The sequence below is a fragment of the Protopterus annectens genome, chromosome 8.part0 (genome assembly GCF_019279795.1).
Source record: "Protopterus annectens isolate FY-2018-M chromosome 8.part0, PAN1.0, whole genome shotgun sequence".
NCBI lineage: Eukaryota > Metazoa > Chordata > Ceratodontiformes > Protopteridae > Protopterus > Protopterus annectens.
In genome coordinates this window covers 1,248,076,713-1,248,220,891 of record NC_056741.1, presented here as the reverse complement: position 1 = coordinate 1,248,220,891, position 144,179 = coordinate 1,248,076,713, and the positions used below count along the sequence as shown (strand labels likewise).

Genomic DNA, 144,179 nt, shown 5'->3' with positions numbered 1-144,179 from the left:
CAGACCTCAAGATGAACAGGATAAAAAATAATTTTTAATATCTTCCAAACAGACAATTTCTTTTCTTAGATGAAAACGTTTTACTTGGAAATTCTTGCATAGATCTATCTTCTTACCTCATAAAACTGAATTAATGTTTCAAAAGAAGCAAGTTTGTTGGAGATATAAACAGGAGGTTAAAGCAGATTGGCAACACATGTTCTTTTATTGTGTTGTACTTACACCTTATTGGAATAACATTAATCCTTTTTACAGACTTTATTTGGGGACAATTTTGTTTTATCTAACTCCTTAATTCTTTGTAATACGCCTATTTTTATTTGTGTTAAAAGAATGAAATACCCTATTTTATGGTCCATTTTATCAACTGCGAGGAAAGTTATAAACAAGGATTGGAAGAGTGAAGCCAGACCCTCGTTCAAAGAATTCACAACATTACAACAGAAGTATGTCATTTGGAAATTATCACCATTAAATCAATCTCTACTAGAATCACCTCCTACTATAATATATAGACACATTTCAAGGAACAGCTTCATAAACAAAAAATAGCTGTACTCATATCAATTGTAATGTATAGGAATTTTTTGAGAATCTTCACTGTTAGTAGACACTCTTGAAAATAATTGTTCTTGTTTGTTCTTGCTCAGTATTGCTCTTTTTTATGCTCACAAATTTCTAAATACAGTTATTGTCATGATCAATTTGTTTAGTTAAAATCTAATAAAAACTCTTTAAAAAAATAAAAAATGCAGTATAGTAGCATTTACTAGAAAAGTCGCTTCCACCTGATATGTTATAAATGGTACTTCTTTTCAGATTGATACGGTCATAAGAGACTTAGATACTTATTTGGGTAACTCTCTCTTTCATTTGATCAACATGTTTCTATCATGGTCAGAAAATGCATCTGTCTGGCCCAGTTGATTTCCAAAGGAATATATTCAAGATCCAAAGAAGTTATCCTACCACTGTACTCTTCCCTTATCAGACTCATCATTGAATACAATGACCCTTTGGTATGTAGAAATTCAAGCACATCACTCAATTGGCAAGGCCCCAGTGATTTCTAACTGTGAAAGTCGTACATCTTTTAACTACACCAGTAGATTAGCATTAGCCTACAGGTTGCTGTGTTGTAACCTGGGTTCTACTTGTTGAACCTATTTGATCTCCTATTTCTTTGCAAAACAAGTGGCTCTTCAAACACCAGCACTACGGACCTAAATTTACACCAACAAATAAATAAGACTCTGGAGAGAGAGGCTATGAATATGCTGACTTAGGAACCTATGGAATAAGTTACCACTATAGGCCAAACAAGGTATTACTTTGGCTACCTTTAAGGCTAGTCTTGATGACTGGATGGGTAGACACAAATTTGCACCAGGTTCATGTATGGCCCTGTTCAATCTGGGAGGTGAACACAATTAAGACTTTCAAAGGAATATGCTTAAATGTTTATATGGCTATGTTTTTATGGTCCTTGTGATCAATTATCTAGTATGTGCCTCTGTTCCTAAGAAAGGTTTTATCTCCCCTTGAAGGTGAAAGTCAGAGCAGATGGGAATAAGACAGCAATTTTGTATGTATTATTTCTAGTTGCATGACAGAAGAATATATAGTTTTAGTCTTTTGTGAAGTATTACATATCCAGCATAGCACTGACTCTGGACTCTTTGTCTTCACAAAGACATTGGTAGTGACGAGTGATTGCATGGTAACCACACTCCATACTACTCATTTCCATGTCAGCGAGAACCTGGATGATAGCCTTGCACATATGCTGAGTGAGCATAGTACCTTTGCACTGGGATCTCCCATTAGGCTGCAATATAGCAATTCTGCCCACATCAGATGCAGTGCACTCCCCTTTTCAGGTACAAGGAAAGCATTGCCAGTGCCCTCAGTTATGAGCAAACCCCCCTTAGTGGGGATGGTGAGAGCTCATACCATAAAGTCTGTGTTATCTGACTGACTGTAGCTATGGCTTGGCATAACTGTAACACCCTACACTTGTGCTGACATCAGTCTGTTGTCCTGATGCATGCTGTACAGGTGTCAGCATAGCACTGGCCTGGCCTGTGCCTATAGAATATAATACAGAACAAAGTGAATCCCAATAATCATTCTACCTCTGAATCCCCTGTGTTATGCAGGCAGGCAGCCAGTGGTATAGACTGTGCACACACAGAGAAGTCACACACGTCTGCTGCCACACCTGTGTGCCTGCACATTTAACATATTTATGGGAAGCATGCAATGATATTTGTGGCCTCCCAGCACACAAAGCACAGCTGATAAGTAGACATGCAGTATGATTATATATAAACCATATGTCTCTGTGACACACATGGGTTAGCCACTACTGGAAGTTGTATCTACCCTTCCAGGGATGATAACTATTCCATTATGTTCTCTATGCAGGGATGCTAGAGACTCCTAATCAGTTAGGCTTGCAGTGGGGAATGCCTTCCCATTTCTGTGGCTGACCTCTCAGCTGTTATGCTGTGTGCCTTCTTGCTGGTCACCCTGATTTTGTCAGTGACACACTTCCACCATTGCTGCATAGTTTGATTCTGCTAACCAGCAACACTGATGTCATGGATCACTGTCTCTGATATGGTCCTGTACCGGCTGATAAGTACCGCTGTCCCTAACACGTGCTTCCCATGGATCCTGAGTGTCTGTGGCAGGATGATGACCTCAGCTTAAAGCAAGTTGTTCAGCCTCTACCATTCACTATCTGGAAGATATGAGGACACCTGTGGGAACTCAGGACATAACTGTAGGCTGGTGACTGCTGTTGACAGACTGCTACCAGTTGCCAACAGTAGGTTATCACAAGTATATAACAGTACAGGACTGGACAAGGATAGAAACGTAGTAAGTGCCACAAGTATGCTTACTATACTTTGCTATGGATAGTGGGTTTCTGAAGTGATAACACACACCCATAGCAGTAATAGATGGATGCATGTTTTCAGCTGGGGTGGCTGCCTTACCTTGGTACACGTAGATATGCCACTGAAGGTGTGCTTCATAGACAGCATAAGAAGGGGTCAACTATGCAGTAACATTCAATATTGGACTGTTGTAGTATGTTGTTGAGGTTACACAAGGAGTGCCCATGACAGGTATCCTCACATAATAAGTTCATATCTCACGTATATATCCCACTAGATTGCCAACTAGCTAACAGATAGGATACAGGAGATCAAAACAGGGGACGTTACCTCCACAAAATCTCTAGTTACCAGTGGTGTCCCACTGGGTTCTCTGCTGGGACCTCTCCTGCTTGGCATCTACTTTTTTGAAGTAAAAAACAATACCAAAGGGCTCTGGTTGACTAAATTTGCATTTGACTGCAAACTAGGAGACATCATTGAATCCTGAAATGACTTTGCTATCCTATAGAAAGGTTTGTCCCAAATAAATAACTGGTGCCAAAAACATGGACTGAAACTAAATGCCAAAAAAATGCATGACTGTATCCTTTGGAAAGTCATCTTTCTCAGGGAACTACCACATTAACAATATACCCTTGACAGCTGACCCAGTTATTCATGACTTGAGAACTTGTGTGGATAGTGGCCTAACTTTTGACCAACATGTGTCCATTGTTGTAAGAACATCCTTCTATACCACACAGCTTATAAACAATGGGATTGTGTCTAGATCTAGGGATGTCATTGTCCTGCTTCACTTAACTGTCATTAGGCCAATCATTGAATATAATGCCCCCTCTGGCATGTATCTGTCCAGATGCATGCAATGACTGGAATGAACACAGAGATACTTTATTAAAAGATACAAGGCCTAAACAACATGTCCTACATTTATCAACTCGAAGCCCTGTCACTATACTTGGTATCCTACAGACTGCTAAAAGGTGACCTGTGTCGGGCATGCAAGCATCCTCCAACCCAATACTGATGGATGTACTTCACATTAGCAAGTCAAATTACACTAGAAATACTCTTTCTAGGGATATAACTCTCTTCTGCAACATCAACAAAATAGTTTGGAGGGACAGGTATATCTTGCAGAGAAAACCGCTGCTCTGGAATGGCCTACCCATCCATATAAAACAAAGTTCACCCCTGTCAGTATTCAAGCAAAACTTGGATCTAAGTATAGGAAACAGAAAATTTACCCCAGGACTGCCCCCTTTACTACCAATGGACAGAATCCGCTGCTAAATGCTTTATCTCATGCATGTGCCCAATCAAAATTATCTATGGTATGTTCCCAGTTATTGTCATTAAGGGTAATGTGTAATTATTGACCATGGGATGGATAAGGCCAAGTACTTACCTATGAAGCACTCCTAATGCCATTCAGGTTGTCAGTAGTACAGACTCTGTACCCATTTCACACAGTACATAGCAGATACATAGACTCCTAGATGAAGTACATATAGCAAATGATCTCAGCAGCCCCAAATACACTCTTTCAAAACACCCACATCAATGCAAAGACCCACACCTCATGGAGCCTCTACTTCTAAGCCCCTAAGGCAAGCCACTACAAAATCTAACATTCTGGTCATTGAAGACTCTGTTATAAGACGCATCAATGTCCCTCTAATCTGGCTGAGAAAGGACAAAGTCACGGTCAGTTGCTTTTCAGAGGCCAGGATCTGCCACATTATGCACACAATGGACCACAAGTACCAGTATGAATCAGTCACTGTCCATATAGATGTAAATGACCTGAGAATACCTCCCTAGGCTATATGAAAAGAGCCATGTTGGAGCTCTCTAAATATGCTTCCTAAGCTGGTACGGGTATAGCATTGAGCATCATTTTACCTTCACCATATATGATGCCACAGCACGGACAGAAAATTACAGACTTTAATAATTGACTTAGTTTCTAGTGACACTCATAATGTCTTTTTTAGGCAATGCCAAATGCGAAAGTATTTCAAACATATCAAATCAAAACCAAAGAAATTGAAATGTCTTACTGCTCAGTGCTAGGAGTCTAAACAAGAAACTCCACTCATTCAATCTCTTCTCACCATAGTGAATGCTGACATCTGTGCAATCACTGAAGTGGGGAGCACACCAGCAGTGCAAGGCTATAGTGCCTTTCATGCATTCAGACCAATTACTACACAGAGAGGGAATGAAGGTGCAGGTGTCTTGAGTTACATCAAAAGTAAATATACCTCAAGTCTGGTGAACCAGGATGATGCACATGAGCTTCTCCATGTTAAAATCACCATAGCTACAATCCCATACCACTTCCTTGCAAGCTATAGGTCCTTCTATATGACTCAGGAGACACATAATACATATTTAAACTTACTTTAAACACTCGCTATCCAAGCTAATACCCTATTCATGGGTGATTTTAATTAGCCCACTGTTAACTAGATATTATATATGTATAAAACCATATGTGCAGGCATAGAGAATCCTGGATTTTGTAAATACAAGCTCCCTGGACCAGAGTGTCAATATGCCATCCAGGGGTGCAGACATACTGGATCTGGTTCTCTTCTCACTAATATGGGAGAGTGCTGCACACCCCTTACTGTAATGTCATTTCTGGTAAAGTCAGACCACAAAATAGTTTCAGTGAAGTAAAAACAAAACCACTTGAGCATTAAAACCAGCTCTTCACTGAAATGCTGAAAGATCTGAGGCATCCGTTGCTTCCAACTAACTATAAGTACCTGTTTTTGTTCTTATATTGCACTTCAAATTTGTATTTGCATTCTATTGTCTGTTTGAATTGTCTGAACTGTTTTTTTTTTTTTTTGCCACATTTTAGTTTATAATGTACTAGTTCAGCTGTAGCTTAGCCCAGTTCCATTTTTGCTGTTTCTGGGTCTGTTTTGTAACTTCTGAGCATCAAATTCAAACCATCCTTGTTTGTGAAGGCCCTTCTGCACCCTTGTAGGAGGAGATTGCTGTCTGGGTCCCATCTAATCAGGGGTGATTAGACTAGAGCTGAGAGAGAGAGTCCTTATTGGCTAGTTTGAGTTAAAAGGATTATTTCTTGTTTTATTTAAGCCCTGTGTTTACACTTGTTTGCGTGTAGTGCACCATTGTGCACTGCCGTGTAGCGGTGGTTACCACTGGTGGTTATAGATGCAAATGTTTTGCTTGTTAAATTTTCCATTAGCATTTTGCTTGTGGTCTTTCAGAGGTTTTTTGTGGCCCTGCTCTTCTGTTAGGTGGAACACGAAGCCTAGCCTTAGAAGTACCGACACACCTCCTACCCACTAGTCATTCCTAGGTGTGATCTCTTTTCCTGACCATATAAATTTACCTGACACTACAGATGGGCAATTTTACACAGTTTCTCCAGCCAGTTTGGTTGACATGGGCATCTTATGGCAGTGTAGAAAATGCCTCATGTTCATCGATAACCCTCTAATCCTAGTCCACACAAACTCAATATGTGAGAGATGCAGCAATATTAAGAACCTTGAATCCATGCTTTCTCACACACATCAGTCAGTACATATGACAATGAGCGGGCTGTCAGCACACCTCAGCTTCTACTCCATCCAAACACATATCACACATACCTACATATGCAGAGGTCCTCACCAGAAATATACCTAAACATCAGAAACCAACTAAACACAAACACAATCACTTTACACATAATACTTCCTCTACAGAAGACAATAGCTCACGCACCAGAGTTTCACCTGTCAAGCCCTTAAGGCAAAACACAAAACCAAACATATTAGTCATAGGTTATTCCATCGTGAGACACAAAGATGTCCCTCTCACCAGGCTGGGTAAGGAAAAGGTCACAATCAGCTGTTTGTTAGGTCCTAGGATCCACCATATCACACATGCTCTCAAGTCTGTCAACAACATGTGCTGTTATGACTCCGTCATAGTCCATGTTGATGTGAATGACTTGAGACATACCTCTCTGGACTATATGAAGAGAGACGTGACTGAGCTCTCGGATTATGTCTCAGGCAGGTATGTCCCAAGCTTTAAGCAGCATTTTGCCTTCATCTAGGATGATGTATCACTACAAACAAAAAATGATTGACTTCAATAATTGGCTTAGTTTTTGGTGTCATTCTAAGGGGATTCAGTATCTGTTAGCCTGGGATGACATGATCAGCAAACCTCGATGCTTTGGCAGAGATGGCTTTCATCTGTCACCCCTCAGATTTCGGCTACTGGCTAAGGCTCTTGCCACCCCCATAGTGCCTTTTTAGGTAGTGTCTCAAGGACAAAATTCCTGATGTAAAAACTCCATCTAAAAACAACCTCAAGGTTATGCTGCTAAATGCTAGGAGTCTTAACATGAAGCTGCACTCACTGGAAGCAGTCCTCACCTTGGAAGAAGCAGACATTTGTGCAGTCATGGACACCTGGTTCATGGCTGTGGAGAGCACCCCAGCCATACCGGGTTACGCCTCCTTTCACACATTCAGGCCACAAACTGAAGGCATAAAAACTAAAGGAGAAGGTGTATCAATATTTATTAAAGATAAATACACCTCCAGATTGGTTAAACAGTATGGTTCTCTGGAGATACTTCAGGTGCAATTATGTGTTGGTAGGTCACCTGTTCAAGTCATTGCCAGCTATAGGATGCCCTTCTTGAATCAGGACACCCACTCTGCCTATTTGGATCTACTTGAGTCTATCAAGATACATCTGAACACCATGGTTTTGTGCAACTTTAACTACCCATCCATTGACTGGGTAAATTATTCATGCTCAAACTCATTTGCCCAAAGGTACCTTGACGTCATTTACTCCAATTCCTCGGACCAGTTGGTTGACACCCCAAAAGGGGTGCCAACATCCTGGATCTGATGCTTTCCAATATGGGGGATCACTATAGCACCCCCACTGTGAGGTCTTCCCTGCTGAGATCTGACCACAAATCAGTCTCATTCAAAGTAACTATCACACCTGATCCCTCCTAGCAGTAACTAAACAAAAAAACTTCTCCAAAGCAGATGATAACCTCTTACAGGATGGTAGAAATAGCTTCACTGTACCCCCAGTCAAATGAAATTGGTAACTACGCTGAGTTCTACACCAATGCTTTATACAAACACCTGTATAACTGCATTGACTCGGCCATACCTGATAGGACCAAAACAAGCTCCTCAAGGAAGAACAAACCTGCCTGGTGGACAACTGCCTTTAACAGGATTTACAATGAGAGGAAGAAATTGCTGTTTAAGAGTAAGAGGGAGTGATCCCTAAAGTGGAAACACTCCCTCCTCAGCATAAACAAGTAAATAAGACTTATTGTAAAGTCCTCCAAAGCAAACTATGAATCCAAATTAACTTCCTCAACTAAGGACAACCAATAGGAGTTCTTTAGTTGTATCTGTAACCTAAAAGGAAAGGCCCAGATTTGTACCAAACTAGTAGTTAATGATACCACATACACTGAGCCTGTGGACATAGCTAACCTGTTAGCTGACAAGCTCTGGGAAAACTTCACTTCCCTGTCCCTGCCACATGTACCCCCTGACATCCCTACTACCCATCCCCTACCTTGTATCTCTAAGGAGCAGGTCATAAATGCCCTCTCTAAGGACAAAAACACAGCATCTATGGGCCCTGATAACATCCCGAGGTGCATCTTACATGGCCTTCAACAAGAATTAGCAACACCATTGGATACTCATTTCAGTTATAGTCTAAGCACTGGCTTCATCCCAGCTGAATGGAGAACAGCGACCATTATGCCCTTACACATAGGTGGTGCTTCCACTGATCTCGGGAATTATAGACCTATTAGCCTGACTAGCCTTATCTGCAAGGCCATGGAGTGAATCATCATGGACCCTGTCAACAAAGGTATAGGTAATCTCCAAACATTTGACCCTACTCAGTTTGGATTTGTCAAAGGGAGATCATGCCTGTTAAACCTGATGGACTTCTTTGAGACAGTCACCAAGGCCCTGGACAAGGAGAAATCTGTGCATACAACCTACTTAGACTTAGCCAAGGCTTTTGACACTATTCACCACTCAGGGATCATTGACAAACTCACCCAGCTAGGTATCGGCTGGGGTCCAAATGGAGAGATGATAAGTCAGCAAGTAAAGGAGAGTATTATTGCTGAAATTGAATTCATCCTCAAGTCTTGGTGAGTACCTTCATAAGGTGGACCCAGTTTTCACAACATTTCACCAAGACAGCACTTGATATATAGACTGTATTTATAAAGCATATATCATGGACAGAAGTAGACTCAGGATAAAAAAGTGTCCAATCCTGGTAGGCACACTGGTGCCAGGACTGGAAAAGATGACAGTGTAGAATCCTCAAAATATGGAAACATTCCTACAATGTGGCCAGGCCAGGCCCAGGGGTATAATGCCCCCCCCCTGTTGTAGAAGGAAGTAGTAGCACACAAAAATCACAAAAACTGATAGGCCAAAGAAGAGCCATAGAGACAATAAAGTGGACTATTGAGGATAAGGAAGAAATGATGTATTGTTACTATTATGCAAAAAGCCCAGAATTTCCAGACACAAGATATACAAAATGATTAAGAGAGAAATAAGAGGAACGAAAAATGCTTCCACAGGAAAAACTGTCAGAAGCTTCAAATAAAACTTTGCATTCATTAATACAACAGATTTGTGAAAAGCAGTATATAGATCAAGAAACTTTGACCTGTTTGGAAAAAGAAGCATCTAAGGAAGTGTGAAAATATAAACAACAAAACCTAGAGATATTTGAAAAGTATAAAAAAGAAATATGGACATGGGAAAGAAAGAGAGATTTGGTATCGTGCAATATTTATGCAAAGGAGAAAGCCAAATCAATCAATATAAAGAAGGCAGCCCCAAAGATATTTGAAGAGAAATTAGCCCCAAAGATATTTGAAGAGAAATACAGACAAGGTGATCTGGATATGGAAAATTTCACAATAAAAAAATAATGTCACAAAGTTGGAACGTAGAAAAGAAGATTAGTAAAGTAGAAGTTAAAAACTAGGTGTTGAAGTTATGGAGTGCCTGCGAAGTGAAGGATTTGATACAGAATATCTAACACAGGTTACATCACAGCATGATGGAGCGAGTCCTCAAAGTAAGGAGAAACAGGAAGATCAGGAAACATCTGAAGAAGAAATATGAACATGGAAAAGAAAAAGAGATTTAATATGGTGTAATATGTATGCAAAGGAGAAAGCAAAACTAACCAATACAAACAGAGCAGCACCAAAGATATCTGAAGAGAAATACAAGTAAATGAATCCAGACATGGAAACCTTTGCAATACAAAAAATATGAAGATAAAGAAGAAAAGTAGAAAAGGAGATCAGTAATGGAGAAGTTAAAGAAACAGAAATTGAGGTCATGGAGGACTTGCAAAGTGAACAATTCAGTGTAGTAAATTTAATGCAGAAAGCACCACAACAGGATAGAGCAATGGCTATCCAAATTAAGGGGAAACCAATGGAACAGGAAGCAATTGGTCAGGTACCATATCAAGATATTTTGGAGCCTTCCATAGGAAACCAGTATAAATGTTCACTTGAAGCTAGACAGCAAGGGAAGGACCAAGAAACTGTGGAAACTCTGGTGTAGACAATGCTGAGAAGTCATATGCCAGTGAGTTCTCATATGACAGAGCAACGGATGGCACAGGATGAAATTGAAGAGAAGGTGCCACAGGAAGATGCTATAAAACTTTCTGTAGAATGCCTGCAGGAAATGGAAAAGAAGGGGTGCACCCTCAGTTTGGAAGAAAATGAGCTAAGAGAAGAGTTGCTTGATTTAATAGACATGGATAGATCTATTACGATCAATGAGAGAAATAGACTGCAGAAGGTTAATAAAACCCAAAAAGCCAGACATCTGATAAAACAAATGAACACAGTAATTAGGACTGTCCATAGAGATTCATGCAACATCACAAAAGTAAACAGGATATATTTCTGTGCAGCTAAATTAATAACTGATAATGTTCTACCACAAAAACACAGGGTAGTGAGGGAAAGGAAGGGGAGAAACTGAATACCATATTGAAAGTATTAAATAGAGAAACCTATAAAGCAATTAAGAAGTGTCACTGTTAGAAGACTATAGAAGAGGGAATAGATCAACAAAAATACTAAGAAAGGTGTGATAAAAACAATGCACAATATTAGAACAGACCAAGATCTAGCATGCACTGTCATAAATAACAAACTAAAAATTTCAGCACAGGTGGAAAAACTTAGAAGCTACACAGAAAAATACAAAGGAAAACTACAAAATAAGAAATTTATTGATGACCCCATAAAGTTTTATAGAGAATTGGGAAACACGGTAAAAGGAATTGAAAGATATCTAAAAAAAGAAGAAATAGAAACATTTTGGAGAAGTATTTGTGAAGATCCTGTAGAACATAACAAAGATGCTAAATGGATAGAAGAAGTAAAAGAAAGAATAAGAAGTTTAAAGAGACAGGATATGGAATAGGAAGATAACAGCCAGAGAGATTGAAACAAAGTTAAGAAAAGACTCTAATTGGACATCCCCAGGCCCAGATGCAGTACCTAACTTTTGGTTAAAAGTGTTAACATCTTTGCATGAAGATTTAGACATGAGTAAGAACTATTTATATGCACATCAACAAACAGACACCAGCATGGCTAACAAAGGGTAAAACAATACTCCTACTTAAGAGTGAACCTGCAACTACCCTAAAAATTATAGACCAATAACATGCCTTCCGATGACGTATGAACTATACATGGGAATTGATGCTGACATAGCCATTTAGAAGAAAACACATTTATGGCAGTAGAAAAAAAAGGGCAATAAAAGAAAGTCATAATGAACAAAGGATCATTTGCTGTTAAAGTCATAGTGGAGAACTGTAAAAAGGGAAGAATCTAAGTATGGCATAGATTAACTACAAAGAAGCATTTGCTAGTATCCCACATTCTTGGATAAAAGAGTGCTTAAAATGTATAAGATACACCCTACACTGATCGACTACTTTACAGTGACCATGGAACAGTAGCAGACTACTTGGCAATTAAGCCATGATAAAAGGAAAAATTATTATTCCAGGGATAAAAATTCAAAGTGGGATATTCCAGGGTGGCTCTTTGTCACCGTTGCTATTCTGCTTTGCCATTAACCCATTAAGCTGCTTGCTTAACAGCTTAGGCCATGGCTATAATTTGGCTCCTAGAAAATAACAAAGTGTAAAGACTTCTCATCTTCTCTTTGTTGATGATTTAAAACTGTATAGCTCATCAGATGAGGAACTGATAGCACAGCTGCAGGTTGTCAAAACTTTTTCAGATGATATAAGAATGTCATTTGGTCTTGATAAGTGTGCAAAAGCAACCTTTAAAGCAGGAAAACTGCAGCACCAGGAAAACTTCAGTTTGGGACAAAAATGTGATATAAAAGAACTGAGCAAGAGGGAGTGTATACATATTTGTGAATTGATGAAAGATCAACAATAAAACATGAACAAATGAGAATAAAACTTAGTAAGGAATATTTTAGAAGACAAATTAATTCTGAAAACAGCGTTGACATCTAGGAACAAAATCCAAGCTATAAACCGATTTGCTCTTCCTGTTCTAACTTATAGTTTTAGAGTGATTGACTGGCCCCAAAATATGTTGGATAGATTACATAGGAAAATAAAAGGAAAGCTTCATGCTCACCAGAAGATTTATAAAAATCAGTGTATACCAAGAATATATATTCCCCATTCTGAAGGAGGGATGGGCCTCCTTGAAACTGATTACATGTATAAATCTGCAATCGTGGGACTCCACACACATCTGCTGACTTCACATAACCCAAATGTAGTGAAAGTTTTGAATCATGAAGAGAATATATATATATATATATATATATATATATATATATATATATATATGTGTGTGTGTGTGTGTGTGTGTGTGTGCGTATATATGTGTGTGTGTGTATATATATATATATATATATATATATATATATATATATATATATATATATATATTTAGCAGAAGCATATTGGCACCAAGCAGAAATGGAAATCAAACCAGAAGTAGATAAAAAACAGACAGCAACTGAATGTGCCAAAAAACAAAAGGAAGAATATAAGGTGAAGGATCAGATGAGAAGGCAAGAAATGTGGAAAATGCATAAATATAATTTCAAATATATAAAACCTCTGGAAGAACCTCATGCTGATCAGGAAAGAACACAGGAATGGTTAAGGAGAGGTGAATTCAAACAAAGAGATGAAAGGTTAATATTGGCAGTCCAAGATAGTGGGATAGGTTTACAAAGTCCATTGAACATGTGGAAGAGAGACAAATGTAGGTTTTGTAAAACAGAACTGGAAACAGTTGCACACCTTGCTGCTGGTTGTGACATACTAATGGCAGAAGGACTGTATACTGAAAAGCATAATAATGTGGCAAGATTGTTGCACTGGGGATTGTGCAAACATTATGGTACTGAAGTGGCTGAAAAACACTGGAAACATGAGCCACAAACATCATAGAAAATGATGAAGTTTATATCTCATGGGATCACCCATTACCAATAGTTCAAAAGACAGATGTTAGAAAACTGGATATAGTGGTCCAAGAAAAGAAGACAAAAGTAGCATTGATCACTGAAATTGCCACACCCAGTGACTACAGTGTCTTGCATACAGAGAGACACAAAGTCATAAAAATATCAAGATCTGCAGGCAGAAATGAGAGTAATGTGGAAGAAAGATCCCCAGACAGTTCCAATAATAGTAGGAGCAACGGGTTATAACAAAGAATTTACAATTGTATTTAGATATATTACCAATCCATGTAACACCATACAAATTGCAGAAAAAGTCATTACTGGGCACATTGTGGGTACTGCGAAGAGCACTTTTGGCTGACATCAAAGACTGAAACAATACTAATTTAATGAACTTTAATCATACTTTGAATTAAGAATGGATGCCATTCCTGTCATAGTATTAGAAACCCAAAAGATTTGGTGAAATTAAAAAGCTAGATATCAACCCTTATGTCTTTAGATGGGTCATTAACTGGCTTATTGATAGAACACACATAGTCAAAATAAGGGAATCCACCTCCAACATCAGACTTGTAACAAATGATTTTCCATAGGGATCAGTCCTGGGACTTCTACTGTTTGGAATCTATTTCTGCAAAGTATAAACAAAAACTAAAGGTCTGTGGCTGACAAAGTTTGCTGATGACTGTAAACTGCGAGTGGTCATGGAATCTCCAAATGATGTCAACATCCTACAAGAGGGTCTTACACAAACAAATGACTGGTGCCAAAGTCATGACCTTAAACTCAATGAAAAAAAATGTGTTATCGTCCTTTTTCATAAGAGCAATGTACCTGCTGACTACCACATCGATACCAATACCCTAAGTATGCACTCAGTGGTTAAAGACCCGGGCACACAGGTTGACAGAAATCTTACCTTTGATCACCATGTCTCGACAGTGGTAAGAAGGGCATTCTATATTGCTCATCTCATAAGTAAGGGCATTGCCTCTGGGGGGGGGGAGTTATAACCTCCTGTACTTTTCCCTCATCAGGCCAATAAGTGAGTAGAATGCCCCCTTTGGTATGTACCTGTCCAAGCACCTGCAGCAATTGGAGAAACCACAAAGGTTCCTCACAAGGAAAATTCAAGGTCTTCAGCTTCTGTCCTATGTGGATCATCTGAAGCCACTGTCACTTTATTCTGTTTCATACAGACTACTCAGAAGCGATCTCTGCCTTGCTTATAAGGCAATCTCTGACTCTGCTTTATTGGAAAAGCTGCATATCCACAAGTCAAATGGTACACGGGTTACTCGCTCTAAAGACCTTAACCTGGTATGTAACATTAATAGAACTTGCTGGAAGGACATATTTGTCTCCCAGAGGTTACCACACCTTTGGAATAGACTCTCACTTCATGCCAAACAGAGCACCTCTTTGGCCATCTTCAAATACAGTCTGGACAATTGGATGGGTAACTGTAAATTCGGGTCTATATTAGAACATCGAATTTTCAAAACTTCGAATGTTCTAATATAGACACCTGAAAATATCAAAGCAACAGAAAACCAAATTTTTTCCTAGGGAAAGAATTCAGTTGTCCATTTCTGTTGCTTCAGTATTTTCAGTGCTGTGGTGGAAAGTTACGGGTCGGGTTCAGGTAAGTGTGCGATTGAATGTGGGATAGGTTAGTTAGGGTTAGGGCACGGGTTAGGTATGCATGCGACTGTGTGGACCTGAGGGTTAGGGCAGGTTAGGTGAGTTAGGGTTAGGGTGTGGGTCAGGTAAGTGTGCGATTGTGTGGACATGAGGGTTAGGGTGGGGTAGGTGAGTTAGGGTTAGGGTGCGGGAGAGGTGAGTGTGCAATAGTGACGGACCTTAGGGTTAGGGTTTGGGTTAAGGTAAGTGACTAGTTAGTGGTGTGTGTATAGTTTAGTGTAGGGTTAGGTGTAAGATTTTAGGTGTATGTGTGTGGATTGCTGTTTGTTTGGTACACTTGTGTTGTGTGTATGTGTTTTGGAAAATTTGCTGTTCTGTATGTTTGATATTTTCAGCTTTTGCTGAATAGGGGTCATTATTAGAACATTTGCAGTTATGAAACTTCGATGTTCTAATATAGACCCATAAATTCACCCCAGGGGTTCCACCTGTGTCCTTCTTGGACATGGACATTAGGTGCTGATTGTAGAAATAAAGGTAGAACTTGGCTAGGCTTGTTCAGGGCCCTAGGGCCATTATCCTAGTAACTTCCTATGATCCTATGAAACCAGGAATCCCAGCTAACTCCCAAATATTCAATAACTACTCTAAGACTAACTACCTAATATGTGATAAGCTGTCAAAATTTCAAACCCAATAAACCCTGAGAACACTGCTGCCTATGTAGAACTGTTCACAGAAACCCAATATAACCATATTATAACTGCATAGAGGCAGCTGTACACACCAGGAATAAGTAGAGAACTAACAACTAACTTAAAAAAACAAGCAAATGTTTTGGAATCACAACATCATTAGGCTATATAACAGAAGGAAGAAAATCGTGGTATAAATTAGGAGGTGTGGCACCCAGCAGGATAAAAGCACTCTCATTATACTAAACAAAAAATCAAAAGACAAATAAAGTCTACCAAAGCCAGATTTGAGATAAATTTGACTATCAAGGCTGAGGACAACTACAGGGCATTCTTTAGCTATGTCTGTGATCTTAAATCAATAAATAATTGTGCGCAGAGCTCATTATTAATGGGGCCACATATACTGAGCCAGAAGATATAGCAAAATTACTGATAAACAAATTAAGCTCTAACTTTACCCTGCTATTTCTTTCAACCTCCCCTCAGAAAATATCAACAAATATAATTCTCTCCTACTATCACTATGGAACAGGTCCTTAATGCTGTCTCACTCTAAGGTCAGGAACAATGAATGTATCAGCAAGCCCAGACAATATCACAGGATTATTTTTAAATAGCATGAAACATGGTCTGTCAGGGCCTCCGGAATCACTATTTAATCATAGCCTCCAAACAGGCTTCATGCCTCACAAATGGAGATCAGCAAAAGTCATCCCTCTGCACAAAGGTGGGCTATCTACAGACACATAAGTCCCACTAGCCTCATATGCAAAGCCATGGAAGTAATTATCATGGAAATGATCAATGACACTGGAAACCCCCAGACAATGGACCAATTTGATTTCATCAAGGGCAGATCATACCTACTCAACCTGGTGCACTTCTTTATAATGGTCACTTAAGCAATCCATGATAACAAAACTGTTCACACTGCCTACCTTGTCTTGGCCAAGGCATTTGACACAATACCCCACTCAGGTGTTGTTGATAAACTCAAGAATTTAGGTATATACCCTTATGAAATCCAATGGATAGCCGGCTGCCTGACAGACAGGACCCAGGAAGTTAGAATTAGGGATTTCTCCTCTACAAAGTTGCAAGTCACAAGGATTGGTCCTGGGTCTGCTCCTTTTTGGCATTTACTTCTCTGAAGTCAAGGCCAATCTCAAGGACCTTAGTCTGACCAAATTTTCAGATAATTACAAATTAGGAGCAGTCACCACACTGACACTAATGTTCTCCTAGAAGGGCTGACACAGGCAAATAACTTATATCAGAGCCATAGACTAAAACTAAATGCCAAGAAATCCATTATAGTATCCTTTGGGAAGTCATCCATCCCAGGTAACTATCATATTGGCAACATGCCCCTAAGAGTCAACCCAGTAGTGAGGGACTTGGCGACAGACGTAGAAAGTAATCTAGCCTTTGACCATTGCATGTCTACAGTTAGGAAATCATTCTATGTTGTGGTACTTCTAAACAAAGGTATGGCATTAAGGTTCAAGGAGATCACTGTTTCATTATATTCAGCAATCATCAGACCTTTCATTGAGTACAATGCCCCCTCTGATATGTACCTAATAAGCCACATCCAACAACTAGAGCCTCCACAGAGCTTCCTCACTAAAAGAATACATGGCATAAGTAACATGTCCACCTCAAAGTCCTATCCTTGTATTCTACATCTTACAGGCTGTTGAGGGGGAAATCTATGCTTTGCATACAAGGCATTGCCACCATGATAAACCTCTGCAAAACAAATAGCACCAGAATTACCTATTCAAAAGACTTAAACCTTGCCTGTGATATACATACCTGTCTCTCCAGCAGGTCCTATTTATTCCAGAGACTACCCCTTCTCTGGAACAGGCTCTCCTTGCATATGAAGCAGAGATCGTCCCTAACACAATTTGATTGTAACTTGGAGAATTGGGTGGGGAATAGGAAAATCATCCACGGTTTGGCACCTATGCCTCTAATAGACACAGGCAGCCTGTATCAGGGGTACCAGACTATATTAGATTTGGAATGCATGGCTAGGCTTAAAAAGGCCCTAGTGGTTGTTAACCTCGTGCACACCTATGAACCTATAAATATACATATGATACACAGGATAGTATTATGATAGGGTAGACCTGTAGTGGGCTGTCTTTTTCCATAAACAGTGAAGCTATTTGGTTGCATATATTACGTATGGGCTATATCCAAGTACACATTTTAGGAAAGCATATTACAGATAAATATGTGTACCATGCCCCTCTTGGAGTATCTTTCAGATGAGTTTGATTAGTAGGCCACTGTCATCAGACTATCAGAGCAGGATGTGGCCTCTGTCACTGGCCACCTTGATGTATCTAAACCATCTTTTGTGTGAAGTTATCTCTACGGCCTGGTTGGCAGCTAGCATTCGACTCAAATCTTGTCCTCTCCTATCATATCTCCAACCTAGTGTACCCCGCATTATTGTGCTAGAACTCACCCCTTCTTGTGCATTGGCCACTCATCCACATCATACATTGTTTCACCCTCCAGTGGTCTCTGTCAAGTTCATGTTTCCCCCTCCTGTTGTTTGCAAATACACCCTTATTTGTCTGTGCTCCTCTTTCAGTCTCCCCCCCCCCAGCCTACCCTTCTCTACTTTTCCATCATTGTTTCTCTGTCACTTTTCCCTTAATCCTTTCTCAGTCTAGATGTATATTTAAAAGGATACCTAACTCCACAAAAAATGTGGCCTATCTTCCTCACCTACTTTTTCTATTTGCTTCCTTTATGTGTGCACCTCAGCTTTAAATACTCCAATTTCTAACTGCATAGTATTCCTCTTTTCTCCACTTTCATAGAACCAGTAAGTGTCCAGGTGACTAGACATCTGAAAGAAGGTGTCTGAGATGTGCTTCATTTTAGAAGTACATGGCACTTGCTGATGGTGAGCTATTCCATGTGCCAGTTTGCACAACTTCACAACCAGTTGCCTTTTAAGTACTGTGATATTTGCACTAACCAGTATGATCTTTACTTTGCTCCACAACTTATTGCTTTATTCTGCTCCACTTGCAACTTTAGCCTTTGACTGATTCTGACATTAGCACACAGCTAACTGTTCAGGTATGAAGTTTGTCGCCATTCTTTATTCATGTCTACTTTTCACTGCAGTGTATCACCACTAAGTAGCATGAGCCTTGTACAGGTATGCAGCTCATCACTGTGAACTTCAGCCGTAGTTTTATTCTCACTTGTTTATGTACTGCTTCTTCTGGTGCTTAATAACTTTCTTAAAGCCCCCAGTTGTCTTCTCCAGGTAAATTAATCTGCACCCTCGTCACTTTCCACGGTCTTAGGCCATTGTGTTACTTCCTTTACATCAGAAGTATTGGCAGCTATTTTCAGAATAAATTTTAAGGCATATCGTATCAGTGTTTGTAATCTCTGATATTTATTTCGGCCACTTTTGTAAGACCTAGGAGCATTTAAATGCAGTTTACCTCATTTTATTGTTTCATTTCCAGACCTACATTTTTTTCCAGCTGTGTGTGTGCTGCAGAGCAAACCTATTACTGGTTGTGTATCAAGAATTGTTATTCTGTTTTACTCTCAATTTGCCAGTATTTCATGTCAGTTAGTGTTCTCCATCCTTTTCATAATGTGTGTTTCAGAAGTCTTTATTTTGGTTAGTTATTTTTTGGTTCCTTTTGGAATTACTAACTGACTAGAACTCATATGGATATGCTAGCATCCTTAGTTTTTTATACTGTTCATATATGCATAGGAATGGTAAAGATGTAAGGGAGATTATGTGTGTGACATAATCATAGGTTCATAGTCTTAAATGTTAAATAATCACAGGGTTGATATTCTAGATGCTTGACTGATATGAATTCATGTCTGTATTTCTTACCATTTGTAAATCAATTTACTGAGCTCTCTCTCCATTTGCAAAGACAGAGAGAAATCTGTAACTTTGGCCCAGAGGAGTGAGGTATGATTAGAGGACCTAGTCTCTGCGGAACTGGGGTAGGGAAAATTTGCAAAAATTGAAAGCTTGTTCAAGAAGAGTCTGCAATTAGTCCTCTTGTTCTGCTACACAACTGCCCTTACACAGCGGATCTGACCAGCATATTGAAGGTGCATATGTGTGGTAGAATGCATGCATGTGCACTACGCTGGCAGGCATTATGGAAGTCATGACCAAAGCACTATGGGGGTTGTTACATATGGACGTCCATCATAATGACAGCTACTCCACACCTGACTTTGCCTCAGTGGGGGAATGATGGATCTATGGGCAGATCAACTTCTGATTATTTGGAGGTGTGACTCAGATTGTAGTTTGGGGCCATATTCTCTTTGTGTGCACAGGATTTGTTAGAATCTGTTTAGATTTGTTTTTATAACTTGTTAAATCTGTATTCAGCACATTGTGCTTTTACTATCATAATTTTAGTGTATATGTGTATATATAGATATATAGATAGATATATAGATATATATATATATATACATAGATATATTTATATATATATATATCTATATATATATATAGATATATAGATAGATATATAGATATCTAAATGTGTGTTAGTGTGTGTGTGTGTGTGTGTGTGTGTGTGTGTGTGTGTATATAGATATATATGGTTCTGTGTTATAATGAAGAAACAAATTGTGAAAACCATGAATAATAATAAAGTTGAAACACATAACATTAAAAGTAAGTGGTGCAGAATACACTGAAGTAACACAGACACACAACCCATGTATTCTGTACTTCTTACCATTGGCATTATGCTATTTGATGATATGTGATTTTACATTATCTTCATTTATGATTTTCATGTTTCATCTATTTCATTTTGATGTTCCAACATTCGAGGTATTGCTATTTTGTTATTATTACATAGACCCATATATCATCAGTCACCACTGGAAACATTATAATGGGAAGATATTTCAAGATACTTGGTCAGATGAGAAGTCACATCACCACATAATGGTATTGCAGATGAGTGCTGTTTTCTTACTGATGGTCTTTTAGGACCCCTTTCCTCAGAATCACTGTTACCCACTCAGACATTATGCTGTTTTTCCAGTATGTCAGTAAACAGGACATATTTGATCCCACCATTTTGTCAGGAAACCATGAGAGGCTGCCAGCAAGCCTCTCTACTGTTCCTGGTTTGGCAGAACATTCCTATTTTCAGGCCTGATTTACCCCTACACATTAAGTACCTATTTTTGGAGGTATGTTATTATATTTTCACACTTGAATTTCTTCTTCAGATAATTTTCTGAATCTCTCCTCATCACACATAATTTTTAAATCTGTCAAGTATACAGAAAACCACACCACATGACCAACATACTGATGGCACCCATAATTTAAAGAAAGTGGGCATACACCTTGCATCTCCCTTTCAAATGCAAAAATCTCAATTATCTGCCAGAAATTATTAATAATTCTCTAAAGTTATTCTTCCATTAAAGTGCCCTTAGCATGTTATTTCTAATTTCTGTAGGGGGAATAGATTCTTTCTTTCTTACTTTGATTCTTTCAAGGCTCTTTCTGCATAGCAGTTTTATATTAGTAACGTTCCCATGATCCAGACCCACAATGGGACATTTAAATGCTAGAAAAGCTTACTCTTAAATCTTTAGATTCACAGAGACAATAGGTTAAAATTACCTGCCTTGCAAGACTTCATCCTTAGTGGATTTCAGAGCTGTAAGCTCTCTCTTTCGCCACTTCCGCCATAAAGAAAGAGTTTATAAGAAGCATTGCGCTGTCCTTCTGCAAGACTAAGTACAGAGACCTAATGAAGTCTACTTCAAGCCGTCTGTCAATCTGCCTGTTTTTTTTTTAATATTGTAACATGCAGGAGGGAAAGAGGGATATTTTCTTTACTACATAGCAGAATCGATTTTTGTTCAAAAGCGTTATAAGCTCAACCTTTCCATGAGGTTAGCCATTTATATTAGATTTTGTCATTTAAGGCCAGCTCCATTGGTGGAGAGGGATTAAAGCCCTGACTTCAACCCAGGTGTCTCATGTCTGACTAGCAGTTCAGGAACCTGTTGAAACAAGCAGGGGGTACAAAGGACTGGTAAGTAGTCCAGAGCAATGTAAGTAGCATGCTGCTGGGGTGGGCATACTGTTCATTACCACTCTGGTGGAGATGGGACTTGAAACGACTGCCTGGCTGTGTGTGCAGGATGTCCTGGGAGGCACAGCCTTCCTAGAGCTTGAGGTGGGTGCACTCCCACAGATCATGCCTCTTGCCTGCTCAGCCTTTAAGTAGTAATGCCAGCACATAGAAGTTAGGGTCTTTAACTGAGCAAACAACCTGCTTCTGCTAGCAGCAGTGACTGTTTCCAGACTTGTCTACCTTCTATGAGAGAATCTCCATTGTCACCAGAAAAGGGGAGTAAAGTGATCCCAACCCTTCCCCAAGGTGGTAAACAATCAGGTGGACCATTCATAGATTGAAAGGTGGCTTAAATAAGCCATACTTTACCAGAATATGCATACTCCATTTACAAGTTCCATGGTAAAAAAGAAAAAAAATTACAAGTACTTGTCTGTCTGTAGTTCCTAGGACTCATTATGAAAGAGATATAGTTAGTTTTACTACTTTTATCCATATTGTCATGTCAGGTAATATCTGCACAGCAGTGACTTAACACCTTTGCAAGTTGCTAAGAGCTGTAAGTAATGGCATAACTCCACATGAAGACTTGTACTTGGATATACTCTTATGAAGGCAGCCACACAGTAGGATTAGCTAGGGCTCTGTCCTGTTGGTTACAGAGGATGTACCTCCTATTAACAGATATGAAAGTTATATACTTATTGTAAAAAGTAATCTATCACAAGAAGGTTCATCTGAAGTTAATATACCATCCTTTGTCCCCCCCTACCCCTAACTTTAGTATTTCTAAGTATCCTTTCTTTCCTTTGATTGTCTATTTTCTTCTTTTTATTTTATTTGTTTAGTTCTGTAGAAAGAAATGGAAAGTCTAACTTGTGTTGCACGTCAGAGGATTCCTGGCAGCCTGGGACAGCTTTACTTGTCGAGTGGTCCTAATGCTAGCTGGGTACAGAGAATGGACTTTCTTTTTACCCATCTTTTGTAATGGTAAACATGTAACTTTGCATCCACAAACAACCCACACCTGGTTCTCCAAGCCAACAAAAGCATGCAGGTTCTAGCCAAAAGTTCACCAACCAAAAGAAAGCACCGCTTCTTACACTGAATAAGACAGGGCTTCCACCAAAACCAGTCTTTGTTAACTAGTCTGTGCTGGTTTATATGGATTTCTGGTTGGTCTTAAATAAACAACTTTTTCTACATTGAGTGTTTTTTTTTTTGTTTTGCAAGAAACAGTGTTGTACTTTTGTTTGGTGAAGAATGTAATTTTATAGCTTGTATTTACACAGCAGTCTGCAAACTGTTTAAATAAAATTAGAGAGTAGTACTGACATCTAACGTAATTTTTGCATATATGTTTACTTTATTTTCAGAGCAGGTCCTTTACATGAAGAAAATCCCAGCAGAAGTTCAGACGTTGAGTTTCGCTGCTCTTTCTCCTTCTCTTGTCTCCACAAGGTAATTACTGCAGCCCTCTGTAGTTCGCTGCTTTCTTATTAGTACGTAAATCTCTGACCCTTATGGGACTGAATGCTTTCCTATATGTTTTGGTGGGGCTGTGCTCTTGCTGCCGAAAAGGAAATTCTTGTTGTCTTTCAGTACAGTGTATATAAGTAGAACTGCAGTCTTGGGGTATGTGGAATTAGACTCGGTGGGAGGATTACAATAACAAAAGCTCCTGCAGCTGCTTTCTATTCCTAAGTTCAGCTTGCAGCCACATGCAGCTTTCAGCTGACATTATTAATCAGATAAATCATGTGGTGAATAAAAGCAGTTAAACTGCATTTTGTAAAAATATAACTGCCACATCAGTCAGAATATCTTTCTTAGGTTAAAGAATAATTACATTACAGAGTCAGCTTTCTGATGTCCTAGAGAATTATGATCATTCTATTATCATAATCAAGTTGTTATGGTTTCAGGAAATGAAGGTCAAGAAATTCATATCAAGACTGTGATTAAATGAAGGTGATTATACATTTTTGGTAGCTAAATCATTTAATGAGATCCAGCATCCATGCTAATGCTTTACATAATAATTGTTGATAAGGATCTTTTTTCCTGAGAAACATGCCAAAATTAATTATTTTCCTCATTGTTTTTCAGTCTTTTGCTCCCCACAGTTGACCATCAAGTGTTCCAAGGGCCTGTTCACATTGATGAGGTGTGACAAGGTCTACTTGAACCTGCCTTAGCTTCCACTGGGCTATGTCTCACCCATGTTTAGGACTGGTAGGGAAATCAAAGCACTTTGGGCAGTGTCACATTGCTGTTTAGGAATGTTTTTAATTCCCAACCCATTGCACATGTACACCTCCTCTACAGAGGCTGATGTGCAGTGGGCTTTGGGGCATCTTGTCAATACCTCTGCATGTGGCTCAGCCTGAGCTTTGCACCCCCACAATAAACTGTCACAGATTCACCAGCTTAAGCCAGGGACTGATTATGATAGTGAGACCCCAACCCTGATAATCAAATTCAGGCCACTTGAGATGCAGTCAGGATTTTACGCTTCTGTGTTACTGGCAAGTTAATAAATGGATGTAGACTACCTCTTGTGGAGTAGATCCCCTTACAGGCTCTCCAAACCCAGAAGAGTGGCTGATTCTCCTTAGGACCAACAAGTAAAAAGCACAGGAAAAGCTTTTTTGTTCAAAGTAAATCCACTGTTGTGTTTTTGTAGATAGCTTGCGAACAGCCAACTAACTAGAGTGGAATATACATATTTTGAAAAATCAAGTAATAAAAATGCAAAGCAATCCTTATTTGAGCTTTAAATTATCCTGTTTATTCAAGGTCATGAGCTGTTTTGTTTATCAGACTTCATCAGTTACAGTGGTGCATGTACTTCCTCCCCTGCATACTGAGAGATGATGGCAGTCATCTCTCTCATCATCTTATCTGTCACGCCTCATAGGCTCCTCCAGTTCCCGGGCCATTAGCCGAGTCATCTGGGTTAGAACCAGTGCTTCATCCCTGTATGCCATGGAACCAACAACATCAGAATATTCTGACGTAGCTGGTCTTATAATTACCTTTTTATACATTACCAACAACATCAGAATATCCTGATGTAGCTGGTCTTATAATTAATCTTTACATTCATTACCAACAACATCAGAATATTCTGACATAGCTGGTCTTATAATTAATCTTTATATACATTACCAACAACATCAGAATATTCTGATGTAGCTGGACTTGTAATTAATCTTTTTATACATTACCAACAACATCAGAATATTCTGACGTAGCTGGTCTTATAATTACCTTTTTATACATTACCAACAACATCAGAATATTCTGACGTAGCTGGACTTGTAATTAATCTTTTTATACATTAACAACAACATCAGAATGCTCTGATGTAGCTGGTCTTATAATTAACCTTTTATACATTTTAAAGACTGAATCTTAGGTTCATAGGTTCATAGGTTCATACTAGGCTATCTGCCCGAGGGCATTTATAAGCCTAGCCCATAGTTTTGTGGCTTACGCCACCCCTTTAGTTTGGAGAAACTATGCCCATTATTTTGCTGTGCCTCTGTTGAGCAGTGACACTGAGGTAACCCCTGGGGTGTATCTGCGATCCCCCATCCATTGGTCAAGATTCCTCTTGAACAAGGCCAGCGAGGTGCTCTGCCTCACATAAACCGGGATTTTGTTCCACAGCATAGGGAGTCTTTGGGTGATGAATCTATCCCTCCAGCACGTCCTATTAATAACCGTGTCAAGGTTTAATTCTCCCGCCCTTGTGGCTCTGAGGGATCTAGATTTTTTGAGATGAAGCATGTTCATCAAATCTGGGTTTGACATAGCCTTGTATGTCAGGCATAGGTCACCTCTGAGCAATCGGTAAGCAACTGAATATAACTGGAGTTCTTTCAGTCGGGCAGCATAAGACAGATTTTTGAGACCCTTTATCCTTTTGGTGAGGAACTTTTGTGGCCTCTCCAGCTACTGCAAGTGTCGGGTCAGATACATTCCGAATGGGGCATTGTACTCGATCATTGGTCTGATGAGTGATGAGTATAGGGAGTCTATGACTTCCCTTGATCTAGATGTGAATCCCTTCATGATAAGGTGGGCAATGTAGAAGGTCTTCCTAACTACTTTAGCAATATGGGTGTCGAATGAAAGGCTACTGTCCACCTGGGTTCCCAGGTCCCTGATAACTTCTTCTGTGATCAGGGGATTGCCTCCTACATGGTAGCTAGGGGTAACCTTATTTTTCCCGAAGGGTATGACTATGCATTTCTTGGCATTTAACTTTAGGCCATGGCTCTGGCACCAGTTATCCATTTCTGTGAGACCCTTCTGAAGGATATCTGTGTTGGATGTGTTTTCAACTACGGCGCCCAGTTTGCAGTCATCTGCAAACTTTGTCAGCCATAACCCTCCTGTGTTTGCTTGTACTTCAGAAAAGTAGATGCCAAACAAGAGTGGGCCCAGGACTGAGCCCTGTGGGACACCACTTGTGACAGGCTTTGAGTCTGACATGGCGCCAGCAACTCTGACCCTGTGGGTTCTGTCACTCAGCCAGTTTGCAACCCATCTTGTAATGTATGGGTTTACATTTAAGTTGATGAGTTTATCAATGATGCCTGAGTGGGGTATTGTATCGAAAGCCTTTGCCAGGTCTAGGTAGGCTGTATGGACTGCCTTTCCTTCGTCAATGGCCTTGGTGACTGTTTCGAAAAAGTCAACCAAGTTTAAGAGGCATGATCTGCCTTTGACAAAGCCAAACTGGGTTGGATCCAAAGTCTGCAAATTCCCTATGTCTTTATTTATGAGATCCATTATGATCCTCTCCATGGCTTTGCAGATAAGGCTTGTCAAGCTAATGGGACGGTAATTTCCAGGGTCGGTGGGGGCACTGCCTTTGTGGAGTGGGACCACAGTTGCTGTGTGCCACTCCCTGAGTATGTATCCAGAGGTGAGACTAAGATTAAACAGCTGTCCTAACTGTGGGTTTAATTCCTCGTTGAGTTCATGGAGCACACAGCCGGGGACACCATCAGGTCCCATGGATGCTGTGTTCTTTGCCTTGGAGAGAGCAGTTCTCACCTGGGCATTAGAAATGTTTGGGGGGCTACAATCATTTGGTATAGATATCTCTCCTTTAGGGGGGGGGGAAGTTTGCACTGAACCTGTCAGCCAGTATGTTGGCAATGTCTGTAGGATCAGTAATCTTCACATCATTTTGAACTAATTCTGAGCATATCTGGGAGTTTCCTCCTAGGTTTCTGACATAGCTGAAGAATGCCTTATGGTTGTCTTTAGAGTCCTTAGCTATTTTTTTCTCAAAATTAGCTTTGGATGATTTTATGAGAGCTCTTAGCTTTTTACTTATAGTGATCAGCAGTGTCTTACCTTTTAAGGATTTTGCTCTATCTTGTAGTAGCTTTCTCCTTTTGTTGTAGAGTTTGTTTATGGCTGGGGTCCACCAGACTGGACGCTTGCCTTTGGTACAAAGAGTCTTTGTTTTGCTTGGGATTGCCTGATCCATGCAGCCCTGCAGGTGCTGGTAGAAGGCATTTGTAAGTGATTCAGCGGTTTGAGTAATGTTTACCGCCGGCTCAAGGGCCTTAAAGGAGACCACACTAGTCTTTAGAAGTGTGAAGTCGGCTTTCGAGAAATTCTTTACTGTGGTCTTTTTTATTTCGGGTGGGGGCGGGATGAGGACCTCCAGCGAGATTAGTTTGTGATCTGATCTCACCAGTGAGGGGTATACTTCCGGCGTTGAACATTGTACTCCCATGTTCGTGATGATGAGATCAAGTATGTTTTCTCCTCTTGTGGGGACGGTGACTAGTTGTTCCATGGCATTTGAGTTTATGAATTCCAGGAACTTTTGGGCTAGAGTGTTTGGGCTTGAGTAGTGTTCCCAGTCTATGTTAGGGTAGCTGAAGTCACCTAGTATGATGGTGTTCGGAGATACATTTATCCCCTCCAGTGTTTTCAGGAAGGCCATATGAGGTTCCTGAGTTTGCGAGGGTGGCCTGTAACATGCTACAAATTGCAGAGCAGTCTTGCCTATGGTTAATTGCACCTGGATGGTTTCCGATGCATCATGCGTTGCCACCAATCTAGAGGTATGGGTGTCCTTGATGAATATGGATACCCCTCCTCCTTTCTTGGTATTGTCCGGGTTTTGGGGCTGGAACGCATGATATGAGGTAAAACTTGATAGTGCTGGGGTGCTCTCAGGAGCCTTGAACCAGGTTTCTGTCACAGCACAGACATCGATGTTCTCCATACTGAGAAGGGCCTCGAGTGCGTGCTTCTTGAGGTTGAGACTTCTGGCATTGAGCAGCATTACCCTTAGTTTTTTTTCTTTGTTGTGTTCTAGGGTGGTAGGTTTAGAATTTGAGCCTTGCCTAAAAAAGGCACTATGGGGGTGGCAAGAGCCTTTGCCAAAATCCGGAATCCCAGGGGTGACAAGTGCAAGCCGTCCCTTGTGAAGGGATCTGATTACCAGTGCCTCTCAACATCTTGTTCAGGTAACTTTGTTAAGGCATAGTTATTTCAGATAAGGTGTGGAATAAACTTAGAAATCTTTATCACGGAATGTCTAGCAACTTAATCAGGGCCTGTTTATTCTCTGGCTGAGGTAGCTGCAGTACTAACATAACTTTTTCTTTAACTGGTTTTATTCCTTCAGCTGTTAGAATGTTACACCTATATCTCAGTTCCCTATGGCAGATTTTATACCTGTTCTAATCTAATGCAAGATTGTAGTGTTTCAGTTTATTGGACTGACCCCATATATATAATAAAACTAACATAAGCCACCCTGGCCTTCAAGCCTCTGTCTGATAACTTTGTAAAACACTTTTGGAGCCGAATACATTCTAAATGAAAGTCTTTACGGTCTTTATCTTCCTATAGGTATATTTAATGTACGCAGTTTTGAATTTTCTTCTTTGCATCAGGCATAACTTTCACTACTTTTTAAATGTACAAAATGGATACCATTCTCTCTCTCTCTCTCTCTTAATAGCTCTCTTCAAATCTTACTAAATATTCAAATTTATCTGGCTTAATATCTGTAGTTATACTGCTGGACCCCATCAGTATTGTCATTAGATTTTGAAGTCACACCTTTGCACTCCATGTAAAGTAATGACTTTTCAATTATGTCCCTAAATTCTACATGAACTTTTGTGTTACACTTACTGCTTGTATTTTAACTGAATATGAGGTACATCCAGTAAACCATCCAGAACTGAAAACAAATCTCCATAGTCACAGAGCAATGCTTCATAACAATGTACTGTTATAGCTTGATATCAGCCAGAATGTGGAACAGCATATGTACCAGTCGACAGGCATCTCTCCATTTTGCCACTGCAGTCAGGAGGAAAGAGACTTCACCCAATGGTGGATCAATTTTAGGTCCATCAGCTCCTTGTGCCATCCTGGATATCCTCATGGATAACGGATATAATGACACAATAACAGATTATCAAACTGAAGTGCTCTTGATATTTGCTTGTAGTCAGCAGTAAATATACACAACTTCAGAAGTGGCATTTAAAATTAATATGTGAGCCTATATAGTGATATGATAAATGTGTGACACTAAACAAAACTGCAGGACTACAGCAACTGTAACTTAGTAAAAGCATCATTTTTTCAAATGTATTTTGAAAGGCACAAACACTCTCATTACAACATGCTAAAGACATACTGATGTAAACTGGGCAAACGTCAATATGAAAATTTAAAAACTGGCATGGCAATCTGTTTAAGAAATAAGGAAAAGTGGATTGGCCGTCTTACACTCCCAGTAAAAATGCATATTATAATAAAACTATGAAAACTAATGAGGTTTCAGGTGAAGTCCAAAGCACATTTCCTTCTTTTTCAAATTAAAGAAGAAAGCTTATTCAATTTGCAAACAATTCACAGTTTTTAAGTGTTGTTTTCACTGGCTGTTCACTGTGTTCTGATTACAGAAGGCACTGAAGAAAAACACACAATGAGTGCAAGTAGCACACCAGTCGTACTGAAGCAAATCTTTCAATTAGCTGGCTTTAGCACTAAAAAAATTGTTTTCTGCAGTGGGTATATTCTTTGGATTTTTATGAAGTCATTTTAGCAAGAACAAAGAGACGATTCACTGTTTGACGGTTAAGGTGTAATCTGATCTGTTCATCTTAGATCACATGCTGGACTTTTGGGTTTCCTTTTCTTTCTACACTCCTGGGTTAAGCTTTCTTAAGGAAGATGAGCAGTTTGATCACTACAGATTCATAGATTCATAGTAGGCTAACTGCCCCTGTGGGCCATTTTAAGCATAGCCAATAACCCCATATGATAATCAAACCCTGTACCTTGTGCCCGTAAGGTAAACACCTTAACCATTGTGCCAACCTCCCAACCATTTGATTCAAAATACTTTCTCTCTAGTTCCCTCATTTTGACAATGGGCCCCCCATTTGTCAAAAGCAGGTACTGTCCCTGCTTTCTGTGGTACACTGTAAAGTTGTATGAATAGAACACTGTAGCAAGGTCAACATCATCATCATTTTTGGAGGGATGACATCTTCTACCACTGGGGTACAATGGTGGAATCCTTTAAATTATTGCAATGACTTAATCTACTGAAACGGACCAATTCTTACAATCTTTTATGGCACTGCATGCTTAGTCGAGGGCATGGTCACCAGTTTCAATAACTTAATTTTTCGTATCCCATGCAACAATGTCTCCAGTCAAGGTTAACATTTCTACACCCCTGCAAAGGCCAACCTGAGCAGAATGATTCACCTTCCTGAATTAGTGTTTTGCTAGCACCATTTTATGCCATCTGAAAGTCACTCTCCATGCTGTTGCCATAATCTTCCCACACCAGAGCTTTCACTTAAGTAATTGCTGTAACTAATGCTTTGCTAGCATTTTGGTACCTATCAAGTACACCTTAAAGCTGGTGCAACCACAGCACAGAAGATTTCATTCTTTAACATGATGGCTTTCTTCACCACTGATACCCACCAGGAGGTCGTACTACACCACCATGGCAAGCACAGTGACCACCATCTATCAACAATGTCCTGCTGTTATCTCGACTATTAAGGTCTTGAGCACTCAGATTTCACATTCCTCAACTCCCTAGGTATACAGTGGAAGCTTTTCTGCAGGTGCAAGCAGAGCTCATCATGCACAAAAGAACCAATTAGGCATTCCCAGGATACCTTCACTAAAATCTAGCCCCACTCCATATAGGGATCATGTGACAGACTGGCACATCTCATGGCCACTGTGCCCAAACATATGAACTCAGGTCTGACTGCAAAACTGCAAGGCTGATCATCAGCCTTTGGCCAAGGGGTATTGTGGTACCAAGTAAACTTATGAACATCTTTTTTCAGACAAAGTGTTTTATTTATTTATTTTACAGACAAAGCATGTGATTACTACAGAAAACCGAAGACAATTAATCATATGGATTCAGATAACACAAGTAATCCCCACCCCCATCATGCCCCTCCAGGTAGCACCACCATTCTACATATCGACACTCAAATCTCCTATATGAATTACAAAACCAATATGTGCACCCTATCAAGCATTGCATTCATTGTCTTAAAGTGCATCAAATGACCTGAATGGATTTGTTATGAACGTTTGAGTTGCAAATTGATGAGAAACCATGATTCTGAATAAAAATGGCAAAACAAAAAAAAAACCAACATGAAGAAAAATTAACCTGTAAGCATCTTCGGCAAGGGAGTCAAACCCCCCTGCACCCCCATGACAGGGAAAAGCACTTATAGACTTATATATACCAGCTCCATTGTTGCACAAACGTAGAAGGGAGAATTCTCCAAAATTTAAGATTCAGTATCACACACACAGACACACACATACACACACATATATACACACACACACACACACACACACACACATACATACACACACACACACACACACACACACACACACACACACACACACACACACACACACACACACTTGCACGCACACATGCATGCACACACACACACACACACACACACACACACACTCACACACACAAACTGCTCTGGCAGTGATTTCCTATAAAAGACAGTTTTTGGCATTTTGTACTTTGGGGACTTAAAAATTGTGGAATTGATGCTTTGGGAATTTCTGACTCATAGTATAGCTATGCCATTTGATTAGCTGCTAGGTGTACACACACATACATATATATATATATATATATATATATATATATATATACATATATATAGATATAGATATATATATATATATATATATATATATATATATATATATATATATATATATATGTGTAGAAACAGAAAGCAATGAATGTAGAAACAGAAAACAATGATTTTCCTTTCTACAGCCCAGAGTCTCATTGAGGCAATCCTGTTTAGTGACACAAACTGTAAATAAACAGTTCTCAGCTGTATGAGTATCCTCATACCTTCCTAGGCCTCAGCAGAGCAGGATACGACTCCTGCTCAACAAGTGTGATTACAATCTTAGTATGAAATGTATGAAATATGTCAAATTAACCAATATGATACATTTAAACCTCCTGCATAAGCTCCCACAGCTTCACCAGCAGGGTGGTGTCATTTCATATCTGAAGAGCCTAGTTTCCATTGTTAGACTCAAGTAAATATTATCCTTCCTTTTTTGCCTCTTGATGAGATTGCATTTGACCTCCATCCTGCACATCTCTGGTGAGCCCACAGACCAGTTTAATGAAGCCTTTCTGGTCTCAGCCCAGTTGTGCTACAAGGGCCACCAAAGCATTAAACTTTTCCAGCAAACACTAGCCTGGGTTTGTGCAATGGGTTGTCTCAGAATTTCTGCTCTGTATGTTGTTCTTTAAGTGAAACATCACATGAGATATTCTGTAGCACCATCTGTCTTGTCTCCTGTTCACACACTAGGTTTTCCAAAGGTGATGCTACCAAGTTCATAAACTTAATTTAAATCTATTAATTTGTTATTTTGTTCACTAGTACATTACCTGACAGTCTTTGAGTGCCTTTCTTTTTGCTGTTGGCTATAAAAACCGCTGTTCCTAAACTTTTGCACGTTCTTGCCCTGCTTTTTTATAGGACCACCACATCCTACTCAGTTTCAATAATAATTCATATGCTATTTCATTACAGTCTTCCTCAAACCCTTTCCGCCACTGACAGGATCGTCTCCAAAATGGTGCCTGCTTTTCTGAAACTCTCATCCTCCAGGAACTGGCAGCTGTCCCTGTCTAATTCCATTTAAGTTCTCAGTGCATGCAACCTAAAAGTATAACATCTAGAGGTGACTGGATGAATAAAAACACTGTTACAAGACATAGAACTACAAGCCTTACATGACCTGCAGGGAAACGTGCCATATCTAGCTATTCCATTATGTTCCTTTCTAAAAGGTTTATAACAGAGTTCTCTTTTAAGCGACAAATTATTTCTAAAAATAAAGTTGGGTACGTCCACAACCTCCCTAGTTCTATCATCGAAATGTAGAATAGACCAATTCTGCTTTATAACATCACAAACTGATTGTATATTATTACTATGTATCCAGAACTGTTACAAAGGTAGCGGAGCAAACAAGTAAACTCGAAGCTCTTTAAAAAGTCAGTAAATAATTTATTTATAATATCCAGTAAGTGCTTTCGCTTAAAAGCTTCATCAGACTGTTGCAATAAAATTTTTAAGAGTGTCTTATATATAAATTCAAAAACTTCAGAGCCAATAACAATAGTATGTGCATTAAGGGAATCAGTTCTTAAAGGCACCACACATCTTTCCCATATAAATATATATGAAAACACAATGAAACATCGACAATTACATACAACAATGAAACACGAAATGATGTTTCATTGTGTTTTCATATATATTAATATGGGAAAGATGTATGGTGCCTTTAAGAACTGATTCCCTTAATGCACATACTATTGATATTGGCTCTGAAGTTTTTGAATTTATATATAAGACGCTCTTAAAAATTTTATTGTAAGAGTCTGATGAAGCTTTTAAGCGAAAGTGCTTACTGGATATTATAAATAAATTCTTTACTGACTTTTTAAAGAGCTTCGAGTTTGCTTCTTTGCTCCGCTACCTTTGTAACAGTTCTGGATACATTTTATTTCTTGTTTTGGAACGGAGCATTTATCCTGTGGGTGTTCTGTGTTGTTACTTTGACATTATATTATTATTATATTTCAAAGAGAAATCACATCCAGGTTTATTGGGGTTGTAGGTACGAGAATGGATATGATGTATGTGTAAATAAGGTTTACCTGTGGTGTTTCTGAAGCTATTCACTTCATCCAGCTTATTCTTTACATCAGTCAGGTGGTAAACTCTAGTAACAAATTCATCTGTTAGAATAGTAGTAGCTTGTGTATAATCAGTATTTCCAGTGTGAAGTCTGGACAGACGTAGGACATGTCATTTCAAAACATTATTAAAAATGCTGCTGGGGTGCAGACAGTGTATCCATTCTTGTACCTACAATGTACCCAGTCACCTCTAGATGTTATACTTTTAGGTTGCATGCAGATTGTAAGACAGAGAATCTAGTAGACTTAGCCAGATGTGTAGGATGTGATTCATTCTACATAGGTAAGACTAATAAGAAATTAAAAAAATGTATATTACAACATTTAGGAGACATATTATAAGGAAGAACTGTCTCAATGCTCTCTATAAGCATAGTAGAACTAATATTGGACATTCATTTAAATTTACTGCTGTGGAAACTATAAGTGAGGGCCCTAAGGGTGGGGATATCATCAACAAAACAGAGTTATTGGAGATGAAATGGATAGCAGCCTTACAGGCACATAGATCACCAAGACTTAATTATACTATACCTTTAAAGCCAGCCTTGAAGGCTCGGCCTTTGCATCATTAATTGCTAGTGTTTCATGATTGGTATTTTTCTATTTTAAATATGTGTATGTTTTAGTTTGATTTTATAGGATCTGATGAAGCATATTTTGTGAAAGCGCTAATCCTTTTTATAATAAACCTGCATTTTTAAATGTTTTCTTGCCTTGGAACTTTATGCTTTTAACCTTGGTGGCTGGACTGACATTTCTTTTTATTGTTGTTGTTTTCTGTTGCAGTTCACCCTTTAGTCATTAGTATTGTTGTATTTTTTATATATGTATTTAAACTTATTAGAAACACTAACCATCCAACCCAATACTATATTTATGGATGAATTTAATTAATGCACTTTTAACTCAGAATCCTATACAACACCAAACGTACAGGCACAGAGATTCCTGGATTTTGTAAACACAAACTCCCTGGACCAGATAGTCATTACACCAACCAGGGGAGCAATCACACTGGATCTGGTTCTAATTAATATGGGAGAGTACTGCACACCCCCAACTGTAATGTTTTCCCTGGTAAGGTCAGACCACAAAACGGTCTCATTTTGAACTAAAAATAAAACCTGGACCCCCCCCCCCCATCAAAACCTGGAATATTCAGGAACTACTCTAATGCTAACTTTCTGTTATTAAGTGATAGCCTGGCAAAATATCAAGCCTCCATAAACTCTGAGAACACTGCTGCCTATGCAAAACTGTTCACAGAAACCCTGTATAAGCATGTTAATAGCTGCACAGAGGCAGCTGTATCCACCAGGAAGAAGTACAGAACTAACTCAAAAATCAAGCTACCCTGGTGGAATAACAAAATCAATAGGTTTTATATCAGAAGGAAGAAAACCATGGCAACAATTAGGAGGTGTAGCACCCAGCAGAGTAAAAGCACTCTCATCAAACTAAACAAACAACTCAGAGGACAAATAAAGTCTACCAAAGCCAAATTTGAGGTAAGTTTGGCCAACCAGGCCAAGGATAACCAACAAAGCATTCTTTATCTATGTCTGAAACCTCAAAGGCAATATGTAGTTATTTGCAGAGCTCATTGTAAATGGAGCCACCTATACTGAGCCAGAAGATATAGCAAACCTTCTGGCTGATAAATTCAGCTCCAACATTACCCCCCCCCCTCAACCTTCCCTCAGGAAATACCATCAACTATCACTCCACCACTATCACTATGGAATAGGTCCTTAATGCTCTCTTTAAGGCCAACGACACTGCATCAAATGGGCCCAGACAGTATCCCAGGATGCCTTCTAAATAGTATGAAACATGGCCTATCAGGGCCTTTGGAATTACTATTTAACTGTAGCCTCAAAACAGGCTTTGTGCCTCATGATTAAAGAACAGCAACAGTCATCCTTCTGCACAAAGGTGGGCCATCTACAGACCCATAAGTCTCACTAGTCTTGTATGTAAAGCCATGGAAAAATTATCATGGAAATAAATGATCAGTAGAGATATAGTAAACCACTAGACACTGGAGACAACCCAGTTTAGTTTTGTCAAGGGCAGATCATGCCTACTCAATGTGGTAGACTTCTTTGAAGATAATCAAAGCAGTGGATGAGGGTAAAATGATTCACGCTGCCTACCTTGACCTGCCCAAGGCATTGACACAATACCCCACTCGGGCATTGTTGACAAGCTCAAGAGGTTAGGTACAAACTCATATGTCACCTGGTGGTTAGCCATCTGGCTCACAGACTGGATCCAGGAAGTTAGAATTGGGGTGTCCACCTCTACAAAGATGCCAGTCACAAGTGGAGTCCCTCAGGGATCAGCCCTCGGACTGCTCCTTTTTTGCATTTACTTCTCAGAATTCAAGGCCAATGTCAGTGGTCTCTGGCTGATGATTGCAAAATAAGAGCAGTTATTGAATCCCACACTGACAGAAATGTTCTCCAGGAGGGGCTGACACAGACAAACAACTGCTGTCAGAGACATAGACCAAAACTAAATGCCAAGAAATGCATAATGATATCCTTTAAGAAGTCATCCACCCCTGATAACTGTCATATAGACAAAACCCACCTTAGAGTTGACCTAGTAATCCGGGACTTAGAGATACACATAGATAGATAGTAATCTAGCCGATGACCATCATGTGTCTACAGTAGTGAGGAAATCATTTTATGTTGTGCAACTTATAAACAAAGGTACGCCATCTCAGTTCAAGGAAGTCATTGTTCCATTGTATTCTGCATTCATCAGACCTGTCAGTGAGTACAATGCTTCCTTTGGTATGTACCTAACCAGGCATATCCAACCACTGGAATGTCCACAGAGGTTCCTCACTAAAAGAATACTGAGAGTAAGTAAAATTTCGTATGCAGACCGCCTCAAGGCCCTATCTTTGTATTCTGTCTCCTACATGCTTTTGAGGGGAAATCTATGCCTGGCATACAGAGCATTGTCAGACCCCACTCTGATAGATCTCCTGCATATCCACAAAACAAACAGCACTAGAATTACCTGTTCTAAAGACTTAAATCTTGCATGTATAAAGAGGACCTGCTGGAGAGACAGGTATATATCCCAGAGACTACCTCATCTATGGAACAGGCTCCCCATCCATGTGAAACAGAGTTTCTCCCTCACCCAATTCAAGTGAAACTTGGATTGTTGGATGGGGAACAGGAACATCATCCCTGGTTTGGCACCTATGTCTCTAATGGCTCTAATGGACACAGGCCACTTGTAAATTGTTCATCTCCCAGGCCCCTGCTTGTAAATGTTTCATCAACCAAACCCCTGCTTACACTTATTAAGGGTATCAGAACTTGACAGAGATTTTGGATGCATGGCTAGGCTTAAAAAAGCCCCTTGTGGTCATTATTCTAGTAAACACCTATGAGCCTATGAACTTATGATGTGCAAATCATAGGTGAACTGCACATCACAGTAGTAAGCTGCTGCTTATTTTGTATGGTGGAATTCTCCCCTTTTAGTCACACTCTCACACACATGTACATGAACAAGCACACACACGCACACACATAGACACACACACACACACACACACACACACACACACACACACACACACACACACACACACACACACAATTACCTCTATAGCCATATATATAAACATCTATGAGCACACTTTGTGACACAGAAGCAATCCAAAGGAATTGAAGTGTACACAAAACACATGCAGCTCTGGTATTATAACTATTAATATTAACTTAATTCACCATAGAAGGGATGGTTGTTGTGTATTTGAAGATTGGGGTGGGGGAGGAATGATGGGTAATGAAATTACGTATCAAGGAGAGCCTGGGTTGGATGTTCAATAAGTGAACTGGAGGGGTATACATGGAGTATGGGGACAATATAAAAAGGACACAAAACAAGAACCATTCTCATCCATAATGCACCCTGTCAGGTCACATTGCTACACTTAATTCCACAAACATATGAACATTAACATGTATCATACATATGTACACCAACTGACTGTCACATTTGTTTTCAGTTGTGAGGAATGCCCATAGTAAAATGTATATTCTAAACACCATAACATTTGTACATATCTCAGATGCCTTAGTGGTAAAGTCAGTGACTGTGGTTTTCATGGTCCTGAGGTCAAGACCTGCAAGGGTTGTTCATTTATTTTGAGGGCCAGAATAAGGGCTGTTGGATGCAGGTTGATTAAAGCACTTTTAAGCAGTTGTAAGCGGGTTTGCGTGGGTTTGCGTGATGGTAAGCGGTGCTTAAACACGGTTGAATGGATAAGCGCTTCACAGGTTTAACCTTTGCTTAATGTGAATACCATATCATGGAGACCAAGGGCAAACCTGCTTACAACTGTTTAAATGTGTGTTAATCACACTTTCCCTACCAGTGCCTGCTCTGAGAGGTAAAATAATAACCACTTCCAGGATTAGAACCCGCAACCATGTACACCATCCTCAGAGTAACCTACCGCTAAGCTACCTGAGATGTACCTATGCCAGTTGTGTATTCAGACAGGTTAAAACACAAAAGGGAGGATTGTGTGGCAATAGGACAAACCACCATGTACCCAATGAAGGTGTATGCAATATATATATATATATATATATATATATATATATATATATATATATATATAAATAGAGAGAGAGAGAGATACATATATACATGTCGATATATAGTGATATACATATATATATATATATATATACGTAGATATATAGCTAGGTTAAAAACATCTACACATCTATGGAGGTGCATATAAACGTATGCAATAATATATATTATATATATATATATATATATATATATATATATATATATATATATATATATGCATACATGTGTATATACAGCATCTGAAGTGTTCAAATCTGAGTATAACATGGACCATAGCAATCACACATTCTGCCACCCCCAAACAATATGAACATAACATATGATGAGTATATGCCAATACACTATTACAAATATGTTCTGTGGACATGAGCCAAATAGGGTTAGTCACCAACACAACTACAATGACTGCAAATAGCCATGACAGAAATACACAGACATCTTTCATTCAGCAAAAATTTATTGCATTCCTATGTATTGCCAAAAGGATTCAAGGACTAACATTACCTGCATGCTATACAGGAATCATTTAACAGTGCCTTAATGAATCAGCCTGCAGTTACCATAGTATTAGTCCACTAATGGATAGGTGTTCACATAGGGAAAGAACACCCACACACATATAGAATATGTATAAACGCAGTTCCTACACACCTGCATCTGCTATGTACACCCACCAACATCTCCCCCACACCCAAACTAATTACAACAATACATACTGTCATACCATAACCAATTATTCACCCACTGTATGACATCTGATGAAGCCTTAACATACCTGGACAGAGACACATTAACATGACCTTATGTGAAATAGTTGTTATACAATTGAACAGCTGCTGATGTTACAGGGTTTGTTTGTACTAATCCTGTTTCAGAGGGTTGAAAAGTAATTACACCAGGAAGTGTTACCAATTACTGATTATCAGCACAGTATGATACACATTTACACCAAACTAAAGATGTCTGGTGAGCACACTGTAAACCCCCTAACATTATAGGCATAGCCATACAGCCTTGAGCTGGTCAAACATCCTGGCCAGACTGAAACATATGCAGAAGTATTAGCTACAGACAAACCCTGTACAAGTGGCAATGTTCAGAAATATAACAACAGTATTCACATTTAGACCAACTCTTCTAGGCATTACACACAATATATTTGTGTTTGTCTCCATACAGCTGTTGCAATAGATTTCAAACAACACTTCCAGGCTGTCTTCCTCACAAGTAAGGAAAAGGGACAATGCCCAAGTGGAGTACTCAATTATACTCCACTGTTGCCATGGTATTGGCTAAGGGAGTAGCTGCACAGCTGATGTGCATGTAATTAACTACTTTGGAGCACCAACTGGTGATCAGGATAGCACATGTTACTGATCTCTAACTATAAAAGGATGTCTTGTCACACATTCAAACCATCTGTATCTACCTGCAGAATAGTGCAAAATACCCAACAGAAGATTGAAACACAAACCGAAAACGATTAATATACCAGTCAATAACACCTCCAATTACTAAGGTATGTATAAGATTTAGTATGTCTGAGTATGTAGTACCTGTTCTGTAATAATTTCAGTGTAATCAATGCATATAGTGGAAATAGCTATCTGTAGCGATGTATTGTTGAGCAGTAGTAATGCTTGTAGTATTCTATGTGTGTGCTGCTGCAGGTCACAAGGCAAACTCCTCATACACTGCAAGGGATGATATATATATGGGCTTGGAATTCACCAATTCTTTTCCAGACACTGTCAGTGTCAGGGTTGGTCCAACAAGTATGTGCTATAACAAGGGATAATATATGCTGATATATTGTAACAGTAGACATATGTATGGTAGTATTAGTGAGATGCATATGTCAAAGGTGGGCTTACTGTGCACATATGATTTGCTTTGTGGGATATTGTGCCAATAACTGTGTAATGTACAGTATTTTAGGCAGATCTGTATTCCATTTTACATAGCATTTCCGTTATGTTATGCAAACATTAGTTATGTCTATTGGCAATTACAATACTCAATAACAGGATACATATGGCTTGTATTCATCTGACAGTTTAGCAGCATGATAGCAAAGAAAATTGGAAGAGCTAGGTAACTATCCATGCACATAAGACATGTAATATCCACCTCTCTAGTATCGTTTGCAAGCAATAACAGCTGTGCATGTGTACATGTTGTGCAAATGTGTAGTGACCTTTGTCACAGGGCTGGGCCAAATGGCTATGTGCACACCTACATAGAGTGAATATTGAGAGTAGAGACACACTGGTTGAGCTTTCAGGTTTGTGTAGCCTAACCTCTCATTGCCAACCTAACAGCTGCTTGCAAATACTGATGTAAGGTTGTGCACAGTACTGGTAATGAAACAGGTTGCATATCATCTTTAACTCCAGTGTTACATCTGCAGTAGGAGTATAAGATGTAGGAGACTGCTGCCCATGTGTAATAGCTGCTTCATAGGTGATGGCTTACACTGTCTGATTATATCCTGATCATGTTGATAGTGGCAGCAGAGTCTATTGATGCTTGACTCTGTTTGGAGAGTGGGTGTCTGTGTCCAACAGAGCTCATGGTTCTGGTGGATATGTGAGTATATACCCAGAAAAGGATACAGATCTGTTGACACTTGCATCATCTGTAATCAACTATCAGGATGTGATGTGCTCCTCAGAGGATTGCTGCTAAAGGTAGCTACTATGTTTCTGTAATAGCCAGTGTTGTCACGTCCATAACACAAATATTTACTTGTGAGCATCACTGTCTAAAACAACTTCATAAGCAATAAGTAAACCAAATACAGTACTTGGTACTGGTAGTACTGAATGCTCATACAGGCATGCCCACTAGTCAGCTACTGGTGTTTACTAATGTCAGCTTTGTGTATGTGGCCATCCTGTGGGGAATGTAATCTCTATGCCATGTACACTGCCAAACTCACCTAACACCACACCCCACACATTGTCTGGGATGCGGCTACAGGGTTAAGCTGGAGGGCAGTCCAGTCTTTAGCCATGACTGGACAGTCATAAGGTGTAGGTTAACACATGCATCTCATCACCACAACCAACACATACACTTACCAGAACACAGTAAGGACACCCACACATACCACCAGAAATCACACACATTCACAGAGGCTTCTACGTATCTTGCCAAGCAAGAGCCCTCCCAAGCTGGAATAGACAGACAACAAAATACACAAACTGTATGACATAGTTTGCATAATTGTGCCACACCTCAGAACATGTGGCCAGAAATATGCCCAACAGTACACATTTGTGAATGCAAACTCTAGCATTATGTTACACACCAAGCTATACAAGGGCATACATACTGTCAGATGCCTGTCTGCCATGATTAGCCACATACCCATACACTAAGACCACCTTTTGAACTATACACATGGCTCTGGCATATTCCATGTTGTTGTGCAGGACTTGTGATGCAGTAGCCTGGACTGCATGGAAACACACATGTAGGAACTGTCAGGTCTTGTAACCCATACAGGTATGTCCCAAGGCCTGGGTAGCATTCTGCCATTGACCAGAATTATACTGCAGTACAGGAACAAAAGGATTGTATTCACAATTGTCTGATGTACTGGTGTAATTCAAAGGGTATCCAGTATCTCTCTGCCTGGGATAACATGGTTGATAGACCATGATGCTTTGCCAGACAGGGCCTGCACCTGTCACCCCCTGGGAATCTGGATACTGGCTAGGGCTCATGCTTCCCCTATAGTGCCTTCATCATTCAAAGTTCAAGTGAAAGTCCACTGCTGTAACAGGGACAGCCAAGCAATAAACTGCGGGTCTCGCTACTCAATGATACATGTCAGAAACTCAATATGGACTCACTTACGTCAATCCTTAACATGGAGAACATATCTGTGCAGTGACTGAGATATGGTTCAATGCTCTGGAGAGCACCCTTGCATGACCATGTTATAACACATATCTCACCTCTTGGCCATTATCCTTTATTGGAACACATAGGCCACAGGTGTTTCCATATTCCTGAAGGATATGTACACCCACACGCTAGTTGCACTTGCATAACCTCAGATGCATTATGCTGAGCAACTACCTTTGTGCCAAAGTGGAATGCAAATTGCATCTTGTGACAGATCACCTACCATGCCTCAGAAATCCTCCAACTGTCATCTTGTGCTGTAATGGGGAATATTAGGTATGAGACAGAAAACCATAATAATGGCTACTCTCAACTATCCCATTATGAACTGGGAAGACTCCTCATGTACCAACACCTGTGCTCAATGAATATCAGATTTCATCAACCCCAATGACCTGGATCACCATAATCACACAAACAGGGCCAACAGTATGCTACACATAGTCAGTCTCCAAAGCCAATGTTATGCTTCTTAAGAGCAAAGTGGTGACTGTAATGGCACCCATGCAGATGGACAATGCATGTGCAAATGCTGAATCCTACAGAAATGCACTTTACGCACTCACATAAGTGCAGTGATTCTGCCACTGAAACAGAACCAAGATTCAACCAGACACAAACAGGAAGACAAACTGGTGGTACCCTGCCTTAAACTGTACCACAGAAGGTAGTAACTGTTGCAAGAGTGAACACACATGAGTGGAGGTGATCCCTGGTCAGCCTCAGTAAGATACAGATACACCATATAAAACCCCACAAAGCTACTGTGAAACTAATCAGCCACATATTATGAGGCCAACCACAGAGCATTCTATAGCTGTGTCATGAATCATAATGGCAACAACAAGACCTTCCGTGCTTCACAGCACTATGACATGAGAAGTACTGCACCTACACAAATAGCACCTGTTCATCCAGATAGGGTCTTGGATAACCTAAACCTACTCTCACCCCCCCAACAGGTATACATATTTATATATCCATGTACACTACAGAGCCCCTGTAATAACAACTGTGCAGGTAGAAGCTGCACTCTCTAAAGCCATACATACAGCTTGCATGGGACCTGTCAACATCCCAGGGTGTATCCTACACAAATGTCAGAACAGTTTGCTCTCCACATACACATCATGTTCAATCATAGCTTCATGTCAGGCTGTGTACACACTGAATGGTGCACAGCAACAGTTATCACACCCTACAAAGGGGGAGACACCACTGATAATGGGAATTAGTGCACTACTACCCTGCTAAGTCTGATCTATAAGACCATGAACCTTGATCAACTTATTTGATGTAGTCAGTACAGATGTAGATGACAGTAAGGTTGATTCATGCAGCATATAATGACCTTGCCAAGTCTTAGGACACCATTACCCATACTGTGTTCCAGCTACACTCAGTAAACTAAGTGTATATTCCTATGTCACAGGAGTGGTTGGCAACTGGACTGCCGGCAGAACCAACACTACAGAAGGTGTCTGACTAATACACGCACATCAAACCAGTGCCAGCTACAGTAATACAGGGTTAATTCCTGGTACTCCCCCTCTTTGTTATCTATACCACACAGACTAATACAGAAAGCATCTGCCTATTGAAGTTTGCAAATGACTATTAACTAGGAGCAATAGTTGACTCAATGAGTGCTGCAGTCAACATACAGAAGGGTTTTTGTAAGTCAGATGTGTGGTGTGTGATGTATGGCCACAGTCAGACAGCTAAGTATTGCATTGTCATCCCCTTTGTTAAAAACCCTGTACCCATGAACTACCACCTAGACAGCGGTCAACATAATGGAAACTGTGTGTATGGGATGCAGCTGAACAGTAGTCCTTCCTTTGATAGTTGCTTCACCACACCAGTCAGGTAGTTGTAAATGACACCCCTAATCATGACAGGGTGCCATCCATGAATATAGAGATCATTGTTCAGCCATACTCAACACTCAAGTGACCCATAATAGATCACATATTTCCTTTAAGGGTTATTGGCCATGCTCAGATGGCCTACATTGGCCTTTCCAATCCCTAGCTGCACTATGTAGCATGATGCCTACCCTGAATAAAGCCATGTCCAACCCAGAGATGTTGGACATGCTACACATGCACATCCTGATTTCAAATAAACACATACTTCATGGACATCCACCTTTCTAGTACAAGGATCACAACATGCCTGACAGATTCCTGTCCCATACACCTTACATACTCCTGCCATACTATGCAACCCTGTCCAGCAAAGCTGCACATTGCCCCTCTTTGAGACATGGTGTGATGACCACATGGCAAATATATCAGTAACCCTGTGGATCAGGTCTGTGGCTCTGCTTGAACTAGCCACTGAAACTTATCTCTCTGTTGGCTACAGCTAGGTTACCTTTCAGCCTAGGCTCATAAATGGCCCAGGGCAGATAGCCTACTAGTTCACTATGACCATACATGCTATAGTTGATATCTAACCCTGCAAATACCATCAAGATAGCCATTGTCCCATGTGTTTCACATGTGCAACACAGGTAATACATGGCAGGATGCTACACTGCTGTACAGTGCCATGTAGATGTATATGGCAAAACACATACATGTAAAACTTTCCGTGAACAAGTCTGCAGGGTCACAGGTCATGTCCCTTAAGGATGTGTGTGACTATATATGTGACATATACACAGCATTAAGGTCTATTGCAGGCATGTGCTGATAGGTAAAGACACCAGTACAGGCTAACAGACATGCCCACATCAAGACAACATCCACATGGAGTATGAGCAATGTCATCACTTGACACTCACATATATGGTGATAACATCAAATCATCAGTAAGTGACAAATGTGTGTGAGTTAAACATGTCAGTGGTGTTAGTGTCATGTAGATTTACAAATACATATTTGTAATCTTAATAAATGTGATACACATGTATGTTCAGCTGTACTTCTGTACTTCTCTGTGAGTTGCTGTCACCTGTCTCCATCATTATATCTTCCAGGTATGCCATGTGCCAGGCTGCCACCATACACCCACTTGAAGGATGAGGTCCTCATTCCATACCTCCTCGACAACCATGAAGCACTCTTCAGCCATGTGCCACAGGATGCACATCAGCAGGATGCCCAGTGGGAGGAACTTCGCAGGAGGGTAAATGATGTTGGCGGCCACAAATGCAACTATCATCAGGTGCGCCAACACTGCACCAACCTCATTAGACAGGCAAAACAGCGTGCAAATGCAATCGCCAAGGAACAAGGTGCAACAGGTGGGGGGGCCACTCACCCAGCCCCCCACTCACACATACCGAGGAGCTACTGGCCAACCTGGGGACACCTGCAGAACTCCATCCACAAGCTTTAGCTGGTATTGTGGAGGTGGGTGTCTCACAACCACTGAGCCTTGAGTTGCCTGGTAAGTCACTACTGCATATATAACACAACTATATTTCATATAGTTACATGTGTTACTGTACAATATGTAATGTAACATTATATGCAAGGCATGTATGCACACATGCCACATACTATAGTTTGCTACTGTATGTATGCACAGATGTGCATACTCCATAGTATAGTCTACTGTACCTACTGTACTGGCTTATGTGCTAACATGCACATTGCACCCTGTAATTATCACACAGGTGTGTATAATGATTTTACTGTTGTGTCACTCCTATTTAGGTTCAGCAGGCATTTTGCAGTGACAGCAGCCTGTTGCAGGTGAGATTGTTATTATTTATCAGGCTTGATAATGCACAGTTCATATTAATTGCATGCTATCTGCCATGCGGCCATTTAACACACGTACACATAATGTATGGTGGTCCTGTTAATATATACAGGTCAGACCTGCAATGCATCACAGTGGTTACCCATGTGGAATAATTGAAGATTATACGAATCACCTACACTAAACCTTACAAACTGTCATTGCCAGATGTGTGGACAGCTGTGAATACAATGGTGGAGGTGTGGTTCACTGTAGGGACATGTACTACAGATCAGCATTACACATGTGGGGAATACAAACAGTACTATAAACAGAGCATATGTGTGAACACACTCTAAATGTTTTGGAGCTGCAGTATGACCAGCCCACAGGATTCGCCCTTGTGGATTATACCCTTGCTATGAATGTCACACAATGTCATGTGCTATCTGACATATCCATGACATTTAGTGGGCTGACTGCAACACTGATTAACTACCCTGCAAAACATATCTCACATCTCAAACATACCACCCTTTGTCTGCATAACCCTGTCCTCAGTGGAGCATATGACATCTATGGGTGTATGGGTTCATAGGTTGGTACTAGGCTAGCTACCCGAAGGCATTTATAAGCCTAGCCAGAATATGTTGGCTTTCGCCGACCCCTTAGATTAGTTCCCTGTGCCTGTGTCCAGCAGAGCCACTGAAGTGATCCCCGAGGTAAACTTTCTGTTTCCCATCCACTCGTCAAGGTTTCTTTTGAAGAGTGTTAGCGAGGAGCTCTGCCTAATGTAGATTGGGATCTTGTTCCAAAGCATGGGAAGTCTCTGGGACAGGAATCTATCCCTCCAGCATGTCCTATTTATTGTTGTGGTGAGGTTTAGATCCCTAGAACATGTGGCTCGAGGGGATAAGGTTTTCTTTAGGTGGAGCATGTCCATCAATTCTGGGTTGGACATGGCCTTGTATGTCAGGCAGAGATCACCTCTGAGTAGGCGGTACGCAACTGAGTACAACTGGAGTTTCTTCAGTCGAGCTGCATAGGGCATCTGTTTGAGGCCAGTGATCCTCTTGGTGAGGTACATCTGTGGTCTTTCCAGCTGTTGCAGGTGTCTTGTAAGGTACATCCCAAATGGGGGTGTTGTACTCTATGATGGGTCTGATGAGTGATGAGTAGAGGAGCACAATGACCTCTTTTGATCTGGATGTGAACCCTTTTGTGATTAGGTGGACCACATAGAAGGATTTTCTAACCATTTTGGCAATGTGATTATCAAAGGTGAGATTACTATCTACTTGGGTCCCCAGATCCCTTATTATGTCTTCCGTATTTAGGGGACTATCACCTAAGTGGTAGTTTGTGGGTACTTTGTTTTTTCCAAAGGGGATGACTATGCACTTTTTGGCATTTAGCTTGAGGCCATGATTTTGACACCAGTTATCCATCTCAGTGAGACCCTTTTCGAGAATGTCTGTGTCAGCTGGAGAGTCAGTTATAGCCCCTAGTTTGCAGTCATCTGCGAACTAGGTCAGCCATAGTCCTCCTGTGTTTGCCTGTACCTCTGAGAAGTATATGCCGAACAGGAGGGGTCCTAGGACTGAGCCCTGGGGAATTCCACTTGTAACTGGTTTAGAGTCGGACCTAGCTCCTGCAACTCTCACCATGTGGGTTCTGTCCATGAGCCAGTTGGCAACCCATCTTGTGACATAGAGGTTTATGTTCTATAATACCAGAATGGGGAATGGTGTTGAAGGCCTTAGCGAGGTCTAGGTAGGCTGTGTGTACCACCTTTCCCTCACCTATAGCCTTGGTAACTGTCTCAAAGAAGTCCACCAGGTTTAGGAGGCATGATCTGCCCTTAACAAAGCCAAACTGGGTAGGGTCCAGCGTTTGGAGGTACCCAATGTCTCTGTTAATGAGTTCCATGATGATGTGCTCCATAGCCTTGCAGACCAAGCTAGTCAGGCTTATAGGGTGATAGTTCCCACGGTCTGTTGTGGCTCCAGCTTTGTTGAGCGTAATAACCATTGCTGTGCACCACTCTATGGGTATGTAGCCTGTGGAGAGGCTGAGTTTGAACAGTGTGTTTAGGTGAGGGGTTAGTTCATCTTTGAGCTTGTATAGGATGCAGCCTGGGACACCATCCAGTCCCATTGATGCTGTGTTTTTGGCTTTGGAGAGGGCTGTTTTAACCTGAGTGTCTGTAATTTCAGGGATTCTACATTCTTCTGGTTATGGTTATGGGCCCTGTTGGGTGTGATAGGGGGGTGAAGTTTGCGCTGAACCTGTCTGGCAGGATGTTGGCGATATCGGTCGGTTCAGTGTATTTTGCGTCATTCTGCACTAACTCCGAGCAGTTCTGAGTGCTGCCACTTAGATTCTTGACATTGCTAAAAAATGCCTTGTGGTTATCTTTGGAGTCCTTGGCAATTTTTCTTTCAAAGCTCGCCTTGGATGATTTTATGAGGGATCATAGTTTCTTGCTGATACTGATCAGGGATGTCTTCCCTTCTTGGGATTTTACTCTTTTCTGTACTAGCTTTCTCCTTCCATTGTATAGCTTGTTTATGGCAGGAGTCCACCAGACTTGTTTCCTTTTCTTGGTGGAGTGAGTCTTGGTTTTGCATGGGATGGCATGATCCATGCATTCTTGTAGCTGCCCGTAGAATGCATTAGTAAAGGATTTTGCAGCTTGGACAGTGTTATCCTTCGCCATGGGGGCTTTGAAACTTTCCACCTTGGTCTTAAGTAACATGAAGTTTGCTTTTGAAATGTTTTTCACCATGGTTTTCTTGTCCGGGGGTGGGGGCGGAATATGGATATCCAAAGTGATTTGTTTATGGTCAGATCTAACCAGTGAGTGGTTGACCTCTGGTATGGAACACTGGTCGCCCATGTTGGTGATGACCAGGTACAATATGTTGTCACCTTGGGTGGGAGTGTTGACCAGTTGAACCAGGGAATTTGAGTTTATAAATTCTAGGAAAAGTTGGGCAAGGGAGTTAGTACTTGAGTAGTTCTCCCAGTTAATGTTTGGGTAATTGAAATAACCCAATATTAGGGTGTTTGGTAGGACCTTTATGTTTCCCAGTGTTTCCAGAAATGCAGAATGGGGGTCCTGGGACATGGTGGGTGATCTGTAGAAAGCTACAATTTCAATTGCAGTTTTGCCCATTGTTGCACGTGGATGATCTCTGAAGCATTGTGCTGTGCCACTAACCTGGAGGTGTGGGTATCCTTGATGAATATGGATACGCCCCCGCCTTTTGTATTTTGGTTTGGGTTCTGTGGCTGAAATGTATTGTATGAGTTGTAGCCTGGTAATGCTGGGGTGCTCTCTAGAGCCTTAAACCAGGTTTCTGTTACTGCACATATAACGATTTTCTCCATACTGAGGAGTGCCTTGAGTGCATGCATTTTGAAGTTTAGACTTCTGGCATTAAGTAACATTATCCTCAGTTTTTTGTTATTTGTACTATTTACGGTGGTGGATTTGTCTTTTGAGCCTTGCCTAAAAAAGGCACTATGGGGGTGGCAAGAGCCTTGGCCAGTATTCGAAAGCCTAAGAGTGACAGGTGCAAGCCATCTCTAGCAAAGCAGCGTGGCTTGTCGAGCATGTCATCCCAGGCGGACAGACTCTGGATCCCCTTTGAATGACACCAGAAACTTAGCCAGTTGTGAAATCGAGAATTTTTTCTTTATACCTTGGTATCATTCTTTGTGAGGGCAGGATGCTACTCAGGGTCAGGGTCATACCGGCTTGGGCTACATGATCAGAGAGCTCTTCCATGTCTCACTTCATGTAGTCCAGGGAGGTACGGCTCAGGTCATTCACACCAACATGGACAATGACAGAGTCATATTTGTACATGTTCTGGAGTGACCTGAGTGCTTGTGTTATGTGGCGGATCCTGGCACCTGACAGGAGGCTAATAATAACCTTCTCCTTATTCAGCCTAGTGAGTGGGACGTCAGCGTGCCTGACTATAGAGTCACCTATTACTAGTATGTTGGGTATGTTATTTTGCCTTAAGGGCTGTGATTGCATGGCACACTGGTTTTGTGAAGTATGTGTTTCATGGTTTGTGTTAGGGGGTGGAGGTTGCTTGGATGTTTGCTTTGGAGGTCTCTGTTGGTTTTGCAGATTTTTATTTAGAGCCTCTGAGTATGTTTCCATGTATTTATGTGTGTTTTTTGCCGGTGCTGCTTTAATGGGTCTATGTAAGACTGGTGGTGTGATGCAAGTATTTCCCTTCTCCTCTTGACTGTCTGATCCAGTCTTCGGTTGAGAGAGCTTAACCTCTAGTTTGGCTGTATAACTGCATCTCTCGCATGTATTAGTGTTTGGTGGTAGGAGGAGGGGGTTGTCTATGTACATGAGGTACTTGTAGCATTGCCTCAAAATGCCCAGATTCACCAGTTGGACTGGAGAGTACACCTGAAACTGCCCTTTGGACATGCCTGGATAGATACAGTGAACTGTTTTACTGGATGGCTGGTAAGGTCGAATAGAGAGCCTTGTCCTTCTGTACACTACAGGTGCTTGCTATAAGTTTTGAGCAAGTGCCGGGCTAAAAAATGAATGGCTTAAGTTGAAAGTTTGTCTAGTTCCAGGGGATAAATTGAAGAGGAGACTTTGTGGAGCCGGGAATAGTTTTACCCTAGCTAACCGGCACTGCCTGGCATGCAAAACTGGGCACATACGGTATTTATAGCAGGGAAATGAAAGAGATAGAAATTAGCCGACAATGGCCAATAGACTACTAATTTATGGGCTGAAACCACTCCTTGATATATATATATATATATATATATATATATATATATATATATATAAATAACAATAGAAAACGAGCAAGCTGACTTAAACAAGTTACCCAATTAACCAGAGCCCTGTTCCAGCAGTCTTCAATCAGACAAGTTCTAACTGCACACCCCTGCTTACTAGGGTGCAGAGGAACCTTCTCCAAGAAAAGATGGCCTGGATCAGTGCTCAAGTTATACAAACAAAGCTAGATTCAGCAGGCCTGAATCTGGTCTATGCTACAGCAACAAGGCACACCAATTTCAGAAAGAAACAGTTCAAATAAGCAGTCACAATAAGCCTGTGACCAGAAATTCCCAGCTCAGAAGGGCAGAATCCAGCCTCTCCTCCCACAAGAGTGCAGACCACAAACCTTCTTAATGTAGAATAACTGGCCTGATGCCCAAGTGCTTAAGCCAGAACTATTACACTTTTAGAATAGCAGACACTGGTTCTTCAATCAGCAATTCCCAGCTTAGAAGGATGTAAGCTATGACCAAGCACTAATAAATGCAGCAGAATAAATAAAACTGAGTACTTTTAAGAAAAGCAAAATAAAGGAGGAGGAAACACAAATACAGTAAAAGCAAATGAATTAAGTGCAAAAATTATTATTTTTTTTTAAATGCAAGAAGAGAGGAAGGAAGAATCTAAGTGGGCCTTCTCAAATCTTCTCTCTATATTAAGTAGACTGAACACTAGACTCAGAATATGATCTAACTGTACTCGGTTATGTGAGCAAATGAGATGGTCCCAGGAGGAGTGTTCTAATGCAGGCTTACAGGAGGGGTGGGCAATTCCAGACCCACCAACACTAATACCAATACAGGAACAGGGAAGGACGGTGGGGAACAAACTGCAGAGAGACACACAGCACACTGTTCAGAAACACACAATTAGGAAACAGAAAAAAATAAAAATACAGTACTTTTAAAACTGCAAGTTTGTACTTAACAGAAGACTAAAATTCACTACAGCAAGTTTCACTTAGCTTCAGCTTGTAATGCAGATGTTTGTAGCCAAGCAAGTCTCTCAGGAGTTGAACATAAAATGATTTCTCAAAGTTTGTGGCAAGCACTTAAAGTACAGAGGAATCCCTCTAGGCTATTAAATATCAGATAACAAAGAAGTGATAACACCACCCGCTCTTATAGCAAAATAACTGCAGAGAGTCACACAGCACACTGTTAAGAAACACACAATTAGGAAACAGAAAAAAATGAAAATACAGTACTTTTAAAACTGCAAGTTAAAGTTTGTACTTAACAGAAGACTAAAATTCACTACAGCAAGTTTCACTTAGCTTCAGCTTGTAATGCAGATGTTTGTAGTCAAGCAAGTCTCTCAGGAGTTGAGCATAAAAATGCCATATGGGACAACACTGATATGTGAAATAGATGCCCATCACAACCATTGGACAAAACATGTGTATACATGGCCATGGATGATGGCCAGAGACATGGAGCAACACACATAGTAGAAGTGGTGTACATGTGTGTACACCCTGTTGTACATTGGCTCAACACAATACAACTATGCCCTTTGTGTAATGGTGATATTGCAGATGTGAAACACTAAACGTCATGCAGGCCTATGCACAGCTTGTGTAGGCATGACATCAACCCACTACATAACATGTCTTGAACATCTTGAGTGTGTCACGACATGAAAGCATTCACCGATGCAGTATCCAAATACATACATGTGTTGCACAACATACACATACAACCACATCAGGCCACAGATGCAGTACATTCACCTTGCTGGTGTCAGACATCACTGCCATGCTTGCTCCTCATGTATGTGAGGTACAGAGATGGCATGTGGGACATGGAGTACTGCTAAGTTAGCCATGTCTGGGCATAGTTGCCAGGCATCAGCAATATGGTTGCAGATGTGCAAGGGTGTCATCTGTATACCCTTCAGTGACCTGAGTCACACATTCCACATTAGGGTTTAGTGTGTATACACCTCAGTGACGTGGGTCACATTCCACATTAGATATGTATTGTATCTGAACCCAGTCATGGCTATGAACTGTGTCTGTAACTCACACTGTATAGCAGTAGTGAAGCCACATGATGCCCTGCAATGGCTATGCACATCGGCTCAATGTGCAGTATGTCACTGTATATCTGTAGAGCGGACTGACAACATTGCGGCAGCTGAAGGACCATGTTAGTATAACATGTCCCTGCATTGGGACACCTTTAACTCACTGTATATTTGAAAGGACACCATTGTGTTAAGCATGTATGCATGTCATTCAAGACATCAGCAGAAGACATGTCATACTACATGTGATTGGCAAGGTCATATGCCACACATCAGGCTGGTGTACTGTTAACCTGTGCTGGCCTGTGGCACCATTGCAAAGTAGGGACATCCATGTCAAACGTGTGTACAGCCACATGCACATTGTCTGTAGACTCAGCTCAGGGGTAAGCAGAATAATGTTGAACAGACATGCACTGCTTTGGGGGAGATATGCAAGCTAGGGCTCAGGCAAACATAGTATTCACTCAACATACCCTTCTGCTCATGTCCTCTTCACACATAGGGGCAGTGGCCAACACAAAGCATCAGTGGCAGATGTACAAAGGTCAGCGATAGTCTGTGAACATGTGGGGTATGTTGCACAAAACATGGCAGTGCAGTGCAATGGTGCATAGTGCATGCAGTGTGTTACAGGTTTGGGGCATAACCTGCTAACACAAATGGTGCAACACAGGGATGTATGCTAACTACTACTATAATTGTGTAAGGTGCATGCCTTCTGCTATAGCACATGCATGCTGTTGTGTGCATCTCAGGGATGTATGATAACTGCCACTATAATTGTCTAAGCTGAATGCCTTCTGCCATATCACATGCATGTTGCATGCCATTGGGTGCCATAGCATGTGTCTCTGTGTCTGTGTGTTTGTCTGTGTGTCTGTGTCTGTCTGTGTGTCCGTCTGTGTGTCCATACTGTGCTGTATAACTTGTAATATACAGTTCTTGTCTGCCCGTCACAGGTGTTGATGTAGGTGTGTTGCCCTCCTGCGGTCCACCTGATGTTGGTGTCCACACAGACTCTAGCAGTGATGATGAAAGTATGATTGAGGCACAGGCAAGGTTGTCAGGGGCTGAATCTGTGCCATTAGTTGCCATTCCACCTGTATCCCCCTCATCCTCGCACTCAGTTCTCATGCCTACACATACCCCATCACCAGTGGCCATAGAGGAAGGACAGTTGGCGGGTGGTAGCATGGAACAGGAAAGTGTGGAGACTATGGAAGGTGTGCATGCACACCATGATCCCAACCAACTGACTGGTGATGTCCCACACAGGCATGTGCCCAGTGCTGCTCGTAGGAGGACTTCTGGCCAACATGCCCCTGCAAGACACAGCACATCAGCTAGTGTCACCAGACGCATGTTTCAGGCTGTAATGGAGGCACAGGCATGTGCTGAATGGCACAACAGAGATGGTCTGAGGCTTCAGAGTGCCACTGTCTGTTCTTTAACTGACAACATCCAGGCAATTGCAAATGCTCACCATCATCTTGCAGATGTTTTGGATAGACGATTGGGTGACATGGTGGGAGTCCTTGACCGTGGCATGTCAATCCTTGAGCATGGAATGTCTGTGCTGGAACATCTGGTGGGAGTGAGGTGTCAGGCACATTGACGTAGGTCACCTACATCACCTGCTGAAGGTCTACATGAACATGCTATTTCACATGCCCACTCCCATAGTGGCAGTAGCAGCAGCAGTGCAGCTGGTGCTGTGCTGTCCACACCAGGACACAGCAGGCCATGTGCACATGGTCCTGGATGGTCCCAACAGGGACATGGTTCCAGTGGACATGTGTCATCAGACAGTACCCAATCTGGACCTCTGCCTGGTAGTGCCCGTGCAACCCCTGGCAGGTGCAGGTCATGTAGCCATGTCCGGATACCGTGAACTGTAAAACCTGCCCTGTACAGTCTGAAGCTGTCAATAATAAAACCTGTCCTGTACAATCTGAAGCTGTCAATAATATCCCTGTGTAGGCCAGCCACATGCCAGACCTGTGTGCATACATACATACACACACATAGCAGAAACAAATGTAGTGCACCTCAACACATGCATAACAGCCACACATGTCCAGTAAGATCAAAGGCCCTAACCCACACACATGATGTCATCCAATGGTGCAGCCTAGGACTCTGGCAAACATTATCACCCTATGCCGCATCCCTGTCATCCACACCATCAGTGCCTTGGACATGCTCATATGGTCTGATGCACAGGGTGAACATACTAGGAAGACAATTGTAGATTACAATTGTTGAGTAGTGTTGACAGGCAGCAGGCATACCATGTACTACAGTTTTAGAATGCATTTTGTACTTTTGACAGTATGTATCATGTGTAACAACAGTAACTTTATGTTGATCTTGATGTTCTGCCTTCCTCTTTCAGGTGTAATTGCATGTGCCGGGGGATGTCAGTGTTTGTGGTTAGTGTCCCATATGTGACTATAGACTACTCACAGGTCTGTATGACAATACCTGCATGCACTTTGCAGCTTCCACATCACAATTATAATCTCCCAAGTTTCAAACATGTTTACTGATCTAGTGATCCAAGAGCAAGATAACTGTGTAGTAAGCTACTGTGGCCAGAGCCGTCACATCCATAGTGGGTGACATCACAGGTATAGTTATCTGGAGTAGGGAGGAGGTAAAAGAGTTGTTCAGCAGATGACAAGGGTAAAGGCCAATGGAAAAAGTGGTTTCTCACTGGGAAGCAGTAATACCCGCTCTCATGACAGGATGCAAACACACCCACACACTCAGAGATTCACAGACACAGTAACACACACACTCAGGGAGTCACAGACACAGTAACACACACACACACAGTTGCCAGTGTTGGGATGAGAACCCCTGTCTATATGTAAGTCATCATTATAGTACTACACAATTACAAGACATGCCACTGAGATTACACATGTACAGGTAGTCAGAATAGCCTAAGATCGAGGACATCAACAGGGATACTAGATTGTGGTGAGTGTATGTGGGGAGGGGGGGTTCATCAGTAGACTATGTAACAACAAGCCTCACCCCAGGGTGTACATGTTTACAGGCAGTTAGAATGCCCTTCTAAGATTGATGATGTCAACAGGGATACTGGATTGCATTGAGTGGATGGGGGGAGGGGGTCTTATCAGTTCACTATGGTAAAATACAGCCTCACTCCAGGGACCGGACAGCATACACACACACACACACACACACACACACACACACACACACACACACACACACACACACACACACACTGTGGCACTCACAGAGATATACACCTATGTCACACACATACAGACACTTGACATGTGTGAGATTCAAACACCTGCCTATGTCTTGCTTTCTACACTTCACTCTGTACAGATGTCTACAACAGTGTACAGGAGAGTGAAACATATTTGGGATGTATTCCCCACCATACATGACATATATGGACACACACACACACACATGTGCCAGTACTGTGAATCAAACACCTGCCTATCTCATGATAGGTATTACAGAGTTACAGCACTATCGCATGTGCTACAAAGTGTACTAACTCTTTTCTTAGCCAACTGTGCTGATATATGCACAATATATGCACAGGCGAGGTGTTACTGTTCCAGGTGTCAAGAGGTTTGCCTTCAGTGTCACCCTTACTGCATTCTACGTTGTGTGCCTTCCACTTCAATTAAAACCATAGCTTAGCAGTTACACAGGTTATTGTAGGAATGGTTGAAACACACCTGTGAGCTGTCCTCAGTAATCATTCATCTGCAAAGTAGCCCCACCACTTAGTAGTTATGTCCAAACTTCTGTCCATACCTAAAGTACAGCTTACTGTACTTTGAGCATATCACCATATACAGTTGGCAATGTTGAGGCTGCATTGCAACTGCATGATGTACTAAGACAACAGTCACCTTCAAACATCAGACGCTGCATGTGCATGGAATCTAAACACACATCAATACATGTACACATATGCAGTCTCCATCAGTAAGTGAACTAGCAGGTCATGATTATACATTCCACACCTTCCCCACAGCATGTGTGAAACCTAGCGGAGCATTACACCATAATGGATGTTGTATTTATGTACTGGTAGGACACACAACCACCTTCACTGAGTAGCCGAGTGTACATTTATGCCAACAGCACATATCAGCAAGAAACACACACAGCAATATTCCATGTCATGATCCCACAAACTGTTCATAGGTTCATAGGTTCATAGGTTCATACTAGGCTATCTGCCCTAGGGCATTTATAAGCCTAGCCAGAATGTGTTTGGCTTTCGCCACCCATTTTAAATTTATTTTGCTATGCCCTTTTTTGAGGTTAGTATACTGTGCCTCTGTCTAACAGTGACACAGAAGTGATACCCGGGGTAAACCTACGATCTCCCATTCACTCATCAAGATTCCTCTTGAAGAGAGTCAGTGAGGGACTCTGCCTAACCTGGACTGGGATTTTATTCCAGAGTGAAGGGAGCCTCTGGGTTATGAATCTGTCCCTCCAGCATGTCCTATTTATTTCAGTGCTGAGGTTCAAGTCTCTCGAGCGCATAGCTCGATGGGATTTGGATTTTCTGAGGTGCAGCATGTCCATTAATTCCGGGTTGGACATGGCTTTATACGTCAGGCACAGATCGCCTCTGAACAGGCGGTATGCCACTGAGTAGAGCTGGAGTTTCTTTAACCGGGCAGCATATGGCATCTGTTTGAGCCCTTTGATCCTCTTGGTGAGCTACTTTTGGGGTCTTTCCAGTTGCTGCAGGTGTCTGGTAAAGTACATCCCAAAAGGGGCATTGTACTCAATTATGGGCCTGATGAGGGATGAGTAAAGAGGCACGATGACGTCCCCTGATCTAGATGTGAATCCCTTCATGATTAGGTGGGCTATATAAAATGTTTTTCTAACCACTTTGGCCACGTGGTTGTCAAATGAGAGATTGCTATCAACTTGGGTCCCCAGGTCCCTAATTACTTCTTCTGTACTTAATGGATTACCACCTATGTGGTAATTTGTGGGCACTTTGTTTTTGCCAAAGGGGATGACTATACACTTTTGGCATTTAGCTTGAGGCCATGGCTCTGGCACCAGTTGTCTGTTTCTATGAGGCCCTTTTGGAGGATGCTTGTGTCGACTGAAGAGTCAATTATGGCGCCCAGTTTGCAGTCATCTGCGAACTTGGTCAGCCACAGTCCTTCCGTGTTGGCCTGTACCTTCGAGAAATATATACCGAACAAGAGAGGTCCCAGGACTGAGCCTTGTGGGACACCACTTGTAACTGGTTTGGAGTCTGACATGGCTCCAGAAATTCTAACCATGTGGGTTCTGTCCTTGAGCCAGTTTGCAATCCATCTAGTGACATAGGAGTTTATATTTAAGCTGGTGAGCTTATCTATAATGCCCAAGTGGGGTATTGTATCGAAGGCTTTTGCGAGGTCCAGGTAGGCTGTGTGGACCACCTTCCCCTCGTCAATGGCCTTGGTGACTGTTTCAAAGAAATCAACCAGGTTTAAGAGGCAGGATCTGCCCTCAACAAAGCCAAACTGGGTAGGATCCAGTGTTTGTAGGTCCCCAATATCTTTATTTATGAGGTCCATGATGATCCTTTCCATAGTTTTGCAGACCAAGCTAGTCAGGCTTATGGGGTGATAGTTTCCAGGATCCGTTGAGGCACCACCTTTATGGAGAGGGACCACTGTTGCTGTACGCCACTCTTTGGGCACATATCCTGTAGTAAGGCTGAGATTGAACAGTAGTTTTATGTTTGGGTTTAGCTCTTCTTGAAGTTCATGTAGGACGCAGCCCGGGACACCATCTGGTCCCATTGATGCTGTGTTTTTTGCTTTGGAGAGGGCGGCTCTTACCTGAGCATCTGAGATGTCAGGGGGGCAGCACTATGCTGGGATAGATATTTGCCCTTTTAGTGGGGAGGGGGGGAGAAGTTTGTGCTGAACCTGTCAGCAAGGATGTTGGCAATGTCTGTGGGTTCGGTGTATTTTTTGTCATTTTGGACTAATTCTGAGCATATCTGGGAATTACCACCCAGGTTCCTAACATAACTAAAGAAAGCCTTGTGATTATCCTTATTTTCCTGTGCAATTTTTCTCTCGAAGCTAGCCTTAGACAATTTTATGTGTGCCCGTAGTTGTTTGCTAATACTGATCAGTGATGCCTTCCCTTTTTGGAATTTTGCTCTATCATTTAGTAGTTTCCTCCTTCTATTGTATAGTTTGTTTATGGCTGGGGTCCACTAGACAGGACGTCTGCCTTTGGAGGATTGGGTCTTGGTTTTATTTGGGATCGCATGATCCATGCATTCCTGAAGGTGTTCATAGAATGCATTTATAAAGGATTCTGTGGTCTGGGCCGTATTTTCCACAGGCCCATGGGCTTTGAAGGATTCCACCTCAGTTTTGAGGAGTGCGAAATTTGCTTTAGAGAAGTTTTTCTCTGTGGTTTTCTGGGCAGGGGGTGGGGTCGGGATGTGAATATCCAGTGAGATTAGTTTATGGTCTGATCTTATCAGTGAGGGATACACTTCTGGTATGGAGCATAGAGTCCCCATGTTGGTGATGATCAGGTCCAGTATGTTTTCCCCTCTTGTGGGAGTGGTAACAAGTTTTTCCATAGCATTTGAGTTTATAAATTCTAGGAACCTTTGGGCTAGGGTGTTGGAGCTAGAGTAATGCTCCCAGTCTATGTTTGGGTAGTTGAAGTCGCCCAATATAATGGTGTTTGGAGAGACCTTCATATTTTCCAGTGTTCGCAGGAATGTCGAGTGGGGTTCCTGGGTTTGGGAGGGTGGTCTGTAGCAGGCTATAAACTGGAAGGCAGTTTTACCCACTGTTAGTTGCACATGGATAGCCTCTGATGCTTCGTGCTTTGCCACCAACCTGGAGGTGTGGGTATCTTTGATGAATATCGATACTCCCCCTCCTTTTGTAGTTCGGTCCAAGTTTTGGGGACGAAAAGCATGGTATGAGGTATAACCTGGTAGTGCTGGGGTGCTCTCGGGAGCCCTGAACCAGGTTTCTGTTACTGCACAGATATCAATGTTCTCCATGCTAAGGAGAGTTTAGAGTGCGTGCATCTTGAGGTTTAGACTTCTGGTGTTGAGTAGCATTACTCTTAGTTTCTTATCCCTTGTGATACCTATGGAGGTGGGTTTGTCTTTTGAGCCTTGCCTAAAAAAGGCACTATGGGGGTAGCAAGAGCCTTTGCCAATATCTGAAAGCCCAGGGGTGACAGGTGCAAGCCGTCCCTAGCGAAGCATCGTGGTTTGTTGAGCATATCATCCCAAGCTGACAGGCATTGGATCCCCTTTGAATGACACCAGTACTTAAGCCAATTGTTGAAATTGATCATCTTGTCTTCATATTGTGGCATCATTCTTGGTGAGGGTAAGATGCTACTCAAGGTCAGGGTCATACCGGCCTGGGCTACATGCTCACAGAGCTCCTTTATGTCTCTTTTCATGTAGTCCAGGGAGGTACGTCTCAGGTCATTCACACCAGCATGGACAATGACTGAGTCATATTTGTACTTGCCTTGGAGTGACCTGAGTGCTTGTGTTATGTGGCGGATCCTAGCACCCGACAGGCTGCTCACCGTGACCCTCTCCTTGTTCAGCCTGGTGAGCGGGACGTCAGTGTGCCTGATGATAGAGTCACCTATTACAAGTGTATCAGGTGTGTTGTTTAGTCTTAAGGGCTGTGACTGTTTGGCACACTGGCTTTGTGAGATATGTGTTGCACGTGTTTTGTTTTGGGGTAGCGGCTGCTTGGGTGTCTGCTTTGGAGGTCTCTGCTGCTTCGCAGATCTTTATTTAGAGCCTCCAGTATGTTTTTGTGTGATTATGTGTTTGGTTTGCTGTCGTGGTAGGTCTATGTGAGACTGGAATTGTAGTGAGTGTGGTTTCCTTCTCCTCCTGACTGGTTCTGCCAGTACTGAGTTGAGAGAGCATAGCCTCCAGTTTGGCTATATGGTTGCATCTCTCACATGTGTTGGAATTTGTTGGGAGGAGGAGAGGGTTGTCTGTGTACATGAGGCAGTTGTAACATTGCCTCAAGATTCCCAGATTCACCAGCTGGACCGGAGAGGAGATTGACAACTGACGTTTGGACATGCTAGAATAATATTGGGAATTCCTTAATAATTGAAAACCAGGGCCAGTGGGGAGTGAGGGTGTAGTGCTTTTAATTTTTAGTGCTGACTTATATAATTGCTTTAGTGAGCAAGTGCCAGGTAACTTAAGTGCAATGCGTTACAGGTAACTTAAATGCAAAAATGACAAACAGTAACTTTCTTTCAAGTGAAACAAGGAAATAAGTACAGTAAGCAATGCAGATATCACTAGTGATCCACAAAAGCACTGAGAAGCCGCGCATTAGGTGGAATTAGCGTTCCAGGGAAATAAGCAAACAAACAACAAGCATATAAACAAAGCTAGATTCAGCAGGCTTGGATCTAGTCTATGCTACAGCAAACAAGGTGTACCAATTTCAGTAAGATACAGTTCAAATATTCAGACACTATAAACCTTTAACCAGAAATTCCCAGCTCAGAAGGGCAGAGTCCAGCCTCTTCTCCCACAAGAGTGCAGACCGCAAACCTTCTTAATGTAAAATAACTGGCCTGAAGCCCAAGTGCTTAAACCAGAACTAATACACTTTAAGAATAACAGACACTGGGATCTCAATCAGCAGTTCCCAACTTAGAAGGATGAAAGCTACCTGTCCTGCCACCACAGTGCATGCCACAAACCTTCCTAATGTAAAACAACTGATCTGAAGCCCAAGTGCTTAATCCAAAAGACTTAGAATAATAGCTACACTTTAATCAAGTTACTACCAAGCAGTAATAAATACAATTGAATACTTTAGAGAATGCCTGGATTAGTGCTCAAGTTACACAAACAAAGCTAGATCCAGCAGATCCAAATCCAGTCTATGCCACAGCAAAAAAGGTGCACCAACTTCAGTAAGAAGCAGTTCAGATATGCATGCACTATAAGCCTTCAACCAGAAATTCCCAGCTCAGAAGGGCAGAGTCCAGCCTCTCCTCCCACAAGAGTGCATACCACGAACCCTCTTAATGTAAAATAACTGGTCTGAAAGCCCAAGTGCTTAAAACAGAATTAATACACTTTTAGAATAACAGACACTGAGCCCTCAATCAGCAGTTCCCAACCTAGAAGGATGTAAGCTACCTGTTCTGCCACTACAGTGCAGACCACAAACCCTCTCAGTGCAAAACAACTGGTCCGAAGCCCAAGTGTTTAAACCAAAAGGCTTAGAATGAGTTACACCAAGCAGTAATAAATACAATTGAGTACTTTTAAGATGATGCAAAAGTAAAAAAAAGTAGGTAGAAACACAAGTACAGTAAAAGCAGATTATTTTTTTTTTTCTGAACAAGTGCTGAGATCAAAGAAACAGATTTGAGAGTTGAAACTACAAAACTGGCTAGTTATAAGAAAACAACTAAGCTAGAAGGCTTCCCTCCAGCACAGAAGGGCTTGGGGGCTCAGAAGCCTACAAATAGTCTATACCGCTTAACATGAAAGGCAGGAAACAAGCTTAATTTTTTTTTTCTGTTTCCCAGATGCTCTCTTTGTACACAGTAGGAGTGCCTGAAATCAGAATATGATCTCACTGCACTCAGTTGAGTGAGAAAATGAGATGGGCCCAGAAGGAGTATCCAAACACAAATTTACAAGAGGGGCGGGCAGTTGCAAGGCCACTAAGATTAACACCAAAACAAAAACAGGGAGAGTGGGTGGGACTAACTGAAGAGCAGAGTGAAAACTTCCAGTTCAGTTAATATTCCTTCCACACAGTTAAAATCAATTTAAATACTGTATTTTTTTGAAAAAAAAAAGAGCAGATAAAAGTACTTAAATTCTCTTATACGTCCAGTTGAATATAGCAAGTTCTTAGCCGGCCAAAGTTGAGGTTTTTAAGCAGAAAATATTTCACACTGTACCACTTAAATAGGCAAGGACAGGAAATCAAAGAATGTGACTACCCCCACACCTGTAATTACTTGCAAATAACAAAATTCAGCAAACACTGACTAACTTCCAGTTCAGCTAATATTCCTTCCACACAGTTAAAATCAATTTAAATACTGTATTTGAAAAAAAAAGAGCAGATAAAGGTACTTAAATTCTCTTATACGTCCAGTTGAATATAGCAAGTTCTTAGCCGGCCAAAGCTGAGGTTTTTAAGCAGAAAATATTTCACACTGTACCACTTAAATAGGCAAGGACAGGAAATCAAAGAATGTGACTACCCCCACACCTGTAATTACTAGCAAATAACAAAATTCAGCAAACACTGACTAACTTCCAGTTCAGCTAATATTCCTTCCACACAGTTAAAATCAATTTAAATACTGTATTTTTTAAAAAAAAAGAGCAGATAAAGGTACTTAAATTCTCTTATATGTCCAGTTGAATATAGCAAGTTCTTAGCCGGCCAAAGCTGAGGTTTTAAGCAGAAAATATTTCACACTGTACCACTTAAATAGGCAAGGACAGGAAATCAAAGAATGTGACTACCCCCACACCTGTAATTACTAGCAAATAACAAAATTCAGCAAACACTGACTAACTTCCAGTTCAGCTAATATTCCTTCCACACAGTTAAAATCAATTTAAATACTGTATTTTTGAAAAAAAAGAGCAGATAAAGGTACTTAAATTCTCTTATACGTCCAGTTGAATATAGCAAGTTCTTAGCCGGCCAAAGCTGAGGTTTTTAAGCAGAAAATATTTCACACTGTACCACTTAAATAGGCAAGGACAGGAAATCAAAGAATGTGACTACCCCCACACCTGTAATTACTAGCAAATAACAAAATTCAGCAAACACTGACTAACTTCCAGTTCAGCTAACATTCCTTCCACACAGTTAAAATCAATTTAAATACTGTATTTTTTGAAAAATAAAGAGCAGATAAAGGTACTTAAATTCTCTTATACGTCCAGTTGAATATAGCAAGTTCTTAGCCGGCCAAAGCTGAGGTTTTTAAGCAGAAAATATTTCACACTGTACCACTTAAATAGGCAAGGACAGGAAATCAAAGAATGTGACTACCCCCACACCTGTAATTACTAGCAAATAACAAAATTCAGCAAACACTGACTAACTTCCAGTTCAGCTAATATTCCTTCCACACAGTTAAAATCAATTTAAATACTGTATTTTTTTGAAAAAAAAAGAGCAGATAAAGGTACTTAAATTCTCTTATACGTCCAGTTGAATATAGCAAGTTCTTTTTTTTTTCCAAAAAAAAGTTTATTGGCAATTTTCTTTTAATACAACAACAAAAAAAAAGAAAGAAAACAAAAACCAAACAATTTATAACAAGGTAAAGAAATACACATTATACATATATAGTTCACAAAAAATTTTAACTACTAACCCAACAAGCTGTCGATGAAAGAAAATTAATATAGCATTAAATAAACAGTACTAAATATATAAAAAGATTACAAAAACACTGGATTAACTCAAGTAGAAATAAGGAGAAGGGTGTTAACTTTAGAACAAATTTTTAGATATAGGGCATTTTTCTTTGGACTCTTACTAATGAATTTCTGTGCAGCCATATAAGTAAGTACCATTGACTTAAAATTGTTCCAACTAAGCATAGTGCAGTCCATCCAATTTTTTGAAATGTATAATTTCATGAGTGAACATAAAAAAAACAAAACATGAGTATCAAGTATAGAAAGGGTACACATAGGTATGTGAAGAATCGCTAGTTCCCAACAAAGGGTAGATTTGTGATAACCCATTTTTTGGATACGGACCTTTAAAGATGTCCAAAGTTTATGAGTGTGATAGCAAGACCAAAAAATATGAAATAAATCAGCATAGGGTGCTGAGCAACAGGGGCAAGCAGGAGACTTATTGGAATCAATTTTCACTAATTTAACCGGAGTAAAGTAAGTATTATTATTAATCATTAACTGTGTGTAAAAAAGATTCTTAAAGGGGGGAAAATTAATAGTGTTCTTTATGGACAAGAGTTTTAAATTATGTGAAAAAAGAGGGTAATGATTGTCCCAATAATTTGAAAAAAGACATGAGCTACTGTTAAGCATAGATGATATAAATTTATATGAATTAGAAAGCATTTTCTTGGGCAGAATAAGATTATGCAATACAGATTCTAATAAAGAAATATTTTGTCCATTATCAAGAAGATGTATGAATTTATAATTAACAATATCCCGCAATTGCCTGATTATTGATAAGTATTTTTTATTTATTTTCAATATTTTACATAAATTAAATAATGATTCATTATTGTGTTTGAGTATATCCCACACCACTAAATTTTTAATTAACGGGAAATTAGAAAGATTAATAGGAAGATTATTAATTCTAATACTGGGATTTAGATGTAGGGGTTGAAGTAAGGGTAAGATTTTATCAAGATTGATGAGTTTCAATAAATTTTGAAAAATAATGACCTTATGTTTTAAATTATTTAAGAGTTTGACATTTTTTAAGGAATCTTGTGAGAGAAAGGGGAGAGTCTCTGGATTTAATTTCAGACTCAAAATGTGTTGAAACCATATTTTAGACCAGATAGGATAAGAGTTATATTCTACTAGTTTAAGTTTGGAAATATATAATAATCTATTTGCCGAGATTATTGAGTAGTATAAATGAAAATTTGGAAGCCCCAACCCCCCTCTAGATTTTGGAATAGTTAATTTATTATATGCAGTTCTCACAGCTTTGGGATACCAGATGAATTTAGCTAACTCCCTACTTATCTTAGTCAAAAAAGACTTTGGTACGATCTGATCTACAAAGTTGAATTGAAAAAGGATTCTAGGAAGAATATTCATTTTTATTATAGCAGCTTTAGATAAGAGAGATAATTTTAGCTTCTCCCATCTAAGAATATCAAGAGATACTTTAGACCAGGATCTGAGAAGATTATTTTGAAATGTAGATAAATAATTATGATAAAAAAAAATCCCTAAATATTTAATATCCAAAGTAGTTGTAAAAGGAGATACAGGAAAATAATTTGGATTATAACCCTGAGGATTTATAGGAAAGATATGAGATTTCTGAAAGTTTACCTGATAATCTGAAGCCTTTGAGAAAGCCTTAATGGAAGATTCAATCTTATGAAGATCAGTGTTCGGAAGTTGAAAATAAATGATTAAATCATCAGCAAAGGCTGATAGAGGAACTTTAGTATTCATTGCTTTGGGAATCACATGAAAAGTATTTGATTTTATATGCAGAAATAGGGGTTCAATGAGTATATTGAAAAGGAAAGGGGATAACGGACATCCCTGCCTAGTGCCATTAGTTATTCGTAGAGGTTCTGAAAGAATTTTGTTTATCCATAAGCAAGTCGAGGAATTATTATATAAAACCTTAATCATGTCTATGAAAGAAGAGGGAATATTAAAATATGATAAGGAATGAAAAAGACACCTCCAATTAACCCTGTCAAAGGCTTTTGCCGCATCTAGTGTTAAAGCATAAATTGGATTTTTATCTTTTTTCAAAATATGTATTAAAGAATCTAAGGTTAAGGTATTATCCCAAGTGTGTCTACCTGACATAAAGCCTGATTGTTCCATGGATATTATAGAAGGAAGAATTTTTCTAAGTCTATTAGCTAAAAGTGAAGCTAAAATCTTTATATCAACATTAATCAAAGAAATGGGTCGATAGTTGTGTGGATCTGATTTGTCCTTTTGGTTTTTTAAAATTAAGATAGTTTTCGAAGTATTCCAATGACGGTCTGAAATACCATGTTTTATTACATAATTATATACTTTTAACAAGATAGAGGAAATCAATAAGTTATAAGTTTTAAAGAATTCAGCTGTGAATCCATCTGGACCAGGGGATTTACCTATCTTGAGATTCGAAATAGCTCCTTGAATTTCTTGTAGGTTTATGGGAGCTGAAAGCAGGTCACATTGATTTTTATTTATGGAGGGGAATTTAATAGAATTGAGAAAATCAATCATATTTTTATGCATAGTACTACCCTTATTATCCTTGGAGTATATGTCAGAGAAAAGGTTAGAAAAGAGTTGTATTATTTCTTGATCAGAGTTATAAATCTTGTTATTAAAGTGTAAACGAGATATTTTAGGAGGTTCTTGGTTGTTTCTAATTAATTTAGCAAGGAATTTAGATGGGGTTTGTGCCCATTCAGAGTAGATCGCAATCATCCTTTGTTCAAAAATGGTTAAATTCTGTTTGTGCAATTGAAGTAATTGGGATTGTAATTCAATTATTAAATTGTCTCTTCTGGGGTCTACGTTAATTTTTTGTTGTTTTTCTAATTCAAGAAGTTTATTTGTAAGTTCTATTTCTTTGCTTTTATATTTTTTTTTAAGAAAAGAGGCTTTATTAATCAAAATACCTCAAATATAAGCTTTACAAGCTGCCCATTGTATGTCTAAAGGTATATCAGAAAGTTCAAGATTAAAGGTAAGATTAGATAGTGTTTCAGTTATTTCTTGAGATATGTCTTTATTACGAAGTAAATTGTTATTAAGTGTCCAATTATTATAATTCGATGGGAAAGTTCTTTTCTGGATGGGAATAATCTTTATGGAAATCTTAGAATGATCCGATAGAGATCTCGGTTCCAAGGAAAGAACAATATCAAAGTGTGTGAGGGATTCCGAGATTAAAAAAAAATCCAATCTTGACCAAGATTTGAAACATTTTGAGTAGTAAGTATATAACTCATCTTTAGTTATTTGGTCTTTCAAGGAAACGGGGTCAGTAAGGTTAAGATCATACATTAAATCTTCCAAGGCAGAGGAGGATTGGATATTATAACAATAATGAGGAGATTTATTAGAACGATCTGCAATAGGGTCAATAACAGCATTCCAATCACCACCAGAGATAATATAATGATCTTTAAAGGTTGCTAAAATATTATGAATTTCTGTAACAAAAATATATTGTTGAGAGCATGGGCCATATAAATTAAAAAATAGGATACGTTTATTAATATTAGGAAATTGAGAAGAAAAAAAACACCATCTACCATTTATATCAGACCCTATATTTAGTATGGTACCTTGAAAAGATTTATTGATAATTGTCGCTACTCCTCTAGCATTAGAACTATTACCTGAAGAAATAATGGATTTTATCCAATTCTTTTCTCTTTCTCTTGCCCAATCCTTATCATACATGTGTGTTTCTTGAAGGAAACATATTTGCATGTGATTTAAAAATCAAGTGGCAGAGAAGCGCCCTTTTAGACTTGTTTTTTAGACCTCTAACATTCCATGAATCTATACATAAAGTCATAATATAGTAAATGTAAATAGAACTAGCTTAAATTTGTTATATATAATAGAAAAAAAAACAAAAAAGATGTCACGGATATTGTATTGAAGATAGTAAACTTAAATAAGGAAGGTGTACTTGCGAAAACCACAGGCGCTTACTTTTTTTTTTTTTTTGTAAAAGACACATTTTATGTTAAGTCTACTCCTATAATTTCCATTCTGCCCTTTATCTATAATTATAAAATGACAGTAATAAAAAAAAGAAAAAGGCAAAAAAGGAAGAAGAACATGACAGCAGTAAAAATCCTTCCAAAAATCACCGGTGCCTACCCACCCCACAATACCAATGGAAGGAAATAATATATAGTTCAATTGTAAATTTTTTGTTAGGTTAGTATAGTAACTCTTGTTATAATAATTAGGAACAAAATAAAAATTAACCAAAAAACTAAAACTACAACAGTATATACATATATACAATCCACATTGTTTCCAAGACCAGGCTATGTTAGAACCCATAAACAACATACCCACGAGTTCATATCAAAAACCATTGATAATAGCCATATAAAGAGGGAAGTAAAATTAACTAAATAAGGTCTGTTTGTATATATTTTTATATTTGAAACCCCAGATATTATTATTATAGTATAATCATTTGTATAATATATATATAATATTATCAAAAACATGAGAGATTTATTTTTTTAGCACAAATTAAAAAGTAATAGTAAAAACCAAGACAAAAAATCAACAGGTAGATACTGCTGCACGTAATGCATGCGCCTGATGAACTAATATTGCGAAGCTCTCTCGAAGATGATGGGAATAAAACACTTGTATCATTAATGGATCGTGGAGAACAACCCACCATATCATCCATTAATACAGACAAAGTTATATCACATATTTGGTATATTCTAACTTATACCTCTGTAACCTAAATATTTACACAAGGAAAGAAATGCAATTTAATTGTCACTGCAGGAAACCACAGTAAATGAAACGGGCAGCAAACCAACGACTGTACCATAACCAAAAGTTCCACCTCTCTCAGTTATAACGAGGATCAGCATTTTCAAACAAATCCATAAGGAGAGAAGGTGCCAGGAGTAAAATGCCCAGCACTAAATTGCAGCTCCAGTTACATCAGCAAACTCGAGAATACCACATCGCTCATTGTAACCTGAAGAAACATACAGTTATACAGTCATCTGTAAGGCACTCGATCTATCTTCTCATCCCATAAGACAAACTAGGCATTTAGTAAAGAATTCAAGCCACGCCAAAACTAGCAGAAATTCACCAGCAAAGCTTACTTATTTTTTCCGTATATATGCCAACAGTAGGTCACAACCAACACTGGAAATAGTCTTTGAACACCCATATATGCTGTAGAAAAAAAAAAAAAAGAGCTAAAGGAACAAAGCGCTTACATATATCTGCACTTGTAATATTCAATATTTCTTCACTGCTCCAAAGTAAGACATATTAATATACGCCTGCATAAGAATATTCTTCTATGTCACTGGATACGAGTTAAATGCCCTAGTAAAGGCATCTTTAGCTTCAGATGGAGAATTTGCTGAATATTTAACCTCTTTGTAAGTAAATAAAAGTACACTCGGGTACCTCATTTGAAATCTCACATTTCGTTTTATTAAATCAGCACAGAAGGGAGCCAATTTCTGCCTATTCAATTTTATTTGGTATGGCAAGTCTTGGGTAAAAGTAATTTTATGACTGTTCCATATCAATACTTTTTGCTTTTTGGCAGCATTTAGAATGTTTTGAACATCCTGAAAGTTCAGTAATTTTGTATAGATGATGCGAGGGACTTGTGAATCTTGCCTGCGTCTAGCTGCTCTATGCGCTCTCTCAATTATCAATTTATCAGATGAATTACTTAAACCCAGAAGTGCACTGAAAATCTGACCACAAACTAAATTAAGGTTTTGAATATCATATGTTTCAGGTAAACCCCTGACAATAATGTTATTGTGCTGGCTTCTCGCTTCAAGATCTGTTAGTTTAGATTGTAACTCCTCAATAAGCGCAGAGTTTTTTTTTGTGACATCAGATACTTGGTTAATTTTAACGTCATTTTTTTGTGTATTGTACTCTAAAGTGTCAACTCTTTGTATTAACTGATTAATCGATTTAGTAAGACCAGACATTTGATCAGATATAACCTGAATAGCATCCTGAATTGGCTGAAGTGCTACTTTGAGATCGCCGATGTGAAGGTTAGGTTCAGTTTTAGTTTTGGCACTTGTTTTATTACTTGTAGAGCTATTTTCCAAAAGTGTTTTCGAGGTTCTCAACCTTTTACATGTATTATCTTTCTCCGGAGAGAGTATTGAAGAGATTTTTGCCTTGGTACTCTGAGCATCCATAACTTCCGCGCTTTCTGTCATGACTGAAAACTCGTGAAAAACATAGAATGCGAGGAGCGCCAACTAATAGAAGCGCGAATCCTGTCAGGCACAAGTTTGTCACACAGGCCTCCTGGAAAACTCGTATTTTTTATCCCAGAAACTGGATCAAATGGAAAAATTTCAGATTTTTACCAGAAAAAAAACTTCCAACTTATTTTCAGATACTTTGTAATAGTCACTCGTACTAGCGAATAGTAGTAACTACTATTTCTAAATAATTAAGGCTATTTTAAGTAAAAATTAACAGGAGGAGCTCGTGGATAGGGTGCCAACTAGCCGACCACCATCTAGGAATCAAATATAGCAAGTTCTTAGCCAGCCAAAGCTGAGGTTTTTAAGCAGAAAATATTTCACACTGTACCACTTAAATAGGCAAGGACAGGAAATCAAAGAATGTGACTACCCCCACACCTGTAATTACTAGCAAATAACAAAATTCAGCAAACACTGACTAACTTCCAGTTCAGCTAATATTCCTTCCACACAGTTAAAATCAATTTAAATACTGTATTTTTTTGAAAAAAAGAGCAGATGAAGGTACTTAAATTCTCTTATACGTCCAGTTGAATATAGCAAGTTCTTAGCCAGCCAAAGTTGAGGTTTTTAAGCAGAAAATATTTCACACTGTACCACTTAAATAGGCAAGGACAGGAAATCAAAGAATGTGACTACCCCCACACCTGTAATTACTAGCAAATAACAAAATTCAGCAAACACTGACTAACTTCCAGTTCAGCTAATATTCCTTCCACACAGTTAAAATCAATTTAAATACTGTATTTTTTGAAATAAAAAGAGCAGATAAAGGTACTTAAATTCTCTTATATGTCCAGTTGAATATAGCAAGTTCTTAGCCAGCCAAAGCTGAGGTTTTTAAGCAGAAAATATTTCACACTGTACCACTTAAATAGGCAAAGACAGGAAATCAAAGAATGTGACTACCCCCACACCTGTAATTACTAGCAAATAACAAAATTCAGCAAACACTGACTAACTTCCAGTTCAGCTAATATTCCTTCCACACAGTTAAAATCAATTTAAATACTGTATTTTTGGAAAAAAAAGAGCAGATAAAGGTACTTAAATTCTCTTATACGTCCAGTTGAATATAGCAAGTTCTTAGCCGGCCAAAGCTGAGGGTTTAAGCAGAAAATATTTCACACTGTACCACTTAAATAGGCAAGGACAGGAAATCAAAGAATGTGACTACCCCCACACCTGTAATTACTAGCAAATAACAAAATTCAGCAAACACTGACTAACTTCCAGTTCAGCTAATATTCCTTCCAAGCAGTTAAAATCAATTTAAATACTGTATTTTTTTGAAAAAAAGAGCAGATAAAGGTACTTAAATTCTCTTATACGTCCAGTTGAATATAGCAAGTTCTTAGCCGGCCAAAGCTGAGGTTTTTAAGCAGAAAATATTTCACACTGTACCACTTAAATAGGCAAGGACAGGAAATCAAAGAATATGACTACCCCCACACCTGTAATTACTAGCAAATAACAAAATTCAGCAAACAATGACTAACTTCCAGTTCAGCTAATATTCCTTCCACACAGTTAAAATCAATTTAAATACTGTATTTTTTTGAAAAAAAAGAGCAGATAAAGGTACTTAAATTCTCTTATACGTCCAGTTGAATATAGCAAGGTCTTAGCCGGCCAAAGCTGAAGTTTTTAGTTGACAGTTCCACTGTGAAGCCAGGGCACTGTATTGGTCAACAGTAAGCACATCATATTTGCAACACACACATCATATTTGCCACACACACCTCTTGATTACTGGAAGAGTGCCAGCAAAGTGCTCTGTAGGAGCCAGGCATTACACTTATTCAAGCATGTGCGAGGTGTGTGACTTGTAAACATCTCACCACAGCATGTTCTGGCTATTGTGGTAATAAGGTTAATGTCCAGACAGCGCACAGCATGCATGGCTTGTAATTATTGAAATGGGGTATATGTAGGAGCTGTGGGCACACATGGCTGTACATGTCATGGACATATCACCTGTAACTACTCAGGAACATATAGAGCATAGCTGTATTTCCCTGAGTCTGTCAATACAGGCCATGTGTGTAGTCCTATGATCCTGTTATTTGGGTGTGTTTGTAGGCATTGCATTTGTTGGACATGTCTAATGACATACATGCCACATGGGTTGTTGTATGATATGATAGGTGTCATGGGTGACCAGTAGAGAGGGAATATTACTCCTGTCAACATAGATATCAAACCTTATGTACTGTTAGCATTCAGCAGCCATGGACCTATATTCCATGTGCATGTGTGTAATGAATGTAGCCACCTGTATGTACAAAGGACAAAAACAGCTATGGTATTTTCATTTATGTTGTATGAGTGTGGGATGTACATATCCAGGGCAGGTACATCTAGGTCATATACAACCATGAGGGTGTCGTTTACTGGTGTACAGCAACAGTCAACTGTGTTAATGCTGACAACAGCTGAGGGGCCCAGGTATGTGTACAACTGACCTGGTTACAAACAGTGGTATTATTGCATTGCATAACACATTTTGCAACTGTGTCGGTACATGGGTACTTTGCACATTTGATGTACTGCTAGGTACAGTCCACCAATCTAAGGTTATTTGGTGTTCTACCATACTATTTCATACCACATTTATGGATGTGTGTTGGTAGACTGAGGACATGGTGGTGGATGTATATGAGGATACAACCTAGACTGCAGCTTTTGCCACTGTCACCTGTACCTGACTCATCTGTGATGAATTATGTTGGAGTAGTGGTCTTTACTTGTGAGTAGCCTTTATGAATACGTGGACACCACCACCTGGAGTGGTCCATACCAGTGTTATGGCCCACACGTCTGAATCTGAATTATATGGTGGTAGTGTTATTGTGCACTACAGAGCCTTCAGCCAGGTGTTCCTCACTGCGCAGATGTCAGTATTCCCCATTGTAAGTTCTACATTGAGCAAATGGATTACAAAAGCCACACATCTAGCACTGGTTAGCATAAGCATCCAATGCAATTGTCTTGTAGGTGTCAGGGTGTTACTTCTGTGTTTAGGACTTTTGCCTTGGAATGCCACTATATGGGTAAATGCGACCTAGGTATTATCCACACTCCCTTGAATCATGGATGCAAGTGCTCTGTGACAAAGGCTTGTCTTCTTTCATTCATGACATCCCGGAATGACAGACACTGGACAACCTCATAATTACAGCAGGACATTGGCTCATTGTTTTGGTCAAGCAGATGCCACTCGTACCATGACATCACTGCAAGTGACAGTATTGTGCTTGGTATCAAATGCTACATGTAAGGTGATGGACAGCAGCAGACATTGTGTACATGACCAATGTCAGATATAATTAGTGGAGCAGTCCTGCTAATAATGACAACTACTAACACAGCCGGGAGAGGTCATCTTGACACCTGCACCTCAGTACCATTAGACAATGGGGCTCACATATTATGCTTGCACATGCCACTGTTCCAAGTATAATGCCACTGTCCACAACCTGATATCAATGTATGCCTTTCAGGTCAGCAGTGTGTGTGACACATGCTGTAGTTTGCATCCACCTGTGTGTCCCAGTTAACCAATTGCCTGTCACTTCCACACATGCATAATTGTGTATACTTCACATATATATGGCAGTACTTCATGTACATGTATGCATGTGTATCACACAGCACAGATGCAGATATATCATTTACGGGCCACATACAGGTATCTGGTAGTAAACCTGTATGATGTGCATATATACTGACAGTTAAGATGTACATAGCTGTAAACTTGTGTGTTTACAATAGGAGTCCATTACAATGTGTTCTGTACATCTATGTGTATGAGCATGCACACTGTGGCCTTCTGTGGTTAGAATCAGAGTGCATCCCAAACAGCCCTGTGCTACTAAGTGTTTGAGTGTACACACTGGCACCTTCTGTAATTTGAGTCAGTGCATCCAAACAAGCCCTTTGTTTCTAAGTGTATGAGCATGCCTAGTATAACCTTGTGTAGTTGTAGTCAGAGTGCATCCCAAACTGCCCTGTGCTACTAAGTGAATGAGCATGCCCACTGTCACCTTGTGTAATTAGAGTCAATGCATCCAAACAAGTCCTGTGATTCTATGTGTATGAGCATGACCACTGTAACCCTGAATAGTGATAGTAGTTGTCCATTCCACAGATGGACATACTCCAGTTCAGGGCTTGTTGTGCTACAACTATACCTCTCAGGCCTACCTATGTCTTACCTGCAGATGGTGTGTCTTGTTTGTGCATACAGGTTGCAGTGGACTCCTACTTTAAACACACAGGTTTAAGCTATGTACATCTTAACTGTCAGTATCCCTATTGATGTCCTCAATCTTAGAAGGGCATTCTGACTGCCTTGAAATGTGTAATCTTTGTGGTGTATCTTGTAACTGCGTAATAGTGTAACAGTGATATGTAGATAGCATAGGAGTTCTGATCCCACCACTGGCAACAGTGTGTGTGTGTCAGCAAAGGGCTGAGTGTGGTTGAGTGTGTGTGTATTTGTATCTGCATCCTGTCATAACAGTGGGTTTTACTGCTTTCCAAAGAGAAACCACCTTTTGCACTGGCCTTTATCCTTGTTATCTGCTAAACCACCCTTTCTCCCCCTCCCCACAGCAAGTAATCAGTCCTGTGATGTCACCCAGCTCAGAAGCAGAATCAGATTGAGTGTAATTGTATGAGTTCTCTGGCACATACCCCAACTGCATACCACTCTACTAGTTACCTTTACATAGGCAAGACTTGTAAGCACAATACTGGCAAGTGTGAGTGTGTTTGTGTGTGTGCGTGTGACTACCCTGTAGACAGGCATACACATGTGTTACGTCTTTTAACATGCTGCATGCTATGGTAGTCATGTGTGGTGAGTAGAGTCTACAAATTATTACATAGGAATAGAAAAGAATAGACAGTCAAGAACTACTACTGTTGGGTATGTTATTTTCCTGTGCCACTGTCGAGCAGTGACACAGAAGTGGTCGATGAGGTGTATGTCCTTACCCATCATTTCCCCACCCAAACTACACAATCCTCGGGGTATATTTCCTTAGCCATCACTCCCCACCCCACACTCCACATACACAACAAACATCCCTTCTCTGGTGAACTGATTAATATTTAAATGTTATAACACAGGAGTTGCCCCTGTTTTGTGTACACGTCAATTCCTTTGGAACCCTTCTGTGTCACAAAGGGTGTTCAGACATGTTTATATATATGGCTATGGCCGTGTCTGTGTATATGCATATATATATATATATATATATATATATATATATATATATATATATATATATTTGCATGTACACATCCTGTAAGTGCAGATATGTATTTAGTATTTAGGTATAACAGTTGTACATATGTAAACTTGTCTATGTTGTTTCAGAGTACAGTACATTCAAGGGTACTGTACGTATGTGCACAAAGTGGCTGTCCCATTTCTTTTCAGTACTGTGGAATACCTGTAATAAAATGTGTATTATAAAAACCATGAAACATGTATACAACCCAGATGGCTAAGTGGTAAGTCCAGTGACCTTGGTGTGCATAGTCCAGGTTTCAAAGCCTGCGAGGTTTGTTGATAATGTCATTTATGACTGAATAAGACACTTTTGAGCGGGTGTAAATGTGTTTTTGCGACAGTAAGCAGTGGGTACACACAGGTAAAAGACATGTTCAGCTCACAGTACACATGAAATGCCCTTCTTTGGCAATCCTGCTAATGTCACCCACCTAGAAATACACCTCTGGGAGTGCTGTAACAAAGTAATCTCTGTAGCTTGTCCTGTAACTACATAATGCAGTAGTGTGATAAACTAGTTTGGTAGGTGTTCTAATCCCAAACCTATCAACTGTGTGCGTGTGTCTGTCTCCCTGAGAAGGGAACAATGCTTTTTAGAGTACTCACACTCCTTACAATTCACATACTCAACTTTGGCAAGGGTGCTGATGTCACCCACCTAGAAATACACCTCTGGGAGTGCTGTAACCCAGTAATCTCTGTAGCGCATACTGTAACTCCATAATGCTGTAGTGTGCTAAACTAGTTTGGTAGGTGTTCTAATCCCAGACTTGCCAACTGTGTGTATGTCTGCCTGACAAGGGAACAATGCTTTTTAGAGTACGCACACTCCTTACAATTCACATACTCAATTTTGGCAAGGGTGCTGATGTCACCCACCTAGAAATACACCTCTGGGACTGCTGTAACCCAGTAATCTCTGTAGAGCATCCTGCAACTGTGTAATGCTGTAGTGTGATAAACTAGTTAGGTAGGAATTCTGTTCCAAGACAAGGCAGGTGTGTGTGTTTGACAGTCAGAGCCTGTGTGAAGGTGACTGTGAGTGTCTAACTACTAGACATGTTGAGGAGCGGGTTTTGTAGTTTTCCTATATGGTGGCCAAATTATATGTCACAATGTTCACCTCATGAGGATTACAGATTTCAATCAGCCAAGAGACTGGGTTTGCAAGCCATACCCCTACATCTGGCAAAAGGCCTGGTGTACAAATTAAGCAACCCTAGTATTACCCAGAATACGGTCTGAACCCATGTGTCATACATGAACACACTTGCCTAGAAAATCCTGCTATGTTGCTAGTACCATGCACATTGTTGACAGATAGTAGGCATGGTGTGATTGCAGTGGGCTGCAGAGGGCATGGCACCCTGTCCACCAGTACATTATGCACATAATTACAGACAGTGCTCCTTCAATGTGTTCCCCACTGGACACCTGCAACATATGTGGTACCATCAAATGTGATCCACAAAGGACATACAATGCCTTACACACATGCCCTGTATGGACAGATGCCACTGACACCAGGGAATACCTGTATCGTGCTATCAATGCAGGTGCAGGGTCAATCTGCTGTCTATTAGCAGGTCCTGCCACACCAGGCCAGGATTGGCACATCTGAGGATAACAGTCTGTGTACATAACATGTGCCAGGCAAACCAGGTGCACTTAAACATGTCACTGTACATTAATGTGGGACATGCACATCCCAAGCAATGTCCATGTCAAGGACTATCAAACACAGACATGGCATGCATTGCAAAGCAATGGCCACACACAGTAGTAACCAGGATGAAAGGACGGTTAATACAATACCCATCTGTGTGGGACATTGCGGACACTATACCCCTGAACCACACTGCAGACCATTGTCAGGTGGCTTGATGCCAAGGATTACCCCTCACCCAGCTTTGCACAGCCAACCAATACACACCCATGAAGCAATACACACACATGCATGTCTGTACTGGCACCTTGTGTCTGCGTGTGGGGTATGATGTTCCCAACCACAGTCACACCCAGAATAATTCCCATTGGCGTACTGACTGATGTCAGACACGTTCACATGCCCTAGCCCATAGAACCTCAGGATAACCCCTGTGGTGCATGTAATACCTGTGCATTACTGTAGTGTGGCAAGCTAAGTAGTTAGGAAGTGTATTTGTGAGTCTGCCAAAGTGTGCCAATGTGTCTGAGTCCCTTAGAGAGTGTGGTTGTGTTGACACTGGCATCTGTTCATGTGGACAACCATGTGTGCTACACCTCATGTATGTCTACTATATCTCTGTTGCAGATGTCGCTCACCAGTACACATATATGTTCTTACAGCGCATCAACATGTCAGCTATGTGGCACATGGAGTAACTGTATGCACTTGTAATAGTAATGGCTAGTTAGTTAGGGGTTTGAACCCCTGTACTGGTAGGTGTGTGACAGAAGATGCTTAGGTTTTAGTCTCCCAGCCCTTTTGTGATATACCTTGGCTCTGTCTGTCCCTCCCACACACTGTCTGGTGGCTGTGGAGATGTACACCTGCTCAGCAGCAGCTTGTGTTTTGTAAGTGATGGTCATGATCAGGTGATGGCCTCTGCATGTATTGCAGTCCTCCTCTAGTGGATTACATTTGGAACAGCTGTGGTGACATTCCATAGCCAATTGCATGGAAACACAGTACAATATCTAGGAACATCATGTTGGTGTTTGCCCATGACAGTCGCTGTGAGTGGAACCTGGATCTGGTGTTTGGTAAACGGCATCACAAATGTAATCTGGATATTCCTCAAACAACATACACAGTGGAAAATAGCCTAAAGACAGGAGGGTGATATGCTAGACATGACTACAGCATGTAAGTGTAGCTATGCTCCATTCAGACTACTGCCAATGTAACAGGTTGTGTGTGATAATGGCTGGTCTGCATGTTTTAATAACTGACAAGACAGTGTTCTGTTTATGAGGAAACTCCCATCTGTAGGGTCATCTGTGGACTGGTCAGTGTGTGGCACCATTTGTTTCTTGTGTTACTCACAGAACACACTTATGTGAACTGCAGAAGCATAGTGTGAGAATTGCAGTCAGTACACAGTGACAGTGATGAGAGTTACTGCCATCGCATCCCTGATTGGACATACGTCACATGAAACAGTGGTATAACAGTCACTGTCTGAGGTTATCACAGTGACATACCATTAATGGGCCACTGTTCATAGCTGCAGTCACAAATCATCTACTGTTTGGACTGATGTCATGCAGTATGTATGCATGTGTTGTGCTCCCTCTGTAAATGTATGACATCTATTGTCTTGGGTTGATGGTAATATCTATGCATGCTGTTATAAGTAATCCTGAATGCTGTTGACTATTACTAAGCCTTATCTGTGTTAAAACTTCAACACCATAGGCTGTATGGGATTAGCGGTCCCGGCAGAACCACCTTTCCCACTTCAGCTGGCCATGGCACCAGGCACCAGCACGTCTGGGGCCCAGCCTTGGACCTCCACCTCTGTTGGCTATACACCACCTTCTGGTGGAACTGTCACTGAGGATGGGGCTTGCCACCCCCCTGGGAGCAGGTCCAGACAGGAACTGGTCAGCCATCGTACAGTCCAAGCCGTGGTGCATAGGGGACTCAATAAGGGTTTCGAGGCCAGCTACGCCAGCTCGAGGGCAGAGTGGCACATTTAGAGGGTGAGCCTGCTCCTCCTAGACAGCACCCAGCACAGCCACCTTTGCAGCTGTGAAGGTGTAGTGGTGGCTGTCCATGGGTGGGGACCTCCATCCCACTGTTTCCATTTGGGGGCTCATGGGCTTGTGACTGCCAAACACGCCTCTCCATCCAAGGTGTATCCTCCCATATGTGTCATATACTGCCCCTGTATGCTGTCTTGTCTGTTTTGTCTGTCATCCTACCCAACCTATCCATGAGCATGCATACTCTCCTTCCCCAACATCCCACTCTCACCTTACAAAAATGGAAACAAAAGGCCAATCTGTTCCCAGAATAACCTTTGCTCCATACATAGCTGTCCATTTCACACACATGGCCACTGGACATATGTAAACTTTTTAATTTGCATCACAACATACTACTGTTGTCCTCACCCCTCTCCAGGAACACGATACTGGTATGCACATGACTCCTAAAGGTTCCAGGTTCACGTGATGCAGATGACCCTATTGTACACATGGCACTACCGGTCCCTCTGTGGTTACCCCATTTAACTTTTTAATGATGATGATGTTGCACACAGCACCTTGCAAAAGTACTGTTCTCACATAATGATTGGACAGGAACTGTTTTGTTAATGTAAATAAAATGCTCAAAGTAATATATTTGGGTAATGTACAAATGTTTAATGACACATTTCTGTCTGAGGGTGTCTTGATATTACATAGGACAACACCACTACATAATACAGGCGTTGCTGGTGTTTCCCTTTTCATTCTTTTTTAATGCTTTGTTGTCACATGGTATGTTCTTGATATATCTATATCTATATATCTATATATATATATATATATATATATATATATATATATATGTATATATATATATATATATATATATATATATATATATATATATATATATATATATATATATATATATATATATATATATATATATATATATATATATATATATATATATATATATATATATATATATATATATATATCTGGACATAAACACACACACATACATCTACATAATGAAATAAATTTCCTATACTGTTGAGTGACTGTGCTGGATGATATGTTTGCGATAACATCCAATGTCTGTATATCTGCCATGGCTTAGTGGTAAATCACATTGGCTCTGGTATGCAGGGTCCTGGTTTCGAGTCTTGTAGAGGCCATTTATTTTGTTGCTGGGCAGAACAAGGGCCGTTGGATATGGAGTGATTAAGGCACTTTTAAGCAGCTGTGAGCGGGTGTGCGTAGGTTTGTGTGATGGTAAGCAATGTTTACTTTTGGTTACAGTTCCTTACACTCAGTTACCTTCTTGATTGCTTAACCTGTGTAGGCAGTGCTTACCCCCACAAAAACAGGCTGAAATCTGCTCACTGCTGCTCAAAAGTGCTTACTTCTGCTTACCCCCATGCTAATTTGTTTAAAAGAAAAGAAAAAGGGGTGATAGGAAAGTGGTGAAAAAAGGGCACAAAGAGGGAAAGACAGTAGGAAAGGAAGCTAGGGATGTGCAGGAAGGGTGTAGGGAAGGTCCATAGCTGTCCATTTCTTGTACAGCAACAGCTGTGCATATGCAATAAATTTGGTGGTACATTTGGACACTCACAATCCTGTGAGAAGGGTGAGGACAACAATAGTATGTTGTGATGCCAATTAGAAATGTTTACATGTGACCAGTGGACATGTGTGTGAAATGGACAGCTATGTATGGGGTGTGCTTTTTTTGCGGGAACAGATTGTCCTTTTTTTCTTTTATGTTTAGGTGAGAGTGGGATGTTGGGGAAGGAGAGTAGGTATGATCAGGGAGGATAGGTTGGGTAGGATGACAGACAAGACAAACAAGACACATACAGGGGCAGTATATGACACATGTGGGGGGAAACACCTTGGACAGGGAGGGGTGTTTGGAAGTGGCAAGCCCATGAGCCCACAAATGGATACAGTGGGACTGAGGTCCTCACCCATGGGCAGTCACCACTGCACCTTCACAGCCCAGAAGGTGGCTGTGCTGGGGGCTGTCTAGGATGGGCAGTCTCACCCTCTAGTTGTGCCACCTGGCCCTCAAGCTGACGTAGGTGGTCTTGAATCTCCCTGTCAAGCTCCCTACGCACCACGGCCTGGACCGTACCATGGGTGATAGGTTCCTGTCCGCTCCCGCTCCCAGGGGGGTCTGAGCCTCATTGCCTGCTGTGGTTCCACCAGAAGGTGGTGCAGGGCCAACAGACGAGGGGGTCCCAGGCTGTGCCCCAGATGTGCTGATGCCCGGTGACATGGCCAGCTGAGGTGGGACAGGTAGGTCTGCTGGGACCGGCCTTCCCATACGAGCTATGTTGTAGCATGTTTAAGGCAGATGTGGGTTAGTAATAGTCCACAGCTTTCACAATTAGTTATAACAGCATGCATAGGTATTCCCATTACCCAGGGAACCAGATATAAAATAGCTGCAGAGCAGGCAGAACACATGCATATATGGGTAAACAGTGGCCATTACAACAACATACAGGTTTCATTGATAGCAACAAGACACCAATATGGGAGTATTTTAACATGGCACATGCATAGAAACAGATGTGAATATTTATAAACCAATAGGACATATGTCCCAACAAAGGTTAGGAGTGTAGACATACCAAATGAGTTGTGTATATCAGTTATTTTTGCATATATGGTAGGGGTGAGAGAGAGTTCAATTAACAACTAATAAATCCTTGTAGTTTTCACAACATTCGTAGCCACTGTGGTGGTCTGTCCCTTACATGTATTATTACACTACCCAATGGCGTTATATTGTACAATTGTATGTTTGTAGATTAGTATGTACGGGACCTGTGTCTTATGTACAGGCTTGACAAGATGCAGTTATTAATGCAACATGTTTTGAGACTGCTGTCATACACTTTGGGTGAGATGCTGGGATGACAGGTATGTTTGCATGTGCATTCTCTTGACTATGTACAAGTCTGACTATCAGTTATATGTCATTAACAGCTGCCTGCACTTCTTGGATCATCACACTAATTTGTCAGGGGAGCAGGGCAAAAGGCAGGCGATGTGGGCCATTTATCAGGACATACTGGCAGGTTGGAACAGTTGAGGAGTATGAATATGCATACCACTGTCTATTTGGGCATTCTAGCAGAATCTGTACTGTTGTGAAGTGTATATATGCATACAGCTTTCTCTCTGAACATTCTAACAAACAGTGTGCAGTTGTGTGGAATGATTATGCATACAACTTACTGGTGCTCCTGGGATCCAAAGCCCTGCTGTGTGACAAAAGCATTACAGTTAAGATCACTGTACACTGTGCTATCAGGCAATTGTTGTGAGGCTTTGCAATGTATTTAGTCTAATATAACTGGCCTGTTTGCACTTCCAACATTGTTATACAGCACTTCATATACATTTTATCTGAATACCACAGTCCGGGTAACACTGCTTACTACATCAGTACTATTTAATAACTGCAACAGTACAACAACATATGACTGCAGAGTAAACAGAAGCAATGCAGGGGTTACACCTTTATTTGCAGCATATTACACAATTCTGTATACTGGTGCAACACTTTCTGAGGCTCTTACATATATTTTGAATGACAGTACCTGCAGGCTATTTACTAACCTGCCTCGCGATGCATCCTTTGCAGCCTAGCATCATGGGCTTTCTGGTTCACAGCATGCTCATCTGCAGCTGTCAGAGAAGTACAGTGATATTTAGCTATACCTATCCATAGTATACACAAGCTAGGCAGTTATTAACTACGTAGTGGAAGAAGTGCTTAGTTCTGGGGCATTCTGCATCTGCCTTGCTTCCTGGATCTACTGTTCCAGGACACCCCCCCTCCACTGCTTCAGGTCTGCATGATGGTGCCTGACCTGCTCACCAGTCCGGGGGATACTTGTGGCACTAGTGAGGTCACAGGTGAGACTGTCCCAGGCCTCCATTTCGTACTGCGAGCCCTGGTACTGGCCCTGCAGTAGTCTCCTGTCGTGGTGCTTTACCAGGAGCCATACCATGAATTTGGACTCCTGGATGCCCCAGCGCTGCACTCTAAAGAGAGTGCCTTCTCCCACTCCAGCCATTCTGCCGGCAGGGGGATGCTACAACCAGATATGAGCTGTATTCCCGCCTATTCGGTTTAAGTAGGGCCGGATTCCCACACTTTTCCGTAATTGGTCGGTTTCAAAAAGGATAAGCTATGTCTTATTCATTACAGGTTATGTATGTGTCTGGTATGCATGATTCATGTGTGCATATACTGTATGGGGTCCTGGGGACTTCATATCTTTATTGCAGTGACACCTCAACTCTGTGTTTACTGCAGTACTCTAATTCACATATTTATGGTCTGTGGCAGGTTATAGATCATTACACTGTACATAGATTCAGTTCACATGTTTGATTTGATTTCCCTGTGGTGAGGTTTAGTTTGCTGATACCTCCTTTATATGCATTGCTATCATGGTGTAGTGGTTAACTACTGTGGCTGTCAGGTACAGGGTCCTGAGTTCTAGCCTTGCAGAGGCTGTTTATTTTGTTGCTGGCCAGAAAATGAGCTGTTGGGTACAGAGTGAGTAAGGCACATTAAAGCAGTTGTGAGTGGGTGTGCTCGGGTTTGCACTGAGTTAAGCAATGCTAACCTCTGGTTACAGTTTCTTACACTCAGCCTCTACATTGCTTCACCAGTGTGGTGCTCGGATACCGGCAGCCAATCAGGCTTACACCCGCTTGCTCCCGCACTTGCAAATGCACTGCATTTGATGCTTGCATCTGACACTCACACCCCTGGGTGGGGGTGAGGAATACAATAATGCCTTGTGATGCCTATTACATCGGCTTATATGCCTACAGTGGGGTGTTGCGACCATGTGTTTTTAGGTGTTGTGTAGAGGGTTATGCAATGACACATATGGTCATACCATACTTAGCCATATCAACTGGACTGTGCTGTGGTGGGACCCATATCGGGAAAGGCTGCCCATTAGGCGTAAGCATGCCGGTCGACTGTTCAGAATCCGAGGCTTGTCCAGAGTTTGCTACATACTATTGGTGTGTTCCTCTTACAATCTGCACCTGTCTGGCAAATACCTGGGAACTGACACCATTAAATACAGACAAGTAATTGAGTTTAGGACCCCACATCCTTCATCCGAGTCATGCTAATGCATACCTATTATTCTATCAGCTTTCTAAGGTTATAAGTGGAATATTTGTTTCTGTCCCTCATAAGCTCTGCCCATTTCGGAATATTACTTACATCCCCAGGGCAGTCCTAATACAACTGCACCAGCCAACACCTGCACGCCTAGGCCCATAATTACATACCCATAGTTCCCCCACCTGCTCCTCCTCTACAGCACCCATCCTTACTCTGGTTGCAGGTTGTGTCTGAACACACCACAACACGCTGCCCACTCTCTACTTCACGGGACCTATGTCGTACATTGTGTCGACCCATGGGTATTCAGGCTTGCACAACCTACTGGTCCGTGTACATATACAGCCTGGTTTGATGAATCATTACAGGGACTGACTCAGATGATCATTAATCTTTGGGGTATCCCACAAGGGACAGTGATGTCTTTGTTTCAAGATTAGACCTGGCAGGTCTCTCCCACTGGTAGTATCCTGCCTGTGGTTTGGAAAGCAGTGATGTGTTTACTTGTATCGTGTGTTTGTATGTTTCACCTGTCTAGGTGGGGGTGGTTGATGCTACGTTTTACACGTTTGTTGATTGGACCCTTCACCCCCATTTGCACGGCCTAGGAACATATGTCATTCGTAACTGCTGTATCATATCCTAGCTAATTACATGTGTATATTTACACACACACACACACACATATATATATATATATATATATATATATATATATATATATATATGCATTACTGTATACAGATATATCTGTATATGAATGCATACATGTATATATTTATATATTGCTGTCTATGTATATCTAACAACATATGGGTGTATGGGTGTCTGCATATGTATCTATCTATATGTGGGTATACATATGTATTCTGTCTCTGTATGTATACATTTGTACTATGGAGAGGGAGAGGTATATCTCCATGTAGCTATGTGTAGATATACACACACATTCCTCTACATATATACATCTGCATCTGGTTATTCCATTCTGCCATGTAGATTAGACTTTGCTGCAGTGGAACTTGTAGCGGGCGTGGCTTCTCGTTGGGCGACGCCTCTGCCCAATGAACATTTTTGCTCACATCCCTGGGGCTGTCCATATAGACCCACATCATCCAACACCTGCACACCTAGACCCATAACTAGCTACCCATAGTTCCCCCACCTCCTGTACAGCACCCATCCTTACTCTGGGTGCAGGTCAGGTCTGAACACACCACTACACACTGTCCATTCTCCACTTCACTGGACCCATATTGTACGTTGTCTCGACCCAAGGGTCATCAGGCTTTCCCACCCTTGTAATCCGGGTATGTACACACCCCAGCCAGAATGGTCATTGCATCACCTTCCTTTGGTTATATGTCAATTTTTGGGGTGTCCCATAAAGGACGCTCCTGTCTGTGTTCCAAGATTAGATTTCACGAGTGCACTCTGTACCCCCCCCCTGTTGTATCCTGCCTGTGGTTTGGGGAGCTGTGGACTATTTACATTGTGGGTTTGTGTGTATGTTTCCTCTGTCCAGCTGAGGGGTGGGTCATGCTACGTGTTACATGTTTCTTGCCTGTAATATATGTCATGCTCTTGTGCTGTTTCCTATCATAGCTGTATATCTGTGTATATCTGCGTGCACACACACACACACACACACATATATATATATATATATATATATATATATATATATATATATATGTCTGAACTGTATATATATGTCTGTAATCTATGGTTACAGTTTCTTACACTCAGCTTCTACTTTGTGTAATCTGTGTAGGCAATGCATACCCCCGCGCAAATGCACTTAAACATGCTTACTGGTGCTTATATATGCTTACTACGGCTTATTTATGCTTAAACCTGCTTCCTAGTGCCTTATTCATTATGACACTGACACTTCAGTCCAGTTCACTTTTAATTGTTATTACGCAGGTTATATTCATTATGACACTACCATTTTGATTGAATGACATTAGTTAAACATTTTATGCAGTACTCCAGTTCACATTTACATGTTATTATGTAGGCTATACAGCAAAACAATGTATAAATATGTTTATATGGTTCTACCTGAGATAGCCGACAGCTGATTTCACTGACAACGAATTTGCGAGCGCCAGAAGATCAACAATCCGGAAGACCGACGCTACGGATCAAAACACCGACGCCGAGGATACTGACTTGGAAAAAGGCTGTGTAAGTATGCGGTGGTGACGGACGTTAGTGCAGTAAGGTAAGTGTGGATATTGACGGTCTGTGGGGATAGGGGTGGGTTTAGTGATTTAGGTCAGCGCTGGGTTAGGTAAGTGCGTAGTGATAGTGTTTGGGTTAGGGTGGGTTAAGTGAGTTAGGGTTAGAGCCCGTGTTAGGTAAGTGTCTTGTAGTAGTATTTTTTGGGTTGAGGCGGGTTAAGTGAGTTAGGGTTAGGGCGCGGGTTAGCTGAGTGTGTAATAGTGACGGACCTTAGGGTAAGGGTTTGGGTTAGGGTTGTAGATAGTTGTGTATGTGAGGTTTAGTATGGGTTTGTGAGGATTTTGGTGTGCTTGTGTTGTGTGTGTGGGTTTTGGACAGGGGATGTGTTTTGTTAGTTGATTGTTGTTATTGTGGTGTGTGCAGCATATGAGGTTTCGTGTTTGTGGACCGTTGGTTATTTGATTGTCGGGCATGTGAGGTTTCGTGTTTATGGTTTGTCAATGTTTGTGTTGTCGGTGTTTTGCAGTGTCAGTTATGTCAGGTAGAACCATTTATATACACATTCCACATGGAAAATGATATGTGCTATAGTGGGACTAGAACCGTGAATACCTCTTTGTTAGGTGGATGCTCTAACCACTACACTATTGACGTAAATGTTGAACTGCATCTGTTTTTCTGTTTGGATGATTTTGATGTGTAAGCTACACTAAGCACTGGGCAGTGATGTGCAAACACGCTGCGCTTCGCTTGCACTTTCATTAATGAAGCAATACAAATGTAACATAGGGACATGGGGAATCTAATTGTGATAGTTCTGGGGTCGGGGCTCAACATTCCACTACGTGCTTGTGTGTTTACTACTTTGATTTTATTTCAGTGTTCGTGGACACTCTTTTATGCTTAGCATACATTTCAGTATCCACAGACAATGACTTAATTGCTTACTATTAGAGGCAGGCTCTAATAGTAAGCATAGTAGGTTGTGCAACTGTGGGGGCATGTTTAAGCCTCCGTAGAGCACTTAAATATGCCCCCTGCACTCGCACACATTTCCTGTGCATGTCAAGGGTGCAGCAGCATGCCCTCATAAATATTCATCTGGTGCTGCTGCACCATCTGACAGGAGGACGCTCGGCACAAGGCTAAAACCGTCCTTGCGCCAAGCTTCATGAATCCCAGAGATGATAAATGACAACACAGGAAACTCTGTTTGGTTTCGTCAAGGGCAGGTCATGTCTAATCAACCTTGTAGGCTTCTTTGAGAAGGTCACCATATCAACTGCCAAGGGCAAAATGGTGCATACTACCTACCTTCACCTGGGCATTGGATTCAACACAATGCCCCACTTGGGCATTAAAGATAAGCTCTCTGAATTAGGTAAATCCTCCAACATGACCCACTGGATAGCCAGCTGGCTCACAGGTAGTACACATGAATTTGGATAAGGGAGTCTACCTCCACAAAAAGGTCAGTCACTAGCTGAGTACCTCAAGGCTCAGTGCTGGGGCCAGTTCCTGTTTGGCATCTACTTCTCTGAAGTCAGTGCTATTGTTTGAAGTCCTCTGGTTAACCAGATTCGCCGACAGTTGCAAAGTAGGTGCAGTTATTGTATTTTCCCATGACACAATCACCCTCCAGGAAGGTCTATGAAAGACTAATAACTGGTGCCAGAGTCATGGTCTGTAACTCAGTGCTAAGAAGTACATAATACAATATCCTTCAGTAAGACAGTGATCCTTGCAAATTACTACAGTGGTAATACACCCCAAGAGTTGACTGAGTGGTCAGGGATTTGGGAAGACATGCAGACAGTGACTTGGCTTCTTACAATCATATGTCTACTGTAAGAAGGAAATCATTTTATGTTGCACAACTTATAAGCAAGGGAATGGCATTTTGGTCAAAAGATGTCATTGTTCCTTTCTACTTGGCAGATCTCTCAACTGTGTCCCTGTTTTGGAGGAACTTCCTAATTTCAGGCCTGATTTACTCCCTCACAGGTTGCCCCTATTTATGGAGGTATGCCCCTATTTTCAGGCTTGATTTACATCTTCACACAATTTTCTGAATCTTCTTCATCATATATTTTTTTTTACACAGAAAACTGCACTGTTTGACTGACCAACATACCAGTGGCAACAGTAACTTAAACAGGACACACATTTGACATCTCCCTTTTTCTTAAGCAAAAATAAATGACCTTATGTGGTAGAATTTTGCAATACAGTTTCATTAACATCCACAGATTTTACACTGTCTCTTTGGTAATGTGCTTATATTTATTCCATCATTTTTGTCACTCTGTTTTTTAAATGTGTTTGTGAATAATATGACATATTCTTACTGAAAGCAAGAAACATTATGTGCTATTTAGTATTTTTGGTATTTTATTTTTATATTTTAACTGGACGTTTGGAGTTTTCAGGGCTGTTTCTACTCAATAATTGGTCTAATGTGGGACAAGTGCCAAACCTCTCAACCTGCAGATGTTGAAACAGGAACAATGCCCCCTTAGGTATCTGTCTGCCCAGGCATATTCAACAACTGGAGGCTCCTCAAAACAAGAACACATGGTATACAAAACAAGCAGATAAAATAAATCCAATAATGCCAATCTAAAACCAAAACACAAAGCAAGAGACTAATAAGGACCACCAGAACTGCAGTATCACACAAAGACGTTTTATTCCACCACAGAGGCTGTGTCTTGGAGCCTCTGTGGTGGAATAAAATGTGTTTGTGCAATACTGCAGTTCTGGTGGTCCTTACTGGTGCCTTGCTTTGTGTTTTGGTATACAAAACAAGTCCAACGTGTTCTGCCTCAAAGCCTTATTCTTATACATGGTCTCCTACAGGCTGCTGAGAGGTGACCTAAGCCTGGCTTATAAATCATCATCAGATCCAGCCTTAATGGATGGATCACAGCATCCTGTGATCCAGGCTTAATGGATGGATCAGAGTATCTTCTGATCCACCCTTAATGGATTTGTTGCACATATATAAAACAACTGGCATCAGAAACGTCCAATCCAGGAACCTAAACCTCGCCTGCAACATAAATTAAATTATGTTGGACGGACAGAAGTGTGTCTCAGAGACTACCCCTTCTCTGAAAAGGCTTCCCATGTAAAACAGAGCTCTTACCTGCACTTATTTAACATAAACTTGGATTAGTGGATGGGGAATTGTAAATTTACCCCTGGGCTAGAACTTATGTCTCTGTTATAGAGTGGGGAGCTTGTAGATGCTGCCCAAGTTACTTACTGTTTATCCTCTGCAAAAAAAACTAAGGGACTCAAAGCTGTGAATACTTCAGGGAAGCCTGGCTAGGTCCTTTAGGGTTGTTAGTCTAGTATTCTTCTATGATTGTATGATATAAAACCTTTGGGTGGTACTGCCAAAGTAAGCTAGCCGAGTTTAAGTAACATCTCCAGTTATGTTCCACAAACTAGGTCAATTGGCAAGGAATAACAAACTTCCACTAAATCCAGCAGGAAATAATGATATTTTCCCTCCCCCTAAAATGCCTCTAATCTAACCATTCCCACACTCGATATAGAATGCAATAGTCCAAATATCTCTGAATATAAATACTTAGGCTTAATATGTGCCCATCACTGTCACTCACACGTCATACAGACTACATAACAAAGTTCTTTCATAAATGAAACTGTATTACAAGTTTTCATGTACTTTCCTCTGAAAGCAGGAGAGCTATTGCTATAAATGTTCTACCTAAACTTGAGTATGCACTGCCATTACTATCTTTACACCTCCCTAGTGCCTACAATATGCATAAAATATAACTTCTTGAAAATGCAATCTTCAGATTTGCTCTACTTCCTTAAGATCAACATTATAACTTAAGGAGCAGACCGTCCTCTAGATGTACTAATGAAGACAATATTATACTTGAAAGACTTTTTAAAATAAAGTTGGTGAAAAAGCTTTCACATGCCTTGGCCCTGCAATCTGGAATCATCTATCTAAAAAAATTAAAGGTGTATTAACAATTAGGAAATTCAGAGTTGCCCTGTGCAAACATTTCACCAAAGAATCCAGCTACAAATGTTACAGAGGAAATTACTGACAGTATCAGTACATTTTTTCTATAACAACAGTTGTAATTGTAAATAAATTGCAAATGTATGTATGTACTTTCAGAATTACTGCAGTGTTCTTTTACTGTGAACTGTTAAATAGCTGCCTCTTTCTTCTTATAACTACTGTTCTGTATGCACAATTGTATGCAAAGAGATGAATGCTTTGTGTGCTCCTTGAGAGCCCAGGTAATGTTTGAGAAGAATCAAGAGACCCACCCACCTACTCAGTCAACAAATAAAAATAAGTAAATGAATAAACGGTTTCAAATGCTCTGGTCACATCCGTAAAGAGACAACCAGCAAGTAGGCTGTTCTTCACTCTGCAATGTATATTGCTAGTTACCACGTATAAGGCTGTCATTGTATTTAGTTAGTACAGAATGCATTTTGTGTATCACACAGCAGTCTTTATTTATTTATATGATTGAAGATTTATCATAGAATCATAACAGGTTACTAGGCGAATGGCCACAGGGCCATTACAACCCTAGCCAAGTTCAACCTGTGTTCCCAAGGGTGTCTGGTTCAAGCAGATACTAAAATCAGCACCTATTGCCCCTGTCCAAGAGGGACACAGGTGGAACCCCTAGGCTGAATTTCTGGTTACACATCCAGTCAACCAAATTATGCTTAAATAGGGTAAATGAGGGGCTTTGTGTAACATGAATAGGAAGCTTGTTCCAAAGCTGGGGCAACCTCTGTGAGACAAATCTGCCTCTCCAGCAAGTTGTATTGATTTCACTTACCAGGCTTAGGTCCTTTGAACAAGCGACTTGTGTGTCTTTTCACTTGCAAATATGCAGCATTTCCATTAAAGCCGGGTCAGAGATTGCTGTATATGCAAGGCACAGGCCACCTCTGAGCAATCTGTATGACATAGAGTAAAGTGACAATTATTTCCGTCTGTCTGCACAAGACAGATCTGGAAGACCCTGAGTTTTCTTTGTAAGGAAGATTTGTGGTCTCTCCAATTGCTGTAGGTGTTTGGAAAGGAACATAGTAAAGGGAACATTGTACTTATTATTGGCCTGATGAGTGAAGAGTACAAGGGATTATAACCTCTTTTTTTCTGGAGGTAATGCTCTTACTCATGATGTGAGCAATATTAAATGCCCTTCTTATCACTGTGGAGACATGGTGATTGAAGTTAAGGTTGCTGTCAACCTGTGTGCCTAGATCTCTCACCACTGAGTGTGTGCTTAGGGTATTGCTGTTGATGTGGTAGTTTGCAGGAACATCACCCTTGCTGAAGGAGATAATGCATTTCTTTGCATTAAATTTAAGACCATGAATTTGGCACCAGTCATTAGTCTGTGTAAGACCTTCTTGGAGGATGTTGACATCACTAGGGGTTGTAGTGATTGCTCTCAGTTTGCAGTCATCATTAAAATCAGTCTTTTAATTTTAGCTTGTACTTCTGAGAACTAGTTTCCAAACAGTAGGGGTCTCAGAACTGATCCCTGTGGAGCACCATTGGTTACATGTCTGCTGGAGGAGGTGGAGTTCCTTATTTTGACCATATGAGTTCTATCAGTGAGCCAGTTTGCAACCCACCTGAGACTATATAGGTTAATACCCAGCTGGGTGAGTTTATCAATGATGCTTGAGTGGGGGATTCTGTCAAAGGCCTTGGCTAAGTCTAGGTAGGCTGTATGCACAGATTTGCCCTTGGCTAGGGCTTTGGTGACTGTCTTGAAAATGTTCATCAAGTTTAACAGGCATGATCTCCCCTTGACAAAGCCAGACTGGGTGGGGTTGAGCATTTGGAAATTTTCAATATCTTTGTTAATAAGGTCCATGATGGTTCTTTCCATGGGCTTGCTGATAAGGCTGATCAGGCTAATGGGTCTGTATTGATGCACGCCCTTTGTGCAAAGGGATGACGGTAGCTGTTTTCGATTCCACTGCAACAAAGCCAGTGCTTAGGCTGTGATTGAAAAGCGTGCCCAGTGGTGATGCTAATTCCTGTTTTAACCCATTTAGAACACAGCCCGGGATGCTGATCCCATAGAGGCTGTGTTTTTGGCCTTGGAGAGGGTGTTTAAGACCTGCTCCTTGGCGATGCTAGATGGAGGACAGATGTTAGGGATGCTTTGGTGTATATGTGATGGGGACAGGGGAGTGAAATTTTCACTGAACACAGGTCAGCCAGCAGGTTTGTTATATACACAGGTTCTGTATATGTAGTACCATTAACTACAAGTTCAGCACAAATTTGAGCCTTACCTTTGAGGTTACATATGTAAGTAAAGAACGCCTTGTGACTATCTTTAGTTATGGAAGCTAATTTGGATTCATAGTTAACTTTGGAGGACTTCATTAGGACTCTTATTTACTTGTTTAAGTTGAGGAGGGAGTGTTTCCAGTTTTGAGACTGTTCCTTCCTAATCTTAGACAGCAGTTTCTTTCTCCTATGGTATAGCCAATTAATGGCAGTTGTCCACCAGACAGGTTTGTTTCTCCTTGAATATCTTGCATTGGTTCTATCAGGTACAGCAGAGTCAATACAATTGTACAGGTGCTCATATAAAGCACTGGTGTATAACTCAGCATAGGTGCCTGTTCCATCAGTGGGGGAGGGCTATGACGATATTTATGCTGTCACGTAAGAAGTTATAATTGGCCTTGGAGAAGTTCTTTAGTGTAGTTGTTGCTATGGAGGGGGGGGGGTCTTGTGTTATAGTTACTTCTAGGGAGACTGATTAGTGGTCAGATCTCACCAGGGATGGCCACACACTGGGGGTGATACAGTGGTCCCACAAGTTGGTGAGCAATCCAGGATATTTGAGCCTCTTGTAGGTATGTCAACCAGTTGGCCCAGGACATTGGAGTTATGAAGTCCAGGAACCTTAGGGCAAGTGAGTTAGAACACACATAATTTACCCAGTCAATGGATGGGTAATTAAAGTCACCCCGAAACAGGGTGTTTGTATCTTGAGTGATTCAAGTAGATCCATGTAGGCTGAATGGATATCCTGATTCATGGAGGGGGACCTATAGCTTGCAGTGACCTGAAGAGGGGTCTTACCTACAGTCAATTACACCTGAAGTAATTCAATGGAATCGTGCTGTTTAACCAATCTAGATATGTATTTATCTTTAATGAATATTGATACACCACCACCTTTAGTTCTCACACCTTCAGTTTGTGGTCTGAATGTGTGGAAGGAAATGCATCCTGGTATTATTGAGTTGCTCTCCACAACCTTAAACCAGGTCTCAGTGACTGCACAAATGTCAGTATCTTCCAAGGTGAGGACTGCTTCCATTGAGTGCAGTTCCTGGTTTAGACTCCTAGCGTTTAGCGGCATAACTTTGATGTTGTTTTTAGAGAGTATTGCTACATCAGGAATTTTGTTCTTTTGACATTGTCTAAAAAAAGCACTATGGAGGAGGCAGGAGCCTTAGCTAGTAACCGAAATCCCAGAGATGACAGATGAAGACCATCTCTGGCAAGCAACATGGTCTATCTACCATGTCATCCCAGGATGACAGGTATAGGATTCCCTTAGAATGACACCAGAATCTAAGCCAATTGTTGAAGTCAATCATTTTTTGCTTATTTTGTGGTATCATCTTAGGTGAAGGTACAGTGCTGCTTAAGGCTAGGGACATAACTGAGTGGGACACATATTCAGAGAGCTCAGTCATGTCTCTCTTCATACAGTCTAGTGAGTAGTATCTCAAGTCATTCCCACCAACATGAACTATGAGGGAGTCATAACAAACAGTATTTGCTGTGGAGAGACTTGAGTGAGTGTCTGATCTGGTGGAGTCTGGCACCCAAAAGATAGCTGACCGTAAACTTCTCCTTTTCCAGCCTGGTGAGTGGGACATCTATGTGTCTCACTATAAAGTTGCCTATGACCAAAAAAATTGGTTTAGATGTACTTTGTCTTAGGGTCTTGCTTGTTGAGACACTTGTGCTTGCAATTTTATGTGTATTGAGTGCTGTAGGTACTGTATTAGGTTTAGCATGTTTGGTTTTTGGAGGTCTATAGTCTTTAGGTAGATTTCTGGTGAGTACCTCCGTGTATGATGGTTTAAGTGTTGAGAGTGTGTTTTGTGCAGGAGGCATAGTATGTGGGCTGACAACCTGTTCAGTGTCACTGAACAAGAGAACAAGGACTCCAAATTCTCAGTGTAAATGCATATGCATCTGTCACAAATTGAGCTTGAGTGGCTTAGGAGTAGTGGGCTGTCAATGGACATGAAGCAATTGCTACACTGCTTCAAGATACCCATTTCAGTCAGGCTGGCAGGAGAAGTGGAGGAGAACTGACCATCCATAATACTAGGTGTAAATTTGCTTACTTTAAAGAGGAAGGATGTGGTTTAATTGGGGGTTAGTGCTGGGTCTATACTATTCTCTCAAGGGATATGAGACTATTAGGGATTAGGAGATTTCAGTTAAAGTGCCAAATGCTCTTGAAAGCCCAACTGAGGTGCTGTCTGAGCAGAAAAGCGCAATTTAATGGACTCCTCAGTTGGAGCACATGCAGCTTCTAAGGGAAAATAAATCTACTTTAGCTTTTGCCTCTGCAACCACCAATGTTTATCTCCACTGCCTGGCACTGTGCAAAGGTGTGGTATGTGTAAACAGATGCCTCAGATTGCTCAGATGAAGATAGTGGAGCAGTGGCTGGTTGCCAAACTCTTTGGATCTGTGTTAAAAAATGCTCAGTTTACTATATAATGCCTGACAGGCAACACTGACTTTTCTGTTAAGTACTCTGTTGATAATTTTATGATAAATTGATAATACTGATTGAGACCTTTTTAAAATATCTGATTTACTAAAATTGCCTGAAGTGATGGCTAATTTCAGCCATTTTGTGTCATTCATGTGCTAAGCAGTAGCATAATTTTGTTCTTTTTTGTTTAATATGGCAGTTGTTTTGTGAATAAGAAACAATTTGCATCCAAAAACAGTATCCTGATAAATAAGGCCTACCACAGTAGTATTAATGCCTGCAGTCATCTTCCATAATACTCAAAAACATCATTCAGTGTTAGCTGTGGTCTTGAAGTAGAAGAGATGCATGGATAAAACAAATATGAAAGAGTAAAATCCCACGATTGGAGGAACTCCCTGGTCAACCTCAGTAAGAAGCTGAGATCCCACATAAAATCCTCCAAAGCCAGTTATGAAAACAAAATCGCCACTGATTCTAAAGACAACCACAAAGCATTCTATAGCTATGTCAAGAATCTCAATGGCAACACTCAGATCTGCTCTGAGTTACAGCACAATGGCACTAAATATACAGAACCAACTGATATTGCCAACATCCTGGCAGATAGGTTCAATGCTAACATTACCCCCCTCTCACCTCCTAAAGGGCCCATCTTTATATGGGAAGAATGCAAAGTTCCTGTAATTACAGCTGCACAGGTAAAAACTTCACTCTGCAAAGCCAAGAACACAGCATCCATGGAACCTGACAACATCCCAGGCTGCCTTCTACATGAACTACAGAATGAACTGGCACCCCACCTAAGTACCATGTTCAATCATAGCCTCACCTCAGGCTTTGTGCCCATTGAATGGCGCACCGCGACGGTTATCCCACGCCACAAAGGGGGGGCCACAACAGACCCCAGGAACTACTGCCCCATTAGCCTGATGAGCCTAGTCTGCAAGGCCATGGAATGTATCATCATGGAACTCAGAAACAAAGACATTGGAGATTTCCAAACTCTGGACCCCACACAGTTCGAGTTTGTAAAAGGCTGATCATGTCTCCTAAACCTGATAGACTTCCTTGAAGTAGTCACCAAAGCCATAGATGAGGGTAAGGTAGTTCACACAGCCTATCTAGATCTTGCCAAGGCGTTCAACACCATCTCCCACTCTGGAATTATAGATAAACTCACTAAACTAGGTTTAAATCCCTATGTCACAAGATGGGTTGCCAACTGGCTTACTGACAGAGAACCCACACTGTGAAAGTAGCAAACTCCAAATCAGACTTCAGCCCAATGACAAGTGGAGTACCACAGGGTCCAGTCCTAGGTCCTCTCCCGTTTGGTATATACTTCTCTGAAGTACAGGCTAAGACAAAAGGTCTTTGGCTAACTAAATTTGCAGATGACTGCAAACTAGGAGCCATAATTGAAACTCCTAATGATGTGGACATCCTACAAAAGGGCCTCACTGAGACAGATGCCTGGTGTCAAAGCCATGGTCTCAAGCTCAATGCCAAAAAGTGCATTGTCATCCCCTTTGGTAAAAACTCTGTACCCATGAACTACCACATAGGCGGTAGTCTTCATAACACCGAAAGTGTGATAAGAGACCTTGGGACACAGGTGTACAGTAGTCTCTCCTTTGACTCCTTTGATAATCACATCACCACAGTGGTCAGGAAATCCTTCTATGTGGCACACCTCATCACAAAAGGTTTCTCATCCAGAAAAAAAGAGGTCATTGTTCCCCTCTACTCATCACTCATTAGACCCATTATAGTGTACAACACCCCTTTTGGTATGTACCTCACAAGACATCTACAACAACTGGAAAGGCTGCAAAAATACCTCACAAAGTGGATTACTGGCCTCAAACAGATGCCTTATGCAGACAATCTCAAAAAACTCCAGCTTTACTCCGTCGCATATCGCCTACTCAGAGGCGATCTCTGCCTAACATGCAAAGCTATGTCAAGCCCAGAGCTGTTGGACATGCTCCACTTAAAGAAATCCCAATCCCTCTGAGCTACACGCTCTAGGGACCTAAACTTTGTCACCACAATAAACAAAACATGCTGGAGGGATAGATTCCTGTCCCAGAGACTTCCTATACTCTGGAACAGACTACCTATCTATGTCAAACAGAGCTCCTCATTAGCACTCTTCAAGAAAAATCTTGATGATTGGATGGGTAATAGGAAATTCACCCCGGGGATCACTTCTGTGGTTCTGCTTGACAGGGGCACAGGAAAATAAATTTCTTGGGTGGCAAAAACCAGGGTACCTTTTTGGCTAGGCTTGTATAGGCTCTAGGGTCAATAGCCTAGTACCTACCTATGAACCTATATCTACTCACTGAAAGTTATTGACAAATTTGAGATAAAAGACAAGGGCTTGCAGTCAGCCACCTACCTGTGTCTTGTTTTTTTAATTCAAATATTTTTGATGAAGGGTTGGCAAATGTATAAAAATAGCATTGAAAACAGTCTAGTCTAAATAATTTTCATCCATTCTAGTAGAATTCCCCCAGCATGTATATATTTAATAGTTTCCTTCTTGCTACAAAATGCATTCTCACACTTTGTGGTGTACTTCTGGCTACACAGCTGAGCCAGTGCTTGAACGCTTTCTTGAGAAGACAGCAGTCTTATTACTCATTTCCACCATATTTTTTCTGAAAACATGATGGATATGTGGCTGTATGGCCATTGCTTCTATCTGAAGAGGCACCTGTGTCTTTGGATAACTTACTGTTCTAGCTAATCTTGTTGATGCTTTTTGATCATAGTCCTGACATGATAACACGAATGACTAGTGTAATCCACTCACCTGATATATTTGTTAAATTGTCTTTTTGTTCACATTATGCTCATCTGTGAAGATATATCTGACTTAAATTTATAAAGCAAATACAGATGTTAGTCTTACATTCATGTCAGTACACTGCATATAACAGAATATGTTTGAATGCAGTTCTGTATCGGATCACTAATGACATGGATGACAGTCTTTCAACAGACTTTTTTAGTCAAAGAATTTAACATCTATCTATCTATCTATCTATCTATCTATCTATCTATCTATCTGTCTATCTATCTAATTGAATTTAACCACCATGCTGTGAACTTCTCCCTGAAAACCTGCTTTGTAGTCCCTGATAACCACTCTATATTCAGGGATTATACCAAAGCCACTCACTTCCTGTTTACTGATCTTACTGATTATCACAAATAGTATACCTGGACAACACGGCTTGCACCTGAGACTGCTGCCTACTGCTCTGCATTCTACTACCATTTTGATAGATGCATTAAGGTATCTGTACCAGTTCAATGATAGCATAAATGCATGATTAAACTATGTGTTTAACAAATTGTATAAAAATAAATAAATAAATAAAAAACTCTTCGCCATCTCTAAAAGATGTTACTTCACTATTATAAATGGGAAATAAAAAAAAAAACTGTTTGCCCCTCTAACTTTCTATTAGGAAATGCAAGGTCAGTGGAAACTTAGGGTTGCTCCTAACTCAGAACTCAGCCGTAAACCTTCTTCATCTACATCAGGATAATTAGAAGTATATTTATGTACTGATCATATCTCCAATGGTACCTCCTTCTCTCACACTGAGGACATTGCTAATATTTTTGTGGGCAAATTAATTTTCACCCCACCCACCCTTCCATCTGTCATTACATCCCCACACACTTCCACTCCTGATCACACTTTGTACTAAGCCTGTTTGGCCCTTTTCAAAATTAAAAATGCCAGTTTCATGAGTCTTGGCAATATCCCCGGACATCTGTTGAGAACTGTTAAGCCATACTTAGCAACACCCAAGTCCCCATCAAATCTTCAGCCTGAGTCTCTTCATTGGTTGCATCCTTGAGATGTGGAGAACAGTTGTCTTGGTACCTTGCCCTTGCATAAAGGTGACCCCTCTTCTGACCCAGGGAATCACAGACTTGTAGACCTTATTAGTATTATATGCAAGATTGCAGGACATATTATAGCTGAAATTATAAACAGTGAATTGGAACTTATCATAGTTGAATTAACAAACAACAAAAAAAAATGACCTTATATTCCTGGATCCATACCTGTTTGGCTTTGTAAAAAGGCAAGCCATGGGTGCTCAACCTGGATGAGATTGTTGAAACTGTTACTGAGACCATTTGTAAGGGACATTCAGTCCATCATACTGCCTGCCTGAACATTGCCCATGATTTTGATACTGTTTCCCATGCTGTGATAATTGACAAACCCTCCCAACTCAGTATTAACCCACACATACTTCACTAGATAGGTAGCTGGTTATCTGACAGAACCCATGCTGTTAAGGTCAGGGGTGTTGACTCTAGAAAGGGAAGAGTCACCAATGATTTTTCACGGGGCTCTGTCCTGGACTCTCTCCTTTTTGGTATATACTTCTCATGCATAAAAGCTGATAAAAAATAGTATGGCAAACCAGCATTGCAGCTGATAGCAAACTGAGGGCAGTTATCAAACCTCATACTGATATTCAGATTTTCCAGGAAGATATAGACAATAGGCTTACCCTCAGTGCCAAAAAATGTGCATAGTGTCCTTTGACAAATTCAGCATTACTTCAGCTAAGCATTTGAATAACTTTCCACTTAAGATCTGACACAGTCATTAGGGACTTGGGTACCTTTGTTAATAAGAGACTTTCTTTTGCCACTATAGTTTCTCTGGTGGCTTGAAAATCCTTTTACATTGCACAACTTATTTCTCATGGTATTTCCTTAATGCCCAAGTTATAGTCTCACTTTACCTCCCCCCTATTAGTTCCTTCAGTGAATACAATGCCCCTTTCAGTTTGCACATTTCTAAGCACCTTAAAAAACTTGAAAAACCTCTACATGTCCTTACCAAAAAATCTCTGGTCTCCGTACCCTTAGTTATTCAGATGCCATTCCTGTTCTGCTTCTCCATCTTATACAGACTTCTTGAGGGATGATCTCTGCTTAACCTTCCATGCTATGAATGATGCACCTAAAAATTTCCAGCGTAAAACAAATCTGTAGAAGCATAGATCTATACTACCATGTTGACAACACCAGATGGCACAAAATGTACCACACCCAGTTTATTCCTCATTTGTAGAAGAAAAAGTCACCCTTACATGTCAAGCAGCATACTTTCTATCAGCCTTTAAAACCAGTCTGGATGGTTGCATGGGTGACTGCAAATTTTCACCTGGGATACATAGTGAAAATCTGTTTAATGGGGGATCATTGTAAGTTGTCCACCCATGCTGAGACATATGGTTGAAATTCTCGATGCCCTCCTTGATTGTAATGTTGGTAAGTCCCCACAAACCTGTCTATCTACCCATCTGTCTATCTATTTATCCATTTATCTAATATACGTAGCTTATTTCACTTTTTTCGATTGAGAATATTCAACTGGGCATAATCCATTTTTCAGTGGAAATCAAGAAAGAAAAGCACTGTTAATCAAAAATAGTGCTGGACGCGTTCAGGATTCATGCTGAACAAAAAACATAATCTCTGTTGTACAGAGGGATAAAGCTTGACTACAGTTTGGGCAACCCAGGTTCATTTAGCAGCAAGTGTAATAAAGAAGCTAGTGAGAAGTAAAATAATGAGGGTGCTATGACATATTTCCTGTTTTATTGGGTAGAGTATGCATGCATGCATGCACACATGTGGTACACACTCTGCATTAGATTCTGACGGGGAGACCAGAAAACTCACAGAGGTGTTTGTCTCATTGGGGCTGGGGCAAAAGATTGTTGTGTCTCTCATGGAAGTTGTCAATGTCCTTTGCAGCATCCTTTTGTACATGGCACCCTTAGATGTTTATATGCTTGTTTGGGGAGAATGTATGGCCACAAAGAAAAAGCCCTGTTTCCATAAAAATGATGACATCACACTCCCAGCACAACTGCCCATGGAAAAGGAAAATTCAGTAAAATTCTCATCCCTTTGGGAAATTAATTGGTCAATGGTTCAGTCTAGGAGCGAGCTTGGTAATTAGAAGGGAACTGATGCAAAAAGAATGCCTGGGCAATGAGCAGTATGTACAAAAGGCTTGTACTTAACAGTAAATATACAGTAACTGCTTAATTATAACAAAGGTAGGAAAACTGTGGGCACTGTAATGTTATGAGCTATAGTATATTCTACATGTTGACAATGAATATAGAGATACAGTAGAAAAATCATACGACATAAATAATGTTAGCGTAATTGTAACTAATAACCTGGATTAGACATAATATACAGTAGTATATCATAATATAGTATTAGTATTCTGGGAAGAAGACTTGTAAAATTCAGAGGACAAATTATTCACAGCAAGAGGTTCTCCGGTTCGAGTCTTGGCTGGGGTGTTTTCTGTGCCGAGTCTGCATGTCCTCTCTGTGTTTGCTTAGATTTCCTCAGGGTGCTCCAGTTTCCACCTACATTCCAAAGATATGCAGTAGGTGGATTTAACACTCTAAAGTGGCCATAAGAGTGATAGTGTGTTATAGAACTGCCACAGCAGGGCTAGTCACCCAGCAGTGTAATTCTTGGTTCTAGAGGATTGTCACTTTTGAAGTGACACCCCGACCCCATATGCAAAAATGGGATGGATTGATTCAAATAATACCACACTGAAGTGGCATAGAACATTAAGGTACTTTTAGCTTGTTTGAAAACACTTTTTCAGAGGTCCATCTTAGCAGAGCTGGAAGCATATTCCGTGACTTAACAATTCAAAAGGATAGGTGGTCTCTGCAAAGTAAGTTTTGGATCTTGTACAGAAGTAAGATTTGCAAATGATGTCCTAAGATTAAGCTGTTAGTTGTACTAACTAATAAAGGAAGTTTTCTTAGAATTTGTAGAACACTTAGTACAAGCAAAGATAATTTTGAATTATAGCTAGCCTGCAAGCTAAATGGAAACTGTAAAACCTACAGACATCTTGTATTATAACAGTAGAATTGACAGCAAAACCTTGGATGTACTGGAAGTTTTATTTGATACCTTTCAGGCTTGCATGTGTAGTAGCTGTATTAAATCTCCAAGGTGTAATGTTGGTATCATTCACTGCCCTAATTTTACAATGGCAGACATTTTCATTGTTTACGTCAAGACCACTTGTAAGGGTACTGATGAGATCCCTGAAATATTTGAAAGAAGTATCATGTTATTCTTTTAAGTGCTGTTTTGTTGTTCTTTTGCAGGAAATATCAGAATTATTACAATACATTAGGGAGGTTACACAAAGGTCATTCTAAAATGGCATAATGTCTTCTATGGAAATGTTTAAAATGATTAACTATGGATTGCTTCACAGGCCATGTAAACAGAACAAGTAACATTAGTCTTTATCAGCATGATTTTAGATCTTGTTATATAGACATAGGCAACTTAAACGACCTGTACCCACTCAATTTAGCTTTGAGAAGGACAGATCCTGTCTCCTGACCCTAGCTGATTTATTTTTAAAAAAGTTACAGAGGTTGTGGATAGTGGTCACTGTGCAAGCTATGTATCTTGAACTGGTCAAGGTTTTCAACTATATTCTACATACTCATATTTCTGAAAAGTTAGACAAACTAAGCGTAAGCCCCTGCATTGCTTACTGGATTGCAAATTATCTGTTCAACAGAGTGCAAACTATGAAAGATGGTAGTACCCTCTCTCAATGTAAAATTTTAACTAGTGGGGTACCACAGAGATTAGTAAGGGGCCCTCTCCCAGAAATACGGTTGACTAATTTTGTTAATGACTGGAAGATGAGCACAGTTATCTGCTAATCCATTGATGCTAATGGACCAATCTAAATTCTGACACTCTCAGAAAATGAAAGATAAGTTAATAAATGGGGAATGTGTCATTTGGACAAATTTAGTTTTGGCGGAAGCAAAAGAAGTGAATACTATTTGCTGAGCCTACATTTGCATACAGTGGAGTTTACTTTTTCTTCCAATGTCATGTGACATCCAGAATTGGTATATATAAGTCTGGAAGGCATGGCAGTGTAAGAGTGCATGGGGGTTTAGCCCCTGTAAAAGTTTGTTGTAATGTTTGCCAAAGGTAGATTCAGCAAATATTTTTCAATTTGTTTCTTTTAGCTGAAATTACCTTCAGTGAATCTAAATCACTGCCCTCCTCTCTTTTACTGAAAACATTAATCTTAACCAGAATAATAAAAAAATATCCTCCGCTCTCTTCCTGGACCTATCGAAAGCCTTCGATATGGTAAACCATCAGTTACTTCTATATACTTTAAAAACCCTGTATCTAGATACTCCAGCCCTTGACTGGTTTCAAGCTTACCTCACTGGGAGACAACAAGCAGTAATGTGGCAAAACAAGCTCTCCTGCCTACTACCAAATACCATAGGAGTTTCTCAAGGTTCCATATTAGTACCTCTCCTCTTTTCAGTCTTCATAAACATCCAAACAGTCATCCCTGAAGCCACCTGCATTCAATATGCAGATGACTCGACTATAATATGTTCCAATGCCTCTCTTGCAAATCTACTAAATACCACCCAACATAGCTTCACCAAAGTCGAAAACTGGCTTGCCAACCATCTCCTGATCTTAAATCCAAACAAAACCAAGTTACTTCTCTTCTACCCAACCAATAGATCTCCGACTGAAAACTTCACTATAAAATCCAATAATGGGACCATCATCTCCCCAGACAACTATACAAAGCTATTAGGAGTAAACATTGACAATAAACTCAGATTTGAAATACATATCAACCAAGCCATTAAGTCAGTCAACAAGAAACTTGGGACCCTATATAGAATTAAAGCCTTCCTTACCCCGAATGCCAGGGCAGCCACAGCCCGTTCACACCTTCTCTCTACCCTACTATATGCCTCTCCTGTCCTCACTCACCTTAACAAATCTGATCTGGCCAAGCTCTCATCCTGCTATAATCACATTGCCAGGTTTGTTACAGGCCTACCCTACAGAACACACCACTGTACTAACCTGAAAAAGCTTGGATGGATAGAATTCCCACACCTTCTTCACCAGTCCCAACTCATAGAGGACTTCAAAATCCTTAAACAACCTGAGAATACCCCAGCACTAAAAAACTTAATGACTCCCTACTCCAATCTAAGCTGCCTTCGCTCAGCAAACAGACTCCTTGTCCAAACAACTAAATCTCTCAACCTAGGTGGTGACCCGCTATTTGCCAACACCACTGGTAAAATATGGAACTCTCTCCCAAATAACATCATGCTTGCAACTTCTCTAAGTCAATTCAAAAATAGTCTAAAACTCCACTTCAAGTCACACTGGCTATGTCCTTGCTCAAACCCAGACTAGCTCTGTGCCATTAACTAAAACATAAACAACTAGCTAAGATGATAAGTACTTTGTGTACTGTGATAAAGAAATATGTATCCTGTCTAACTCTATGTCACTATACTGCCTACCGTCCTTGCTAATATGTTATTAATGTTACATTTGTAGTAATCTCAGAAATAGTAATGGCAGTCTTGTACTTGTATGTAAATAGCCTATGTTTTTGTTAAGTTCTTTCAGCTCATTTACTGTACCTAATTATCAATGTAACTCTGTTGGAGCTTTTCTCCCCGGGCCTCCGCTGAAAAAGGACATGTATCCAGTCGGACCATCCCGGTTAACAAATGTAAAATAAAATAAATAAATAAATAAATGAATCCAATAAATGCATGCAAATCCCATTTCTTGTCTGGGTGTCATGTTATTGCTGTTGCCAGAAAACAAATTTTAAGATACTTGATGCGTTTTTGGTAAACTATGACAAGTTAGCAGGAAAAACAAAATTCATACAGAGTCTATCATACATTTGTGTCCTTTGTATAACTAAAATTTCCCATAAACTACTCTTAATATCCTTGTCAGGAATATCAAATGCAGTAAACTGGCATATGCTTCACTGGGGGCTGTGATCTTTTTCAGGTTATTTTTCATAACCAAACTTAGACATATTGATAAAGATGCACATTACATGAAGTATATATGGAATATCTAAAATAATTTCTCCTTTAGTGCAAGGATCATTTCAAACAGCCATGTGTTTAAGTATACATTAAAGGAGCATTTCATCAGATTATAAAAGTTATGTTTAGAATAAAATGAAGTTTGTACAAGGTTGCTTCTACCTCTGTTCTACTTAATTTAATCCATGGCAGCAGTATACGGTAGTCTAACCACGTTATATATTCAGCAGGTCAAAAAGATTCAGGTAAAAACTCACAACGTCTCCAAAGTCCAGTATACAGCAAATCAACAAGCAGTTGGAAAAAAACACTCACAGCGTATCCAAAATATAAGAAAATATTTAATCCATGGAAAAAGAGTAAGCGCTTTCGCGTAGGATCACCTACGCTTCCTCAGACATAAAAACTTGCTAAAACTCTCCCACTTTTAAACCCAACAAGGCGGGAAGAGTGCACTAATTAATTAAACAATCATTCAATCAAAATCATCTGCTGTTCAGATTTAAGGATAATGACAACTGTTGCAAGAACAGCCTCCTAAATGTAAACATAACTTACTCATAACTTGTAGTAAATATCAATCTAACTGCACGAAACATACTCCTAATCATCACACTAATAAAGTGTTTTCATTAAGCATTAAAACCAAAACAATCATAAATTCAGAAGTTGCATCTTTAGCGAACGTTAAAGTATATACAGACCATATAGAAGGCATCAATACTAAAATTACCATCAACATTTCTAAGTACATCTGTTTATAACTTGCATACATAAAAATTAAAATAAACTGTAAACAAATGAACAGCTACAAAGCAATTTATGTGTAATGAGAATCCCTTGATGATAAAATCGCTAGTTGTATTATATTAAAAAACATGTATTCAGCAGAAATATTCGTGCTGACAACTAAGATGTTCAAAGCTGCCATAACTGATATTAAAACATAGGGCATGTGATTGCAGTAGCTAGCATTATTAGAACTTACTGTGTCATAACCCTGATAGTGGAGCGCACATTTCCAAATATTTAACAAAATAGGCTCCTTACTAAAGAATGTATATGAATGAGAGTAAAATCATGCCGTTGGTAATGTTTTACACAAGATCACGTCACTACGCATGATGACGTGCAACATGTAATTTGTTCCATCTAAGCAATACGCCCATCATAATGGCGTTGCTCAAAGTTCCTTCTTTTGTCCACATTAAAATTTAAACCGCAACGAGGGGTTCTAAAGTTACACCAACATATACCAAATGCTTAATCAGACAGTTCTTGTTGACGAACTAGAACATAAACAACTTTTTGGGCAATAGAACAAGTTCTTACCACATCAAATATACTTAAAAAATATATACTTAGAAAATATATATATTGAGTCTGTTTTTAAAGTGCGTATGCGCTAAAGCCAATACCGGGCATACGAGAACTAAATCACTAACTTCATTAATTACTTTATTCCGGCTTCCGAACAGAAGCGTGAAATAAATACAGTATGCAGTATCTGACAAACTAATTATTCCCTATGTAAATGAATGTCAGTGTACAGAACATAACACTGGTGAATGAAACTAATCACAAGGCTAAATGCATAACTAAAGTCCTTGGTACATAAACACTTATAGATGGCTATAATAAAGATACTCTATAATAAAACCTGTATATAGGTGAACCTCTACATTATCATTAGGGCCAATACTAATGAGATATATGGTGTAGGCTATCAACAAAGATCTCATATGACATCTAACAAATATGTCCACAATGTCAATATGAGTGCTAACATGTAAATATATACAAAAACTAAACTATCTTGAACGCTCTGCATACAGAACCAACATTGCTTGATAAAAAATAAAACAAAATAAAATATGTGGGCATATATCAGTTATGTGAAAGGGGGGCTCCTATTTGCATATATCGTTGAGAATCTCCAGTTCACAAGCATGTGATTAGCAACAAAAATCCAACAATCACTTTAAAACACAAAACATTATTAACATTATTTTGAGAGGTACTCATGTGCTAACACAACTCAACTAATTTCCATATATTCAAACAACTAAATTGGAATTAGCCATTCCATGTAACAGTAATAATGATACAAGGTAGCTATTCAAAATACTGAAAGATATAAAGATTATAATATTTCAACCCCTGCTTCATCTAACACGATGGAAAACCTATAATGCCTACGATCGGGTATGTTTATAATATAGGCTTGACGGTAATAAAATTATTCAAGCCTGGATATAGATGTGCCCTCATTCTCAGGATCCAATTTAATTCAGCCTTGGCTAACATGTTGGCTGAATCTCCACCTCTAAGGTTCACCATCACAATTTCTAACACCCGAAACTGAAAAGACAGATGTGTGGGGTGCTCTGTTAAGTGCTTGGCTAGGGCATTGTTCTCATTGCCCTTCCTGATGTCATATAGATGGTTGTAAATTCTATCACTGAGTTTCCTTTTAGTGAGACCTATGTAGAAGGCTGTGCAACTTAAACAGTGAGCAAGATATATCACATTTTTAGTGTCACAGGTGGCATGAAATCTAGGCGAAAACCTAAAATTCATGCAAGGATGTAAGTAATCCTGGACAGAGGTAATATACTTGCATCTATTGCAATTATTGCATGGGTATGTTCCCAATTCCAAATTATTGCAGTTAATGTTGTGGGCCCCAGATAATAAATTATTACATAGGACCATTTTCAAGTTGTTACAGTTTCTATACAAAAACCGTGGTCTATTACCTACAATCTCCCTAGTGACAGTATCTAATGTTAGCATATTCCAATTACGTATGACTACCCCTTGAATTGATTTTACATCACTGGTATATTTAACAATATACCTAAGTGAGTCAGATGTTTGTGCTTTAAGCGTAGTCCTATTCACATGGTGTCGAGAATATGTGGCCACATTGGTTTCAGGGTTCAGAACCATATTTCTGATATCCTTAACCATGCTGGGTTTATAACCTCTGTCTCTAAATAAGGACTCCATCAAATCAGCTTCTTTCTCCAACACTGATTGATCTTTACATAAACCTTCTCAGTCTAATAAACTGGCTTTTGACAACGCCAAAGAAAACATGCCTAGGATGCATGCTTTCATATCTAAGTATCGAGTTCCTCCAAACGGGTTTTCTGTATAGGGTCGATGTGACCTGTCCATTCTCATTGATGTTGAGTGTCACATCTAAAAAGGGAATGGATGAAGTAGAAAACTCCTGTGTAAACGTTAGGAAAGTAGTAGTTGATTCTATCTCTGACCAAAATGACTCAAAGTCAGTTTGTGTACCTTCCCAAATAATAATGATGTCATCTACAAAGCGTTTATACAATTTCACCCGTTTAAACATGGTATGTGTGAATACATGATCTAACTCCCATTCAAGGACCACTAGATTGGCATAAGAGTTGGCACAGGGTGTGCCCATGGCAACACCCCATTTCTGTAAATAACTCTTATCTTTGAATATAAAGATGTTATTGTTCAATACCAAATCTAGGAGTTGACAAATAATTAAATTCCTGTCTTTGCTATATGTTGATTTCCTGGCAAGTATCTCATGAATGGATTGTATCCCTACTTCATTTGGTATACAGGTGAACAAATTTTTGACATCTAAGGTAATCAGCAAGTATTCATATTGATCAACATCAAGTACTATATTCCCTATGCAGTCTAAAAGCTGATATGTATCCCTAAGTATGGAGGAAAAAGACTCTACAATAGGTCTCAATAGGTATTCAATGAAGGCTGAAATATTGTAAGTAGCCCATCCTTCACCCGATACAATGGGTCTCATAGGTATTGGGGTGATGTTCTTGTGTATCTTTGGCAATCCCTTTATAATTGGAATAATGGGATTCTCAACGTAAAAGAAATCATGAATTTCCTTACTTATCTGTCTGCACATGACCAAATCGTATAAAATATCATGTATATTGTGAACTATACGATCTATGTCTTGCATATATATTTCTTTATATGTATTGACATCAGAGAGCATGGATAACATAGTAGCTATGTAATCAATAGTATTCATTACCACCACCCCGCCACCTTTATCAGCTGGTTTCACAATAATATCTCTCCTATGTTTAAGCCCATTCAATGCCTTATTCTCAAGTAATGTCAAGTTATAATATGTAGGCTTATTGCCTTTGGAAGAAAAAAGCTCATAGAAATCATTATCACAGGCTTTCAAGAAGCACTCTACATGACTAGGCATATTCGGTATAAAAGTACTCTTTGATTTAAACTGAGAACTTGAAATGTCATATGTGTTGTTATTCGGTTGATCTCTGAATAGCAATTTCAGTGACAGTCTACAACAAAACAACCTTAAATCGATGAGTGACTCACTCAGAGTACCAGTAGTGGCTGGAATAAAATTAAGACCTTTGCTTAATATGCTGGTTTCAGTGTCATCCAAATCAAAATCAGACACATTATATACCAAACTAGTCAATGCCTTACTCTCCTTGTCTGTCCAAACCTCTCTCCTGATGGTTTCCTTTTTCGTGGGCCTCTGCTGTTGGATCGCCCTCTGTTCTGATGGTTCTGTTTGACCGGGTAGGGTAAAAAACAATTGCCATCATTAATTGGGGCCTTAGGAATGGCTCCAAGTGTAGAGACAGTGTTCTTATCAAAAAGAGCCAGTTGGTTAGGTGGTGGGGTACCTATCCCCATGGACTCGTTGGTATATGTGTCACCAGTTGATCTTGTTGACAAAACATCTCTGTTGTCCAATGTCCTAGATATAGATGAGGACGCTGCATCAGGCACAGAAATACCGGATGGATCACTGTTGGCTGCATTCACCGTTGTAACATTATTGGTGGAAACACCACCTTCATTGTTATTGACATTGTTATATGTTCTAGGCCAAACAAAAATCTGGCCACACTGAAAGTCATTATAGTCTCTCATCAATTTCTTTTGTTTGATGTTTTTAAGCCTGTAGCTAAAAGCATTGACCTGCATACAAATGTTCCTTAGCTTGTTGACACAAAACTCAGACTTAAAACGCTCAGTTATTTCTTTGTGAGTCACATCTGCTTTACTACGAAGTTCAACTTCCATGGGCTGAAAATATTGAATCAATAGTTTCATGTACCTGAAACCCAAGTCTATATTTAAATCCTGCCATTGTTTAAGCAGGATTGGGTGGCTATCCCCATATGAGGGCATGCAACCTGGGAACCACCTTGAAGTGTAGACAGGCTTCTAGGTGTAGCCTTTGCCACACCAGACGTTGCAATTTATAAAGGTCATCTTCTAAGGATTTACTCAGAGTGTAAAAATCATTTAAATTCTCACCATTTGTAAATTCACTGGCTGCCTCATTAGCATTCCCAAAGTCCAGAGTCAATAAAGGGTTGTTATCATGATGTCAAATGCTCTCCCATGAGCTAGATCTATCCCTCGTCTCCGGTCTATAATGCAGCTCAATGTCTGGTGTTTCCATCGTGGGTATGGAGCTGTAACAAATAAGCAAAAATCCAAAAAACACAGGAAACAGCCCCAATACTGAATAGACACACCGTAAGGATGTAAAAATAATATGGCAGCAGTATACGGTAGTCTGACCACGTTATATATTCAGCAGGTCAAAAAGATTCAGGTAAAAACTCACAACGTCTCCAAAGTCCAGTATACAGCAAATCAACAAGCAGTTGGAAAAAAACACTCACAGCGTATCCAAAATATAAGAAAATATTTAATCCATGGAAAAAGAGTAAGCGCTTTCGTGTAGGATCACCTACGCTTCCTCAGACATAAAAACTTGCTAAAACTCTCCCACTTTTAAACCCAACAAGGCGGGAAGAGTGCACTAATTAATTAAACATTCATTCAATCAAAATCATCTGCTGTTCAGATTTAAGGATAATGACAACTGTTGCAAGAACAGCCTCCTAAATGTAAACATAACTTACTCATCACTTGTAGTAAATATCAATCTAACTGCACGAAACATACTCCTAATCATCACACTAATAAAGCGTTTTCATTAAGCATTAAAACCAAAACAATCATAAATTCAGAAGTTGCATCTTTAGCGAACGTTAAAGTATATACAGACCATATAGAAGGCATCAATAGTAAAATTACCATCAACATTTCTAAGTACATCTGTTTATAACTTGCATACATAAAAATTTAAATAAACTGTAAACAAATGAACAACTACAAAGCAATTTATGTGTAATGAGAATCCCTTGATGATAAAATCGCTAGTTGTATTATATTAAAAAACATGTATTCAGCAGAAATATTCGTGCTGACAACCAAGATGTTCAAAGCTGCCATAACTGATATTAAAACATAGGGCATGTGATCGCAGTAGCTAGCATTATTAGAACTTACTGTGTCATAACCCTGATAGTGGAGCGCACATTTCCAAATATTTAACAAAATAGGCTCCTTACTAAAGAATGTATATGAATGAGAGTAAAATCATGCCATTGGTAATGTTTTACACAAGATCACGTCACTACGCATGCTGGCGTGCAACATGTAATTCGTTCCATCTAAGCAATACGCCCATCATAATGGCGTTGCTCAAAGTTCCTTCTTTTGTCCACATTAAAATTTAAACCGCAACAAGGGGTTCTAAAGTTACACCAACATATACCAAATGCTTAATCAGCCAGTTCTTATTGACGAACTAGAACATAAACAACTTTTTGGGCAATAGAACAAGTTCTTACCACATCAAATATACTTAAAAAATATATACTTAAAAAATATAGATAAGATTTTTACCCTACCCGGTCAAACAGAACCATCAGAACAGAGGGCGATCCAACAGCAGAGGCCCACGAAAAAGGAAACCATCAGGAGAGAGGTTTGGACAGACAAGGAGAGTAAGGCATTGACTAGTTTGGTACATAATGTGTCTGATTTTGATTTGGATGACACTGAAACCAGCATATTAAGCAAAGGTCTTAATTTTATTCCAGCCACTACTGGTACTCTGAGTGAGTCACTCATCGATTTAAGGTTGTTTTGTCGTAGACTGTCACTGAAATTGCTATTCAGAGATCAACCGAATAACAACACATATGACATTTCAAGTTCTCAGTTTAAATCAAAGAGTACTTTTATACCGAATATGCCTAGTCATGTAGAGTGCTTCTTGAAAGCCTGTGATAATGATTTCTATGAGCTTTTTTCTTCCAAAGGCAATAAGCCTACATATTATAACTTGACATTACTTGAGAATAAGGCATTGAATGGGCTTAAACATAGGAGAGATATTATTGTGAAACCAGCTGATAAAGGTGGCGGGGTGGTGGTGATGAATACTATTGATTACATAGCTACTATGTTATCCATGCTCTCTGATGTCAATACATATAAAGAAATATATACGCAAGACATAGATCGTATAGTTCACAATATACATGATATTTTATACGATTTGGTCATGTGCAGACAGATAAGTAAGGAAATTCATGATTTCTTTTACGTTGAGAATCCCATTATTCCAATTATAAAGGGATTGCCAAAGATACACAAGAACATCACCCCAATACCTATGAGACCCATTGTATCGGGTGAAGGATGGGCTACTTACAATATTTCAGCCTTCATTGAATACCTATTGAGACCTATTGTAGAGTCTTTTTCCTCCATACTTAGGGATACGTATCAGCTTTTAGACTGCATAGGGAATATAGTACTTGATGTTGATCAATATGAATACTTGCTGATTACCTTAGATGTCAAAAATTTGTTCACCTGTATACCAAATGAAGTAGGGATACAATCCATTCATGAGATACTTGCCAGGAAATCAACATATAGCAAAGACAGGAATTTACTTATTTGTCAACTCCTAGACTTGGTATTGAATAATAACATCTTTATATTCAAAGATAAGAGTTATTTACAGAAATGGGGTGTTGCCATGGGCACACCCTGTGCTAACTCTTATGCCAATCTAGTGGTCCTTGAATGGGAGTTAGATCATGTATTCACACATACCATGTTTAAATGGGTGAAATTGTATAAACGCTTTGTAGATGACATCATTATTATTTGGGAAGGTACACAAACTGACTTTGAGTCATTTTGGTCAGAGATAGAATCAACTACTACTTTCCTAACGTTTACACAGGAGTTTTCTACTTCATCCATTCCCTTTTTAGATGTGACACTCAACATCAATGAGAATGGACAGATTACATCGACCCTATACAGAAAACCCATTTGGAGGAACTCGATACTTAGATATGAAAGCATGCATCCTAGGCATGTTTTCTTTGGCGTTGTCAAAAGCCAGTTTATTAGACTGAGAAGGTTATGTAAAGATCAATCAGTGTTGGAGAAAGAAGCTGATTTGATGGAGTCCTTATTTATAGACAGAGGTTATAAACCCAGCATGGTTAAGGATATCAGAAATATGGTTGTGAACCCTGAAACCAATGTGGCCACATATTCTCGACACCATGTGAATAGGACTACGCTTAAAGCACAAACATCTGACTCACTTAGGTATATTGTTAAATATACCAGTGATGTAAAATCAATTCAAGGGGTAGTCATACGTAATTGGAATATGCTAACATTAGATACTGTCACTAGGGAGATTGTAGGTAATAGACCACGGTTTTTGTATAGAAACTGTAACAACTTGAAAATGGTCCTATGTAATAATTCATTATCTGGGGCCCACAACATTAACTGCAATAATTTGGAATTGGGAACATACCCATGTAATAATTGCAATAGATGCAAGTATATTACCTCTGTCCAGGATTACTTACATCCTTGCATGAATTTTAGGTTTTCGCCTAGATTTCATGCCACCTGTGACACTAAAAATGTGATATATCTTGCCCACTGTTTAAGTTGCACAGCCTTCTACATAGGTCTCACTAAAAGGAAACTCAGTGATAGAATTTACAACCATCTATATGACATCAGGAAGGGCAATGAGAACAATGCCCTAGCCAAGCACTTAACAGAGCACCCCACACATCTGTCTTTTCAGTTTCGGGTGTTAGAAATTGTGATGGTGAACCTTAGAGGTGGAGATTCAGCCAACATGTTAGCCAAAGCTGAATTAAATTGGATCCTGAGAATGAGGGCACATCTATATCCAGGCTTGAATAATTTTATTACCGTCAAGCCTATATTATAAACATACCCGATCGTAGGCATTATAGGTTTTCCATCGTGTTAGATGAAGCAGGGGTTGAAATATTATAATCTTTATATCTTTCAGTATTTTGAATAGCTACATTGTATTATTATTACTGTTACATGGAATGGCTAATTCCAATTTAGTTATTTGAATATATGGAAATTAGTTGAGTTGTGTTAGCACATGAGTATCTCTCAAAATAACAATGTTAATAATGTTTTGTGTTTTAAAGTGATTGTTGGATTTTTGTTGCTAATCACATGCTTGTGAACTGGAGATTCTCAACGATATATACAAATAGGAGCCCCCCCTTTCACATAACTGATATATGCCCACATATTTTATTTTGTTTTATTTTTTATCAAGCAATGTTGGTTCTGTATGCAGAGCATTCAAGAAAGTTTAGTTTTTGTATATATTTACATGTTAGCACTCATATTGACATTGTGGACATATTTGTTAGATGTCATATGAGATCTTTGTTGATAGCCTACACCATATATCTCATTAGTATTGGCCCTAATGATGATGTAGAGGTTCGCCTATATACAGGTTTTATTATAGAGTATCTTTATTATAGCCATCTATAAGTGTTTATGTACCAAGGACTTTAGTTATGCATTTAGCCTTGTGATTAGTTTCATTCACCAGTGTTATGTTCTGTACACTGACATTCATTTACATAGGGAATAATTAGTTTGTCAGATACTTTTCGGAAGCGGGAATAAAGTAATTAATGAAGTTAGTGATTTAGTTCTCGTATGCCCGGTATTGGCTTTAGCGCATACGCACTTTAAAAACAGACTCAATACATATATTTTTTAAGTATATATTTTTTAAGTATATTTGATGTGGTAAGAACTTGTTCTATTGCCCAAAAAGTTGTTTATGTTCTAGTTCGTCAATAAGAACTGTCTGATTAAGCATTTGATATATGTTGGTGTAACTTTAGAACCCCTTGTTGCGGTTTAAATTTTAATGTGGACAAAAGAAGGAACTTTGAGCAACGCCATTATGATGGGCGTATTGCTTAGATGGAACGAATTACATGTTGCACGCCAGCATGCGTAGTGACGTGATCTTGTGTAAAACATTACCAATGGCATGATTTTACTCTCATTCATATACATTCTTTAGTAAGGAGCCTATTTTGTGAAATATTTGGAAATGTGTGCTCCACTATCAGGGTTATGACACAGTAAGTTCTAATAACGCTAGCTACTGCGATCACATGCCCTATGTTTTAATATCAGTTATGGCAGCTTTGAACATCTTGGTTGTCAGCACGAATATTTCTGCTGAATACATGTTTTTTAATATAATACAACTAGCGATTTTATCATCAAGGGATTCTCATTACACATAAATTGCTTTGTAGCTGTTCATTTGTTTACAGTTTATTTTAATTTTTATGTATGCAAGTTATAAACAGATGTACTTAGAAATGTTGATGGTAACTTTACTATTGATGCCTTCTATATGGTCTGTATATACTTTAACATTCGCTAAAGATGCAACTTCTGAATTTATGATTGTTTTGGTTTTAATGCTTAATGAAAACGCTTTATTAGTGTGATGATTAGGAGTATGTTTCATGCAGTTTGATTGATATTTACTACAAGTTATGAGTAAGTTATGTTTACATTTAGGAGGCTGTTCTTGCAACAGTTGTCATTATCCTTAAATCTGAACAGCAGATGATTTTGATTGAATGATTGTTTAATTAATTAGTGCACTTTTCCCGCCTTGTTGGGTTTAAAAGTGGGAGAGTTTTAGCAAGTTTTTATGTCTGAGGAAGCGTAGGTGATCCTTTGCGAAAGCGCTTACTCTTTTTCCATGGATTAAATATTTTCTTATATTTTGGATACGCTGTGAGTGTTTTTTTCCAACTGCTTGTTGATTTGCTGTATACTGGACTTTGGAGACGTTGTGAGTGTTTTACCTGAATCTTTTTGACCTGCTGAATATATAACGTGGTTAGACTACCGTATACTGCTGCCATATTATTTTTACATCCTTACGGTGTGTCTATTCAGTATTGGGGCTGTTTCCTGTGTTTTTTGGATTTTTAATTTAATCCATATTATTCAGCTAATTGTATAATTCAAATGTTTTTAATTAGTCAACATGAACTGTATTAACTCAGCTAATTTTGTTTCACATTTGTGTGTATACTATCACGGTAAGTAGATATAAATGTATTTTGTTAGCTAGGTTTGCATGGTTAACATTATCATTGTTAAATTATGTATAATTTATGTCATATCAGTTTGTGTATTTATGTCTGATGCTGTATAATTGTTTGAAATTCTCTTTGAGATACTAGTAAAAAGTGTATTTTTCATTTGGACATTCCTAATAAATAAATGCAAATAAATAAATAATGAATATATTTTCATTTCATTTGGTATACACTTCCAAAATTTTAAAGTGACTAAACATTGTATGTGATGTTGTAGAGCAATTTTTATATTGCATTGTACTCCTAAGGATTAATTTTGTTGTGATCTGTGGATAAACAGATATTATATACATTGGCCTGCTTTTGTTGTCCTTTAAAACTGATTTCAATTAGTCTAAAAAAAGATACACATCACTGCAGCTTTTGTCCCAGTTTTCTAGCACATAATCTTTTTACTTTTATTTGCAGAACTAGACTGATCACATTTGACCATGGATCGAATCACCATCCTTAGGTTCAGTGGATTTGTCGTGGCCATTTTTATCGTGTCATTTAGCATTTTTTCTTATCAACGAAAATATGATATTAGTAGAACTTTTTTCATTTCCATTACTAATTATTCAGTTAAGGCTTCAGACCAAAACTCTGAAGTGCAGGTTTATGAAAAGACCCAAAAGCTGATAGTATTGCTGTGGACCTGGCCATGGGGAGTAAAATTCGACCTAGAAGTGTGCGCAAGTGAATTTGGAATACATAACTGCCAACTTACTGCTGATCATAATATGTATGGTAGGGCTGATGCTGTTGTGTTTCATTACCCTTCTATTCCAAAAAATCCAGACAATTTGCCTAAGGAGCGTCCTGGAAACCAGTACTGGGTATGGTATTCTCTGGAGCCTCCCGAGCATTGCCAAGGACTAGAGATGTTTAACAATATATTCAATCTTACACTGTCCTATAGAAGAGACTCGGATATTTTTGTTCCATATGGGTATCTACGATTTGTTGCAGATCCACAGAACTACAGTATCCCATATAAAACTAAACTTGTTGCATGGGTCGTCAGCAACTGGGATCAAACCTCTCCTCGTGTGAAATATTATGAAAGAATTAAGGATTACATTGACATTGATATCTATGGAAGACATCATAAGACACTTAGTACAGGAGATTTCCATTCAACAGTTTCCCAGTATAAATTTTACTTGGCTTTTGAGAACTCACTTCATATGGACTACATCACCGAGAAGCTATATGGAAATGCTTTTTCTAGTGGGGCAGTTCCTGTTGTTATGGGTCCTTCAAGGCAAAACTATGAACAGTATGTTCCTGCAGATTCTTTTATTCATGTTAATGACTTTAAAACACCAGAAGAACTGGCCAAATATTTAAAGCATTTAGATAAAAATGAAGAAAAGTATCGGAGTTATTTTACCTGGAAGCGACACTTCATAGTTTGCCAAGATAACTTTTATGCTAAAGTTCATTGTGCAGTATGTAAAGCAATCACTGGCAGAACAAGAGGTTACAGATCTGTACCAAGTGTACAAAAATGGTTCTGGAGTGAGCATTAGAAATAAATGCGTTTCTCCTAATTCTGAAATATGTGTCACTGTCTAAGATGCTGAAGTGATTTTATGTACACGTGAATAGAATAAAATGATCAATCTAACTGTGCTGAGTATTTTAGTGAAAGTAAGTTTTGGAGTCCAGTATAAATGGGATAGCAAAACAATTAAGTTAAATTGGAATGTTGGTAAAATAAATGAGAGAAAAAATCAAAACACATTGAACCACAACCCACAATTTACATAGCCAGAAGTCATGTTAGGGAGGAGTTGTTTTACCTTAAGTAGCCAAGATGCATTCAGCTGTGTGCCACCTGACTCTCACCATTGAGAATTCCCAAAAGCAGGCTATAGCAAAAATGCACATGATGCAAACATTATTTTGCAAACTAAACAACAATAATGTAAACAGTTTTATGCAGGAAAGACCTAATTGACCCAAAATAAATATGTTTCTTGTTTGTAATTATTTAGTAATCTTAGATATATAAACATATATACACAGATGTCAATATTATTTTTTATTCTTTTATTTCAAGTTTAATTTCCTTATAATAATAATAACCCTTTCATAGTGGTTATTGTTTGGTAGTATCACTTTCCAGTCAAACTTTACAAAAATCAAGAGAAGGTTGTTAGGGGCTAATCCTCTTACTGCAATGAAAAGGTGTATTTACTCACATAATAAACATCTAGTGACTGGCACTACGTAATCTCTTATAAGGTTGCAGTGGCACATTATTGCTTTAATGTCAGTGTTACACTAACTGATTCTGTTTTCAGTTTATTGTTAAAGGATTAGAAAGGTAAGGGCAACTCCAACATCTTGAATGGTTTCCAAAATAAGGAAGTTAGTTCAGACAAATCACAAACTAACAGAGAATCAGGACCCTGGTAACTTTATTGCATCATTAGGAATCACTGTATAGAGTTTATTTTAAATTTTAAATGCCATTTAACTCACTTAACGACAATCCTCTCTACTGAATAATCTTAGTTACAATATGCTGGTGTGGTAATAACAGTCTTAACGTTAGAGTCCAGCCTTCTTCACTTCCGCCCCCTCCCTTCTCCTCCTTCTCTTCCTCCAGTATCTTTGGTAAGAGGTAATGAAAAGGTCCCATCACATACAACATTTCCAACTCATCTTTAAAATGCTTCTGACCCCTTTTTAACTCTTGCCTTACACTGGATATAAGTCATCTGTGTGACATTATCAACTAGTTTCCATATGTATCATCTGCGTTACTTAGTCTACAACAGAAAATCAGTGGCTAAATAGTATTCTTTTTATTTTGGGCAACCTGTTTTATACTTCCAAGTCTATAACATGTTTGTTCAATCTGTTTTTTTTTTTATTTTGTCACATTGTCAGATTTGTGTGAGAGATTCTGATGGGGCAACCACCACTGATTTTAAATCCCCTTGCTTATTCCATTGCTGCATTCTCCCCAGCACCACCATATACCAGTGTAAAGCCTAGACATGACTATTTGCGGCATAGGCCTGTCTGCCAAATGAAGGATGCCTTTTTAGCATTTTCAGGCTTAGAAATTCCAGTGACCTTGTAGAAGAGCAGATGAGGAAGTGGTTGTCATAATGTGGCCAGCTGTGACACTGATGAGTGGAGCTATACCTTACTTCTCCATAATGAGAACACCTATTGGGGATGTATATGAGGAATACCATGAGATGGCAAGATCTGGCTCTAATGTAACAGGCAACTCGAATACCTCACTCTGCTTCTTGCAATAGTGGCCACTTCTGTCTGCACATCTAGTCACCACCAGGATTATAGGATGCAGCCCCCAACACAATCCTATACCCTCCCTTTGAGGCAGGTGGTCAGACATACATTACATAATTCATCTGTATATCTTGACATTGGCTCATCTAACAGCCTAGTCACTAACTAAACTTGGATTGTGTATGTTGCAGTTTTGGGCTTCATCCCTTTGTATTAAGGAGTTGAGCTGAGTGTACAACACATTAAACAGTATCACTTTGCAGTAAGTTATCATTCCTTCTTTATTATCAGGTACTTTTCCAGATTTTTTTTTTTATATCATCTTCAATCATTCCCATTCCACATTCTGGCTCAAACATCACTTGGAGTATATCATCCTGGTCTCTAATCCTTCTAAAACTCTCAAGAAAGTAGATTTTTCTAGAATGAAGCCACACATTTAAAACTGTTAGCCGTTCTCTGGCAGCTTGACTTGAGAATATGTTATAATGCTTCCACAGCTTCATAACTGGAGTGTTATGCTGAATACTGCAATGCACTATTTTTAAATAACTAAGCTAAAAACTCATTCAGAAACTTGCTGTTACACCATTAAAGCATTTATCCAGGGGGTGATTAACCTTATCATATCTGTTGTCATTGGGGCTACACCCCCCCCCCAGACACACAGTATCGTTAATTATAAATACTAACTCTAAAATCACTATATCACAGAGTATGGGATACTATGAGATACTGCATTCTTGGACTTAGTATGTGTTTCCTCTATATTTATGGCTGCATTTCTACATTTAAGGGGATCACATTTATAATCCTCAGAATTTCAGCAGGAACTCACATCTCCTGTCATGTTAATACTCACTGGAAATAGGTGCAGAGAAGTGGATCATTTCTTCTTACCAGAGTTATTTTTGTGGAACTGACAGAGGCATCTTGCTCTGCACCACCAGATCTACTTTGCAAGCTAAGAATTCTTGCCTCAGACCAAAATGTCCTGTACTGGTTTAAGTAGAAAGTAGGTGAAAATCTATCCTTTTCCAATATTAGACTTCAGAAATGAGCCTGTTTACTTTTTTCCATTTTTAGTTACTGCACTTCACTGTCCATACTAATATTAATAAGGCCATGCCTGCAGATGGCTTAGCTCTGTGGCTTATGAAAGATCAGCTGGTTTCATGACACAGAATTCACTGTTAGAAAAAGGCCATGTATTTTTCTCACTGGAAAACTCGCCACATTGGACAAAGTCCTTTCTGTTTCAGACCATAAACTACTTATCTGTTCTGATACTTTATGGTATAGCATGATTCATCCTAATTTAGTGGACATCTCAGAAGATCAGTTCCAAAACCAGAGAATGTATTTTGCACAAAGTACTTTGTTGCTAGTTTCTTCATCACCCAAGGAATAGTTGCTAAAGGGTAAATTATCTGTATCCAGATTCTTACAAATAGTCATAACGTCTGACATGCAACCACTTCAGGCAGGTATTAATAGAATGTGTTACTTTGTGACTCATTCAGACAGATGACAGCATCATTGCCTTATGTTGGAGAGGACCTCCTGTCTTCTAAGTCATTTTTTGTTATCTCGGCTGCAGTTTGTGTATAAGAAAAGTAATAACATCAACGACTCTTGGAAAGGGATATTAGTGAGAAAAGTATGCGTTTTACTTTCGGTACTTTTAAATGAACTGAATGTAAGCAATGTAGGTTTATTAGTGGGCTGAATTATATTGAATTTCCATACTTAAATTTAACTGTCAAAATTCATAATAGGTATACTTGTAAAAGCAAAAACATTGTGTATTTAGCGGTTTGTATCTCTTGTCAACATTATTGTATTGATTTTTATTAAATACATGTGAAAAAGTGAAAAAAAGAAAATTACATTAAACATCACATGACTTAAATTAAGTATCATGATTGGTTGTTTTAAATAGGGTTTGGCACCAATATGTGTTTATAAAGAAGAGGGGAGATTTTTCTAAATTTTTTCTGATGAAGTTCCATTAATAAAAAAAAAAGAACGAAAGCACTAAATTTGTGGCTGTCTAGGTTATTGTTGCTAAAGCGTAGCTGTGTCTACCAGGTTTCTGGATTTATTTTTGCTATCAGCCTTGGTTGGTGGTCCATTTTTCAGTAGTTTATTGATGTCCTTCAAGGATGCATCTGCAGTCCTTACAAATGGGTTGCCCTGTCGTCAGGTAGCCCTTCGGTCGGCCGGATTCCGAAGTCTGGGTCTGGCCTCGGCTGGTGTCGCACTTCACCCGACGTCATAGCTGCAGTTATTCGGGTATAAAGGCATCAGCCGACGCCATTTTCCTCAGTCTTTCTTGCCGCGTGGCCCAAGCAGAAGCTGTTCGCAAGTGCCGGTCGGTCAGATCCAGAGATTACTACTACCGAATACTACTTCAAAGACTTCTAAAAAGCTAAGTACCCCGTTGGGGACACTTTCTTGCCTCAGCCGATGTCAGAGAAAGTGAATAACTGTTTATCTTGTGGGAAACAAATACCTCATAAAGATTTCCACTCCTACTGTATACATTGCTTAGGCCCAGACCACGACGTAGCAGCTTGTCTAGCCTGCGCTTCTTTTAACCGACGGACGCTTAGACGTCGGTCGGAGTTTGCTGAACAAATTTTCGGCTCTGATTTTGCCTACATTATGCCGTCGGATCCTCCGACAATGCAAATTTCCAAAAACGAAAAGAAAAGGACCGACACTCGCGGTCCGCGGTCTCGGCCGAAACCGCGATTAAGCAAACCGCGAGTGTCTCAGTTTCGGCCGAAACCGAGCAAGCGGTTCTTTCTCCAGCCGAAACCATGCCTTCTACTGAGGCCTCCTCTAACCTGGTAGAATCTGCTTCTGAAATCCAGCCTTCTGTTGCGGTTTCTCAGGAATTATCAGACACAATTCCCCTGGATATTTCAACCCCTGCACGTGGAGCTGCTAGGCCTCCTGCAGCCATGTCTATTAAGGCCTTTGCCAGGGCTAAAGCAGCCAAAGCTTCAAAATCTGTGCCTGCCAAACCCTCCTCACACAGGTCCAGCACTAGCTCTCATATGCTATCTTTGGCTGAGGATTTAATTTCTTTAATTCGTGGATCCCAGCCTCATCCAGACAGGTCCTCTCTCCCACCTCCAGAAAAGAGACCTAGAGCAGAGCCCCCTGAACCAGTATCCACTGATGGTTCCTCTGATGAATCAGAACATACAGACCTTCCTGAGGCTTCTTATTCTCCTTACGAAGACTCAGATGCTGAAGAGTCCATTCCTTCAGCCTCTCCACCTGAGGAATTTTCCTTTGGGGAAACCTTGCATGCTATGAGGGAACAATTTCAGTGGCAGGGCCAAGATTTCTCAGACTCCAGAAAAAGGCTTAGAACCTTTCTACATTTGCCACAACATAGGCCTTTAGCTATACCTCCAGTTCTTTCTGTTGTAGATGATGCATTTAATGATGCTTGCACTGCTCCTGATTCATTACCTCCGGCTCCTGCTAAGCCTGATAGGTTCTACAGGGTCCCGGACACTCATCACCATTTATACAAGGCTCCTTTTGCAGATCCAGAGACCATCGCCCAGGGCCCTAAAGCTGTAGCTGCTACTTCTACTAAAAACCCCCCTCCCCTCTGAAAGGGAATCCAGGTCCTTAGAGATGGGGTAAAAAGTTTACACTTCTGCTACCTTGTCAGCTAGGGCTTTGAACTGCCAATTTCATATGATTCAATATCAAGAGTTTATGCTTGACCAGTTAACTAAAAGCTTTCCTCTGAAGAATCTTTAGATAAAAAATATGTTCAGGAAATGGTACATAACATACAGCAGGTTAGTAACCATTCTTTAAAATGTGGCTATGATGCACTGGAGGCTTCCTTTAGATCAGCCATGACTGGCACAGTTATCAGGAGACATGCATGGTTGAAAGAACAAGCATTACCAGACCATGTCAAATCAAAGCTTTTGGATGCACCCATGGACAAGGTCAATTTATTTGGTTCCCCTGCTCAGCAGGTGCTAAAAAAGATGGAAGAGAAGGCAAAATCTGTACAAACGGTGAAAGATTTCTTACAGGTTCAACCTCCAAGGTTTAGCAGGAACTGGCTCTCCAAGAATTGGTCCTTTCCGGACTCCTCTAAGGCTCAGAGAGGCAGGAATAGGCATTCAAGAGGCAGAAACCAATCCAGGGGTGCCTACAGGGGACACCAATGGCAAGGTAACAACCATCGAGGCACGGACGCAGCCACCACCACTACAACAACTCAATCACAGTGACTTGACAGTGGCACCGCCTACCAGGGAACAACTAGAAGCACCCTTAGGCGGAAAACTAACCTTATTCTCAAAAAACTGGCATTGCATCACAAGGGAAAAATGGATTTTGCAAACTATAGACCAAGGTTACAGGTTCCATTTCCATACTCTACCAGGGAAGAGAGGAATGCCAAACCTACCACCTACTCAAAGGACAGAAGCTCTAAAACAAATATCTCAGCTATTAAGAATGAGAGCTGTGGAAACGGTACCATCTATGGAGCAAGGAAAGGGATTTTACTCCAGACTCTTCCTGGTACCAAGAAAAGAAAACAAATGGAGACCTATCCTAGACCTGCCCGCTTTAAACACATTCCTTATTGTTCCAAAATTCAAAATGCTGACCCTACAGCAGCTTCTTCCCATGCTGGGCAAGGAGTCTTGGCTGGTAACTCTAGATCTCAAGGAGGCATACCTGCACGTCCCCATAAGACCAATTTGCAGAAGATACCTCAGATTTCTTGCAGGATCAGAGCATTATCAATTTTCAGCATTGCCCTTTGGCTTATCTACTGCGCCCAGAGTGTTCACAAAATGCCTGGCATCAGTAATTGCTCATTGCAGACTTTAGGGAATCCAAATTTATCCCTACCTGGACGACTGCCTGATACAAGCGGACAACAAAAGCAAGCTAGCAGAAGACTTACAAAGAGTCATTTACCTGCTGCAAGCCTTGGGATATACAGTCAATATAAAAAAGTCAAGGCTGATTCCATCCCAAAGAATAACCTTTCTGGGTGCAGAGCTGGACACATCAAAACAAATGGCATTCCTAACTGCAGAAAAGAAAGAGCAACTACCTCTCTACTTCTTGGCATTAACAAGGCAGAACCACCTAACTGCAAGAAAGGTACTGCAAGCTCTAGGCTTCATGGCATCCTGCATAATTCTGGTCCCTCATGCCAGACTGCATATGAGAAAGCTACAGTGGTACCTAAGGAATTTGTGGTCCCAACACAAGCACAGCCTAGAAACCAAAATCCCAATAATCCCATGCCTGAAACAAGAGTTCCTATGGTGGGCTCAGGCCTGTCAATCAAACACAGGATTGCCCTTCTGCAACAGCCAACCAAGCCAAACCATCACGACAGATGCCTCAGACCTCGGTTGGGGGGCACACATGCAGGGCAAGTGCATACAAGGCTTATGGACTCAAGACCAGCTGCGACTACACATAAATCTAAAGGAAATGCTGGCAGTAAAATTGGCAATCCAGTCATTCAGACCATTTCTCCAAGAAGGTCAGTTGATGATAAGGACAGACAACACCACAGTTATGTGGTACATCAACAAACAGGGTGGCACCCATTCATATCCTCTATGCCGGCTGGCACTGGACCTATGGGATGTGGCCCTGAGCTACAACATTCAGTTACAAGCAATTTTTGTACCGGAAAAGAAAACATTCTAGCAGACATATTAAGCAGAACAACCACAGATGCCCACGAATGGATGCTTCATCCGGACATCTTCAAAGCCATCACAAGGGAATGGGGATTACCACAAATAGACTTGTTTGCATCCCCATTCAATCACCAGCTAAAGAAATTCTGCACAAGGACGTACCACCCACTTGCTTGGAAGGTGGACTCCTATCTTTCAGTTGGAAAACCTGACAGCATACGCATTTCCACCACTTCCTTTGATGCACAAGGTGCTTCTGAAGATCAAAGAGGACCGTCCAAGGATCATTCTGATAGCTCCAGACTGGCCAAGACAACATTGGTACCCATTGCTGAGGAGCATGTCTCGTGAACAAATATGGACACTACCCCTGATCCCATTACTGTTAACACAGAACAACTACAACATCCTGCATCCAAACCTGAAAACTCTGCAGCTAACTGCCTGGAACATTACATAACAGCAATTAACCCAAATTTATCCCAAAGGGTTAAAGACATAATCCTGGAGGCTCGCAGACCTTCAACAAGAAAGAATTATGCAGCAAAATGGAAAAGATATCTCATTTGGAGTACTGCAAAGGGAGAAGATGTGACTCTGGTAAACATGGCCAACATCCTGGAGTACTTGGCAGAGCTCTTCCACACAGGCCTGTCCTATTCTTCCATCAAGATACATGCATCGGCTATTTCAGCACAATACAGCTTGGATCCTCCTGTCTTCTCTCATCCCCTGCTCAGACAGTTTCTGAGAGGAATTAAAAATGTAAAACCTCCCAGGAAACCACCATTGCCAGCATGGGACTTGAACTTTGTGCTAGAAAAATTGACACTTCCTCCTTTCGAACCAGCAGCAACAGCAGAATTACAATACTTATCCTGGAAGACTGCTTTCCTGCTGGCAATAACTTCAGAAAGAAGGGTCTCTGAACTACAGGCATTAATGGCAGTGCAACCCTTCCTGATCTTCCATCAAGATAGAGTATCCATGAGAACAAATCCTACATTTATGCCTAAGGTGGTATCCAGAGTGTCATTAAATCAGGCTATCCATCTACCTACATTCTTCCCAAACCCACAGAACAGGGGAGAAAGACTTTTGCATACCTTGGATGTACACAGACAGTTACGCTACTACCTGGACAGGACTAAGTCCAATAGAAAAACTGACCAGCTTCTGGTAGCATATGCCACAGGAAAGGAAGGAAAACCAATTTCAAAACAGACAATCTCCAAATGGATAGGAAATTGCATTAGATTTTGTTACTCCTACCATGGAAAGAAAACTCCAGAGAACATCAGGCCTCACTCCACAAGGGCTACAGCCACTACCACAGCCTTCTTACGAGGAGTGGCTACCAAGGACATTATAGAGGCTGCTACTTGGACCTCCGTGCATACATTTGCCAAGCATTACAATTTACCTTTATACTCTAGATCCTGAGCAGGTTTTGCCACTGCTGTTTTGCAAGGGATCTTAGCTACACCATAATCTCTACTCTTTCCTCCTCCCCTTGTTTAGCTATGGTATTCTACCCATTTGTAAGGACTGCAGATGCATCCTTGAAGAATAGTACAGTTTTGTACCTACCATAAATGTAGATGTCCGATAGGAATGCATCTGCAGTCAGGATTACCCACCCACCTTCCCCTCTGAGGTACTCCTAGGGTATTTGCCAGCCTTCAGCTAGCTTGGGGGGGATCTATTATGGTGTATTTGTTTGTATATATGTACATACATGCTTATTTTTTGTGTTTGCTCTCTACTATTTGGAATCATTGGCATTTATCCAAATTTAGCCTTCCAAGAGGGCACCTGGCATCTGGGGCAAGAAACACTGAGGAAAATGGCGTCAGCTGATGCCTTTATACCTGAATAACTGCAGCTATGACGTCGGGTGAAGTGCGACACCAGCCGAGGCCAGACCCAGACTTTGGAATCCGGCCGACCGAAGGGCTGCCTGACGACAGGACAACCCATTTGTAAGGACTGCAGATGCATTCCTATCGGACATCTACATTTATGGTAGGTACAAAACTGTACTTTATCATTCTTACTTTCAAATCACTGCTCATTGTTGTTCTTTTCAGAAACACTCATCTGAGTATCCATATTCTCAATTGAATATCCTAGATTATTACTCAAACATCCAGCCATCCATCCACAACCCCCTTTTCCCATTTTTGCACATGGGGTCAGGATGTCACTTCAACAGTGACAATTATCTAGAACCAGGATTTACATTGTTAGGTGGCTAGCCCTGCCATGGAAGTTTTTTTCACACTGCACATTTGCACACACACTCATGCATTTGACCAATTTAGCATTTTTGGCCAATCCAGATGGATTTTCTCACTGAAAAGATTCAAAATCAGAACTCTCTCCGTCCCTTTGGGAACCTATGCATTTCATTTCTTTTTCTTCAACCTAAAAGTATTCTTGATGGCAATATGTAAGTGCATCTGTGGAATTATTTAGAGCTTTTGCTTTCCTCATGTTCTCAAGACCCATGATTTTTGCTCAGACTCATTGCATGATATTAATACAATTGATTCATAGGATTGATATTGTACAAATCAATGGAACAGTGCAACATCATGAAAAAAATTACAGGAACAAAAAAATTAAGCAACATTTTTTTTGTGGCGGGCTTAATTTATAATTTATTTTACTTATTGACAGTTGATTACTGATGAAGTCTGGCATGGTAGAAGTCCATTTCCAGTGAAGTCCTGGGGAGAAAAGCTTCAAATTATTACAAAACATTTTAAAAACAATAATTTTATTTTGTTTATTGTTTAATTTCCTACACCCCACTTAAATAATGCTAACCTAACCATTGCACAAACATAGAAAAAGAGAAAAGCTCACCAACATCAAAACTCTATCCTGCACCCCAGTTGCAGAATTGTTATTGCAAACACAATAAAATTGATTTGAAAATGCTGTTCAGCTATGCATTCATCTTTTAAAAATTGTAAAAAGTGCATAAGTGCATAATCAAGCAACTAATAAGTCAAAAGACAGTCCTCCGCAAAATAAATAAATAAATAAATAAATAAAAAGAGATTAAACATAACTAGTTTACTGAAATGTCATTTGATTTATTTGCATCTCCTAAACTGCCACCATTAAAACTGTCCTTGATGAAGCAACATGCTGCCTTTTTGCTCTAAGATGGATATGGTTTGTGCAAATATAATTCAAAATGAGTGTGCAGTTACTATTGCACTAATTCAGTTATAATGTGTTTTCCTTTATAATTTGTAATAAGTGCTATATGAAAAAAGGTATTCACTCTACTCCCATAAATAAACAAATAATGAAATAACTCAAGTGTTACTGATGAACATTGTAAAATATACAAGGTTGTAAGAAAATGTAAAACAGCTAGGATGTAAAGAAGGTAAGAAAGACTTTGAAAACATCAAGACACATAGTATATGTCTTGGGGAATGTCTGTGTTACACTTCATTTCAGTGACAACATAGAGTCTACCTTTGATTTTTGCCATTGGGTTTGGCCAAGATTTGTGGAAGGGCAGGGTGCAAGTTAGTTTAAGAAAACAATTGTGGAGTTCTATAAATCAAGTGTCTGAAATTAACTTTAACTATTATGCAATAGATATTTAAATACGTTTATAATGTTCAAATATGAGACATAGTTGACATACAATTACAGCATAATAAACAAATAACTAAATAAACTTCATTAACTTTCTAGTTTTCTGATTGGGCTGTACTGGGTAGCGGGTTTCATATGTTGCTTTTGTCATGAAGTCCAGTGAGTGCTTTGGGATCTGTATTTAGTGCTTACGTGAAATGAAAACAGTGCCATGTTTTCAGTGGTAATCATTACTTCAGTGGAACAGTTGCTTGCCATGTTACTTGATAAAAAGGTTTTCCAAACTAGATATGAATATAAATTATGCACAGCTACATTTGGTTATTAGATGATTCTAAAAACTACGTGATCAGCACTTCTAAGGATTATGAGTGGTTATAACTGGTTCATTTTAGAGAATGCTGTGTCCTTCCTTTATTTCAAAGAATACTGGGAAGCATATTGCAAGATGATAAAAATTTTTAGATTTAGTCATTAATACTTGACTTAGATGACCATCATATAATTGAAAATACACTAAATGCTATCTTCAAGAGCATATAACTGGGGGGCGTGGCCAAGGATGAACACAGAATAGCAGCAGATTTCTTCAGCTCCACCAATTTCATTACATTGACAGGAATTAATTACTTAAAAAAATAATTCTTGAAGTAATTTTCTTTCTAAATATGTTTGTTTTATATAGTTCTTGAACTATATCTAAAAAAGAAAGGAAATCTTAATAATATTCCTGTCAGAAATTACTTTGGAAATTTTCCTGTCAGTTTATCAGTCTGAAATGAGTTCCAGTAAGACAAATTCTCAAGACTCCAGCATCAAGAAAGAACTTCAGTCTCTGATAATTATAGTCCAGCAACTTACTGCTAAGATGGATAAAATGGATACTAAAATAGACACTTTCATAGAAAAACTACAAAACAAATAGACTTGTTACATATGGACCTGCAACAACAGAAGATCCAGATGACAGGCATAGAAGAAGCTGTGAATGACATGGAAAATAAAATACAAGAAGAGGAAATCAACATTGAGTTTCTGCTGAAACAAAATACACATTTACAAACAAAGCTGGATGACCTGGAAAATAGATCTAGGCGCAATAACATTAGGATTTTTGGACTGCCAGAAAATATTGAAGGTAACAATATTACTTCTTTTTAACAACATGGCTCCCTAAAACTTTAGATTTACCAGAAGCATTCTCTTTTGGTATTGAAAGAGCACATAGATCTATAGCTAATACTAACTCTAACAAAAACTATCCTAGATCAGTTATAGTTAGATTTCTATCATCTTTGATAAAGAGATGGTTCTTAAATCTGCTTGGGCTAAAGCTCCTGTTAAGTTTAATGAGACAACTGTGCGTTTTGACAATGACTATTCTTCCATGGTAATTGCTAAAAGAAAAGTTTTTCTGCCACTAATAAGGGAGCTTAAAAAGCACAGTTTAAAACATACCTTCTGTTTCCTGCCAAGCTTAAAATCTTCCTTCCTGATGGTCCTAAGGTCTTCGATGATTTAGACTCTGCTTTACTGTTTGTCAAAGAAAAAGGATTTTGGATAAAATAGAAGAAATGGAATGGGCTAGTTCTTCATTAAAGAGATTGGCAACTGAAGCTTCCTGGAAGACTTCAGAGAAGAAGAAGAGACTAAAAACAAATGATTTGTTATATGTTTTTTCTCTCTCATCATTTTAGTTCATTATTAATCTTTTTTGAATATAGTTCCTGCATTTCCAGAAAGCCACAAATATTTTGGAAAAGATTTAATCAAAGTTATTCTCTATGTGCAAAGAAATGTTTTGTTTCATAACCAGTCAAAATGCCTGAGGATTTAATGGCAGGCTGTGACTCGCTTTGTTTCTCTTTCTGAAAAAGTAAGGTTAGTAATTTGATACATTTTTTTATCTTTACCTTTTTTTGCTTCTTCTTTTATTATTTTCTTTGTTTAAATAATGTCATTCTATTTAGATTATGTAGTGGGTAAAGGGTGGGGAGGGCAGGAGAGAACAGTAATGAAAATATCATTAATAGAATAATAACATATTTATTTCTTGTAAAAGTTTATAAGTTCTTCAAATGCTATTTCTAATTATACTTTCTTGATTATACTGCTTATGCTTGTTTGTAAATAATCTGTCATGCTTTAACTAATAATAATCAGAACTAAATAAGAGTAAATAATATGTTTTATTTTTAACTCTATTAATATAAACAGTAAGTAACATTCCATTGTATATACTTCTTACAGCTTTCTCTTACATTTTTTTATTTCTGCCTCACTCCCTTTTATTTTCTACTCTCTTTTTCTTTTCTTTATTAATATATAGAAATGCTTTTGACTGTATGGGCACAGTGAATAATAGGATTTGTATGAAAATTGAGTTGGGAGAAGAATGCTGAGTTTTATTGCTTGTTGGTAATTTTGAGTTTAATTTCACTTACATAGAGGCTGTGATGATCTGTGGAATACATTGTGGAGGTTCTGTCATGTTTAGATGCATTTACACTGCTAAATGAATGTTTGTCACTAGTTTTAATAAGTTTCCCGCCAAAATGTTAAGAGAGACAATCTGGGATGTGGGCTGTCTCATGCACAGTGTCCTTGAGTTACCTCAGAATCTTCAAATCACAGAATTCTCACAGAGAAACTGAAAGCAGTTAGTATAACCTTTGGCATGGTTGATACACTGACACACCACAGATTCAGGAAAAATACTCTGTTCATAAAATATGTCAGTTATAATGAGTTTAAATGATGTAGTTTCTTGTAGTAAGTAAATGTCTTATTTTAGAAGGCATAAAAATGAAACATTTATTTAAATGTTTTTGAAAATCTACTTAACAGCAGCATAATAATCTGTGTTAAAAATTTGTGTTCCAAACATATACTTTACTATAACTCATTTAATTCATCTGATTGACAAGCATAAATAATCTTATAACTCTATTCTGGAAGAAATGTCATGTGATATATTTTAAAGCAGTAGGTTAGCATGATTGTAAAATCTGGTTACTAATATGTGTTTGCTGTGCATTATTTTGTATAAAGCAGACAGATTTATTCTAGGGACAGCAAGTAGGATAGTGCTCTACAAAGACACAACTCAGTGAGATCAGATATATATATATATATGTGTGTGTGTGTGTGTGTGTGTGTGTGTGTGTGTGTGTGTGTGTGTGTGTGTGTGTATGTATGTATGTGTGTGTGTGTGAGTGTGATGGCTTTTTTTCTGAGAATCTGCCTAACTATCCAATATGATTTATAATAATTTCTATGAATACAATATTTTACTCTATTGACAAAATGAATGTTTGCCACAAGTTTTAATAAGTTTCCTGCCAAAATGTTAAGGGAAACAATCTGGGATGTGGGCTGTCTCATGCACAGTGTTCATGAGTTTCCTCAGAAGCTTCACTCACAGAATTTTCACAGAGAAACTGAAAGCAGTTAGTATAAACATTGACAAGGTTATCACACTGACACACCACAGATTCAGGAAAAATACTCTATTCATAAAATATGTCAGTTATGATGAGTTTAAATGATGTAGTTTCTTGTAGTAAGTAAATATCTTATTTTAGAATGCATAGAAAATGAAACATTTATTTAAACGTTTTTGAAAATCTACTTAACAGTAGCATAATAATCTGTGTTAAAAACTTGTGTCCCAAACATATACTTTACTATAACTCATTTAATTCATGTGATTGACAAGCATAAATAATCTTATAACTCTATTCTGGAAGAAATGTCATGTGATATATTTTAAAGCAGTAGGTTAGCATGATTGTAAAATCTGGTTACTAATATGTGTTTGCTGTGCATTATTTTGTATAAAGCAGACAGATTTATTCTAGGGACAGCAAGTAGGATAGTGCTCTACAAAGACACAACTCAGTGAGATCAGATATATATATATATATGTGTATGTGTGTGTGTGTGTGTGTGTGTGTGTGTGTGTGTATGTATGTATATATGTGTATGTGTATATGTATGTGTGTGTGTGTGTGTGTGTGTGTGTGTGTGTATATGTGTGTGTGTATATGTATGTGTGTGTGTGTCTGTGTTTATGTGTGTGATGGCTTTTTTTTTTTTTGGTAATAACGCAGGTGTTTCTGAGAATCTGCATAACTATGCAATATGATTTATAATAATTTTTATGAATACAATATTTTACTCTATTGACAATAATGAGTTTAAGTAAATGCTCATATACAAACAATTCAAGATTTTTTTGGAAGCTGTTGATAGAATTCACATGACAGAAAATAGATGCATCTTAATGCATGTAATGTCTGAATCATATTAGCCAAAGTTTTTGATTTAAATGAATGTTATAACCTAATTTTCTCTCCTCTTGATTTCTAACATTAAGATTATTTGAATGCTATTAGAATACAAGTGTTATATATTACATAGATCTATATAATAGTATGAACAGTTTTTAAAAAAAAAAAAAAAAAAAAAGTTTATTTTAGTTTATATGATGCTGTTTTACCAAATGTGTAGTTTTGTCTTGATAGATAATTGAATTGAAAACTGTTAACCTCAGTTAAATATAACTAGTATTAAATTGATAAGGTGGTAGCTGAGGTACTGCTGCTTAGGGTAGGGGGTTAACTTGAGTAGTAAATACTACTCTAAGTTGGAGTTTTCAACTCCAGGCGGGATGCAAGGTTTAATCCTTACATTATTTTCACTTGTTCATTGTTATATGTATATAGTTTTGACATCCACAATATATTTTGTACACTCATTTTCACTACAAACAAAATTGAATCCTATATAAAATCCCATAAGAGATTTAATAAATACAGCTATATTTAAAGGTACACCTAAAAGAGGAGATGTAACATTATTTACCTTGTTATTTGTTATTTCGATCATAAGATTCTTGAGTTTTAAAAATGCCAAATGACATCTTTAAAAGGAATTTCTTTAAACATTAATGGATTGAATAATCCGTGTAAAAGGGCAAGCCTAATAAGATACATTAATCTACACAAGGCCAATCTAGTCTTCCTGCAAGAAACCCATCTCTTGAAAAAGATATTGATAAACTAGCCACTAATAAGTATACAGTATTGGTTAGTTCAGAGCACACTCAGAAAAAGAGGAGTGGCTATTTTATGGAATAAAAGTATGCCCATTCCTAAAACCATTAAGTCTTATCAGGATGACAAAGGAATGTTTTGTATGGTTACAATACAAATTAATGGGAAGACTTACACTTTAATTAATGTATATTGGATACCTGGAATTGGTATTAATACAGTGAAACATCATATTGATAAGATCATATCATTCTCTATAGGGGATATTATTTTAGCTGGTGATTTTAATTGTATACTACATGAAAGTGATACTACCACTATAAGGAAAAGAAGAATTACATCTAATGCAAAACATTTAAATGATTTTGCTAATTCTTATCATTTGAATGATATTAATAATCAGATAGAGTCAAAATCATTACCATACACCTTTATACAAAACTTATTCAAAAATAGATAGGGTCTTTATTTCTAACCAGATGGTAACAGATTTAATTAATTCCAAAATCATTTCATGTCCTATATCTGATCATAACTCAATTGTTTTTGAATTCATGATAAAAAATACTCATAATGTTCAGATCAAAAGGATACCAGCATACTTAACTCAGCTAAAAGACTATAAAGAATATATACTTTCAGAAGTACAACATTTTCTAGACATAAATAATACTCCTGAAGTCTCCATTGTCTATGTTTGGGATGCCTTAAAATCATATCTATATGGAGAAAGTATCAGATGGTATAATAATAAAAGGAAATCTTGGGATAAGGAATTGTTAGATATTCAAAGTAAACTAGACTCTTATAAACATAATAATAAAGAAAATATTATGGACAAGAAAGTTATTGAAGAAATAAACAAACTAAATGAGAAATACAAAGAAATTTTAACTCATAAAGTTAAAATAACTTTAGAGAAATACAAGTTTTTGTCTTATTCAATAAGCCCCAAATACTTACATAGACTTAAAAATAAAACAAAAGATTGAATAAACAAAACCATATCAAAGAAATCTTTTCTCTAAGGAAAAGAAGAATGTTTCTAGTATACCAGAAATACTGGATGAATTTAGAAATCACTTTCACAAGATTAACCATAACAACATTAACATGGAACCTAAAGATAAAATAAAGGAGTTTATAACCACAAACATGAATAAAAAGCTTAATAAACAACAGATTAAACTATTGGACAAGAGTATTTCATATACAGAAGTTATTACACAAATAAATAAGCTTAAATCAAACAAAGCACCGGGTAATGATGGTATTATACCAGAGATATATAAAATCCTTTCTAAAACTACATATTCATTAATACATAAGGTTTTTATTCTGGCCCAAACTGAGTTAATAACCCCCATCTTGGCAATATACATTTATTTCACCAATTTTAAAACCTAATAAAGATCCAACTAGATGTTCTTCATATCGACCCATCTCATTACTTAATGTTGATTATAAAATGTTTATGAGTATTTTTGCTGATAGATTGAAGACAATTATCCCCGGCATTATAGACATAGATCAGACGGGCTTCATTGTAAATAGAAATACTTTTGATAATATAAGAAGAACTTTAACATTAATTGATTTTGCAAATAGGAAAAAGAAAGATTTAACACTTATTAGTCTTGATTTAGGTTCAGCATTTGATTCAGTAAGTTGGGACTATCTGTTTACCTTACTGAAATGCACAAATTTTTCTGATGCATTTGTAAATTTAATTGAGCATTTATACAAAGGAACGCTGGCTTATATTAAGGTAGGAACATATGTTTCACAAAAAATACCCATTCTTAAAGGTACAAAGCAAGGATGTCCACTTTCTCCACTATTATTCACTTTAGTAATGGAGCCTTGGGCTAATTTGATTAGAAACAGTACTGACATAGAGGGTTTTGAAATAGAAGAAAATACAACATCAAAAATTCAACTTTTTGCAGATGATGTTCTAATTACATCAGCAGGATCTAATTCTTCTATGCAGTCTTTATTTGATAAAATGATGAATTTTAAAAGTATTTCTGGTTTAATATTCAATGAAGAAAAACTAAAATACTACCTATATATACACGAAAAAATATTCTCATTAGTGATTTTACTAAATATGTACCCAACTCAGGTCAGATAACTTATTTAGGTATAATACTATCTAAAGATATTAAATCTATTATATATAATAACTATAATACCTGTTTTCTTAATATACAAAATCTTTTTAATACCTTGAATAATATGTTTTTTACTATGGAGGAGAGACTTACAATTATTAAAATGATAATATTCCCCAAGATTTTATACTTAATACAATCAATAATACTTTCACCTACAAAAATAACTATCAAGAAACTGAATACACTAATGTTAAATTTCTTATGGGCACCTAATAGACCTAGGATTGCATTAAAGAAACATACTAATAGCTGGTCTCAAGGGGTATTTCTTTTCCAGACTTTAATTTATATATTATCTCTTCTATTATAAAAGTTATTACTTTATTAATAGATCGGTCATATGTCGCAAAATGGAAAGATTATTGGGAGCTAATTAGTATGCTCTTCATGAAAATCTCCTTAACACATAAAAATATGATTATAAATAACTCCATGTTGTGGTTGCTAAAGGAATTTTGTACTTCACCTATTACACCTAAACATATGGTCTGTTACCCATTAAATATTATTATTAGTTATCGTAACTTTATATTCATGCACCCTAAGTATAGGGAATGGAATTTTATTGTATTCCTATAATTTATACTCAGGGTATGCTTATGTCATCTACTTCTGAAGGAGCTCATTTAGCTATAGATAATAATCTAAAGTACTGGTATCAGCTGATATCTGATAATAAAGTTAAAAATCTAGATTTCTTAAAACAAGAATTTGATCTAAGAGAAACTTGCTGGTTAGAGGTTCAGATCTTTAGACAACATCTCATTGATAGAATAGATCTAATGTCTATAACAGTTAAAGAATCTATTCCAAAACTGATTGATTACTTGATAATAAATTTACAGCATAAAGTTTCTGATAAAGGTAAACTTTCATATATACATAAAATTATCAGACAAGAAACTTTTTACAATGTAGATTCATACTGGAATTATTTCACCTCAATTAACGGGGACCCATCAACTCAACAAGATAAACAATATATATTGGAATCTGCTTATAGAACTACATCTTCCATTGTCTGAAGACTTTATACATGGAAATTTTTACATAGATCTTTTTATACACCTTTGATGATGAATAAAATTAATAATAAAGATAATCTATGTAAGAGATGTAATGTAGAAATGAATGCTGACTGGGCTCATATGTTTTATGACTGTATGAAGTTGAAAGAATACTGGAAGTCAATTAATGAATTTTTGCAGGCTCTTTTTACAGATAATTTCATTATTTCTAAGTCTCTTATATTATTCAACACACCTGTACCTCAATGTGTTAAAAGATTAAGCTTCCCTTGTTATGGTCTATCCTAGCAGTGGCTAGGAAAATAATAACTAGAAATTGGATTTCAGATACACCTCCTTCGTTCAATGAATTTAAAAATGTTATGAATATAATGTGTCATATGGAAATAAGCACAATTAGAATGAGAACAACTAGAAAAACATCACATTATATTGTATGGGATAATTTACAAAATTTGTTAAAAAAATTCTAATTTCAATAGCACAGTATTTTAGTTTAATTAATTGATCTGATTGTAGTGGATGTCTTTGTAAATACTTTAGTTGTTTTGTTGAATATTATAATAATACCTATTTTTAATTATTTGTATAAAATTGTTATGATATTTCTCTTATATGTTAAAACAATAAACTTGTTTTGAAAAAAAAAAAAAAGAGCATATAACTGAAGTAACTTACATTTCAAGCAGAGGTTAAGCTAATTCAAACACTTTATGTAGATTGTCATTTTCAGAGAACTAGTACTGTTACTTCATTAGAATGTATTATTTTGTTTTATATAATTGTCTGAACATACAATGATGAACTATTGGAGAACAAATGGGGTAATAATATACACATATTACCAGGTTAAAAAAGTCCACAGCTTCATTTGCAACATATTAAATGTAAAATACCCAAAACACTGCCAGATAAATAAATTAAATTAAAGGAAGATAACAAAAGCAACTTCAGCAGCAGCTACAAGCACTTCTGATCTGCCTTTATTCTCTAACAACTTAGTTTTTTTTAATTTCTTCAAATCTTTTGGTTTTTAAAACTATGATGGGAATGGACCCCATTCCTAAGTCAAAGGAAATTAGTATTGTTTCAATCTTTGATGTCAGCCAGAAGTGCTCTTGGCAGCACCCTCAATATGCCTAGTAATGACTCCTGCAACTCATACAGAGTGACATGTATTGGTAACATATCTAAGTATGATTGCAGATTCTTTTTATAAGACCCGTTGCTCTTACTACTATTGGAACTATTTGGGTATTTTTCTTCCAGATTGGTCTAATTTCTACCTGCAAATCCTCATATTTTACGACTTTGTGTCTCTCTTTATGCAAGACACTGTAGTCACTGGGTGTAGTGATCTGAATGATCAGTGCTACTTTTGCCTTCTTTTCATGGACCACTATATCTAGTTTTATCGCACCTATCTTTTGAACTGTTGGTAATGGGTGACCCCATGTGATGTAGACTTCCTAATTTTCTATGATGCTTTGTGGCTCATGTTTCCAGTGTATTTCAGCTATTTCAGTATTATAATGTTTGCACAATCCTCAGTGCAACAGTTGTGCCACATTATTATGCCTTTCAGTATACAGTTCTTCTGCTACTAGTATATCACAACCAGCAACACAGTGTGTGGCTGTTTCTATTTCTGTTTTACAAAACCTGCATTGATCTGTTTCTCCCACATGTTCAATTGACTTTGTAAACCAATGTGTACGCAATCCACTATCTTGAGCCACCAATATTAACCTTTCATCCTTTGGTTTTGAATTCCCCTCTTCTTAACCATTCCTGCATTTGATCCTGATCAACATGAGGTTCTTCCAGGAGTTTTCTATACTTGCAACTGTATTTATGCATTTTCCACATTTCTTGCCTTCTCATCTAATCCTTCACCTTATATTCTTTCTTTTGTTTTTTTTTTTTTGGTACATCCAGTTGCTGCCTGATTTTTATCTACTTCTGGTTTGATTTCCATTCCCACTTGATACAGCTATGCTTCTGCTGAACTAAGCAGGGAAGTCATCTTAGACTTATTCTCCTCATGTTTAAAAACTTTCACTATGTTTGTATCTTGTGAGGTCAGTAGATATGCATGCAGTCCTACAATTGCAAATCTGTGCATGTAATCAATTTCAAGGAGGCTCATACTTCCTTCAGAACAGAGAATATAAAATCTTGGTATGCACTGATTTTTATAAATCATTTGATGAGCATGAAACATCCTTCTTGTTTTCCTGTCTAATCTATGCAACACCTTTTGGGGCCGGTCAATCACTCCAAAACTTTAAGTTAGGACAGGAAGAACAAATTGGCTTATAGCTTGAATTTTGTTCCTAGACGTCAATGCTGTTTTCCTGTTTACTTCTGTTATATCACATGGCTCTTTATGCCCAGTCCTAATTACTGTGTTTATTTGTTTTATCAGACTTCTGACTTTTTGAGATTTATTGACCTTTTGCAGTCTATTTCTTTCACTGGTATTAATATGTCTATGTATCTCTGTTAAATTGAGCAACTCTTCTCTTAGCCCATTTTCTTGTAAACTGAGAGCACATTTTTTGTTCTACATTTCCTGCGGGCATTCTATAGTAAGTTCAATAACATCTTCCTTCGGCACTTCTCTTCAATTTCATCCTGTGTCATCCATTGCTCTGGCATATGGGAACTCAATGGCCTATCACTCTTCAACATTGACTGCATCAGAGTTGCCACAGTTTCCTGTTTCTTCCCTTGCTGTCCAGCTTGAAGTGATCATTTATACTGGTTTCCTGTGGAAGTCTCCAAAATATCTTCCTATGGAAACTGACCAGTTACTTCTGTTTCACTTGTTTCTTTTTAATTTGGATGTCCATTGCGCTATCCTGCTGTGGTACTTTCTGAGTTAGATTTTCTATACTGATTCCTTCACTTTGCAGGTACTCCTTAATCTTAAGTTTCTATTTCTTTAACTTCTCCATTACTGATCTTCTTTTCTACTTTACCTCTTTGTCTTCTTATTTTTTGTATTATAATGATGTCCTTCAAGGATGCATCTGCAGTCCTTACAAATGGGTTGTCCTGGCCTCAGGCAGCCCTTCGGTCGGTTGTCCTGGCCTCAGGCAGCCCTTCGGTCGGTCGGATTCCAAAGTCTGGGTCTGGCCTCGGCTGATGTCGCACTTCACCCGACGTCATAGCTGCAGTTCTGTGGGTATAAAGGCATCAGCCGACGCCATTTTCCTCAGTCTTTCTTGCCGTGTGGCGCCCGAAGCAGAAGCTGTTCGCAAGTGCCGGTCGGTCAGAACCAGAGATTGCTACTACCGAAGACTTCTAAAAAGCTAAGTACCCCGTTGGGGACTCTTTCTTGCCTCAGCCGATGTCAGAAAAAGTGAATAACTGTTTAACTTGTGGGAAACAAATACCTCATAAAGATTTCCACTCTTACTGCCTACCTTGTTTAGGCCCAGACCACAACGTAGCAGCCTGTCTAGCCTGTGCTTCTTTCAACCGACGGACACTTAGACGTCGGTCGGAATTTGCTGAGGAGTTTTTCGGCTCCGCTTTTGCTTACAACATGCCGTCGGAAACTCCGACTACACAATTAGCTAAAAAGCGCAAGGAAAAGGACCGACACTCACGGTCCGCGGTTTCGGCCGAAACCGCGGTTAAGTCAGCCGCGAGTGTCTCGGTTTCGGCTGAAACCAAGCCCTCGGTTCTTCCTTCGGCCGAAAGCTTGCCTCCCACCGAGGCCTCATCCAGCATGGCTGAATCTGCTACTGAAAAACCACCTGCTCTTTCAGGTTCACAGGAATTATCTGATACTATCCCTTTAGATATATCCACTCCTGCACGTGGAGCTGCTAGGCCCCCTGCATCCATGTCGATTAAGGCTCTTGCCAGGGCTAAAGCAGCAAAATCAACCAAGACTGTGCCTACTAAGACCCCCTCTCACAGGCCTAGCTCTAGTACTCAAATGCTTAGTCTAGCAGAGGATCTCATTTCTTTGATCAGGGGATCCCAACCTCACCCTGACAGGGCCTCTCACCCACCTCCAGAGAAGAGGCCTAGAGCAGAGCCCCCTGAGCCAGTTTCTTCAGATTACTCTTCTGATGATTCAGAAAATACAAACCCTCCAGAAGGCCCTTATTCTCCTTATGAGGACTCTGATGCAGAAGACTCCATTCCTTCTGCCTCTCCGCCTGAGGAATTTTCTTTTGGGGAAACCTTGCATGCTATGAGGGAACAATTTCAATGGCAGGGCCAGGATTTTTCAGACTCCAGGAAAAGGCTTAGGACCTTTTTGCATTTGCCACAGCATAGGCCTTTAGCCATTCCCCCAGTACTTACTGTTGTAAATGATGCATTTAATGATGCTTGTTCTGCCCCTGATTCACTCCCTCCGGCCCCTGCTAAGCCCGACAGGTACTACAGGGTTCTGGACACACATTATCATTTGTATAAGGCCCCTTTTGCAGATCCTGAAACTATTTCACAGGGACCCAAGGCTGTAGCAGCTACCTCTGCCAAAAAAACCCTCCCCTCTGAAAGGGAATCTAGGGCCTTAGAGAGATGGGGTAAAAAAGTTTATACTTCTGCTACTCTTTCGGCTAGGGCCTTAAACTGTCAATTCCACATGATTCAGTATCAGGAATTTATGTTAGACCAGTTAACTAAAAAACTGTCCTCGCCTGAACCATTAGACAAAAAATATCTTCAGGAAATGGTACATAACATTCAGCAGGTCAGTAATCATTCCTTAAAATGCGGCTATGATGCACTGGAGGCTTCCTTTAGATCAGCTATGACTGGTACAGTGATCAGAAGGCATGCATGGTTAAAAGAGCAGTCCTTACCAGACCATGTAAAATCAAAGCTCCTAGATGCTCCCATGGATAAGCATAATTTGTTTGGCTCACCGGCACAGCAGGTGCTGAAGAAGGTGGAAGAGAAAGCAAAATCTGTCCAGACGGTCAAGGATTTCTTACAGGTCCAGCCTCCAAGGTTTAGTAGGAACTGGCCTTCTAAGAATTGGTCCTTTCCAGACACCAGAGCACAGAGAGGCAGGAATAGGCGCCCAAGAGGCAGGGGTCAATCCAGAGGTGCCTACAGGGGACGTCAGTGGCAGCCTAACAACCAGCGAAGTACTGCCACAGATCCAGCCACTACCACTTCCACAGGACAATCACAGTGACTTGGCTCTGAGACCGTCTACCAGGGAACAACTAGATGCACCCTTAGGCGGAAAGCTAGCCTTATTTTCAGTAAACTGGCATTACATCACAGGAGACAAATGGATTTTACAGACAATAGACAAAGGTTACAGGTTTCACTTCCATACTCTACCAAGGAAGAGAGGAATGCCAAACCTACCTCCAAATCAAAAGACAAAAGCTCTAGAACAAATAGACAACTTAATAAGGATGAGAGCTATAGAAAAGGTACCGTCTATGGAACAAGGACAAGGATTTTACTCAAGACTTTTCCTGGTGCCAAGAAAAGAAAACCAATGGAGACCTATTCTAGACCTGTCCGCTCTGAACACATATCACATTGTTCCAAAATTCAAAATGCTGACCCTACAGCAACTTCTTCCCATGCTGG

General features: G+C 39.4%; 1 protein-coding gene across 1 annotated transcript; it reads left to right on the top strand.

The window, feature by feature from the left end:
- Positions 1–23,348: 23,348 nt before the first annotated feature.
- LOC122809336 (4-galactosyl-N-acetylglucosaminide 3-alpha-L-fucosyltransferase 9-like) lies at positions 23,349–122,964 on the top strand. Its single transcript, XM_044080742.1, has 2 exons — positions 23,349–23,432; positions 118,144–122,964. Exon 2 carries the CDS (start codon positions 118,167–118,169, stop codon positions 119,247–119,249), a length of 1,083 nt encoding a protein of 360 aa, XP_043936677.1. The 5' UTR covers positions 23,349–23,432; positions 118,144–118,166; the 3' UTR covers positions 119,250–122,964.
- The last annotated feature ends 21,215 nt before the right edge of the window (positions 122,965–144,179 follow it).

Bases quoted from the DNA above. Each gene is read 5' to 3' on its own strand.
- LOC122809336 (XM_044080742.1), top strand. From the start codon at position 118,167: ATGGATCGAATCACCATCCTTAGGTTCAGTGGATTTGTCGTGGCCATT.